Source organism: Amia ocellicauda, chromosome 7, assembly GCF_036373705.1.
Source record: "Amia ocellicauda isolate fAmiCal2 chromosome 7, fAmiCal2.hap1, whole genome shotgun sequence".
Classification (NCBI taxonomy): domain Eukaryota; kingdom Metazoa; phylum Chordata; class Actinopteri; order Amiiformes; family Amiidae; genus Amia; species Amia ocellicauda.
In genome coordinates this window covers 46559242-46703420 of record NC_089856.1, presented here as the reverse complement: position 1 = coordinate 46703420, position 144179 = coordinate 46559242, and the positions used below count along the sequence as shown (strand labels likewise).

Here is a 144179-nt window from a genome sequence, read left to right as displayed (position 1 = left end):
TCCTGTAGAAAGTCTGACACCACACAGACCTCACTGTGAGTTTGTTTATGCAGCTGCTGTTACTTTAAAGGAAAAGTAATACAGGCTAAAGCTATACATTGTTCCACTGCTGAAGTCTGTGAAATGGAAAATTATAATTCTGAGGCCCATGGGAATAGCAACTCTTCCCATTATTAAGGACATAATGATCTGAAACATCAATATATTGTCTGTGATTCAGGTTACATTTATTCTATGTATTTTAATACAAAATTGGCTCTTGGTTCTATTTTAAGTAAAGCATTGTATTAGATCCAGCCCTAATGAAACTATTTGACACATTTAATCTCTTTAAAATTGTTACTTACATCCTCCCAGCAACTTTTGATTTAAAAAACTGGTTCCTGATCTTGGTTACATTTCTGACCCTAGGTCATTATTTTATTATTGAGCTTCAATGATTCCTTCAGGTTGATTTTATTCTGTCCCTTTTCGCTTTCCTTTTACAATGTTTGTGCTTTTTACCCATCTGCGAAATGCAGACGTACTTGCCTAGTTTCTGCTGCCTTATTTCACACCTGCTCTCTCTCGTCTCTGTTCAGATACTGGCTCCAGAGAACCGGTCAGCCCAGCGAACCTGATAACTGGATGGTGGAAGATCCTTCAGGGGAGAATTGTGTGTGTCTGGAATGGAGTTGGTACGACAGCTCCTGCAAATCAGTTCACAAAAGAATCTGTGAAACAAGAGCAGTTAGCACAACTTAATGGCAGGAGCCAAAAACAAACAAAACCAAAATTGCTTATTTTTCATATCAATGACCTCATGAACTGTTCATCACAAATATTGATATCAGCTTTTGTACCATGTTGATGGCTGATCAGTCTAAAACACCATGTCTGTGTGCTTTGTATGATGTTACCCTGGATGCCTTTCTACACAGTTTTAATACGTTTTAAATACATTAATTTTCTCCATTGTCTACAGTACAGTTACTTTGTATTATTACAGTCAACATACTCATCACTATAGGGAGTGTAAAAAATAAACCAACTGTCGAAAAAGGTGGTGTTCTATGGACATAGCATGTATGAAATTGCAAGAACCAGTGATTTTAAAATGCTTGTACTAAAATATAGAGTGTTTCAACAGCTATTACATCCATTTTTCACAGTTGTTGCAATGTGGGAGATATTTACAAATGCTGCTTCCTGTTACTTCAGTTTCCTTATCACTGAGTCCATCTCTATTTGACAAATTTATAATTTGCTTCCAATGTCAGTGAAGTCCCCCTTGTTGCGACCTCTAGCCCTTCCTAGTTAAAAACAGAGCCTGTGTGAATTCAACACTGAATTGTCTGACTTCATCTGCCCTATTTCTATATAGTCAATTTTTTTGTTTGATGGGCCCGTCAATTCCCAGTCTGGGAATGTCGCCCTGTGTGCCTAATTATTTAATTTCTGCTGCTTTTTTGAATTTTTTTTCCCCACAACATTTTATTAACTATGGAAAAAATACATAGAAACAGCTTTGGTAGTTGGTGCGAATCCCAAAACAAATTTGCCCGCACATTTGTGATTTAGGCTGCACATGCGCACCAGTTATGTGCACCCCTGTATATTCATGCTGTTAACACACATGGCTACACAGGACAGATTTAAGCAACACAAATGTGCACTTTTATTTCTGGAACTATTATTTAGTTTAGTTTAGTATTACATTGCTATAATGTTGGTTTGTCAATGTAATTGGGATCATGAGGGAGAAGTATGTGCATATACATTTGTGAATTCTGTAAACACGTTACTCAAAAAAGATAGCTAGATGGTAGATGTTACCACAGCAGATATCTGGAAATTAACACTTTGTTAACAAATACCATAATTTTAAGTGATGTAGACCTAAGTGACTTAAGTGATAATCTGGTCTATCAAGTGGAAATCTTGTATTCATTTTGAATACACTTTTAAGTAAAAATAAATAATTTAACAAATAAATAAATATATAAATAAATACCCTACACACACACACACACACACACACACACACACACACACACACACGCACACAATTGTGTTTAATTGGATGCATACAAATATTATGTTGACTATTACATTTTGAGTTTAAAATACAATAAAGGTCTTTTGCAGTTGGCATTGTGTTATAATCTTTATACATCCAATTTAAAATGATTGTGTTTGTGTTTGTAATATTTTTACAATATTCCATAATTTTCATTTTCATGTTTGCAACTTTTCCGCATGAGAAAGTGAAATTCTCTATAAATATTTCAGCAGACTGGAATGCGCAGTAATTAGCATATAGAATTGGCAATCTGGGGAGATTGACATTGCTTTATTATAATGGAAACAAAAATAGCATTAGTATTAGCATTTCGTTTTGAGCATTCACATCTGCTTTCTGAAACTAAATTCATGCGTTGTTAAATCCTCATCGATTGTTACCCAATTTGTGATGTATTTTTTTACAGTTATTTCACGCTCTATCCAACTCATATATGCAATTTATAACTGCACATTTGTATGTGATCTGTAATCTTTTTGGCAGTGATCTCCCTCCATACAGGGTTAGCACCTGGGGAGGTGACAGTATAATTTTCAATCTCTGATTTCTGGTACTTAGAATTAATTGGACACGAAAAGATCACTCCACAGAATATATTATTATTATTATTATTATTATTATTATTATTATTTCTTGGCAGACGCCCTTATCCAGGTCATAAGTGCAAAAATACAGAGAAGTACAAGGCATCAATCATTACAAATTCAATTTGGCTAAAACAACAATTCAAAATACATTTTACAATTTACACAAGCACAGTAAGTGACTTCCTACATCCTGGACAGTGAAAGCTAACTGCTGTCAAGATGTAGGGTCACAGACAAGGCTACGGGAAAGGGGGCAAGGAGGAAAACAATCAAGAACGCGAGAAGCATAATAAAAACTGTGAAGTGCTATCTAGCAGGGATAGAGGACTAATATTACAAGTGCTGTCGGAAAAGATGCGTCTTCAGTAAGCGCCGGAATGAGGTCAGGGACTCTGTTGTTTTGACTTTGTTGGGCAGGTCGTTCCACCATTTAGGGTCCAGGGATGAGAAGGTTAAAAAATAACCTGAGAAAATATGTTTTTTTGGTGGAGTTCCCCTTTAACTGCAACAGGAAGAGAAGCAGCCTCTTTAAATAAAGTGGATAGCCTTGCACAAAGGTAGGGTGATGCTTTACAACAAGGGTTTCAAATGTCTGGTGATGAGGGCTAATTTCCCAAGGTTGCATGGGATGGGGGGCCACAGTAGAAAATGAACCACCGATGAAAACGATATATCATATTCATACCCAATTCATACCTTTTTATATCCTATACATTTCTGTTAGGGGACATTTATTAACTTTAATGGTTGTTTTAAATGCAATTTGTAGCAGAAAATGTTCATAGAGTGTAAAAGTATAGCGTCAGAAAAGGGGTGGTTGAAGGTTGGTTTTGGGGCGCCGCACCAAACATCCTCGAAGGCCGCATTTGGCCCCCGGGCCGCACTTTGGGAAGCCCAGCTTTACAGCTGAGCTGGGAGAACATGCTTTTCTTATGTTAAATTAATTTAAATTTAAGATGACAGATGTTTGATTCCTTTGCCTGTTTTGCACTAAAGAAAAGCTGCTACCAAGTGAGAATATTACGAGACTAAGAAATACTGAGAGGATATTTGGGTTGCTGAGTTGGGATCAGGCTTCATCACCAGTCGCTGTATATTTTATTATTTAGTTTGGTCATTCTCCCACCTGTTATTCTGTTATTGTATTACTTTTTATCACAGGTGCATGTGCAATGCATGACACTCCACTCAGGATAGAGCCCTAACCGATACTCCATGTTCCTGCTAAACATGTATTTATAAAAACGGATATTGCGAGTCTCATCACTGTGTTAAACACCAGCAGTGGGTGCCGCAACTATGCCTAGTATTTTAAATGACCTGCATTGTCCAAATGGTCTGTCTGTTCTATTCTACTACTAATCAGACTATGTGAGAATGTAATATCTTCAGTAATTGTTACTTAGGATCTTCAGTAAAATGTATCTATTTATTTACCAAGTTCTGTGTGCAAGACTTCAATTTATATTACACTGTTTTGGTTTGAAACAGTCACCTTTTTATGAGATTATAGATAAATGGTAAAGGTAAGCCAACACAGACTGCAATGAACACTAATATGCCCTTTTCATGAACTTCTTCTCTATAGGCAAAAGGCTACAGGAGGGGATTCAATCCCAAATAGCAATAGCCCCCAGCAACAGGAAAGATAGGTGCATCTTATCAATCTTAGCTTAGCCAAGATATACATCTTGGGTCACTGTGTAAGGGACTGTGAGCACAAATATATTTTGTTATATATTCTGGTTTCCTGCGTTCGTGACTATAAAAACAGACATAATCTGCTATATTGATTACACACATTTGAAGTGTCCAGTTCATTGACATTGGGTGAGTTTAAGAAAAACAAAAGACATTTCTCTGACAGCGCGTGCACCCCTGAGAAGGTGAGTACTGGTTTCTCTTTTTCTTTTTGAGAAGTATTTTCTTGGAAATTCTACTTTTTTATATCAAATGGTCACAGGTTTGAATTCAATGTTGGGCAAAAAATATGGCCTGTTTTGTTTATCTTGTTGTTGTCTTAAATGTTCTCAGAAATAAAATAAATATGACAACCTAAACATTTCATTTTACTCTCCTGCCTATCAACCCACACAGTACTTTAAGACTCCCTGTGTTTGCTTGCCTTCACAGGGGATATTGACATCAGCACTAAAGCTTCTCCCTCAGCACTCGCAATGGAGCTGGAGGAGATTTCCATTGGGCAGGATGGCAACGACCTCAGAGATGGTGAGATGGGGTCTATACAAGTTGGGTAAATGGACCTAAAAAAATGTCATAGCTGTTGAGAAGCTGCAATAATAAAATATGAGCATGAATGTATTTATTGTCTATAGTTTTTAATGTTTTTTTTCCTTCACTAAACAAAGTTTTTTAGTATTAATACATTATTCAAATCCCCTGCCTTTGCTTGTTTATCATGGTGAATTGGCATGCTCATTTCACTATGCCTTCACTATGTGTTGTCATGTTTTTCTCAGGAGGTTTATCATGTCATGCTAAGGAAATGATGGTTCTACATACATGCAAACTTTTGGAAAGTAGTTTTGTGTTTCTATCAGTGTTAATTTCTTCAATGAAAACTATGATGAAAAATGTTTGTCAACAACCTATTTTCAGTGACGATAGCTATGATAATAACGAGACAAAATACTGTGGATTTTTTTTTTTTTAATTCTTCTAATTTTAGTTGACTAAAATGTGATGAAACGAAAATTAAATTCAAGACTAATGGACATAAATTACAGAATTTCAAGGTGGCCGGTCAGGGAGCTGTTTCATGGTCCAATCATAATCATGCATGCCTTGATTCGGTTATAGTATTTGTGTAGCTCTGCTAATCCCAGTTCCGCGCATTTACAGGATTTTACAGATCTGCGCAGAACTGTGGAAATCTGTGCAACAGAATGAGACCCAATTGCACCCAAGTGTGTGTTTCGCTAAATGTTGAATGTGCTTGATGTGGTTACTGTATTAGGCCTGAAGTTGATACAGATTGTGAGAAGTTATATGTCTGTTCTTTTGTATACAGGGGTCAGTTGCATGAATCTATATTAGACTGGTAAGTGCAGGTCTTGTAAGTGGTGAGTATCGAATTGGTTAACGTAAATGTATAGTAAGCCACGGTATGTATTTACAGCATGAAGCACAATTCACGCTTAGCTACAGTAGAGTGTAATAAAATGGTTTTGCTTTAATATCACTGTAAATATCCAATCTTGTGTATCAGCGGGAGAAGTCTTTGAAAATGAAATGTTAAAGCAAAAGCCATTTAAAATGTTAATATTGTCAGTGAATGCACATACTGGAATATAAAAATACAAATGGCATGATTATGGCATTTTTACCTAAATAACATGTTTACATGGAAAATTAAAATACAACTGTGGGATTACATTTGCATTTGAATGAAGTCCACTATATGCTTCCACCCTTATGGGAACTGGGTACCATGCCCACTCACTAGTTGGAGTCGGAGGCCCTATGGGCACCTCCACTGTTGGAGCCTGGGGAACTGGAGCATTACATGTTAGAAGATGCCTGCAGTGCATGGTATGTTCCTTTCCCTCCCCTCAGGTCTTACCCGATAAGCGGGACTCCCTTCCCCTAAGGGGCCCACCACCACATAGGGATCAGGGACCACATAGGGATTGGTCCAGCGCTTGGAGTCCTCCCCCATCCCGTACCAGAAGTAGCTCCTCCGCAACACAGACAGGGTCCAAGAGCTACTCACGTGACCGGCTGCCTCGTAGTACTTAGTCCAGAGCTCCTTCCCATGCTGCTGTGGGACCACGATCTGTACACCCCCTTCCCTGTATGATGCAGGCCGTAGAACCAGGAGACCCCGTTGTTCCTGGAATTACATGCTCCTTCCCCTCCGGTCCCGCGGATCCACTTCGACCTGCCAGTAACCACTGGCCAGGTCCAAAGTGGAGTACCACTCAGGGCTGGTCAAGGTGGTCAGTGATTCTTCAATACAGGGGAGGGGGTAGGTGTCTTTATGGGTGACAGAGTTAAGATGCCGATAGTCCACACAGAACCTCCACCCACCATCCTTTTTCTTCACCATATACTTCTCCAACATGTTACTTTCATTGTTGTATGACTGCCCCCTACAATTGGATAGGTGAAGCCCAAGACTGTAAACCATAGCCAAAATGCAGTCAGCCAAGCTCTGCCCAGTGTGGCTTTCTATAGGTTCAAATTCCAAAAAACGCTCCACCACATGTCCATCAGGATCAACAAAACGAAAAATAAAAGTCAGTTGATCAACATGAGAGAGGTCTGGGGTGGAGTCCACAAGTACAGAAAAGTATTTTGCGTTTTGAATTTCCTTAGTGATGGTTTGCTTGATTTTCTTTCCCATTAGCTGAATAAACTCTTCACATGTCGTCGATGATAAATAAGACACAGTGCCCTTTCCCTTCCACCCCAACTTTCTGACATGTTCAGCTAAAAATTGATCATACTCTGCAAAAAACATGAGGATGCCTAGAGAATTTTCATTATGAGCTGAACCCCTCTGAAAGCCAGTCCTCTCTCCCCTAAAAATTTGATGACTGATACAACTCGTAATACTTGCTTCCAGTATTCCCTCTCTGAGTCCATTTGTTTAATTAAATCGGAGTCAATTGTTTCTGTGCCCTTTGAGCGCCGATGTTACATTTGCATACAAGCCCTGTACTCCGCACTCCTCTCATGTTCCCCAATCCTCTCCGATTGTTTCCAATCGCAAAATCCGTCAAACAAAGGCATTATGCTTATTGGAAAATAGTTTGCACGGGTAACAGTAAATATATCTATTTGACGGGGAGTACAGTAACCACTGACAAGAAACAGTTTGTCCATTTGGCAAAGAGCAGCTGAGTAATGCATTGGTAAAACTCCTAGCCTACCCACCGATTGTCCTACTCCTATCCCTCACAGCCGCTGGATATTTGCTGCTTCGATTTTGGAAAGGAACTGCTCCTCTTCTGACAAGAATAGACTTAACTTTATCATTGGAAGTGTTTTTCCATAAAGCGGGGTCAGTAACTGTGTCGCACCATGAATTGGGATCCTCGTCCTCCTCACCCCACGAATGGTGTTCGGCCCGCTCCACCTGTGGGTCTGAAGCAAGGCTATTATAGTAAAATAAAACTAAGCAAGAAAAAAAATGAAATAAAATTAAACTGTAAAAACTCAAATGAAAGGCAACTGACAACAAGCCCATTAAAGGACAGGCCAACGTGATCTTTTATAACATTTTTCCATCACACGTGTTGAATATAATAAAAAAATATTAAAAATGATCTAAATATTTCCTACGTAAAACTGTAGGATATTCCGTTTTAAGTTCCTCATTTAAGGAAAGAAAGTTATGTATTAAAGATGTTGCTGACCTCTAGTTTTCTCATTAGGTAACATTATACTCATTTCAAATAAATATAATTTGAAACGGGATGGGACAATGGTTCTATAAGAGGTTTGGAGGCCTTCATATTCATAGGGCCCAATAGTAACAGGAATGCCAGCCAGGGAGCCATATATTCAAGCATAAATAAACATTTGTTTTCAATGTTGATGGGTTTTCTGTACCAAACTGGATCGCGCAACCTTAAAGCCCAAGGCCCCCCGTGCTCCTGGTAGTCAAGGGCCCCTGGCATTGGCCCCATTGGCCCGGTCGGTAATCCATCCCTGGTCCAGACCACAACAGCTGATGAGAAGTATCCATACCGGGTGAAGATAATCTTGCTGTCTGTTCTCTGTATTTTACTGGGGGCTTTTGTGATGTTTCTGAAACTCCACAGTGAGTATGTCTTCAAGAGCCAATGGCAAAGCCCCCAGACATTAACCCTTCAGAGCTGGGGTCAATTCCTCTTGTTCAATTCCAAATCCATGTTTCAGAGGCTTGAGACACGTGTATTTATCTTAGGTGCTGAACAAGTGGGTGAATTTGAGATGCTGAAACCCAAATTTGACAATCTTTCCTCACAGATGAACTCAACATGTGAGTTTGCTGGATTGTCTCTCTGTGATATCACTCAGCCTCTCTCTGCATTTACAGGAAATCTCAGGATCTTATTTTGTTGATATTGAACCAACCTCAGTTTTAAAAAAAATATTTAAACAGAGGTCAGATGCAGTGAAAGCTGAGTTCAGAAATCTGTCTGACACACAATACTCTGATCTGGCTTACTGACTCACCGAAAAAAGAACAGCTCAAGGATACGCCAACTGTTATGGAGACGGTATGGATTGGTGAGTTTGATCTCAAATAATTGAGAATATAAGGATTTAATAATATAGAATAGTAGGTCTTTATAACAAAAACATTCCAGGTCTGTGTTTTGTGGATAGGTAAGCATGTTTTAATTAAACAAAATTAGAAACAAATATGTAAAGGTATTACATTTTTTAAGAAAGGTATGTATGTATTTATTATATATATATATATATATATATATATATATATATATATATATATATATATAAAAAGCTAATGATTAATGCAGGAAGCTGTTAAGTAGATCACTTAGTCCTTGAATGTAAGGAACAGGGGGTTTAAATACAGTGCAGTGATGTGAGGTGCTGATCCAGTGAGTGGAGGTTGAATGTTGCAAGTGCACATTGAGCTGTGAAATGTCAATTGGATGATTGATGCTGGGGAATGTGAAAGACAGGTTAGAATTCAGGGGATGAAGACCTCTTGTGGCGAACAATGGAAGTGTGGAGAGGGGATGACACATTACTGTTTTTTTATTATCAGGTAATCCCATTTACCCCCATTGTCCTCTGCTCTGATGGCTGGGAGTCCAGCGATGTACTGCTTCTCCATGGACAGAATGGGGTCGGTTAGGTGATCACACAAGCATTGAATGGTGATGACAGCTAGGCAGCCCTCCCCTTGGACCTTGTGCATGCTCTTCTGCAACTAGCCTGTTTTTAGCATGTAACCACACTCTTTTAATCCTATACCATAATGAAAAAAGGGGGTTATGGTGTAATCCAGGGGATTTTGTGATGCTTTCAGGTGTATATTCCAATTGTACCACCACTCTCAAATCACTGTTACTCACTGTAATAACTGTGAGATGGCAGCCTGTTATTTTAACAATCTTTTATTCTATACTTTTAACTGTTTTTATTTGTTTAACTACTGCACCTTGTATTTTAGCCATGTATTACTTCAGCTGTCTTTATTGGGAGATCCAAAGTGTTGCCTAATTCTAGTGCTCTCTAGCACCCCTACCTGTAGTGCTACAAGCTACAGTGCTACAGTCCTTCCATACTCAAACTACAAACAACCCCCACTGGCCTCCTTCTGTCTCCGCTAATAACACACACACAGTGTAATGTCACTAACACAAACTTGGGAGTATCTCAACTTTGACTGTTGATAACTACTGCTTCTCCTTTTTAGCAATTTTAAAACATGTTTAAGACAAATATTACAAATACAACAACTGGAGATACAACTCGTGTGTCTCTGCTGCCTTGCCTCCCTGATGTTCTGCACGTCCCTACATTTTCTCTGCTGTCACTCTGTCTCTGTTTCTCCTTGTTGCCACTCTTTTTGTTGGAGCTACTCTGTCTGTATGTGCTCTTGTTCTTGTTCTCTCTCATTTTGTCTGTCTGCACATTTGTCTGTCAGTCTGTCTATGCTGCTTCTTGTTCTACTCTGCCCAGTAGTGTGTTTCCCATTGTGGGAGATTACATTGCTGACAGACATTGCAGATCACGTCTACTGCCTGTCATGTGTTCTCCCCTGAATCCCCCATTGCCTAATTAGCCTACTGTTACTATACTAGCCTATTTCATATGATTTAGACAAAATACTACCAGTAGAAGGTTAACACTAGATATGTGCCAGTGTGTGTGCCACCTTTCTCCCTTCCTACCCCGTCCTCGATTCTGATCTCGGTAGCAGCAGAACCAGAACGTTTTGAAAGTAAGTCTGTTCATTTGGCACTTTTAGCAGCATCTGCCTCAAGAGCTTTTGTTTTTTTGTCTATCGCTTTTTCAGCTTCACCTGATTGTTTTTTAAATATAAGCTCAGCATCCTTAGCCAATCAGAAATCTGAGCTGGCCCATATATCTTAGTAGCCAGGCTGGCCATTGCAAACAGATCAGCCAAATGTTAATTAAAACAGATAAATAGTACAAAACCCTTTCTGTTTTTCCTACTTCGAAACAGCCCACCCAACTAAAAATGGTCTGGTCCATCTGGTCTTTGGGGTGTGTGTATGTGTGTGTGTGTGTGTATATATATATATATATATATATACACTGATCAGCCATAACATTATGGGCACTGACAGGTGAACTGAATAACACTGATAATCTCGTTAACATGGCACCTGTCAGTGGGTGGGATACATTAGGCAGCAAGTGAACATTTTGTCCTCAAAGTTGATGTGTTAGAAGCAGGAAAAATGGGCAAGCGTAAGGATCTGAGCGACTTTGACAAGGGCCACATTGTGATGGCTAGACAACTGGGACAGACCATCTCCAAAATGGCAGCTCTTGTGGGGTGTTCCCGGTCTGCAGTGGTCAGTAACTATCAAAAGTGGTCCAAGGAAGGAAAAGCAGTGAACCAGCGACAGGGTCATGGGCGACCAAGGCTCATTGATGCACGTGGGGAGTGAAGGCTGGCCTGTGTGGTCCGATCCAACAGACGAGCTACTGTAGCTCAAATTGCTGAAGAAGTGAATGCTGGTTCTGATAGAAAGGTGTCAGAACACACAGTGCATCGCAGTTTGTTGCGTATGGGGCTGCGTAGCCACAGACCAGTCAGGGTGCCCATGCTGACCCCTGTCCACTGCCAAAAGTGCCTACAATGGGCAGGTGAGAATCAGAACTGGACAACAGAACAATGGAAGAAGGTGGCCTGGTCTGATGAATCACGAGTTCAAGGTGTTAAATTGGCCTCCAAATTCCCCAGATCTCAATCCAATCGAGCATCTGTGGGATGTGCTGGACAAACAAGTCCGAACCATGGAGGCCCCACCTCGCAATTTACAGGACTTAAAGGATCTGCTGCTAATGTCTTGGTGTCAGATACCACAGCACACCTTCAGAGGTCCAGTGGAGTCCATGCCATGACGAGTCAGGGCTGTTTTGGGACCTACACTATATATATATATATGTGGGGGATGTTTTCTTGGCACACTTTAGGCCCCTTAGTGCCAATTGGGCATCATTTAAATGCCACGGCCTACCTGAGCATTGTTTCTGACCATGTCCATTCCTTTATGACCACCATGTACCTGTCCTCTGATGGCTACTTCCAGCAGGATAATGCACCATGTCACAAAGGTCGAATCATTTCAAATTGGTTTCTTGAACATGACAATGAGTTCACTGTACTAAACTGGCCCCCACAGTCACCAGATCTCAACCCAATAGAGCATCTTTGGGATGTGGTGGAACGGGAGCTTCGTTCTCTGGATGTGCATCCCACAAATCTCCATCAACTGCAAGATGCTATCCTATCAATATGGGCCAACATTTCTAAAGAATGCTTTCAGCACCTTATTGAATCAATGCCAAGTAGAATTAAGGCAATTCTGAAGGCGAAAGGGGGTCAAACACAGTATTAGTATGGTGTTCCTAATAATCCTTTAGGTGAGTGTCTATATATATATATATATATATATATATATATATAAATGCTGCCTCGATTAATCGGGTCTATTAATCAACTAATGAATTGATCCACGATAAATATTTTCTCTGTTTAATCAAGCAGATTAAAATGTATTTTAATGACTGGCAATTATAACACTAACACTAGAAGCACTGACATTTCGAAATACCTACAAGAGCCAAAATCACTTACTTTAATCAATACCTCTTTAACGCTGTGGCACACACATGGAATGGGGTATTTAAATGGAAATATGAACATAAAACATTAAAATGATTGGTATAAATTAAATCAATCAATTTTTTTTGTACACTGCACAGTCGAAACATACATGAAATTAATGTTTATTGTGGTGTAATGACTCTGTGTCCACTCAATCTGACAGTTGTAAGAAGAACCTTGTAATGCTGTACAATGCGTGTTTTTCAAGCACATGAAAGACTGCAGACAAAACTAGAGATTGTGTCAGGGCCGGTTCTAGACATTTGGAGGCCCTAGGCAAAATTTATGTTGGAGGCCCCACTTTTGATTGGTGGACTAGCAGTGGTTCCCAAACTTTCTGGGTGGTGCCCTCAAAAAATCTTTTGGGTCACAGGTCACAGAATTTCTGCATGAAAATGCTTTGATGAAGTAAATTAAAACACTGTGAAGTGCATAATCATAATATGCATAATCTACAGCTGATATGTTAACCCATCTAAAAGCCAAACACCTTTCTGCGAAACTAGCAATGACAGAAAGGGAAAGAGGAGCAACAAACAGACTAATATTATTAAAACACACACAGCCAGCTATTGACATATATTTTTTTTTCACTGGAACTTGAACGCACAGGTATGTTTCCGAATTTATGTAATAAAGGTGTTGTGTTAGATTAGTATTTTTTTTTAAATTTCAGAACTTCTTGCAATTGCAAAAATTGTCACATTGCATTATTTCACATTTAATATATTTTTTGTTAATGCGTTTCCAAAATATTTCCAAAATAGACCCAGTTTCCACTCTGTGAGTCACGACAGTACAGTGTGTTTAATGTGTTAGTGTAGAAAATGATATCTGTTTATCCAGTGCGATTTTAGCATGTTCAACAGTTGTCAGATCCCCTCTGGAAATTCTTGTGTCTTGTCGACTTTTTACCTGTTCAGCTCTTTCCCCCACGCCCCCCATAAAGTGTGGGACCCCTGGACTCGCGTATAGGGATGCCTCCAAGCCAGAGGCCCTAGGCAATTGCCTACCCTGCCTATAGGTAGCGCCGGCCCTGGATTGTGTCTTAAACTTGATTGGCATAATACAGCTAAGACCCCGTTCACACTTATTAGTCCGGCCCTGGGCCGCCTCAAATTTAGGCCGGCTGTTTTCAGACACCCCGTTCACACTTGCGGGTTTAGGAGACCTAAAGGCGTCACACAGGCGAAAAGGCGGCCTAAACGAAATGCATGCCGGGAATAAACACATCTGCTCAAACAAACCAGTGACGCAGGACATTAGCTCTGCTTACAGGTGTATGCGATGTGTTTTTAATCACAACGTATTAATATTGATTGGCTATTGTTCGGTTCTATATTTTATTTGAAAGTAATCTTAACCCTTTGCAGCCGAAGCTTTCTAAAATCATTCAAAATGTGCTGGTTCAATGGGGAATCTAATTCATATATTTCCCTTTTCAAATGTCTGTCTGCCGTTCTGCACGTCTAAGTGCTGTTATACAATCCACCCGAAATCGAAGCACCTTTATTAGGACATCTGCATTAAATCACAACAAATCGTGTGCATTAGTATGCAATCGTATGCATGGATAGCAGCCTCTGTGACGCGCCTATAGTGATAATATCCTCAGACAATGTCAATGGATATGCACTGTCACAGAGGCACACGGACAATATGGACATGTGTGATTATATCACTGTAGTCTGATAGTGATAGAGTTTGGAAAGGTAAAGCAGTGGCAGCGCAGCACAGTGTCGGGGCTGCAGCACTAGAGCTCTCGGCTCCGGACACTGTGTGCATGTGAACACTTTGTGATTTTGTTTCTGATTTTATTTTTTTATTTTTAAAGGCATAACTATATCGGTCCTTCTGCTCTTCTGTTAAGGAAGAATATATTCCAGTCTAAACCCGCAGCGGCTCCAGTGCGGTGTTCCGGCCTCTCCACCAGAACACTGCACTATTTTTACATTACATACCGAATGAGCCCCGTTACGTATCGAAGAGAATAAATACACCAGTTAGATAATAGTTGAATAGTTGTATTAATGCATATTACTTAAAAGGGGGACGAGGGAGGCTCACGTTTTGAAATCGGAGTGGGGAAATTGTTCATCCCACAGTTTGGTCATAAGCATCAGGCTTAACCACCTTCCGCTTGACGGCTCGGTTGCACAAAGTAAACTCCCTCCGACTCATAATTGTAAAATATGCATATTGTGGTACACAATGTACGATAATAATCTAAACTCTATTAAACAGACATGTAGTTTAATGGCCAAGTTTAGTGATGTCACACTTTAGGCTCCCTCCTTCAACTTCTGGAATCACCCTGCACAAATGACCTAGAAACATACAATATGTGTACAAGGCTTCCATGATTAAACCTCATTTTTTATTTTGCTCTAAACCAGGAGTTGTCAACCCTGGTCCCGAAATACTAAGAAATAAGTCCAGTTTAGTTGTTTAACACACAGTTGAAACTCTGGATCTCTTCAGTCTTCAATTTTGTTCTTCCATATTAGCTAAATTACATAATTGAACAATCAATTTGATATAATTATATGTAACTATATTAACAGAACCTTTTCACCTTGGAACAGAGGAGACTACTGGGGACTTGATCCAAGTCCAGATCAGCAGGGACACACACACCCGGGGACACAAATGGAAATTGGGCTTCAAGGCATTCAAGACAGAAAACAGGAGACACTTCTTCACACAGAGAGGCGGCACAATCTGAACAAACTCCCCAGCGATGTGGCTGAAGAGACAATTTGGGAACATTCAAAAACAGACTGGATAGGATCCTTGGACCACTTAATTATTAATAAACACCAAACGAGCACGATGAGGAGAATGGGCTCTTCTCCATTGTAAACTTTCATATGTTCTAAATATCCACATGGTTTATAAAGTCGTTTAAGCTCATTTATGTTCATTGAAGTAATTGAGGGCTCAATTTGAAATGAAGCAAAATATACTGTATTTTCCCTACATAATGGGAACCACTGCCTTGATTAGCCCTGATACATAATAGAATCATTTAAACTAGGGACCAGGGTGGCAGGGAGCTCTGACAATGTGAGATGTTCCTCTAAGGAAAGAAAACCAAGGGAAACAGCTAGTAGGAAAGTCCTGAAGTGTTTGTACCTCAATGCCAGGAGTATAAGGAACAAGATGTTAGTCTTGGAAGCCAAAGTGCTGGCTTGTGACTATGATGTTGTAGGAGTGACAGAAACATGGTTTACAGAAAATGATGGAGATGAATACAAGTTAGAAGGATACACACAGTTTAGAAGAGACAGGCAAATTCGAAGAGGGGGTGGGGTAGCATTATATGTGAAAAATGACATTGAGGCAGTAGTTGAGGTTGAGATGGTAAAAGACTGCTTTATAACTCAATTTTTCAGGGAACCAACCAGGGAGAGTGTATGCATTGACTTGATATTTTCAAATAACCAAGATAGAGTCAGGGGGACAGTAGTTAGAGAACCAATGGCAAACTGTGATCACAATATGGTTAGCTTTGAGGCATTCTTTCAAAAAACAAGGACCAAGTCTAAAACAATGGTCTACAATTTTAGAAAAGCAAATCTTGAAGGAATGAGGCGGCACTTAGAAGAGGTAGACTGGAGCACACTGGATACAGAGTCAGGTGAAAATGGATGGGTATATTTTAAGAATATACTGCTTGAGACTCAGGAGCAATCTGTACCAAACGTAGCAAATTGAGGATCAAAAAACGCTGGCCAAAATGGTTTAATAGAAGTATGCAAAAAAATATAAAGAGAACGAAAATGTTGTATAGCGCATACAAAAGGGATGGAGACGAAACAAAATACATGGAATATGTTGAGCTGCAAAGAGATCTTAAGAATCAGAATCAGGAAAGCAAAGAGCGAAATAGAAAGAAACAGCTCTTGCAGCTAAAACTAATGCAAACAGCTTTTTTCAATATTACAACAGCAAACAGTCAATAAAGGAGGAAGTGAAACAGATAAAGGGCAAGAACTGAGGTATCTTGGAAAATTAACAAGATGTGGCAAATGTTCTAAATGAATATTTCACAGAGGTTTTTACAAAAGAAAAAACAGATGACATGCCACAGGTTGACAATCAGTCCAGTCAAATCCTAAGAGAGATCAGGATAAATGAGGAGGAGGTACTAAATGGACTAGCAGAATTAAAAACAAACAAATCACCTGGGCCAGATGGGATATTTCCAACAGTACTGAAAGAAATGAGGGAAATTATTTATAGGCCACTAACTCAATTATTCCAAATGACACTTAGAACAGGGGATGTGCCAACTGACTGGAAGACAGCAAATGTCATACCAATCCACAAGAAAGGGGACAAAACTGAGCCAGGAAATTACAGACCAGTCAGTCTCACCTACATCACCTGTAAAATGCTGGACAAAATGATTAGACAGAAAATAGAGGAGCATCTTAATGAAAACCATATTCTTGGAGATAGTCAACATGGGCAGATCATGTCTTACTAATCTATTAGAATTTTTTGAACATGCAACTGCAGCTGTAGATCAGGTGAAAGCATATGATGTGATATACTTAGATTTTCAAAAAGCTTTTGATAAGGTTCCACACCAAAGACTGATCCTCAAATTGGAAGCCGTAGGCATTCAGGGTAATGTAAGTAGATGGATTATGAACTGGTTGATGTATAGGAAACAGAGGGTGTTGATTAGAGGAGTGAGATTGTTAGTGGAGATCCACAGGGATCAGTACTAGGGCCTTTGATTTTTCTAGTCTATATTAATGATTTGGACTCTGGGATAGTTAGCAAACTTGACAAATTTGCAGATAATACTAAAATAGGTGGTTCAGCAGATACAATCTCAGCACCACAGGCTATTCAGAGGGACTTAGATAATATTCAGTTGTGGGCAACACCTGGCAGATGAAATTCAATGTGGACGAGTGCAAGGTAATACATGCAGGTAACAAAAATGTCCACTATAATTACACTATGGGAGGTACAGATCTAGATGAAGTAACGCATGAGAAAGACCTAGGAGTCTATGTGGACTCCTCACTTTCTCCATCTAAGCAATGTGGGGAAGCAATACAAAAGGCAAACACAATACTAGGGTATATTGTCAAAAGTGTAGAATTGAGAACAAGGGCAGTGATGTTCAGACTGTACAATGCACTAGTTAGAGCTCATCTGGATACTGTGGACAGTTCTGGGCTCCACACTTCAAGAAAGACATCGCTGCTCTAGAGGCAGTTCAGAGGAGAGCAACCAGACTTATTCCAGGTCTGAAGGGAATGTCCTACTGAGAGACTGAGGACCTGAACCTTTCCTCCCTGGAACAGAGGAGACTACTTGGGGACTTGATCCAAGTCTTCAAAATCATGAAAGCCATCAACCACATCAAACCAGAGGAGCTTTTCCAGATCAGCAGGGACACACGCACCTGGGGACACAAATGGAAATTGGGCTTCAAGGCATTCAAAATGGGAAACAGGAGACACTTCTTCACACAGAAAGTTGTCACAATCTGAACAAACTCCCCAGCAATGTGGTAGAAGCTGAAAGTTTGGGAACATTTAAAAGCACACTGGATAGGATCCTTGGATCACTTGGTTATTAATGGACACCAAACAAGCACGATGGGTCGAATGGCCTCCTCTCATTTGTAAACTTTCTTATGTTCTTATGTTTTTATATATAACATACAACATATACTTTTAACTGCATAATGTGCATTTTATCTATCAATCACTCAGGCACGAGAGGAGGTAGCAGTACTTCACAGTTACAGCATTAAGACCTCTGTAATCTGTACATGGTACAAGTCCACCATCCTTCTTGGAAACAAAGAAGAAGCTGGTACCGGGGAATTGGAAGGGCGAATAATTCCTAAGTCCAGCATCCAGAATGTAACCCTCCATAGCTTATGTCTCTGGTAGGGAAAGTGGATGAATATGGACCCTAGGAGGAGAAGTGTCAGGCAGAAGGTCAATTGCGCAGTCCCATGTTTGCTGTGGAGGGAATCGAGAGGCGTGGATTTTATTAAAAACTACTGCTAGATCCAGATATTCAGAAGATGGAAAGGAGAGAGCTATAGTATTTATTGTAGTTCAGTAGTATTATAGCACATCACACAGTACTGCCGTATTCTATAGTATTTTTTGCTGTACTCAGTGTTTCCCCTACCATCAGGCACAGCTCATTCATATGGGCAGGTGGGGCAGAGCCCCACAAAAAATAATAATCCACCCAAAACCATAGTTATTTCTCATAAACTCATTATCCACATCAATACATCATAAATTACTTTGTAATAAATATGACCCAGTTTCTGTAAAATCAAACTGGCAGGCAGGTTTTTTATGGTGCCTTGTGGTCAAATATGGGAACTGCAGGAAGCTTTAACAGAGGCTCATAGGGACAGCTAAGAGCCTTTTTTTATTTTTTCTTAAAAACAAAAAAAAAAACATTTGAAAGACTACCCGAAAGAGCAACATTTATACATTACTCAATAAACAAAAGACAAGGGGAAAACGCACAACAGGACATTTTCAAGTACATGGTACAATTTTCAAGTACAAGTAGAAAACTCATCTCTGTGGCTGCTCTACATGGAATACAGTATTGTTGTCCTTGCATATTGTCCTGGTCATCATTTGCAGGAGATATGTGGACTAACACAGGGTTGAGAGATTTTAAACACTTTTCAGAACGGGTTAAGAAACTTGAGACACGAGAATAAACTGAAAAGGGTACGCAACCCTCTTGAAGGCTGATCCTATTTCTTGTCAATTTTTTAAGCTGACATAACCTTCTTATTGTTGTGAAAATACATATATAATTTGAGAAGTGCTATTTTTAGATTTTAATGTATCCAGTGCCTTTTCTTTTGGGACACGTGTAATAGGATAAAGGACATCCATCTTTAAAGTATTGTGGTGGAAGAAAGTCGGGAGTTCTAATCAGAATTTATTTTGTGCACGGGAAGAACAGCAGCCACACAACTCAAAAAATTGTAGGCTAGCATAACACTGTTCTTCAAAAGTTTTGAGGTAGAACAAAGCTTTTATATCCCCTCTGGGACATAAAATAATCAGTGTCTGAATGGTCATTTCTAATAACTATAGCAGTGATTTAATTGGCATTCTAAACTAAGCCTTCCCATCTCATCAATAGTATAATCAATACTCATGAATAATCATTAGCCTCTACATTGCCAATTGCATTGGAAGGTAATTTGCAGATAATATGTTGCAAGAAAGAAATGTGAGTTGGTGATAACATAAGAAGGGAGTGATAGAAAAGTTATAACAAAAATGCAGGCCATCAAAGTTACTAATGCAAACTCCAGAGTCATGACACAAAAAATACAAAGAAAGACTACAATATATATATTTTCCCCCCACATTCCCACAATGTGACAATCTCCTATTTCCCATTTTCCCCACTTGTGTACAGGGCTTCTTTTGAGCCCTGTATCCCTTCAACCATCGACATAAATAAATTTAAGATTATCACTATCAGCAGCATATAAAAGTTTGTTTAAAAAAACATCTTAAATACACTCAAAAAAATTATTCAAGCCCTTCTTAGATCTGACACATTTAAATATTGTTTGCATTATTTAAATAAATCTATTTAAAAACTGTATGTATGTAACATAACATGTATTAATAGTTTCACCTATGAGATGTATTTAAGTTAGATCAATGCAAAATAAATTCGTTTAATTGAGAGACATGTGCGAGACAATGTGCCCTGGCCACTTCTCTCACTGCCTTTTTTGTGTGCTTTTTCTCCTTCTGGCTGCAATGGCAAGAGACACAGTAACAGCAAGAGACACTGACTGCAGGTGGAATTACATTCCTTGGTAGGTATTCGTTTTTGTAGTAGTTTAGAATGTATCTCGCCTAAAACACAAGGCTAACACTAGATACCTAGCTAGCCTAGCACTATTTGAGGTAAAATATTTCAAGCACATTTGTAGCTCAGAAACCCGGTCAGTTGCTCTCTCAACAAGGTGTCCTTGAACATCTTGAAACTCAGAGAATACAAGACCAATTATTGGCTGATCTCCAAGAGTACAGAATCATAAGAGATAGTGAGTACTATAAACAAAATAATTTTCTGTCTGGTGAAGGTTTGAGATTAGCAGTAAATCTTTATGTTGATGATTTTGAGATTTGTAAGCCTCTTGGGACATCTCGTAAGAAGCACAAACTCTGTGGCGTCTAATTTTGGTAATTTTCCACCAGGTTCCCATTCAACACTAACCTCCATCTATTTAGCTGTTCTATGCAAATCTGATGAAGTCAAGTCCTATGGCTATGGAAAAGTTTTGGAGCCTCTCTTGTAAGACTTGAGCATATTAGAACAGCACGGTGTCTTTATTTCTGAGCTTGGTCATTCTGTTAAAGGTAGTGTCCAGTGTGTAATAGCTGACAATCTTGGAGCCCATGGAATAGGTAGATTTGTTGAGCATTTTTCTGGTGTGTTAATATGCAGGTTTTGTACTGGAGATAAATCAGAATTTCAGACTAAGGATGTCAAGTCAGGTGCTTTCCAACTTAGAAACAGAGATATCCATGATATTCATGTCCAGTCTGCTCAGGAAAATGCAACTATTTGCTGTGGTGTCAAAAAACAGTGTATTATAACAGAGCACCTTTCACATTTTCATGTTGGCACTGACTATCCTCCTGATATTGTGCATGATCTCTTCAAGGGTGTTGTTCCTGTCGAACTTGCACGCTGCATTAGTTTATTGATCTCCAAAAAATACTTCACCTTTCATGGCCTTAACACATTGATCCAGACATTTCCGTACAATTGGGGGGCAAAACCAATCGCCTCCATACCATACCATGCTCTTTCAAATCTAACAACACTATAGGTGGCAATGCGCATGAAAATTGGGCCTTGCTAAGACTGCTTCCCTTTGTGATTGGGCATATTTTGCCAGAAGATGAGCCAGCATGGCAGGTGATTCTAGATCTTAAGGACATAGTTGAGTTGATTGTGGCCCCTGTTCACACAGATGAGACCATTGTGTATCTTAAGGCCAGAAACTATGATCACAGACAGCGCTATCTTGAACTCTTTCCACAAATCAAGCTCCTACGAAAACATCAGTATTTAGAGCACTATCCACAAATGATTCATTGCTTCTGACCTCTAATTGCACTGTGGATGATGAGATTTGAGGCTAAACATAGCTACTTCAAGCAGGTTGCTCGTCATACTAATTGCTTTAAGAATATACCTCATTCACTAGCTATTAAACACCAGTTCATGCTTGCCTATCACACACATTCCTCTAGTCTCAAGAAGTCATCCTTAGAGGTTGCGGACGTCTCAATCATGCCTGTTGATGTCCTTAATGAGGGAGTAGTGTCTACTCTCAATCTACATGTGTCTTGCAGTGGTATACGTTACAGTTCATGTGACAGCTGGACCACTTCTTAGACAAGCTGATAGAGATCTTCAAGAGAATAGGAGTGAAGTGCCAAAGGATCAAGAAATGCATATAACATCCTTTTCATTGTATTGGGTTGGTTATTGTAAGGTTTTCCATCACTGCTCATTTAAACACATTTGATAAATGGTGAATGGCCTGCTCATATAGTGCTGTTATCCAAAGCTCTTTACAGTTTTTGAATTTCATTCACCCACACACACCAATGGCTGTGTAAATCATGCAAGGCTTGTTTGGGGCATTTAGGGGTAAGGTGTATTTCTCAGGGAAGGACTCCTCAACAGATAAGACCCCCTGGTCTTTAGACAACCTGCTCTCCTACCTGTGCCACTGTCACACCCACATTTGGCAAAATTCTGTATTGATTTTAGTGTGACAACATCAACACCAGGAGAGAGTACATCCTGAGAAGCCTTGTCATTTACCTTAATGAAGATCCAGAGGCTTTCTTCAAGGAATATCTGGTAAGTTTATCACAATATGTTCCCCATGTAGCGTCAAACAGTGTTACCCCCTCTTATTTCTCCCAAGGCACACTATTTATAGTGAGAAAATCCTATGGCACACCATCCCTGCACTTATTTGGAAAAAGCCCTGGATAAATAATCCCTACCCACGGCTAGATTAATTAATGTCTGTCTAGCAATTGCACCAAAATGTGATTTGGCTAATGACATCTGATTTTGACCCCGACAACCAATGAACTGACCTGCTAGTCTGCTTCTGTAAACTGCAATTGTTGATCTAAGAATGTCTTTTTATCTTTTATATAGTTTCCGGTTTGTGGTGTGTGGCATTTTATTTAACACAAGTGTCCTGTGTTTGTGCTGTTGTTCAGGCCTCTGCCTCTGAGGATGCAGAGAGGGACATCACAATCACAGTCAGAAGAGATGGAGATGGGGAGCCAGAGGATGTTGGAATTGTGATCGAAGGCATCAAAGTCCCGTGCAATGTGGGCAGTGTCATCATAGGGTGTGCTGTTTGGGCTCATTTATTCCCTTGATCTAAGCTTCCCAGACAACCTCAAGTACACCTTCGAGTTTTTTCAGAAGGTCATAATGAATTTGGATGGGCACAAGCTGAATGCAAAGGTACAGCAGCTGAAAATCAAGTTGTTTGCATAAGAAGGGAAACCCTTGTGTACATTGTTAGTACATTGTCCTTATTTAGTTAGACCTACCTTTTTTAGTTTTACCTTTGCCTGAGATAGTACATGTAGTTCTTATTTAGTTTACCTTTATTTAGTTTCCTCATGATCTTTTGTGAGTTGTTTTTGGTTAGTTTTTTTGACCTCATGGATCCTTATTCTGAAATTTAAACAATGTAAGCTGCACTTTTTCCTTTTTTTTAAATCAAGTTGTTTGCATATAGGGAACGCCATGTGCATTGTAAGTACAGTGTCATTATTTAGTTAGGTTTACCTTATTTAGTTGACCTTTATTGAGTTTCCTCATGATCTTTTGGGAGTTGTTTTTGATTAGTTTTTTCGAAAAAAGCTACACTTTTTTGAGTTTTTGTTGCTTTAATTTCCTGCTCAGTCTGATATGTGTTGTATACACATTTTCAATAAAAAAAACAACTAGGTTTTGTCTATTGTGTGTCTTGATGGGGGATCAAATGGAAAAGTATTGTACTTTATTTAATTTCCAAATAATTACATTATTTTGAGTTGGATAAACGTACATCAATTTCACTGAGTTAATTAATTAATATAATTATTTAATTTTAGCTGTATTTGAGCAAAATGAGTTGGACAAACATAAATCAATTTCACTGCGTTAATGTAATTATTTTATTTTAGCTGTATTTGATCTAAATGAGTTGGGGCTACATATATTTATTGGATGGAAATCCTGCCCACAATTAAATTGAGTTCATCCAATGGGTTAATGGGAGCAAGCATAAAAATGGCAGCAGTTGCTGTAGTACATAGACACTTTAAACAATGCACAGAGAGTATAATAAAACAAATAATAACTAAGCCGTAAAAAAGAAAATGCACAATTGAAGCACTGTAGAACCCGTCTCTGAAATAACTGGAAAAGTAATCGATAAAGCAAATAGAACTTTAATCAAGCCGGCTTGGAAGCACCACATCAGGAATTCCTTCAGTGAGAACTTAATGTTTACAAGTTCAACTTTGTGCAACTTTATAGAAAAATGACGTAGAATCTTATGGCCGTTCATCCAATCAGAAGTTTCAAAAGATGCAAGCTCTGGAAAGTTTGTAGGCTGCCCTTCCCAAGGGAGGAGGTCATCATAGAGGCAGATGTCTGGTCCTGTTACAGCATACAAACGGTACGATCTTGTGGTTTTCTTAACAATGAGGTAACATCTTTAGCTTTGAGAGGAGAAACATGAAATCCACACACAGACAAACCCAAGGGTGGATACATTCGGGAAAACCCATGGGCAATACATTCGGAGAAACCCATTTATCTTATTATACAAAAACAGAAGTGGAAGCAGAGAGAATAATTTCAATAGGATGTATCTTTAACAACCACCTTGTTGGTTTTGCTAGGCTAGATAAAGCTAATTTTCTCAGTCTGTATACAAACAATTTCTAATGCTAACATCAATATAAAACATTATATAATTATCACAAAACACTTTCTTCAACTTTCCTATACAGAGTCTTCAAGCACCTAGCACAAGCACCTAGCCACTAGAGGTGGCTAATGACACTAGTTACGTTGGAGTCTGTGTCTGGTATGAAAGTACAACAATGTTCACCAATAAGGGTGAAAACACCACCCTCTTTAGCTTATAGATAATCTAAAGCTGTTCTGGAGGGTGACTAACGTATTAGCCTTACTTGTGGAGCTTCAAAACCGTTGATAGATGTATTTATCAATGTTATCAAGGCCTTAACTGCACTGTAACATGGGAGAATGCCTGCCTCAAATTTTATACCTACAGTGGACCGGTGGAATTCAATAGGAATCTCTTGGGGTTTCTGCTCCTGTTTTGTCCTATGGACAGAATGGGTCTGGTCTGCTTGAGGGAAGTGAGGAGACGGGGTTACGGAGTTATAGATGCATAGTCACCGGAACACAACAACCATTCCAGTTCCAAGGCAAGTATGCATAAGCTTGGTCTCCACACAATCAGTAATGGTCATAAGCAGAGGTTATTTTACAGTGTCCAACAATAATAGTATAATTTGTATTAACATGGATATCATAGTGGTGAATCAACAGGCAGCAAGTAAATCCTAAATATGGACCAGAAGAGTTAGAGCAGAAACAAACATTGGGTGTGCCTGTGAGTGACGCCACAGCCATGGTGGCAGGGTGCTGCCTAGAGGGAGCTGAAAATATGCAGTGACATCAGGGACCACACTCCTTAGTGTGGTTGGGAATACTAAATGCTCCAGAAGACAATAAGTCAGGAAACCGGTTTCAGGCCTGTTCCCGAACCTTGCTGCTCTCATTAAGAGCTGCTGCTGTTATGGTGAGGACTGTTGAACATTGGTGAAGCAGGGTGACTTTGATTCTGGGGAAGATAACTTTTAGAACATTATTGAGATCTTTACAGTATTTAATAATTTCTTCGTCCATCCCTTGGAGAGTCAACCTGCTTTGGGGAAAAGGTGTGTTAGTCATTCTCATTGGTCTTCCTCTGACCACTTCACATCTTTTGAAATTCACCAGGTAGAATTTAGGCTTAATCCACCTCTTCAGCTTATAGCTATTTATAGGCCACCAGGCCCCTATTCCTTTTTTATGACCGAATTTAGCAATCTCTTATCTGACTTAACCATACATTATGATAAACTCATTTTTTTGGGGTACTTTAACATACATATTGACATTAAAAACGACCCCCTCTCTGTTAGTTTCTTGTCCCTATTGGAGTCTGTAGGCTTCACTCAGCACCCACACATCGTCACAATCACACACTAGATCTGGTTATTACCTGTGGGGTACAGATTCACAACCTAATAATATCACCCCAAAACCAGACGATTTCCGACCACTGCCTTATTACATTTGAACTGCCTGGAGTAGAATTATACACACAGGAGAGGAATATAGAAACTCGCTGCCTAAATCCCACTGCTATTCATAAATTCACTACCCTGCTGCCAAATGCTAGCTTTATCAAAACAGGATCTGCAGATGAATTATTAAATAATTTCAACAATACACTAAGCACTGCTTTAGATACAGTAGCCCCATTAAGGACACGACAAATTAAACCAACAAAACACTCACCATGGTTTGACGAATACACTGGCTCACTTAAAACAGAATGCCGTAGATGTGAGCGTAAATGGAGAGAAACAAAAGTAGAGGTCTTCCACATGGCATGGAATGACAGTATAATAAGATACAAACAGCCCTGTCCTCTGCTAGGTCTGCCAACTACTCCAATTTAATAGAGACGCATAAGAATAACCTGCGTTTTCTTTTTAATACAATAGCGACACTTACTAACCAGCAGGTAAAGCCTTCAGAGGTTATCCCCCCAATTTCACCTGTATCACTTCATGGATCATTTCAATAGCAAAGTTAACAGCATTAGAAAACAGATAGAACAGGAAACATACACAGATACTATAGCCTACACATGCAGTCCTTCACAGCCCCTGCCTACCTTGGACTCGTTTAACGTAGTAAATCACCAGGAATTGGTCTCCTTAATTACTAAAATGAAAACAACAACCTGCGCACTAGACCCTATACCCACTAAACTGCTAAAAAAATCTCTGCCATTACTTATTCAAAGAATACACAATATTATTAATGTCTCTTTATCCTCAGGATCTGTTCCTGATTCATTTAAAATAGCTGTAATTAAACCAATTCTTAAGAAACCCAGTGTCGACCCTAACCAACTTAAACACTATCGACCTCTCAAACCTTCCCTTCCTTTCTAAGGTTCTAGAGAAAGTAGTTGCAAACCAACTGCAAGCTTTTTTAACCAATAATCATCTTTATGAAGAACTTCAATCAGGCTTCCGTTCTGGCCATAGTACAGAAACGGCCCTGTTAAAAGTATTGAATGACGTGTTTCAGTCCTCCGATGTAGGGCAGGCCAGTGTTATTATTTTATTAGACTTAAGTGCGGCTTTAGACACAATCGACCAAAAAATCTTGTTACACTGCTTAGAAAACCGTATTGGCCTGTCTCGCAATGCGCTTTCATGGTTTAAATCATATCTGTCAAACAGACTCCAATATGTACAGATTAACAAAAACCACTCAAATTTAACTGAGGTTAAGTATGGAGTACCACAGGGCTCAGTCCTCGGACCTATACTTCATTATACATGCTCCCTTTAGGTGATATCATTCGACAACATAATATTAACTTTCACAGTTACGCAGATGACACACAATTATATCTGTCAGTAAATCCTAACAACACCATAGACCTAGAAATGTGCTGTCTGTCTGAGATTAAAACATGGATGACAAAACATTTTCTTATGCTTAATTCTGACAAAACAGAAGTCATAATTGTAGGAGACAAAAATCGAACTGTTCATCATGCACTAACAAAACTGAATAATGATAACTTTAATTTCTCCCCTAAGGAGATGGCACGAAACCTGGGTGTCATCTGTGATCATAATCTATCTTTTGAATCACACATTCAGAATGTGTCGAGATCTTCCTTCCTCCAGCTTAGAAACATTGCTAGACTGAGACAATTCCTCTCATTACAGGACACTGAGAAATTGATACACGCATTTGTTACATCTAGATTGGATTACTGCAATGCCATTCTGTCAGGCAGCACAAACAGAGCTATTTCTGCACTTCAGTCCAAAATGCTGCTGCAAGAATCCTAACAAAAACAAAAAAACATGAACACATCACTCCAGTATGGGGTTCTCTTCACTGGCTGCCCGTGCACTACAGGATTTAAAGTGCTCTTATTAACATTTAAAGCACTAAAGGGACTGGCACCTCCCTACTTAAAAGATCTCCTTATGGAATACACTCCAGGTCGGCCATTGAGATCACAGGAAGCCGGTTACTTAGCGCTCCCTAAAATACACAAGAAAAGCGCAGGTGGTAGAGCATTCAGTTATAGGCCCAGAAGCTGTGGAACGATCTTCCAGCCAATGTAAGAGATGCCCCCTCTGTCTTAGCCTTTAAATCACGGCTGAAGACTCATCTGTTTAGTCTCTATTTTTCTAGCCCATAGTGCTGCCGGTGTGCCATGGACATGCAATTGCACAACTGTCTTTGGAAATGTCCTGCACTGCATGACCAGTATGAGCACGACTGCTGTTGTCTTCCAGCAACAGCCTCCTCTGAGGGTCCAACGAGGCACGTCGTCCCCCACCATGGAAGTCTGATGAGGCACAACCCATCCCAGAAGCACCTCACCACAGAGGGTCAATGGGGCATTCACACCCAAGGTCTGACAAGCCATCGCCACCCAAAGCCTGTTGATGGTCCAAACCCTCCACCCCCGATGACCAGCGAGAGGCCTCCTCCAGAGGGAAGAGCACTTAAATGTTCACTCACTTTATTCTAGATCATGTAAAATGTTTACAGGTCTATATTTGATTTTATTGTATTTATGTTTTTTATTTTGCTATATGTTTGTTGTATGTTTACCAGTCTGTAAAGCGCTCTGTGGCTAGCCTGCGAAGGGCGCTATACAAATAAAAATGTATTGATTGATTGATTGATTAGGGGCTGTGGCTGTGTGTGTCCTTCCTCGCATGTACATCAGAGCCAAAGGCAACACTTTCATCCAACTTAGTCCTGTTTCTGCATGCAATTTTGCCAATTTTAATTTCATAGTTCCGTTCGCTCTTTCTACATCCCCTCCTTAACTGAAGATGGTAGCTGCAGTGGTTTCTGAGATCAATCTGCAGGGCAGTGGACAGAGAGGAGATTACCTGATTAACAAAATGTGTGCCATTGTCTGAAGACAGATGTGTGGGAATACCCCATCTGGGAATTATTTCTCAAATCAATGTTTTTGCCACCGCGTCTGCAGTGCTGCGACTGCAAGGGAAGGCTTCAATCCATTTGGAAAACATGTAAATAATTACTAAGCAATATTTCTTACCTTCACAGGACATTAAATGAAATTCATCATCAAATACTCAAAAGGAGCTTCTAGGTTTGACTGCGAGCCTGTGGCCACAGACACTCCCTTTCCAATGTTATAAGCAGCACAAATCCAACACCGTTTACAAAAATGTTCAGCAAAACTGGTAAACCCTTTTGTATACCAGTATTTATTTACTAACTCAATCATCCCTCCTTTTGACACATGGTCCTGACCATGAGTCAATTTAGCAAGGAAGGGAAAACAAGACCTGGGAAGTGCTGGCTGAGAGCCCTCTGCCAGCTACACCCCAGGGTCTGTGAGGTTGCAGCGTAAGTGCCAGTTTCACAGTTCTTTGGTGTCCGCTGTGGCCCGTAAGTGAATGACATCATTGATCTAGATGAAGTAACGCATGAGAAAGACCTAGGAGTCTATGTGGACTCCTCACTTTCTCCATCCAAGCAATGTGGGGAAGCAATAAAAAAGGCAAACAGAATGCTAGGGTATATTGTCAAAAGTGTAGAATTTAAAACAAGGGAAGTAATGTTAAGACTGTACAATGCACTAGTTAGACCTCATCTGGATACTGTGGACAGTTCTGGGTTTCACAGTTCAATAAATATATCTCTGCTCTAGAGTTAGTTCAAAGGAGAGCAACCAGACTTATTCCAGGTCTGAAGGGAATGTCCTACTGAGAGACTGAACCTTTTCTCCCTGGAACAGAGGAGACTACGTGGGGGACTTGATCCAAGTCTTCAAAATCATGAAAGGCATCGACCACATCAAACCAGAGGAGCTTTTCCAGACCAGCAGGGACACACGCACCCGGGGACACAAATGGAAATTGGGCTTCAAGGCATTCAAAACTGAAAACAGGAGACACTTCTTTACACAGAGAGTAGTCACAATCTGGAATAAACTACCCAGCGATGTGGTTGAAGCTGAAAGTTTGGGAACATTTAAAAATAGTCTGGATAGGATCCTTGGATCACTTAGATATTCATAAACACCATACGAGCACGATGGGTCGAATGGCCTCCTCTAGTTTGTAAACTTTCTTATGTTCTTCTTATGTTCTAGGCGAGAAAAAAACAGGTGTCGGCGATGGCAGGACTGGCACCTGCAAAAGAGGTGAGACAGAAGAGTTAGGTGCTGCCTTGGCAGCTTCTTCAGCATGAGCATTACCTAAGGAAACAGCGTCAGAGGAAGAAGTGTGAGACTGACATTTTATTACTGAGGGCAAAAGGATAGCTTCCAATAGGGAAGAAACGAGGGGGAGTGCTGGATAGTCTTCCCAGAAGATGTGAGGAAGAGTGTGGCAGAGAGTGCCAAAATCATGAACAACACCGAAAGCATATGGGGAGTCAGTATAAATATTGACAGAGTAGCCAGAGGCTAGAATACAGGTGTGAGTAAGGGCAAAAAGTTCAGCAGCCTGTGCCGACAAGTGAGAGGGCAAATGCGTGCTTTCAATCAGAGAATGTGAGGTGACGACAGCATATGCAACAGTGGGGCCTGCATCGGTATGGGAGGCTAAGCCATTAACGAAAAATTCAAAATCAGGGTTAGGCAGGGGTTTTTCTGATAAATTGATATGAGGGGAGGAGATTTTGTCAATGATGGTGGAGCAATCATGAGCTTCACCGGCATCAGCTGTGGGTAGAAGAGTAGCAGGTTTAAGAACAGTACAGTGGTGAAGAGAAAATGGGACATGGTGAGCAAAACATTCTGATATTGCAAGAGCCTAGCAGGTGTAAGATGCAGTGTTTTTGCTTTATTTATGATAGAGCGTACAGCGTGCGGAACATATACATGTAACTCGGTCATGGCAACAAGATCAGAGCAGGAAAGAACAGCATCAGTGGCTGCAGATCCTGCAGATCAAAGGCAGGAGACAAGACCACGAGCGACAGCATCCAAATATTTAGAATAATACCAAACAGCACGGTAAGTGTCACCATGGCATTGGTTAAGAACAGCAGACATGAACCCATGGGATTTAGACACAAAACGGTGAAAAGGATAGGAGTGGTGTGGACATGAGAGCACATTTTAAAGCCAGAAAGGCCTGATCACATTCTGGGGACCATTCGATGGGGTCAGAGGCAGACAATTTGGTTGCATAAATGAGATGATGCCCCGTCAGGGCAGCATAGTCCATGAGCCATGTGTGGCTGTACCCGGCCACACCCAAAACAGACATCATCTGCTGTTTAGTCACAGGTTTTGGCATATTCTGGATGGTACTGGACAGAGGATTGACAGAGTTGGGCCTTAGCTTGAGAGACCTTGTGGCCATTCTCAGCCAGGAGAAGGAGGAGGCTGAGTATATCAGTCTCACATATAGGTTTGATTGGGGAACACAACAAAAGGTCATCGACATATTGAACCAAAGTACTGCCCTGCGGAGGGACAAAGGCCTCCATGTTACGAGACATTTCTTGGGAAAAGATGGCAGGGGCCTCAGTATACCCCTGTGGCAACACAGTCCAGGTCCATTGTTTACCACGAAAAAGTGAAAGCAAACCAAAACTGAGAATCAGGGTGCACAGGGATACTGAAAAAGGCATTGGCCAAATCAATAACACTAAAACACATGCAATTCGCAGAAAGGATGGTCACAACACTGGGCACAACAGGGCCCCTGGCATAAACTGCAGAATTGACTAACCTGAGATCTTGTACAAATCGATATTCACCTGTGGGTTTTCTGGCAAAATGGGAGTGTTGCAAGGGGAGTCAGGGCAAGGAATGATGCCACCTTGAGAGACAAGAACTTGAAAAACATCAGTGATGCCATCCTCAGTGGCCTTACTGAGGGGGTATTGGGCCTTATAAGGCCTGTGAGAAGATTTAGGGTGTATGACAACAAAGGTAGCACCATGTAAGCAGCCTATGTCAGTCTTACTCTGGGCCCACAAAGAAGAGGGGACTTGAGAGAGCCAGTCTGGGTCTGGGACAGCAGGAAGCTGGGGAAAAAGGCATTGGCCAAATCAACAACACCAAAACTGGTGTTGGTTCCCCTGACCCTGCTTCCCTGCAGGGGAGAGTTGTAGTACATCAACTATGCCGCCTGGAGCTGTCTCTCAGGCCACACATATTTATTCCTCGTCCTGCCCCATAAACGTGTGGCTTGGAAAGTGTTCCACAGAACTAGAAGGGGCTCTGTGAGTTTCTCAAACATGTGAACGCCTGATGCACCCACAGTGTAGATGGTGTTTGTGGAAGGTGTGAGGGCTAAATCAGAGCGACGCAGGACAGAGAGGGAGGCACCAGTGTTCAGTAAGAAAGGAAGAGTGTTTTTGTTGATGGAGAGGTTGATATAGGGGATGTCAGAGGGGTTGTCAGAGATCTGGAGCATAATGTCATATAGGCAAGTAGCACAGTCAGGGTCTGCACAGTCAGTGTAAATGAGTTCACAAGGAAAAGAACAACATGTTGGGCAGTCAGCACGAGCAGCGCAGGCCAAGGGGTCAGCATGATGAAAATGGTTTAGATCCCTCCTACCAAGCACCGAACACCACTTACAAGAGGTCATATCAGGACATGGGCTTGGGCAGGCCCACTTGGCTGACTGCACATATCGTTTGTAGGGGTGTCCCTGTGAGTTACTGAGGGACACATGGGCAGTGGGTCCTTGCCAGGAGTGTAAATCTTTTCAGTCCTAACTCTGGCCTCCTGGACAATTGCGGGCAATATGTCCCTCCATGCCGCAGTTGTAACAGATGCAGATCAAGCTATTGCTCGTGGGAGGGCAAGAACCTCTCCCTCGATGACCTCAGCCTCTGTAGAAGCGTCCGTTCGCACCGGTGTTGGTTCCCCTGACCCCGCTTCCCTGCAGGGGAGAGTTGTAGTACATCAACTGCGCCGCCTGGAGCGGTCTCTCCTTGTGAATCTTCTTGTCATTTTGTTGTCGTTCAGCATGGTCGATGTAAGGCCGGAGTGCAGTGAGAGCGCTGGAGGCCCAGTCGATGCAGTTGTTGGTGACAGTGTGTCCGAGTTCCGGTAGCAACTCAGAGACCACAACATTTCCCAGAAGTTGCTGAAAAGAGTTGTTTGCAGGCTGCAGGCTGGAGTGTGCCTTGAAAATTTCAGTGTATATAATTGGCAGTGGGCTCACCGAGTTTCTAGGTGGTGTTACGAATGGCATTCCAGTCAGTGTGAGTGGGGTAGGCTGCACGTAGCCTTATGCAGAGTGCAGTCCATTGTGCCCCCTGTTATCCAATATCTAAGGTGTCATTGCAACTATGCCATCTCTTTTGATTACAAGAGAAGACCTTGTTATACCCACTCATTCTCTCCCCGGACAGGCTCGACCCCAAGACACCACCATATGAATGTGTAATATTCAACAATGGTTATTTACAATGAAATATCAAAGAGGGCACGAAGGCTGTTCTTTGACTGGGGACACAATACAACAGGGTATGGGAGAAATTATAAAACCAACTTTAATAAAATGGGTGTGTAACATACTAAAACCTTACCCCAATACATCCCAATAGCTTTTAATTTCTTTATCTTTCAGGTGAACAGAGCACGACCAACCACTGCATGTAGGTTTAACTGTACACCGAACAAAGACTTTCCTGAGTCTTTCCAATCTAAAACTGCGTAGGTCTCTTATTTCATATAACCTAATCTTAGCATCTACATAACAAATAGGAATACTTAGTGCTCAGAAGTCCTTGCTGTCGACTGTCCAATTGCCAAGTCCAATTGCTTATTGTTCTCGGTCTCTGGTCCCAGGTTTCTTATTCTTTTAATTGTAATCCCTAATTTAAAACTTTTTGGCATCTCCTCTTCACTGCCATCTCGAGCTGCGTCCCCGTCCCCGTCCCCGTCCTCGTCCTCGTCCTCGTCCTCGTCCTCGTCCTCGTCCCCGTCCCCGTCCCCGTCCCCGTCCCCGTCCCCGTCCCCGTCCCCGTCCTCCATTCCATCAGGTGTCTGGCTCTGTCCATGTCTTGCCCCTGAATGAAAGGAACTCCCAGCTTAAATAACCAGGCAGAGAATCAGGGGAGCAGGTGAAGATAATTAGAGGAGAGAATGCAGGTAAGTCCAGGTGGGAATGTGGGTCGATTGTGTGCGCTTTGGCAAAATAACAATAATTGAACACAATCACCAATAAACCAAATTAGAAAAAATCATAATAAAATAAAACCAAGGAAAAGAAAAGAAGCAACCACTTTGATAATAAAAAGACAACAGTGATAAAAAGCAATAGCAAAAGCACACATCTAAAAATAGTGAAAGGAACCTGTAATGAGCTATTAAGTAATTAATTAGTGCAAATTAAGCCCGTCATGCCCGGCTTGTGACACGTCCTTACTCGTTCACAAAATTGATGACTCATCTAACTTAGGATCGCTTGTTTTTAAGATGGGTGCTGCAACAAACATGAACATTTTGGAAACCAGTCCACTTTGAAATATCAAAACTGTGCACGCTCCATTTGTGTAAAACTTGAGTGGATGGATTATTTTAGTTTACTTAGATGACTTCATTAGTTCTTTATTTTGTATTCAGTTATTTTGCTCTAACTTGCTATATTATGCTGAATTAACAGTTTTTAAATGTCAAGTTGACAAAACATAGTAAAATGAGTTCAGAGGATTAAAATGTAAAATCACTTTTAACAGTGTAGTAGTAGTAGTAGTTGTAAATAATATTAATCACAACGTTTAATTGCAAGTGTTTACAGAATATAAATTATATTAGATAAAGTGGGACTGTTGTATTGTAATAATAATAACAATAATATCAATAACAATAATAATAATAATAATAATAATAATAATAATAATAGGTACTAAACCAGCGTATATAGGAAAATATTAATTAAAGCATGAATGTACAGAAACCTACTGAGAGGTTTACTTAATTAATCCCAATCTTGTAAATCAGACTATGCCACCCTCTACAATCCATTCCTTTGGCCACATTACTCACATAAAACTCATCAGTGTTTTTGAAAATTGAATTTGATGGTTTCCACATTGAGAAGGAAACTGTCTTAAACATTTCAGCAAAGGTTGGCTATCGATGCTCAGAGGAACATCAGCGTGGATTGGAAGACGCATGCCCAACCATGGATCACTTACACTACTCAGAAATGATTGCATGGCCCATACATCTACCAAGAGCTAACAGGATGGGATGGGGGAGGCGGGGAGAACATGGCTGTGGTCATTGAGGTAGGGCAGCACCTGAGGGCTTTCCATCTGGGGCTCTTTATCAACAGGCTCCTCAGTATCTGCAAGGCCCAACATCTTTTAATCGGTATTGTCAAAATGTAAAAGTACATTTCAAGGTATCTGTTTTCTTTGCAGGTTTTGGTGACATTCAGCCTCTGTAACACATGTTGAGTTTGATCCTGAGTTCATTTAAATAAATGCTTTACATTATCTTTAACTCATCAAAATGTAAAATGTGTGGTAGAGGGTGAAAGCCAATGTATATAGATATTTGCTTGTATGACTTCCAATAATTCCCTCTTCACAAATTCTCCAAATTTAAAAGAGAACAACCCTCCTTGAGTACTTCTCTTTTTTGTTCCCTCTTTTAGTCCTAGAGTTGATCTTAGTGTTCCTTCTTAGTGCAGATACGCAGTCTGATCTTCCTGAGCAGACACCCCTGGACGATGTCAGATGAGGTTGTCTACGCCACTGTCAGATTTGCGTCGTCAGGGGCAACAGCTGGAAAAGATTCTGAAAATGGTGAGATTTATTGGTGCACATTTTCTAATTTTAATTGTCAGTGGCATCCTTCTGAAAATCCTGTGTCACTGCATTTTTGAAGGCACAGCTTCTGTTGAATGCATAGCCTAAGAGTGTTTATTGGTAACTCACTCCTTTAATATTAAACTGCAAGGACAACTTATTTAAGCTGAAGTTTCATTCAATTAGTTCAATATACATCACTGCCCCCTTTGGGGGAATTCTGTTTATTTTCCATTTACAAGTATTGTCACAAGATTCCATGAAAATAAATCTTATAGCAAATAAGATATACACATCATCAATGTGATTTGTTATCTGAGGAGGGTAACATTCCAAGCATCTCCCCAGAATGTTATTATGTGGAAAGTAGGCTTACTATATCTCAAATACTTAAATTCAGTAATAAACTATGTTTAATATATATTGCTGCCTTTGCAGTCTGTGCAGCTTGGGTAGAGAGACCCAATGAATCATGATACTTTACAGTTTTACTGTTTGCTCTGGGATGCTTTCAAATTATCTTATTTTTTTCTGAGTAATCAATTTCTGAAAAAACAGTAAGAGAACTACATTTTAATTTGAGTTAATTTAAAACTGAGAAACACATTTAGATTTCAGAGCAAAACAAATATAATGGAAAGGAATTCCTAGCCCTTTCTACATATAAAGTGTGGCACTAATCACACTATAATTCAGCCCAACCAGTCTCACGGAATAAACCCCGAAGCCACACACAGTCCAATGTAGGAACTGGAAGTGTCTGCAATCCGGTTCCTCTTTCCCAAGTCAATACTCGCTGTCCCAGCTGGGCGCTCCACAGAGCTCCAACCTTTGTAAAAACAGTGAGAGAGACAACTCAAGAGTGACACCTTAAACAGGGTACACAACAGCTTCCCTAAGGACAGGTACCCGCCGGCTCGCCTCTTGGTTCACATCTTCTCTCTGTGTCTCTGGATGCAGGTGCAGGCACAGCAAAGGGGCAGGCAGATGACTGTCTCCGCCCCAGTAACCCAGGTAAGACGCTGTTGGCCTTCAGCCCGGGATGATCACACACAGGAACTCACACAAAGAACAATACAATCAGGAGAGATTTTGCACAATAGACCAAAACGAATTTCCCCCATGAAAATAAAATAACATCTAAAAGTAGAAGTAAAGATTGAAACAATTTAAAAAGGCTCAGAGAGATTTCCCATCAGTAGTCAGACAGAAAGGGAAGTCTCTTACACAAACACAAAACCAAAGTAACGGAAACATGGCTTAAAGAAAATGATGGGGATGAATACAAGTTGAAAGGATACACAAAGTTTAGGGGAGACAGGCAAAATCGAAGAGGGGGTGGGGTAGCATTATATGTCAAAAACATTGAGACATTGAGGCAGAAGAACTCAACTTAGATCCCAGTAACGGAACATAATCTTTGTGGGTCAAACTTTTGAACAAGAGATCTGGAGGATTAGTGGTAGGAGTGTGTTACAGACCACCCAACTCAGATATTCAGAAAGATGTTGCATTGTACAATGTACTGTAATCAGGACTGCATGTAGCAAGGATGTGGCTGTTATAATGGGGGATTTCAATTTCCCAAACGTAGACTGGAAAAGCCCAGTCGAGACTACAGAAGCAGAAGTAGAAATGGTAGAGATGGTAAATGACAGCTTTCTAACTCAATATGTCAGGGAACCAACCAGGGCGAGTGTATGCATTGACTTGGTCTTTTCAAATGACCAAGATGGAGTACGGAGTACTTAGAAGAGGTAGACTGGAGCACATTGGATACAGATTCAGTTGAAAATGGATGGTTCTATTTTAAGAATATACTACTTGGGGCTCAGGAGGAATTTGTACAAAAACTTTGCAAATTGAGGACCAAAAAACATTGGCCAAATGGTTTAATAGAAGTATGCAAAAAAAATCAAGAGAAAGAAAATGTTGTATAGTGCATACAAAAGGGATGGAGACAAAACAAAATACAAAGAATATGTTGACCTGCAAGAGATCTTAAGAAAGGTATCAGGAAAGTGTGGGGGAAAATATAGAAATCCTATTCTGCCTTTGTCCTTGGTGTGCTGTTACTCCTAAGTTGGTTATCAGCAGCTCACATTCCTTTCTTGCAATGTATTATCTGCAAATTACCTTCCATTGCAACTGGCAATGTAGAGGTTAATGATTATTATTCATGAGTATTGATTATAATATTGATGAGATGGGAAGGCTAATTTTAGAATGCCAATGAAATCACTGCTACTTATTAGAAATGACCATTCAGACACTGTTTGTAAAATGTTAAGGCCCCTTGGGCGTATGTCCCAGAGGGGGTATAAAAGCTTTGTTCTGTCTTAAAACTTTTGGGGAACAGTGTCATCCTGGCCTAAAATCCTTCGAGTTCTGTGTTGTGCTGATCCTCCTGTGCACGTAATAAATTCTGACTAGAACTCCAGACTCCAAAGCTTTTTTGCACCACAATCGCAAAGAGGGAAATAGAAATAGAGCTTTTTTCAATACTACAACAGCAAGAGGTCAATAAAGGAGGAAGTGAAACAAAAAAAGATAAAAAATGGAAGTATCTTGGAAAACGAACAAGATGTGGCAAATGTTCCAAATGAGTATTTCACAGAGGTTTTTACAAAAGAGAAAACAGATAACATACCACGGGTTAACAATCAGTCCAGTCAAACCCTAGGAGGGATCAAGATAAATGGGGAGGAGGTAGTAAAGGGACTATCAGAATCTAAAACAAACAAATCACCTGGGCCAGATGGTATATTTCAATTTCTCCAACATTTTACAGGTGATGCAAGACGCTGAGTTAGCGCTAGGATGCTAACTCAAATATTCCAAATGACAATTAGAACTGGGGATGTGCCAGCTGACTGGAAGACAGCAAATGTCATACCAATCCACAAGAAAGAGGGCAAAACTGAGCCAGGAAATGACCAATCAGTCTCACCTGCATCACCTGTAAAATGTTGGAGAAAATGATTAGACAGAAAATAGAGGAGCATCTTAATGAAAACCATATTCTGTAGGCATTCAGAGTAATGTAAGTAGATGGATTATGAACTGGTTGATGTATAAGAAACAGAGGGTGTCGATTAGAGGAGTTGCTTCTAACTGGAGTGAGGTTGTTAGTGGAGTTCCACAGGGATCAGTACTAGGGCCTGTGCTGTTTCTAATCTATATAATTTGGACTCTGGGATAGTTAGCAAACTTGTAAAATTTGCAGATGATACTAAAATAGGTGGCTCAGCAGATACAATCTCGGCAGCACAGGCTATTCAGAGGGACTTAGATAATATTCAGTTTTGGGCCAACACCTGGTGGATGAAATTCAATGTGGACAAGTGCAAGGTAATACATGCAGGTAATAAAAATGTCCACTATAATGATACTATGGGAGGAATAGAACTAGATGAAGTAACGCATGAGAAAGACCTAGGAGTCTATGTGGACTTTCTCCATCCAAACAATGTGGGGAAGCAATAAAATAGGCAAACACAGTGTTAGGGTATATTGTCAAAAGTGTGGAATTGAGAACAAGGGCAGTGATGTTCAGACTGTATAATGCACTAGTTAGAGCTCATCTGGATACTGTGGACAGTTCTGGGCTCCACACTTCAAGAAAGACATCGCTGCTCTAGAGGCAGTTCAGAGGAGAGCAACCAGACTTATTCCAGGTCTGAAGGGAAAGTCCTACTGAAAGACTGAGGGACCTGAACCTTTTCACCCTGGAACACAGGAGACTACATGGGGACTTGATCCAAGTCTTCAAAATCATGAAAGGCATCGACCACATCAAACCAGAGGAGCTTTTCCAGATCAGCAGGGACACATGGACCCGGGGACACAAATGGAAATTGGGCTTCAAGGCATTCAAGACAGAAAACAGGAGACACTTCTTCACACAGAGTTGTCACAATTTGAAACAAACTCCTCAGCGATGTGGTAGAAGCTGAAAGTTTGGGATCATTCAAAAACAGACTGAATAGGATCCTTGATCACTTAGTTATTAATGGACACCAAATGAGCACGATGGGTCGAATGGCCTCCTCTTGTTTGTAAACTTTCTTATGTTCTAAACCCTGTTTCCTGACTTTCAGTTTCAGTGTTCAGTATTCACTATTCATAACTGAGAAAAAGAAAATAATTAAATGTGCAAGAAAACATACTTAGTCATGTATATATGTGAATGTTGCACATTTTGAAATGCATTCTCTAGGTAGGATGTCCATTTATATATCCTGTTAACATGAAAATTGCGGATCTCAGGGATTACAGTTGACAACTTATTCAAGAGCAAATGAGTTGGGGGAAAAGTATTGATTGTCTAATGTTAGGCCTACTATAGCTTGGCCATCTTCGCCCTACGTCAGTCCCAGAGTTTCCCATCCATTAATAAAGGAGTTACCGTTTTCATCCATTCATCCCCACTGTGTTCTCTCTCTCTCTACAGGCATCAAAGCAGCTCCCACCCCAGAGCTCAAGGCGAACAGTAAAGCGCCACCTTACAAGTGGCTGACTGTTGTCCTGACAATTCTGGTCCTGTCTGTCATCATGGCTCTGGGAGTCTGTTATAAATATTGTAAGTATTACAGAAGCCGCACAGTGAAATGGTGTTCTGATGTGCAAGGGGGAGGAAGGCAGAAATGTAGTGTGTGGGTAGAAATAGTCCATAGTTGTGTGTGGCTTCAGGTGTGAGTTGTTAGCTGTTCTGTGGACATCAGCTCAGTTCAGTTCAGTTCTGAGAGCTTTTGGTTCTTTCTTCACAACTCTTAAAATCACAGCAGGCCATGCTATTCCATATTTCTTTTTGCCCATAGATGCCGAAAAGAGGGGTGATTATGAAATCCTGAAATCGAAGTTTGACAATCTCTCTTTGCATATGAATGCTACAGGTAAGACTGGTTTATTATCACCCTGAATCAAACATGTATTGTCTTCCACCTGCATAGACATAATCTTTGTTATTCTGGTCTATCTATCAGTGTTTTCTCTAGTTATGAATAATCTAACAGCAAATAGCTTACAACCGACACCCCTTATTACCGATTATTTACAGCAGTAACTGTAGAGGTCTCCATTGTACTGCCAAACCCAGTTCAGGCTACAGGGTGTGACAGTGGGTTGAGAAAATGCAAGTTATACAACAACAATGAAGAAACAGAGGGGATTATGTGGACGTTTGCCGATTAATTTGTTTTGTTTTCATTATCTATTTCAACAGAGCACCAATACAGTGACCTGGATATGAAGTACAAAAACATTTCTGATGTTTATAATGCTCTGGGTAAGATTCCTGTGGGTGGGTTTGGCCGTACAGTGAAAAGGTGTTCAGATGCGCAAGGGGGAGGAAGGAAAAGATTCAATGTGTGGGTGGAAATAATTCATAGTGGAGTGTGGCTTCTCCAGAGCCTGCAGGTTTGAGTTGTTACCTGTTCTGTGGACATCAACACCCTCTGATTGAAAAGATGGAAAGGCAGCAGGCAATTTAGTACAGCACGGTAATTCCTTGGTTGCAGGTAATTTAAATGACAGCACGGTCACTTAATTCAGTTTAATAGCAGCTTGAGAATTATATGACCAACTGGGATCCCCATAGAGTTCAAAAGTATTGCTTTGCCTCATCCTGCTGTCTTTCCATAATAAAGAAAGCAATACTCTCTGCTTAGTCTTCCCAATCTGCAGTTCTGAGAGCTTTTGAGTTGTGTTTTCAGTTCAAACATAATGTGTGGTTTTCCACCTCTGTAGAGCTAATCTTTGTTTAGTGTAGTCTATCGATCATTGTTTTGTCAAGTTATCAATGATCTAACAGCTTTTGTCTTGTTTTAATTATCTTTGTCAACAGAGAACAATAATAGGAACCTGAATACCACATACCAACACCTTTCTGATGCTTATAATGCTTGTTGAGAACTGTGAGAGTGTTCCTCTGCAATTAACAACAGAACACAAACCTGTGGCAATAAGAGATATCCTCAGACTATACTGTCTTCCTACATGTGACTCTGTGATCATTGACTTTGATCCTGTTCACTCTGCTTATTCCACAGAAAACAAAGTTTGTAATGTCTGTTCTGTGGGCTGGGTGAACAGCAATGGATCATGCTACTTCTTCTCCACTGATGCAATGAATTGGACTAACAGTCGTGATGACTGTGTCAGAAAGGGGGGGCACCTGGTCATTATAGAGAGTAAGGAGGAGCAGGTAGGTAATACTTTTATTCAAACGCCTGTAAATAATTTAATGAAATGAAAGGATGCTGATCTGATAAGATACAGCCAAAATGTTGCAATGGACAAATTGTTTTAATGCATCATTACGGTTCTTGTTTTATTAGTAAGTACTTTCATTTTTATCTGGTTTCAAATATCGGGAGAAATAATAATTGCTGAATAACGTCCTATTATCTAGTGACCCCCACACATCCAACCCACAGTGGTCAAGTTCTCTGAAAACGAGATACGCAAGTTACCACAATACTTTACAAATTCAGATTTGCGGTGAAGTTGATCTGCATGAATTAACCTTGAGGCTGTTTAGTTTTATGCAAGATATAAGTTTATTAAAAATAAAAGGTTTGAAAATAGACAACATGTATTTGCAAAGATATGATAAAGACAAGCATGGTGGATAATATTAAAAGTGAGAGTGAGAGGAGATCTATCCAATACTCGAGTATTGGGGTGTGATGGCTTGAGGAATGTGAAAAATTGTTCAAATGTTACCTATAGTTTCTAACTCTCTACATTGTCAAGTTTTAGTTCTATCAATTACATTTTCAAGTCCCTCAAAGCATGACCTTACAGTTGATACCAAACAAGCCAGGTTGTCTTTTACAGTAATGCTAACTCAGAGATGGGTGGCATGGTGGCATTGGCTATGCTAACTTGCCGTGTGTGTGTTGCCCAGCGATGGACTGATGTCCTGTCCTGGGTGTATTCCTGCCGGCATCGGCTCTGGCGTCCCTTGTGACCCTCAAGGATAAGCGGTTTTGAAAATGGATGGATGGATGGTTAATGCATAGATTTCTTGGAATTCCAGGTGCTGATGGATGAGGATCAATTAGGATACGTGAATCCAATGATTGTTTTAGCTAATACTCTTTCTTTTAAGACCAAACATGGCTTGAGCATGTTTTGGGTCTGAGGTAGAATTACTTAAGTGTCATTAAGTTAGTTTTAAGTTTCCTTGTATTGTAAGTTATCAAGCTGAGGAAGAAGCTGAGTAACACTTCTGTTAGCAGCATGTAGTTTGTATTTAGAATATAAGAACATAAGAACATAAGAACGTTTACAAATGAGAGGAGGCCATTCGACCCATCGTGCTCGTTTGATGTCCTTTAATATCTAAGTGATCTAAGGATTATCTATCCAGTCTATTTTTAAATGTTCCCAAACTTTCAGCTTCTACCACATTGCTGGGGAGTTTGATCCAGATTGTGACGCCTCTCTGTGTGAAGAAGTGTCTCCTGTTTTCTGTTTTGAATGCCTTGAAGCCCAATTTCCATTTGTGTCCCCGGGTGCGTGTGTCCCTGCTGATCTGGAAAAGCTCCTCTGGTTTGATGTGGTCAATGCCTTTCATGATATTGAAGCCTTGGATCAAGTCCCCACATAGTCTCCTCTGTTCCAGGGTGAAAAGGTTCAGGTCCTCAGTCTCTCAGTAGGACATTCCCTTCAGACCTGGAATAAGTCTGGTTGCTCTCCTCTGAACTGCCTCTAGAGCAGCAATATCCTTCTTGAAGTGTGGAGCCCAGAACTGTCCACAGTATCCAGATGAGCTCTAACTAGTGCATTGTACAGTCTGAACATTACTGCCCTTGTTCTCAATTCTACACTTTTAACAATATACCCAAACATTTTGTTTGCCTATTTTATGCTTCCCCACATTGTTTGGATGGAGAAAGTGAGGAGTCCACATAGACTCCTAGGTCTTTCTCATGTGATACTTCATCTAGATCTGTAACTCCCATAGTGTAATTATAGTGGATAATTCTGTTACCTGCATGAAATACCTTGCACTTGTCCACATTGAATTTCATCTGCCAGGTGTCGGCCCACAACTGAATATTATCCAAGTCCCTTTGAATAGCCTGTGCTGCCAAGATTGTATCTGCTGAGCCACCTATTTTTGTATCATCTGCAAATTTGACAAGTTTGCTAACTATACCAGAGTCCAGATCATTAATATTATTATTATTTTTTTGTTTTAATGTCTTTGCAGACGCCCTTATCCAGGGCGACTTACAACATAAGTGCAAACATACAGAGAAGTACAAGGCATCAATCATTACAAGTTCATCTTAGCTAAAACATAGCAATTCAAAATACATTTTACAGATTCCAATTTAACAATTTACACAAGTACAGTAAAAGACTTCCTACATCCTGGACGGTGAAAGCTAAGTGCTGTCAAGATGTAGGGTTACAGATGAGGGCTACAGGAAAGGGAGCAAGGAGGAAAACAATCAAGAACGCGAGGAGCATAATAAGCTGAAGTGCTATCTAGCAGGGATAGAGGACTAATATTACAAGTGCTGTCGGAAGAGATGTGTCTTGAGTAAGCGCCGGAATGAGGTCAAGGACTCTGCTGTTTTGACTTCAGTGGGCAGGCGTTCCACCACTTAGGGGCCAGGGATGAGAAGGAGTGGCTCTGGAGGAGGGAGAGTGGAGAGGAGGCAGAGTTAGTCTTCTGGCGCTGGAGGAGCGCAGTGGTCTGGAAGGGATGTATGGAGAGACAAGACAGCGGTAGGTGAGGGTCAAAGTCTTGAACTGAATGCGTGCCGCTATCGGGAGCCAGTGGAGGGAGTGGAGCAGTGGAGTAGCGTGTGCGAATCGTGGCAGAGAGAAAACCAGACGAGCTGCAGAGTTCTGGATGAGCTGGAGTGGGCGGGTAGTGCATGAGAAAATAGATGAGAAAAAGCAAAGGCCCTAGTACTGATCCCTGTGGAACTCCACTTACAACCTCACTCCAGTTTGAAGCAACTCCTCTAATCGACACCCTCTGTTTCCTATACATCAACCAGTTCATAATCCATCTACTTACATAATCCATATTACCCTGAATGGTTCCAATTTGAGGATCAGTCTTGGTGTGGAACCTTATCAAAAGCTTTTTGGAAATCTAAGTATATCATATCATATATGCTTTCACCTGATCTACAGCTGCAGTTGCATGTTCTAAATAAATTAGTAAGACATGATCTGCCTCGTCTAAACCCATGTTGACTATCTCCAAGAATATGGTTTTCATTAAGATGCTCCTCTATTTTCTGTCTAATCATTTTTTCCAACATTTTACAAGTGATGCAGGTGAGACTGATTGGTCTGTAATTTCCTGGCTCAGTTTTGTCCCCTTTCTTGTGGATTGGTATGACATTTGCTGTCTTCCAGTCAGTTGGCACATCCCCTGTTCTAAGTGTCATTTGGAATATTTGAGTTAGCGGCCTATAAATAGTTTCCCTCATTTGTTTAAGTACTGTTGGAAATATCCCATCTGGCCCAGGTGATTTGTTTATTTTTAATTCTGCTAGTCCCTTTAGTACCTCCTCCTCATTTATCCTGATCTCTCTAGGGATTTGCCTGCACTGATTGTTAACCTGTGGCATGTTATCGTTTTTTTTATTTTGTGAAAACCTCTGAAATACACACATTTAGAACATTTGCCACATCTTGTACATTGTTCATTTTTGGCCTTTAGCTGTTTCACTTCCTCCTTTATTGACCTCTTGCTGTTGTAGTATTGAAAAAAGCTCTTTGCTTTAGTTTTAGCTCCAAGAGCTATGTTTCTTTATATTTCCCTCTTTGCTTTCCTGATCCCTTTCTTAAGATTTCTTTGCAGCTCAACATATTCTATGTATTTTGTTTCGTCTCCATCCCTTTTGTATGCGCTATACAACATTTTCTTTCTCTTGATATTTTTTTGCATACTTCTATTAAACCATTTTGGCCAATTTTTTTTTTTAGTTTTGGGACAAATTTCTCCTGAGCCTCAAGTAGTATATTCTTAAAATATAACCATCCATTTTCAACTGACTCTGTGTCCAGTGTGCTCCAATCTACCTCTTCCAAGTGTCGCATCATACCTTCAAGTTTTGCTTTTCTAAAATTGTAGACCATTGTTTTAGACTTGGACCTTGTTTTTTGAAAGAATGCCTCAAAGCTAAACATATTGTGATCACAATGGTATTTGGGTTTGTTGCCCTGGTCTATGGAATATATAAAGTGCCTTGAATGTCTGTGTTTCACAAAATAAATCTTCAGTTGGAATGGGGTGCTAGTCTCTGTGGAGCCCATGGCAGCCCATTTATCAGTTGGGGGGGGGGGCCTTCCAGCATGCATCTGTTATCTGTCATAAAACACAGAACTTCAAAGCCATCTCCTTAAGTTACCACAATCCTAAATTTCTCAGTTAGGAAGGTATATGCATTTCTGTATATATTTGCCGAAAATAAGGTCATATGATTTACACTCCCTTATTTAGAAAAACTTAGCAAACATCTACACTGAGCTATTGGTACTAAAGTTTTGATTAACATACTTAATTTTCTGTTTAGACATTCTTATCAAATTATCTTAGTTCCATTGCAAGCAACTGTGCTACTGACATACAAGATCAAAGATATTGGATCGGACTGACTGATGTCGTGACGGAAGGAGTCTGGCTCTGGATGGACAACACACCTCTGACCATCACGTAAAGCTAATGTTTTATATTCTGACCTAAACTCACTGCCTCACTGTGAATGTGCATAATGTCCTGTAGAATGTCTGACACCACACAGACCTCACTGTGTTAGTGCAGCTGCTGTTGCTATAAAGCAGAAGGTACACGGGTTATGGCTATACTTTATTGTGCTATGGGAAATTATGGTTTTGAGGCACATGGGAATATCAACTCTATTATAAAGGAGATAATGATCTGAAACATCAACATATTGTCAGTGATTCAGGTTAAGTGAATTCTATGCATTTTAGTACAAATTGGCCATTGGCTGGTGATTTTTTAAGTGAAGCATTATATTTCACCAGCCCTCCTCCAGTCCTAATGATACTATTTGTGACACTTTTCATCTCAACTTTAAAACTGTTACTGACATCCTCCCAGCAACCCAGCAAAAACTGGCTCTTGAATGTTTGAATGTATGTATGAATGTTTCTGATCTTGGTTTGCATTTCTGACCTTCTGACTTATTTTTTTACTGAGTTTAAATAATTCATTCAGGATGATTTTTATCTGTCCCATTTCTTTTGCCTTTAAAAATGTTTGTGCTTTTGACCTGTCTATGAAATGCAGACATACTTGCCTAATTTCTGCTGCCTTATTTCACACCTGCTCTCTCTTATCTCTGTTCAGATACTGGCACCAGAGAACTGGTCAGCCCAGCGAACCTGATAACTGGAAGGGGGTCGATCCTTCAGGGGAGAATTGTGTGTGTCTGGAATGTACGGATTGGTATGACAACTCCTGCACGTATCTTCAGAAAAGAATCTGTGAAACAAGAACAGTGAGAACTTAGTGGAAGGAGCCAAAAACAAGCAAATAAATAAATAAATATAATAATAATTAAAAAATGTGTATTTCATAGCAATGTCCTCCAACACTTTCCAAATCAAATATAAGTCATTTATAGTTGATGAAAGTCTTGGTTTACTTGCTCTTGTCATTCCTCCATGTTCGTTTGCTTACAGAAAAAGTTCAATCTAATTTCACTGAGCTGTGATTGAAGTTTGTGATTTACAGTATGGTGCTTTAATTTACAGAAAAACTAACATATTGCTGTTTGAATATAAAATATAATGGATTAATAAAATAGAGAATAAAGTAAAGACAAAATTTACTATATAGTGTATACTGAACTGATGTGAAATGCCAGATGAGAGGAGCCGTGATCTGGGGCTGATTGACAGTTTAGTGATCATCGTCAGTACACTGTGCCATCTCCTTCAGTCTCTTCATGGGGGGATCTGCTAATAAAGAGACTGGTATTACATAGGTCCTGCACCCAGTCTGTCTGGAGTTACAGAAAATCTGTGACTGAAGTGCGAATGTCCTGCTCCCAATCCAGGTTGTGGTATGTAGTGTATTTGGGGAAGACTGGGTTTTTGGAATGCGTGGTGGTATGAAAACAAAAGTAGCTTTTACAAACGGCTTTAAGACAGAAAACAACTCAGCCCCTTTGTAGGCAGCTCACTAAACGTATTACAAAAAGTCCTAGCCGGCCTCAGGCCAGTAAACTGTGTCCCAATAGAAAACAAGCAGTCAAGTGCTAGTCCGGGTCACAAGGTTAGGGTCGTGGTTGTAAGCATGGTCCTTGAACAATCTGTGGTCTGTAAGCAGGTCCTCAAACAAAGCGAATGTCCAAAGCCGGTAACTTGCAATAAATCAGTACGCATTCCCTCTCTCGCTCTCTCTCTCTTTGCAGTAGAAATAAAAAAAATTGAACACTTGAAAGACTGACCACACTGGAGAGAAAAAATACATGTAGCAGGGTCAGTACTGTCTGCGGAGGCAAGGGCTGCCAATGGCCTTCACAGTGAACGCCTTTCTGTCAACTATTAACCATGGAGTAACAAATGCCAGTCCAGAGGTTTTCCTCATAGAGAATTTGTGTAAGGTATTAGTCATAGTTAAACCAGAAATACAAAGAAGGGTTGGCCAGTTTCTTGGTAGGTAAGGCCAAGTTATCTATATATAAAAGTAGGAAAATTAAACTTTTTGAATGTCTTTTGTGAGGTATTGACTTTTTAAAATCAGCATGGCTGGCTGAATCACTGTGGACAATGAACCCAGTGAAATGATGTCCAGTGTGTGGAGGTGTGGACGGTGTTATTTGCCAGGCTGGGAATGAGGGATTGTTTTTACTTTTAATAATGAAATGTGGGATAATTATATTTTTAAGGTAATTGGGCTAATATAAATTATAATATTAATGTTGCTTTTCTAATCTGTGAGGGCTGTTGTTTTTCTTTGTGTAGTCATCATTATGTTTTTAGTGATGTTTGTATGAAAGTGTGATGGTTGATGCAGTGGGTTTAAATAAAGTGAATATAGAAGTCTATCTCTCTCCTGTACTCTCTTGTCTCTTTGTTGCTTTACAGTGAGATCCTTTCTCTCCTTATATACAGTTAGGTCCATAAATATTTGGACAGTGACACAATGGATTTGAAAGGAAACAATCAAGATATCCCTTAAGTGTTTATAATTTCACCTTTAATTTGAGGGTAGTTACATCCAAATTGGGTGAACGGCATAGGAATTACACCCATTTTTATATGTGGTCCCCTGAGTTTTAGGGGCTCAAAAGTATTTGGACAAACTAACAAATCAATCAATCAGTTTTTATTTGTACAGTGCCCTTCACAGGGTAGCCACAGAATGCTTTACAGACTGGTAAACATAAAACAAATGTATAGCAAAATAAAAGAATACATAAATAATACAATAAAGTAAAATAAAAATAGACATTTAAACAGTTTACATGTTCTAAAATAAAGTAAATTAACATTTAAATAAATTATTTATTTATTTATTTATTTATTTATTAGTAGACAGTAGACTTAGACTTAGACTTAGTAGACTTATCCAGGGCAACTTACAAAATATAAGCGCAATACAAAGTGCAAAAATACAGTGCAGTTCAAGGCATAAAACATTACAAATTCCAATTTACATAATACAGTGCAATTCTAAGCATAATACATTTTACAAATTACAATTTACATATGTGTATACAACATATGATGTATTAAATCCTGGATTGTAAAAGCTAATGTTAGGCCTCAGTCAAGGGCCAAGGGAAAGGGATGTATGGAGAGACGAGTGCCTGAAGGTAACTTGGTGCAGTGTGGTCCAGACAGCGGTAGGTGAGGGTCAGTGTCTTGAACTAAATGCGTGCCGGTATTGGGAGCCAGTGGAGGGAGCGGAGCAGTGGAGTAGCGTGTGCTAATCGGGGCAGAGAGATACCAGACTGGATGAGCAGCTGAGTTGAGTAGTTGGTGAGGAAGGGTCAGATGCGACGTATGTTGCTCAGGAAGAATCTGCAGGTGCGTGTCAGCATGGTGATGTGCTGGGTGTAGGAGAGCTCAGGATCGAGGGTGACTCCTAGGTTCTTAGCGAAAGAAGATTGAGAGAGTGTCATAGATTCCAAGGGGATCGAGATGGAGATATCAGCAAAAGGTGAGGAATAGGGGGGGAAGAGGAGATTTGATTTGGAGATGTTGAGCTTGATGTGGTATGAGTGCATCCAGGCGGAGATAGCAGACAAGCAGGAAGAGATGTGAGAGGGGATGAGAGAGTCAGAATAGGGAAAAAACAGGAAGGTCGGAGCCTTGGGGTACACCTGTAAGGAGAGGTTGGGGGGTGGATGAGGAACCTTGCCATGTCACTTGATAGGTCGAGTCGTTGAGGTAGAAGGAGAACCAGGTGAGAGCAGTCCCAGAGATTCCAAGGTCAGCGAGGCAGGAGAGGAGGATGGAGTGATCGACGGTGTCAAATGCTGTGGAGATATTAAGGAGGATGAGGACTGAGGAGAGGGAGGCACAGCTGAGGGAGTCAGTGACTGCTAGGAGAGCCGTCTCAGTGGAGTGAGCTGTGCGGAAGCTGGATTACAGAGGATCCACGAGTGAGTGATGGGACAGGAAGGCAGAGAGCTGACGGTGGACCACACGCTCGAGGGTCTTTGAGAGGAAGGGGAGTAGGGAGACAGGGCAGTAGTTCTGAGGAGAGGTGGCATCAAGGGTAGGTTTCTTGAGGAGTGGGATGACAGCAGCTTATTTAAATTCAGAGGGAAAACAGCCAGAGGAGAGTGAGGAGTTGAGGAGGGAGGAGATGAAGGGGAGAAGATCAGGAGCAATTTTAGAGGAGGTGAATGGGTAGAGGGTCCAGAGCACACGTTGTAGGTTTGTGACCTAGGAGGAGAGAGGAAATTTCAGGGTCCGAGAGAGGTGAGAATGAAGAGAAGGAAGGTTGGTCGGTGGGAGACTTGGGCGTGATGGGAGAGGAGGGGGGACTGTTGAAGAGCTTGTGGATGTCTGTGATCTTGGAGGAGAAGAAGGAGGTGAAATCATCTGCAGAGAGAGATGAGTGACTTCTTGACTGAGGTGAGCTAGGAGTAGAATGTGGACAATAGAGAGCGGTAGAGGTCAAGGGCAGCTGGGAGTTTGGACCTCTTCCACTTCTGTTCAGCGGCATGCAGACTGGATCGGGTCAAGCAGAGAATGGAAGAGATCCAAGGTTGAGGAGGGGAGGGACATGCAGGACGAGACGTGAGAGGACAGAGAGAATCAAGGGAGGAGGTGAGGGAGGAGAACAAAGAGGAGGTAGCACAGTTAACAGCCAGATGGGAAAAACAGTCAATGGAAGGTAAGAGAGTGAGAGCAGTGGAGGCCAGGGTGGAGGGGGAGACAGAGAGGAGATTACGGCGGAAGGTGGGGAGGGAGGGGAGGGAAAGGGAGAAAGAGATTAAGTGGTGGTCTGAGGTGTCCATGGGTGTCACTGAGAGTGTTGAAGGTGAGCAGCCTCTAGAGAAGATGAGGTCTAGCTGGTGGCCTGCCCTGTGAGTGGGTGGAGACTGGGAGAGAGAGAAGTTAAAGGAGTGGATTAGAGGAAGAAATCCGGCAGAGTGGGAGGGGTTGGAGAGGTGGATGTTGAAGTCTCCCACGAGGATGGTAGCTGAGAAAGTCGAGTTTATCCAGGAAGGAGGCGAGTGGACTGGGAGGACGGTAGAGAACTAGAAGGAAGAGGTGAGAGGGAGAGGTGAGTTCCACTGTGTGGAATTTTAGTCGTGATAGAGGAGAGAAAGGGGGGAAAAGAGAAGAGGAGAGAAGGGGAGAGCAGGAGCCCTGTTCCTCCTCCCCGCCCAGTAAGACGGAGTGGGGGAGTGGGACAGGAAAAACAGAGAGGATAGGACAGCAGGGGTGGTTGAGTTCTCAGGGGAGATCCATGTCACGGTGAGAGCGAGGAAATCCAGAGAGTGGTGGAGGGCGAAGGCAGAGATGAAGTTGGCCTTGTTGGAAGCTGAGTGGCAGTTCCACAGACCTCCAGAGACTGGAGTAGAGGGGAGGGAAGAGGAAGGGAGAGGCAGAGAGATGAGGTTAGAGGGATTAGGGAGGCAATGGTGAGCAGGTGCACGCTGAGAGGAAGGAGAGAGCAAGACAGGAATCGAAGAGATAGTCATGGCTGCCTGGTGTTGCTGTGCGGCGTCTCCTCGCAGTCTTCTCCTCGCTGGAGTCCCACAGCTAGACTCCCTGCCCTTTGTTTGCGTAGCCCTTTAGAAGGGGGGCACTGAGACTGCTGGCGCTGACTGTTGGCGCATAGGTCCTGGGGGCTGTTAAATACTCCACCTGTAGCTAATTAGGAGGGTACACATTGCGTTAAACTGCATTGCGTTAAATGACACAAGGCTGTCGTGATGGTACAATCCCTCCCAGGCAGGACTGCTAATAGTACAGTTAATGGCGGCTTTGACTCTCAATGCAGACAAAGACCATGCCAGACACATGCAGTTACACTGAACAATAGCTCACAACAATACTAAATAATAACAGCCTATAATGTAACTGCTTCTGACTTACAGAAACTGTGTGTCAATCTAAGGACAAAGTGCCTTAAGTCAGTTGCTAATTTATTAACAATCAGTTGCTGTCATTACTGCAATACAGGTGCAAAATATAGTTAACTATAGCTTAACAAGTAACCACATAAATAATCTATGTATCTCTTAGCTAAAGTAGAAGACACGTGAAAAAACGATACTTACCTTGTGGGAGCTAGGCGACTCCTTTGCTGGCTTGCCCGAGTGTCCAGTTTTAGGGACCACTAAGTAACCAGCTTCCTAGGATCTCAATGGCTGACCTGGAGTGTATTCGATAAGGAGATCTTTTAAGCAGGGAGGTGCCAGTCCCTTTAGTGCTTTAAATGCTAGTAAGAGAACTTTAAAATCTATCCTGTAGCACACAGGGAGCCACTGAAGAGAAGCCAATACTGGAGTGATGTGTTTGTTTTTGCAGCAGCATTTTGGACTAACTGAAGTGCAGAAATAGCTCTGTTTGTGCCCCCTGACAGTGTTTAGGACTATATTATCTGCACAGATTCAGCCAAATGCTTCAAAACTCATTGGACGGCACTTCACAGTGCATATGGACAATGACCTGAAGCATACTGCAAAAGCAACCCAATATGTTTTTAAGGTGAAGAAGTGGAATGTTCTGCAATGGCCAAGTCAATCACCTGACGTGAATCCAATTGAGCAGCATTTCACTTGCTGAAGGCAAAACTGAAGACAAAACGCCCCAAGAACAAGCAGGAACTAAAGACAGCTGCAGTGCAGGCCTGGAAGAGCATCACCAGGGAAGAAACCCAGCATCTGGTGATGCCTATGGGTTCCAGACTTCAGAAAGTCATTGACTGCAAAGGATTTGCAACCAAGTAATGAAACTCAAAGTTTAATTAATGTTAATGTTTGTCCAATTACTTTGGAGACCCTAAAATTGGGGGGAACACCTATAACATTGGGTGTAATTCCTATACTGTTCACCCAATTTGGATGTAACTACCCTCAAATTAAAAATGAAAGTCTACACTTAAAGCACATCTTGGGTATTTAATCAAAATGATGACATTTGTGTCACTGTCCAAATATTTATGGACCTAACTGTACATCATGCAAGACCCCTAACTACACCCTTTGCTGACTAGCTCCACAACATGAGAATTTTGTTCTCATGTTGTCCCCCCCCCCAGAGTTCTGTGTCAGTCAATATTTGTGTTCAGTGTAAATGAAAGAACATGAAATAGTTGAACACAATAAATAAGAAAATAAACCATTCAATCAATACAATACACATCACTTTTCCAAAAATAACACTTCTCTCATTGAAATTACACTTTTTTCCTGGGCCCAGAGATTTATCATACTTGGGTAATGAAACTAAAGAATATAACAATAGATACACAATTACGTGTGACGTGTAGCAAAAATGTAAAAACGTAAGAACATAAGAAAGTTTACAAACGAGAAGAGGCCATTCGAGCCATCATGCTCATTTGGTGTCCATTAATAATTAAGTGATCCAAGGATCCTATCCAGTCTATTTTGAAATGTTCCCAAATTTTCAGCTTCAACCACATTGCTGGGTAGTTTGTTCCAGATTGTGACAAATGTCTCTGGGTGATGAAGTGTCTCCTGTTTTCCATCTTTAATGCCTTGAAGCCCAATTTCCATTTGTGTCCCAGGTCCGTGTGTCCCTGCAGATCTGGAAAAGCTCCTCTGGTTTGATGTGCTCGATGCCTTTCATGATTTTGAAGACTTGGATCAAGTCCCCACGTAGTCTGGTGCCCAGAACTGTCCACAGTATTCCAGATTAGCTCTAACTAGTGCATTGTAGAGTCTGAACATTACTGCCCTTGTTCTCAATTCTACACATTTGACAATATACCCTAACACTCTGTTTGCCTTTTTTATTGCTTCCCCACATTGTTTAGATGGTGAGGAGTCCACATAGACTCTTAGGTCTCTCATGCATTGCTTCATCTAGTTCTATTCCTCCCATAGTGTAATTACCTGCATATAATACCTTGCACTTGTCCACATTGAATTTCATCTGCCAGGTGTCGGCCCACAACTGAATATTAGTCCCTTTGAATAGCCTGTGCTGCTGAGCCACCTATTTTATGATAATCTGCAAACTTGACAAGTTTGCTAACTTTCCCAGAGTCCAGATCATGAATATAGATTAGAAAAAGCAAAGGCCCTAGTACTGATCCCTGTGGAACTCCACTAACAACCTCACTCCAGTAAGAGGCAATAGCCCAGTTGTTCTCAATCCTGATCCTGGAGGAACACCTACCCTGCAGGTTTTTGTTCCAACTGAGCTCTGAATTATGTAATTAAACCCTTAATTTAAGCAATTTCCTAATTCGGAGCCTTTTAATTATTTTAAACAGTATGGGTTTTAAGTTAAGTATAGAATTGTATAAAGAACTTATGAAAGAACCAACTCTTATTACACAATTTAAAAAGAAAAAAAAGAAAAACACTTAAAAACACAAACGCACATGCTCCATCCCCTGTTCTCATTCACCACTCCCCTGCTCTCCAACCCCACACTTACACACCACCCCCTTGTTTGACAACCGGCTTACACTGCCCGCCCCCCTCCCTGCTGGACGATCATATAGAACCCCCCATCAACAATTTACATCTACAATTTACTACAATTGACCACCCTGCTTATGACAATTTCTGTCGTAAGTAGCCTACATCCCAAGATATTACAGTTTACTATAGTGTTTGTTTTAGTAAGTATTATAGTACATTAAAAGATACTACAGTATAAAACAGTGTACTACAGTATATCACAAGTTACTATAGTAGACTATAGTATAAATGTGTACTATGGTATTTGTTGTACTGTAGTGAGTACTATACTACAGCACAAGGTATTATAGTATGTGATAGTATACAACACAGTACCATAGTATTTGTTATAGTACTATAGTAAGTACTCTAGTAAATTACAAGGTAGTACAGTATACAACAGTGTCCTATAGTAAATCACGTGTTACTACAGTAAACTATAGTATAAAAGTGTACTATAGTATATCACAATTTACTACAATATACAGTGAGGGAAAAAAGTATTTGATCCCCTGCTGATTTTGTACATTTGCCCACTGACAAAGAAATGATCAGTCTATAATTTTAATGGTAGGTGTATTTTAACAGTGAGAGACAGAATAACAACAACAAAATCCAGAAAAACGCATTTCAAAAAAGTTATAAATTGATTTGCATGTTAATGAGGGAAATAAGTATTTGATCCCCTATCAATCAGCAAGATTTCTGGCTCCCAGGTGTCTTTTATACAGGTAACGAGCTGAGATTAGGAGCACTCTCTTAAAGGGAGTGCTCCTAATCTCAGCTCATTACCTGTATAAAAGACACCTGTCCACAGAAGCAATCAATCAATCAGATTCCAAACTCTCCACCATGGCCAAGACCAAAGAGCTGTCCAAGGATGTCAGGGACAAGATTGTAGACCTACACAAGGCTGGAATGGGCTACAAGACCATCGCCAAGCAGCTTGGTGAGAAGGTGACAACAGTTGGTACGATTATTCGCAAATGGAAGAAACACAAAATAACTGTCAGTCTCCCTCAGTCTGGGGCTCCATGCAAGATCTCACCTCGTGGAGTTTCAATGAAAATGAGAACGGTGAGGAATCAGCCCAGAACTACACGGGAGGATCTTGTTAATGATCGTGGATGGGTATTCCAGCATGACAATGACCCAAAACACAAAGCCAAGGCAACATAGGAGTGGCTCAAGAAGAAGCACATTAAGGTCCTGGAGTGGCCTAGCCAGTCTCCAGACCTTACTCCCATAGAAAATCTGTGGAGGGAGCTGAAGGTTCGAGTGGCCAAACGTCAGCCTTGAAACCTTAATGACTTGGAGAGGATCTGCAAAGAGGAGTGGGACAAAATCCTTCCTGAGATGTGTGCAAACCTGGTGGCCAACTACAAGAAACATCTGACCTCTGTGATTGCCAACAAGGGTTTTGCCACCAAGTAGTAAGTCGAAGGGGTCAAATACTTATTTCACTCATTAACATGCAAATCAATTTATAACTTTTTTGAAATGCGTTTTTCTGGATTTTGTTGTTGTTATTCTGTCTCTCACTGTTAAAATACACCTACCATTAAAATTATAGACTGATCATTTCTTTGTCAGTGTGCAAACATACTAAATCAGCAGAGGATCAAATACTTTTTCCCTCACTGTATAGGGAATTGACTATGGTATGTATCATATGTTTCTGACTAAGTTTTATAGAGCAAACATGGATTGTAATAATAATAACAATAATAATAATAATAATAGGTACTAAACCAGCGAAAATAGTAATTGTATTTAGTATTATTATTATTTGTAGTAGAAAAAGTATAATACAGTATGGCAAAAAGTACATGGTACAAAAATTGGTAAAACAACAGAAATAATGGTAAAAATTAATTAAAACATTGATGTACAGAAACCTGATAGATTTATTAAGATATTTACTTAACAATTAATCCCAAAATTGTGTTTATTGGTTTCCACATTGAGATGGAAACTGTCTTTAACATTTCAGTGTTAATCCAGCATTGAGTTCAATGAAGTAAGCAAAGTGAGCAAAGAGCTGATGCTTTTGTAACCTGGATAACAGGAGTTTGACACTGACATTCAGATATTAGTCGAAAGCTTTGAAAGTGCATTATGCAATCTCATCACAAATCTTAGCCTCAGCTGACTCCTTTTGGGGATGATGGTTATCGGTTCTCTTCATTTCTGTCCAGAGACTGGACACTTTCACCCTGAAAAGGGGTGAGGACTCAGAGATGCACTCAAATGCAGCTTTCTTTCTTGGTGTCATCTCAGATCTGAAGTACGCAGACAAAGCTGGAGACAATGCTCCCATGCTGGCTGTCGATGCTCAGAGGAACATCAGTATTGATTGGAAGAAGCATGCCCAACCATGGATCACTGACGCTACTCAGAACATACAGCCCATACATCTCCCAAGAGTTGGACAGGATAGCGGGGGGGCAGAACGTGGCTGTGGTCATTGGGATAGGGCAGCACCTGAGGGCTTTCCCTTTGGAGCTCTTCATCAACAGCTCTTCATTTAAACAAGCTGCTGTCATCCCACTGCTCAAGAAACCAACCCTTGATGCCACCTCTCCTCAGAACTACCTCCCTTGTCTCCCTACTTCCCTTCCTCTCCAAGACTCTCGAGCGGGCGGTCCACCGTCAGCTCTCGGACTTTCTGTCCCAACACTCACTCCTTGATCCTCTGCAATCCGGCTTCCGCACAGCTCACTCCACTGAGACGGCTCTCCTGGCTGTCACTGACTCCCTCAGCTGTGCTCGGGCGGCCTCCCTCTCCTCAGTCCTCATCCTCCTTGACCTCTCCGCAGCATTTGACACCGTTAATCACTCCATCCTCCTCTCCTGCCTCGCTGACCTTGGGATCTCTGGGACTGCTCTCACCTGGTTCTCCTCCTACCTCAGTGACCGGTCCTACCAAGTGACATGGCGAGGCTCCTCATCCACCCCCCAACCTCTCCTCACAGGCGTTCCCCAAGGCTCCGTCCTGGGCACGCTCCTGTTCTCTCTCTACACTCGCTCCCTGGGCCCCCTCATCGCATCCCATGGTTTCTCCTACCACTTCTACGCTGATGATGCCCAGATCTTCCTGTCTTTTCCCTCTTCTGACCCCCTCATCCCCTCACGCATCTCTTCCTGCTTGTCTGCTATTTCCGCCTGGATGCACTCGCACCACCTCAAGCTCAACCTCTCCAAATCGGATCTCCTCTTTTTCCCCCACTCTTCCTCACCTTCTGCTGACCTCCCCATCTCGATCCCCTTGGAATCCACCACACTCTCTCCTTCTTCTTCTGCTAAAAATCTAGGAGTCACCCTCGATCCTGCGCTCTCCTACTCCCAGCACATCACCACGCTGACACGCACCTGTAGATTCTTCCTGAGCAACATACGCCGGATCCGTCCCTTCCTCACCGACTACTCGACTCAGCTGCTTGTCCAGTCACTGGTCCTCTCCCGCCTGGACTACTGCAACTCCCTCCTGGCCGGCCTGCCTGCATCTACTACCCGCCGCTCCAGCTCATCCAGAACTCTGCGGCTCATCTGGTATTCTCTCTGCCACGATTCGCACACGCTACTCCACTGCTCCGCTCCCTCCACTGGCTCCCGATAGCGGCATGCATTCAGTTCAAGACTTTGACCCTCACCTACCGCTGTCTTGACCACACTGCACCAAGCTACCTTCAGTCACTCGTCTCTCCATACATCCCCTCCAGACCACTGCGTTTCTCCAATGCCAGAAGACTAACTCTGCCTCCTCTCCACTCTCCTTCCTCCAGAGCCGCTCCTTCTCCTCCCTGGCCCCTAAATGGTGGAACGACCTGCCCACCGAAGTCAATACAGCAGAGCCCTTGACCTCCTTCCGGCGCTTACTCAAGACGCATCTTTTCAGACAGTACTTGTAATATTAGTCCTCTATTCCTGCTAGATAGCACGTCACAGTTTTCATTATGCTTCTCGCGTTTTTGATTGTTTTCCTCCTTGCTCCCTTTCCCGTAGCCCTAGTCTGTAACCCTACATCTTGACAGCACTTCGCTTTCACCGTCCAGGATGTAGGAAGTCACTTACTGTACTTGTGTAAATTGTAAATTGGAATTTGTAAAATGTATTATTTTGAATTGCTGTTTTAGCTAAATTGAATTTGTAATGATTGATGCCTTGTACTTCACTGTATTTTTGCACTTCGTTTGCACTTATGTTGTAAGTCGCCCTGGATAAGGGCGTCTGCCAAGAAATAAAAATAAAAATAATAATAATAATAATAATAATAAAAATAACAGGCTCCTTAGTATCCGCAGGGCCATCTAGAGACTGCTGGCTCATGGCCCTCAGACCAAAATCTTCATCAAGCTGGAGAACACCAGGGAACTGATATCGGTGATGGTGCGCTTCAGTGACTGGCATGGCCACCTGCAGAACCTGGCACACAAAGAGGTGTATCTGCAAGGCCCAACATGTTATAATCTATATTTTTAAAATACAAAGGTACATTTCAAGTTGTATTCTTTGCAGGTTTGGGTGACATTCAGCCTCTGTAACACATACCAGTGTTGAGTTTGATCATTAGTTCATTTATATAAATGTTTTATATTATTTTTAACAAAATGTGAAATGTGTGGTAGGTGGGTGAAAACATTTGCAAGCCACTGCATATACAGTAGATATATAAGTGTGGCATCTGATAATTCCCTCTTCACAAAGTTCTCCAAATTAAAAAGAGTACAGCCCTTTTTTAGTACTTCTCTTTCTTGTTCCCTCTTTTGCTCTCTTACTAGAGTCCTACAGTAGACCTTAGTGTTCCAGTGCAGATACGCAGTCTGATCTTCCTGAGCAGACACCCCAGAAGGATGTCAGACGAGGTTGTTTACGCTACTGTCAGATTTGCGTCATCGGGGGCAACGGCAGCTGAAAATGGTGAGATTTCTTGGTTTTCTAATTTTCATTGTCAGTGGCATCCTTCTGAAAATCCTGTGTCATTGCATCTTTGAAGGGATGTCATAGAGGGTTTATTGGTAACTCACTCCTTTAATGTTAAACTGCAAGGACAACTTATTTAAGCTAATATTTCATTCAATCGGTTCAATATACATCACTGTCCCCTTAGGGTAGTTTTTAAATTCTGTTTCCTTTCCACTGACAAGTATTTGTACAGGTTTGTGACAGAATTGCATGAAATTTAATCTGATAGCAAATTAGATATATACATCATAAATTTGATTATATTTCTGTGGAATGTAATATTCCAAGCATCTCCCCAGAATGTTATTCGGTGGTAAAGTTTGCTTACTATCTCAAAGACTTAAATTCAGTCATAAATTATGTTTAATATATATTGCTTCCTTTGTAGTCTGTGCAGCCTGGGTAGAGAGACCCAACAGATCATGCTGCTTCATGACTTTACTGTTTGCTCTGGGATGTTTTTAAACGATCTTAATTTTTCTGAGTAATGCATTTCTGTAAAGACAATAAGAGAAATACATCACACTATAACTCAACCCAACCAGTCTCTCAGAATACCCCTGAAACACACACAGTCCAATTTAGGAACTGGAAGTGTGAGTGATGCGGTTCCTCTTTCCCAAGTCAAAACTCACTGTCCCAGCTGGGCACTCCACAGAGCTCCAACCATTGTAAAAACAGTGAGAGAGACAACTCAAGAGCGACACCTTAAACAGGGTACACAACAGCTTCCCTAAGGACAGGTACTTGTCGGGTCGCCTCTTAGTTCACATGTTCTCTCTGTGTCTCTGGATGTAGGCTCAGGCGCAGCAAAGGGGCAGGCAGACAAGTCTCTCCGCTCCAGCAACCCAGGTAAGACGCTGTCAGCCTGGGATGATCACACACAGGAACTCACACAAAGAATAATACAATCAGGAGAGATTTTGCATAATAGACCAAACCTAATTTCCCCCATGACAATAAAATAACATCTAAAAGTAGAAGTAAAGATTGAAAATAATTTAAAAAATATTTCCCCTCAGTAGAGTAGTCAAAAAGAAAGGGAAGTCTCTTACACGATCCCCGTTTCCTGACTTTCAGTTTCAGTGTTCAGTATTCAGTATTCATAACTGAGACTTAGTCACATATATATGTGAATGTCTCGCATTATAAAATGTATTCTTTGGATGTCCATTTATACATGAAAATCGTTGATCTTAAGGGACTACAGTTTATTCGGGAGCACATCAGTGGGGGAAAGTATAGTTCGGCTAATTCTAGGCCTACTATAGCTTGGTGATTTGCAAGTCATTCCATTACCTTCTGATAAGGGGTTGCAGTAGCAATACATTACCATAATCATAACAAATTATAAAATCAGTTGTTACTCAGATTTAAATATTCAGATAATAGACACATGGACAGGGAACAAATGAAGTTACTTTATTAAATTACGTAATATCCAGCCAGAGTTCTTTATCAAGCAACAAATTAATATCCTAAAAAATTTGTAAATAAAACGACTTAGATCAACAACCACAACAAAATGTACAACAGAAAAATAGAAAACGGTTAAGAAAAATTATGTCTCTGCATGACTAAGAAAATAATAAATCAATAAATATTTAAATGCATAGAGGAATAAATACATGAATAAATAGATAAATGTCAAATTAAATAAATACAAGAACATTTACCAATTTATTTATGGATTTATTTCAACATTTATTTATGTATTCATTTATTTATTTTTACATTTACTAATTAATTCATTTATTCCTGTATTTATTTAAACATTGATTTATTTCCCCATTAGCTGCTTTTCTATTTACATTTCTTAGTGTGCTTTTACATTTTAAAGTGTCTCCTGTATTTATTTTTCAAGGAGACAAAACCCACTCAGTCAATCAAAGCTAGTGGGCGGTATCTAGAACAAAAACACAGCTGAAAAAAAAAAGGCACGCCTTGTCTCTTTCAGTTAAAAGTAGGGATCCTTTGGCACAGTAGTGAATGTGTTGGCAGAAAAATGCAGAAGTACAAGAAAATAAATTACCTATTAAAATTAAATTACCGGATTGATACCTCTCTCAACCTTGGAAGGACTCTGTGTAAAGATCAAACTCATATCACCAGATAAAACAATAGCACTCACTGAATAATCTCATGCTTCTGCAGCTCAATTTAATGAGGAATAGAATACCTCCATGGTTTCATAGTATAACTCTACAGAAAAGTCACCATCAAGAAATATACATATTATATAATGCCACAGACAATAGCCCTTAGAAATTGTGTTGACAGTTCTTGACTACACCACCTTTAGTGAGGTAAGGTCCTCAATTTATAAATCCCTAGATTTGGTAATCCTCATAAAACACCATAGTATCAAATATTTGAGAGTTTTAAAAGAAATGTTATCAAAGATAAAAAAAATCTAGACAAGAAGCAGTGTGGTCGAGGGGAGCCAATGGGGATGACAGCCCAAGACAAATAGACCCCCAAAAGAGTATTATAAACACAGACAGCAATAATAGTGTCTATGAAACAAAATATACAGTGAAACAAAAAAGAAACAAGCAAAACTTTACATAGAGAAAGTAACAAAATAACAGTCTTTAACAGTAAAAAAAATAAGCCTTGCAACTCTTCCCCAAGACTGAAAGCTGGAATGAGTCTTAACTATTCTCTCCCGCACTGTTTTCGGTGTTCTTCGCAGGGAGAGGGATTGACGGATTAATATCAGTTCAACAATATTGGAGAAAACTTTAAAATATTCCAAGCAAACAATATTAAAGCCTTCAATAAGGGAAGTTAAAAACAAACATAATAAAACAAAAAGAAAACAGTTGTGCCATTTACTAAAAACAAATTCTGTCCTCTTCATTCATATTGCCCTCTGCCTTTGGTTTCCTTTTGGTCCGTTTAGCCAAGTCCATGGCTGCTCAGGGCAATCTGCTCTCACATCACCAGCTCCCTTCCAAACCGAGTTGCTCCTCTTTTTAAACTGTGAATATAATTATGGAAAAAAATGGACAGAAGCCCAATCGAGACAAATTGAATGTGATCAATCATTTGAGGTAAGTGTCATATCAGTTTAGGTGTTTACAAATCAAATTCGCACGTGAGAAAAAACAGACCACACATATATATTTTGTGACAATACAATGCCAAAGTATTAAACGTGACAATAACTGAATGTGTTAAAAATAAGAAAAAATAAGTCTTGACCTTCTTCCAGATTTCAACCCCCCCTTTAATCTTCTGGTAGAACTTTCTAAAATTTACCAGCTTTAAATACATTACAACATAAGTCTTAATCCAGCAGGATTATTTCTTACCATGTTGATGAAAAAACATATATTTCATCAATAGTTCTTAAGGATCTTAAGTGGTTGAGGTGGTAGTGCTGATTTTTTCTTGTATCTCGAAGTACATGTCCACTTTCCCTTCAGGACAGCCGTCATCTCCTTACATCGGCCCCAAAATTTCCCATCCATTACAGAAGGGGTAACCATTGTCACCCATTCATCCCCCCTGTGTTCTCTTTCTCTACAGGAGTCAAAGCAGCTCCCACTCCAGAGCTCAAGGGGAACGGTAAAGCGCCACCTTACAAGTGGTTGACCGTTGTCCTGACCATTCTGGTCCTGTCTGTCACCACGGCTCTGGGAGTCTGTTGTAAATATTGTAAGTTTTACAGATGATGTACAGTGAAATGGTGTTCAGATGCACAAGGGGGAGGAATGCAAATGTGCAGTGTGTGGGTAGAAATAGTCCATAGTCGATTGTGGCTTCAGGTTCGCGTTGTTAGCTGTTCTGTGGACATCAGCTCAGTTCAGTTCTGAGAGCATTTGGTTCCAGTTGTGTTCTTTCTTCACAACCCTTAAGATCACACCAGCCAATGGTATTAAATTGTGCTTTTAGAAATGATTTCCATTTTTCTGTTTGCCAATAGATGCCGAAAAAGGGGGTGATTATGAAATCCTGAAATCCAAGTTCATCAATCTCTCTTTGCATATGAATGCAACAGGTGAGACTGGATTATTGTAATCCTGAATCAAACATAATGTATTGTCTTCCACCAGCAGTGAAATAATCTTTGTTTAGTCTTGTCTATCTATCTTTGTTTTGTCTAGTTATCAATGATCTAAGAGCACAGAGCTTCCAACCTAAACCCCTTTATTACTGATTTGTTACAGTGGTAACTGTATATGTGTTCCTTGTACTGCCAAACCCAGTTCAGGCAACAGGGTGTTAAACTGGATGAGAAAATTCAAGTTATACAACAACAATGCAAAGACAGAGGGGATTATTATTTGGAGGTTTGTAGATGTATTTGTCTTGTTATCATTATCTCTCTCAACAGAGCACCAATACAGTAACCTGAAGATGACTTACGGAAACCTTTCTGATGCTTATAATGCTCTGGGTAAGAGTCCTCTGGGTGTGTTTGGCTGTACAGTGAAAAGGTGTTCAGATGAGCAAGGGGGAGGAAGGCAAAGATTCAGTGTGTGGGTAGAAATAATCCATAGTAGAGTATGGCTTCTCTGGGGTCTGCAGGATCGAGATATTTGCTGTTTTGTGGACATCAAAACCCTCCAACTGAAGTGATGGGTAGGCAGCAGGCAAAAACTATTGGCAATTAAGCACAGTACAGTAATTCTCAGCTAATTTAAATGACAGCACGGTCACTTAAATCAGTTTAATGACAGCCAAATGTTGAAAGCCTGGGAATTATTGGACCAACTGGGATCCCCATTGCATTCAAAAGTGTATTGCTTTACCACATCCTGCTGTCTCTCATTAAAAAGGAAATCAGTCGGCCTAACTCTTCCCAATCTGCACTTCTGAGAGCTTTTGGTTTCAGTTGTGTTCTTTCTTCCCAACCCTTAAGATCACACTGTCAATGGTATTAAACACTGATTTTAGAAATTATTCCCATGATCTGTTTGCCAATAGATGCCAAAATATTGAGTGATGATGAGATCCTGAAAACCAAGTTTGACAATCTCTCTTGACATATGAATGCTACAGGTTTATATGGAAGCTTTGCAGTGCCAAAATTAAAAACAATGCAAATGTTGAAATTGAAAAACTATCGTTGTTTTGCTGTACAGGATGTTGTGAATTTGTTGTGCCATAATGAAACGCATTACACACGCTGTTGATCAATACAAGCTTTTTTTGTGTTTTAACCCTGCTAAATGACTTTATAGCATCATAGTATTTTAATGCCACTGCCCAAGAGGGAGGGGTTACAGTATAACCAAACCGTCGCAAGGGAGGAGGCAGCGAGAGCTTGCCCGAGGCATAACCTTCCACTTCCTGTTTGAATAAAAGGTGACGTCTGCACAAAGTCTTCCACTTTTTGCCCTTCACCTTGGTTCGTCAAAACAGGTGAGAGCTTCTGTAACCTCTGACCTTAACCTACAGTAAAGATTGAGAACAGTTCTGTTATGCGTTTAGTGTCTAACTACTGTAAGACAAAGCAAATGTTAATTACAGAGCCTGTAGCTTGTGTTTGTTAAGAAGGGGGATGTAGTATATGGAGCTGTATGATGCATACAAAGTGGTAGAGTCCTTAACTCCCTACACAATTAGTATAGTCCAGTTAGGCAGGGACGTATTATTCCTGCGATGATTGTGGAAGTTGTAATGTGCTACCTAGCGCTGTGTTGGAGGAATGAAGTTCACCTTCTACTTAACACTTCTCCCATTGTAATTATTATATACAGTCAAGGGCAACAAATATCAATAAAAAAGGTAACACGATATGGTGTCAGAAGTCAACTTGGAAGAGTGAGTCCTGGAAAAGAAAAGAAAAGACGGAAGACGACCACACAACGTTACCGATCCCAGCAGCCTACTGGACCACGTTGCCAACTGAAACAGTGAGTCAAATTAAAGCGGGGCATCATTATTTCGGGACTCTATTAGTAAATTAAACATGGAGCAATTTACGCCGCCTCCACCTTTATCTTTGAATGGAAATCTGGCTGAAAACTGGCGCAAATAGGAACAAAGGTTGAAATTGTATTTTACAGTAACGGGGCTAGATGAAAAATCAGAGGCAAAACGCATTGCGGTCCTCTTACATACAATTGGTGAGAATTCACTTGAAATATATAACACTCTGAACATAGTCTATGAAGAGCCAGATGATAAAAAGGTAGCAGAAGTGCTGAAAGCATTCGAGCATTACTGTGCACCACGCAGAAATACTGTGTTTGAGTGACATCAGTTTTGGGCACTGACTAACAAATTGAGAGAGACCTTGGATCAACTAGAGCAGACTGGAGTAATTAGCAAAGTAACTAAACCTACAGCGTGGGTCAACAGTCTTGTGATTACAGAAAAAATAAATGGTACGCTCAGGGTTTGCTTGGACCCACGAGATCTAAATAAAGCCATTAAGAGGCAACACTTCTGCATTCCCATGCCTGAAGATATACAATGCAACCTCGCTGGGAAAAAGATATTCACAATTCTGGATGAGAAAGATCGGTACTGGCAGATAAAATTAGACAATGAATCTGCTGAACTGTGCATATGTAATACCCCGTGGGGAAGGTACAAATTCCACAGACTTCCATTTGGTATAAAATCAGCCAGTGAGGTCTTCCAACAGACAAATTCAGAAAACTTTGGCGATATCAATGGAGTTTATGTGATTGCTGATGACATGATCATAGCTGCAGAGACTAAAGAAGAGCATGATGAAATACTGAAACGGGTCATGGACAGAGCCTTGCACTTAAATGTGAAATTCAATAGAGACAAAATACAGTACATGGTGAGGGAGGTAAAGTACATTGGGCACATCATAAGTGCAGATGGGGTCAAGCCAGACAACTCCAAGATAGAAGCGATCACGCAGATGCCTGCTCCTAGTGACAAGAAGGCTTTATAGAGGTTATTGGGCATGACCAGATACTTAGCTCAATACATTCCCAATGAAGCAAGCCTAACTGCACCACTCAGGTTATTGCTTAGGAAGGACACTATGTGGCAGTGGCACCCAGAACAACAGACAGCACTAGAGAAGCTGAAGTTGGCAATCTCCATGGCACCTGTACTAAGGTTTTATGACCCAAAGGAACAAGTAGAAATACAGGCAGATGCATCAAAAGATGGATTAGGAGCTTGTCTTTTACAGGGAAACAGACCCATCACATATGCATCCAGATCACTGTCTGTGGCAGAGCAGAATTATGCTCAGATAGAGAAAGAGCTCCTGGCCATAGTTTATGCACTTAAAAAGTTCCACCAGTACGTGTATGGGGTCCCTGTGAGGGTCCAGTCAGACCACAAGCCTTTGGAAGCTATTATAAATAAACCCATAGGGAAAGCACCTGCGCGACTCCAACAAATGCTGCTTCAGATCCAGAAGTATGACATACAGATTGTGTACACTCCAGGAAAAGACATGCTAATAGCCGATGCTCTGTCCAGAGCGGTACCTGACATCGTGGTTAGCGATGATGAAAAAGTAATTTATGCAGTAGATGAGCTTGAGACAATAGAGGGAGACATACTGCAAATGCTGAAACGAGCCACAAGCACGGACTGTGACATGTAAACGTTAAAAGACATGCACAATAAGGGGTGGCCTGATAGACGGAAGCAGATACCACATAGAATTCAGTCCTACTGGCCAATCAGACACAATGTATATATTGAAGATGACCTTGTGATGGTAAACAAGTGTCTTATCATTCCAAAAGATCTCAGAGCTGAAATGCTCAAAAGACTCCACACAGCTCATCAGAGGTCTCTGGCACATGCTAGGGCAGTCATGTACTGGCCAGGCATGACCAAAGATGTGCACATGATGGTCGAGTCCTGCACCCCCTGCCAACAACAGTTGCCAAGTAACCACAAAGAGCCTCTGCATCCACACCCAGTACCAGATGTCCCATGAATGAAACTGGCTGCAGATATTTTTTAGTTTGGAGGGCACTCCTATCTGCTCATAGTGGATTATTTCTCTAAGTATCCAGAGGTTTTGAGGATGTCCTGTGAGGAACAGGAAGCATTTGCGAAGGGACAGGACCAGCCACCAGGAGGACACAGCAACAGAAGTGACACTGGGTAACTCTGGTGATGACGGGTTGCCTGTGGTGGACAACAGTGGAACAATTGTGCATGATGAGGTTCTGATGGGGGACAGGAACGCTGACACTTCCATGACTGACGGACACGATAGTTACTGCACTAGAGTGGGACGCTCTACCAGAATCCCTTCAAGGCTACAAGACTACATCTTGAATTGAGGCAGAGGTAAAGTCTGCACTCCAACGAAGGTCATGTGCTGGTAACCTCTGACCTTAACCTACAGTAAAGATTGAGAACAGTTATGTTATGCATTAACTGTCTAACTATTGTAAGACAAGGCAAATGTTAATTACAGAGCCTGTATCTTGTGTTTGTTAAGAAGGGGGGTGTAGTATATGGAGCTGTATGATGCATACAAAGTGGTACAGTCCTTAACTCCCTACACAATTAGTATAGTCCAGTTAGGCAGGGATGTATTATTCCTGCGATGATTGTGGAAGTTGTAATGTGCTACCTAGCGCTGAGTTGGAGGAATAAAGTTCACCTTCTACTTAACACTTCTCCCATTGTAATTATTATATACAGTCATGGGCAACCAATATCAATAAAAAAGGTAACACGATAGCTGGTATTACAAATAATACCATCCACCCACCGATGCGCTACAGTTGTGTGTTATGCTATTTTAATTTTATTTTAATTAGCCACGCTGTTTTGTTCCGCCTGCATCATGGAAGTCGGTCAGTGCCTCGGTTCATCTCGGCTTTTACTAGTATTTTAATATTAATATTATTATTAATATAATTCATGCTAGTTCGCTGTGTTGGTTTTTGTCTACAGGACTTTTTCCTCCACAGTCAGAGCGCACGCAGCGGCAGTAATAGATGAGGCCGACAGTCTGGCCTAAGCCTTGGTCTGTCATAAGAGACCTCGCCCGCGAGAAGGGCTCCTCCGCCGACTTGCACCCGCACTATAGCCCGCAGCTGCAGCTATAGGAGGTCTCACTCTTCCAGTTTACTGGATTGAGCTCTGCTGTGCTCACTCATCCGTGTGGTGGTTCTGGTGTGTTAAGCCCAGCTTCAGCTGGTGGTTTTACTACCATGAGCACTCCTGATTATGAACAGCACAATGCCCATTGTCCCCGGTACCCCCCACAGCAGACGTGGTGCAACTAGGCCTGTACGGCCCACGCAGACCCCTGACTCCTCACCTCCTGCGACGCGGCCCTGAAGCGCTCCAGCAGCCTCTGGCCCACCCATACACCCCCCAGCAACTCTCCAATTGGCACCTCTGCACCCAGGACTCCTGGCTGCTCCAAATAATAACAGCTGGCTACTCCCTACAGTTCCAGACCTGTCCACCCCCCTTCAGAGGCGTGGTGTGGACACAAGTGAGGGGACCCGTGTCCAGTTTGTGGCGCTTTGCATCGAAATCACCTCTCTCTTTGAGAAAGGGCAACACAAGGTATTCATAAGAACATAAGAACATAAGAAAGTTTACAAGCGAGAGGAGGCCATTCGCCCCATCGTGCTCGTTTGGTGTCCATTAATAACTGAGTGATCCAAGGATCCTATCCAGTCTATTTTTAAATGTTCCCAAACTTTCAGCTTCTACCACATTGCTGGGGTAGAAGCTTGGGTAGAAGGCCCAGGTGATTTGTTTGTTTTTAATTCTGCTAGTCCCTTTAGTACCTCCTCCTCATTTATCCTGATCTCTCTTAGGGTTTGACTGGACTGATTGTTAACCTGTGGCATGTTATCTGTCTTTTCTTTTGTAAAAACCTCTATGAAATACTCATTTAGAACATTTGCCACATCTTGTTCGTTTTCCAAGATTCTATTCACCATACTTCCTTGTGCCCAAGAAAGATGTTGGTTTCTGCCCCATCTTGGATCTGAGGTACCTGAAACCCTGCCTCAAGGTGTTGCATGTCAAGATGCTCACCCTGCATGCCATGTCTTAGGCTATCTGGAGACTGGTTCACCTTGGTGGATTTGAAAGATGCCTACTTTTACATTCCCATTGCGCAGGCACATAGGAAGTTTCTCTGCTTCGCCTTCGCTGTTCTCCTATTCGGCCTGTCTCTAGCTCCTCACACTTTCTCCAAGTGCATGGACGCAGTGTTGGCCCCATGCCAGACTGTCTGGTCTCTTTGAACTCCAGGGAGCAGGTTCAGAGCCACGCGAACATAATCCTGGACTCACTCTCCGAGTTGGGCCTTCGGGACAACAGAGAGCAGACTCTTGTTGCTCCACTGTGTATATAGTGCCATTATTAATTTAATTATCCAGCAGTGGCAATCCAGTCTAGTTAGCCCGCTGTATGTTGAACACAGGGTGTGAGACTGCACCCTGTGCTTATATGGTGTGGTCTTGGTATTGGCCCCGCTCCTAGCCTTGCTAGTTGTGCAGGAGGCCGCTATTACTAGGCTTTATGGTAGGCACAAGGTTCGTGTTGCCCCGTGGATACACCATTCTTTATTTCTTCCCAGTTAAGTGACTGCGGTCTTCGTGTCTGGGCAGCCTGGATGTAGCCCCAAGGGGCACCTGTGGCTTCTATCATAGAGTTGGTACAGCTTCTAGTAGGTATGCCTCAGGGCAAGCTCTCTTACCAGCTTGCTGCTTCCTCCCTTGCGACGGATTGGCTATACTGTAACCCCTCCCCCTAGGGTAGTGCTTCTAATTCTAAAAATAAGGATAGGTTGCGTATACAACCCTGGTTATCTGAGAAAAGAAGCACTGTCAGGTCTAAAGCAAACCCTACTTTTACAACAGTATGTTCACCAAGGATTAAAAAAAAATACATTTTTACAGCAGTATGTTTACCGGAAACCCACCACCACCATGCAGTGCAACTGAAATGTTGTTAACCAGTAAAATTCATTACATATTATAATTCAGCATTAAAATAGTAAAAGTTTAAAATCTGCAAAAAAACATTATTTTAACATTATTTAAAAACTTAAATGCAAAATTATGATTGCATAAATGAAATAAAGGAAAAAAAATAAAAAAGTTTTATTTTTTTATTTTTTTTATTTGAAGTGTAAAAAAATGTAAGTCTGTCCTTTGGGAAAATCTTATAAATATTCTTTTGAATAATATAAGATGAAAACATTCCCTTTAAATACATCAGTGTCCAAAGCTATTGCTGTAGTATGTTCCACAAATCCTGCTCACAATAAGGGACAGTGGACTTGGGTCCTCAAGGTGAGAGATGAGACAATTCTCACTCCAAGGTCATCAATACATTCATCTTCATGGACCCCCATCTCCAAGTAATCCCAGTTTGTTTACTTCAGGTAAATGTGTGAAACAGAATTAAGAATAAGACATTCTGTTATTATTAATAGTCAAACTAGCCTGGTTGGGGCCTGACTGTCCTGGTTCTGCTAGCTAATTCTGCTACTGATTCAGACTCGTCTTTATTCTGATTGCATGTTAATAGATGGAGACCGATTGACTGTGGAGGTTTCATTGGGCTGCGATAAACCAATCAGCTCAACTCCGAGCTCATCCGCCTATAATCCCGCCCCCGTATGTTAATCTGATCCAGTCTCCGCTTCTAAATTGCATTTCATTTTGGCACTCTTCATGCGGAGCCATCGTGTAAAAACACTGACACGCTGCAATGCAATGTGTGTATTGCATTTAATTCAGTCACTACCATCGTGCTGCTTTATTATTACATTTAATTGTGGCATTAAAATACTACAATGCTATAAAGCAATTCAGCAGGTTTAAAACACAAATTCAGACAAATTCACAACATCCTGTAAAGCAAAACACCGATAATTTCAACATATGCATTGCTTTTAATTTTGGCACTAGAAAGCTTCCATAAGTTTATTGTCACCTTGAATCAAATATAATGTTTTGTCTTCCATCAGCAGAGAGAGAATCTTTAGACTGTCTATCTTTTCTGGTCTAGTTAGCAATGATCTAACAATGATCTTGTCTTCTATTCATGATCTTTCTCAACAGAGAACAAAAATAGGGACCTGCAAACAACAAACAAAAACCTTTCTGATGCTTATAACGCTCTTGGTAAGAGTCCTCTGTGTGTGTGTGGCCGTACATTGTTCAGAAGGCAAGGATATAGTGTGTGTGTAGAAATAGTTCATAGTGGAGTGTGGCTTCACCAAGGTCTGCAGGTTCCTCAAAACCATCCAATTGAAGTAATGGATAGGTAACGGGCAAAAACTATTGGCAAATAAGCACAGTACAGTAATTATGTTGTTACAGGTAATTTAAAAGACAGCATGATCACTTCTTTCAGTTTAATGGCAGCCTAATATTAAAAGCCTGTCCAATCTGCCAGAATGTGGGAATTATAGGACCAACTGTGATCCCCATTGAGTTAAAAAGTGTATTGATATGTCACCTCCTGCGGTCAATCACTGAAAAGGAAATCAGTTGGCTCTGCTTACTCTTCCCAATCTGCAGTTCTGAGAACTTTATGTTCCAGCTGTGTTCTTTCTTCCCAACCCTTAAGATCATACCAGTCCATGGCATTAAATTATGCTTTTAGAAATTTTTTCCATGGTCTGGTTGCCAACAGATACCCAAACATTTAGTGATTATGAAGTCCTCAATGCAAAGCTTGACAAATCTCTCTTTGCATATGAATGCTACAGGTGAGACTGGTTAATTGTCACCCTGAATCAAACATTATGTATTGTCTTCCACCAGCAGAGAGCTAATCTTAGTTTAGTCTATCTATATTGTCTGGTTTAGTAATCAATGATCTAACAGCATTTGTCTTCTTTTCATGATCTTTCTCAACAGAGAACAAAAATAGGGACCTGAATACAACGAACAAAAAGCTTTCTGATGCTTATTACGCTCTTGGTAAGAGTCCTCTGTGCGTGTACCGTACATTGAAATGGTGTTCAGATGAGCAAGGGAGAGGAAGGCAAGGATGTAGCGTATGTGTAGAAATATTTCATAGTGGAGTGTGGCTTCACCAGGGTCTGCAGGTTCCTCAAAACCATCCAATTGAAGTGATGGATAGGTAACAGGCAAAAACTATTGCCAAATAAGCACAGTACAGTAATTATGTTGTTACAGCTAATTTAAATGACAGCAGGGTCACTTCTTTCAGTTTAATGGCAGCCTAATATTAAAAGCCTGTCCAATCTGCCAGAATGTGGGAATTATAGGACCAACTGTGATCCCCATTGAGTTAAAAAGTGTATTGATATGCCACCTCCTGCGGTCAATCCCTGAAAAGGAAATCAGTCGCCTCTACTTAATCTTCCCAATCTGCAGTTCTGATAACTTTATGTTCCAGCTGTGTTCTTTCTTCCCAACCCTTAAGATCATACCAGTCCATGGTATTAAATTAGGCTTTTAGTAATTATTTCCATGGTCTGGTTGCCAATAGATACCCAAACATTTAGTGATTATGAAATCCTCAATGCAAAGCTTGACAAATCTCTTTGCATATGAATGCTACAGGTGAGACTGGTTAATTGTCACCCTGAATCAAACATTATGTATTGTCTTCCACCAGCAGAGAGCTAATCTTAGTTTAGTTTATCTATATTTTCTGGTTTAGTAATCAATGATCTAACAGCATTTGTCTTCTTTTCATGATCTTTCTCAACAGAGAACAAAAATAGGGACCTGAATACAACGAACAAAAAGCTTTCTGATGCTTATTACGCTCTTGGTAAGAGTCCTCTGTGTGTGTGTGGCCATACATTGAAATGGTTTTCAGATGAGCAAGGGGGATGAAGGCTAAGGTGTAGTGTGTGTGTAGAAATAATCCTTAGTGGAGTGTGGCTTCACCAGGACCTGCACATTCTAGTTCTTAGCTGTTCTGTGGACATCAAAACCCTCCAATTGAAGTGATGGATAGGAAACAAGCACAAACTATTGGAAATTAAGCACAGTACAGTAATTCCTTTGTTACGGGTAATTTAAATGACAGCATGGTCACTTCTTTCAGTTTAATGGCAGCCTAATATTAAAAGCCTGTCCAATCTGCCAGAATGTGGGAATTATAGGACCAACTGTGATCCCCATTGAGTTAAAAAGTGTATTGATATGCCACCTCCTGCTGTCAATCCCTGAAAAGGAAATCAGTCGCCTCTACTTACTCTTCCCAATCTGCAGTTCTGAGAACTTTATGTTCCAGCTGTGTTCTTTCTTCCCAACCCTTAAGATCATACCAGTCCATGGCATTAAATTAGGCTTTTAGTAATTATTTCCATGGTCTGGTTGCCAATAGATACCCAAACATTTAGTGATTATGAAGTCCTCAATGCAAAGCTTGACAAATCTCTTTGCATATGAATGCTACAGGTGAGACTGGTTAATTGTCACCCTGAATCAAACATTATGTATTGTCTTCCACCAGCAGAGAGCTAATCTTTGTTTAGTTTATCTATATTTTCTGGTTTAGTAATCAATGATCTAACAGTATTTGTCTTCTTTTCATGATCTTTCTCAACAGAGAACAAAAATAGGGACCTGAATACAACAAACCAAAAGCTTTCTGATGCTTATTACGCTCTTGGTAAGAGTCCTCTGTGTGTGTACCGTACATTGAAATGGTGTTCAGATGAGCAAGGGAGAGGAAGGCAAGGATGTAGCGTATGTGTAGAAATATTTCATAGTGGAGTGTGGCTTCACCAGGGTCTGCAGGTTCCTCAAAACCATCCAATTGAAGTGATGGATAGGTAACAGGCAAAAACTATTGCCAAATAAGCACAGTACAGTAATTATGTTGTTACAGCTAATTTAAATGACAGCAGGGTCACTTCTTTCAGTTTAATGGCAGCCTAATATTAAAAGCCTGTCCAATCTGCCAGAATGTGGGAATTATAGAACCAACTGTGATCCCCATTGAGTTAAAAAGTGTATTGATATGCCACCTCCTGCGGTCAATCCCTGAAAAGGAAATCAGTCGCCTCTACTTAATCTTCCCAATCTGCAGTTCTGATAACTTTATGTTCCAGCTGTGTTCTTTCTTCCCAACCCTTAAGATCATACCAGTCCATGGTATTAAATTAGGCTTTTAGTAATTATTTCCATGGTCTGGTTGCCAATAGATACCCAAACATTTAGTGATTATGAAGTCCTCAATGCAAAGCTTGACAAATCTCTTTGCATATGAATGCTACAGGTGAGACTGGTTAATTGTCACCCTGAATCAAACATTATGTATTGTCTTCCACCAGCAGAGAGCTAATCTTAGTTTAGTTTATCTATATTTTCTGGTTTAGTAATCAATGATCTAACAGCATTTGTCTTCTTTTCATGATCTTTCTCAACAGAGAACAAAAATAGGGACCTGAATACAACGAACAAAAAGCTTTCTGATGCTTATTACGCTCTTGGTAAGAGTCCTCTGTGTGTGTGTGGCCATACATTGAAATGGTTTTCAGATGAGCAAGGGGGATGAAGGCTAAGGTGTAGTGTGTGTGTAGAAATAATCCTTAGTGGAGTGTGGCTTCACCAGGACCTGCACATTCTAGTTCTTAGCTGTTCTGTGGACATCAAAACCCTCCAATTGAAGTGATGGATAGGAAACAAGCACAAACTATTGGAAATTAAGCACAGTACAGTAATTCCTTTGTTACGGGTAATTTAAATGACAGCATGGTCACTTCTTTCAGTTTAATGGCAGCCTAATATTAAAAGCCTGTCCAATCTGCCAGAATGTGGGAATTATAGGACCAACTGTGATCCCCATTGAGTTAAAAAGTGTATTGATATGCCACCTCCTGCTGTCAATCCCTGAAAAGGAAATCAGTCGCCTCTACTTAATCTTCCCAATCTGCAGTTCTGAGAACTTTATGTTCCAGCTGTGTTCTTTCTTCCCAACCCTTAAGATCATACCAGTCCATGGTATTAAATTATGCTTTTAGAAATTATTTCCATGGTCTGGTTGCCAATAGATACCCAAACATTTAGTGATTATGAAGTCCTCAATGCAAAGCTTGACAAATCTCTCTTTGCATATGAATGCTACAGGTGAGACTGGTTAATTGTCACCCTGAATCAAACATTATGTATTGTCTTCCACCAGCAGAGAGCTAATCTTAGTTTAGTTTATCTATATTTTCTGGTTTAGTAATCAATGATCTAACAGCATTTGTCTTCTTTTCATGATCTTTCTCAACAGAGAACAAAAATAGGGACCTGAATACAACAAACCAAAAGCTTTCTGATGCTTATTACGCTCTTGGTAAGAGTCCTCTGTGTGTGTGTGGCCATACATTGAAATGGTTTTCAGATTAGCAAGGAGGACAAAGGCTAAGGTGTAGTGTGTGTGTAGAAATAATCCTTAGTGGAGTGTGGCTTCACCAGGACCTGCACATTCTAGTTCTTAGCTGTTCTGTGGACATCAAAACCCTCCAATTGAAGTGATGGATAGGAAACAAGCACAAACTATTGGCAAATAAGCAGGGTCACTTCTTTCAGTTTAATGGCAGCCTAATATTAAAAGCCTGTCCAATCTGCCAGAATGTGGGAATTATAGGACCAACTGGGATCCCCATTGAGTTAAAAAGTGTATTGCTTTCTCTCCCCAAAAAGGAAATCAGTCCACTCTGCTTACTCTTCCCAATATGCACCCTTAAGATCACACCAGACAATGGTATTAAATTGTGTTTTTAGAAATGATTGAGATATAATCTTTGTTTAGTGTGGTCTATCTATATTTGTTTTGTCTAGTTATCAATGATCTAACAGCATTTGTTATGTTTTCATTTTCATTTTCTGTCTCAACAGAGAACCGATATAGGGACCTGAATACAACGTACAGCAACCTTTCTGGTGTTTATAATGCTCTGGTCAAGAAACCTCCCGGTGAGATTGGCTTAATGTCCTGAAGAATCACAGTTAAGAGCTGTGAGAGTTTTCCCACTGCTACAACAGAACACAAACTCATGGCAATAAGAGATATCCTCAGAATGTATGGTCTTCCTACATGTGACACTGTGATCATTGATTCTGTCCACTGTTCTTATTCCATAGAAAACAAAGTTTGTAATGTCTGTTCTGTGGGCTGGGTGTACAGCAATGGATCGTGCTACTTCTTCTCCACTGATTCAATGAATTGGACTAACAGTCGTGATGACTGTGTCAGAAAGGGGGGGCACCTGGTCATTATAGAGAGTAAGGAGGAGCAGGTAGGCAATACTTTTATTCAAACTCCCTAATTTAGAAAAACATAACTAACATCTAAACTGAGCTATTGGTACAAAGGTTTTGATTGACATTCCCAATTTTCTTTTTAGACATTCTTATCAAATTATCTTCAGAAAAATGTCAGTGGATGTGATAATGGAAACACACAAGATAAAATGTACTGGATCGGGATGACTGATGCCGTGACGGAAGGAGCCTGGCTCTGGATGGACAACACGCCTCTGACCAACGAGTAAAGCTAATGTTTTGTATTCTGACATAAACTCACATCCTCACTGTGAATGTGCATAATATCCTGTAGAAAGTTTGGCACAACACATTGAGTGTGTTTGTGCAGCTGCTGTTGCTTTAAAGCAGAAGGGACGTTAAAGCTATACATTTTTTTGCTTAAATGGAAAATTATAATTTTCAGGTCCATGGGAGTTGCAACTCTTCCCTTATTAAGGAGATAATGATTTGAAACATCAACTTATTGTCTGTGATTTAGGTTAAGTGCATTCTATGTATAAAAGTACAAATTGACATTTGGCTGTTGTTGTTTTTTTAAGTAAAGCATTGCATTTGACCAGCCCATCTCCAGTCCAAATGAAACAATTTGATACAATTACAATCTCAACTATAAAACCATTACAGACATTGTCCCAGGAATTCTTGGTGTGAAGAATTGGCTCCTGTATGAATGTTCCTGATCTTGGTTTGCATTTCTGATCCTATGTCCTTATTTTATTATTGAGCTACAATTGTTCTTTCAGGTTGATTTGTATCTGTCCCATTTCTCTATCCTTTACATTTGTTTATCCATTGTACCTCTGTAATTGTAATTGTAATTTCTGCTGCCTTATTTCACACCTGTTCTCTCTCGTCTCTGTTCAGATACTGGCTCAAGAGAACCGGTCAGCCCAGCGAACCTGATAACTGGACTGACAATGGGAAAAATCCATCAGGGGAGGATTGTGCGTGTCTGCAATGTAATGCTTGGTATGACAACTCGTGCAATTTAAATCACAAAACAATCTGTGAGCACAGAGCAGTGAGCACAACTTAACGACAAGAGCCAAAAACATTATAATAGATAAATCTATATTTCATAGCAATGTCCTCCTAAAGTTTCCAAATCAAGTCATTGACAATTGATAGAAGTCTTGGTTTACCAGCTGTTGTCATTTCCCCATCTCTGTTTCAGTACAGAAAGGTTACATAAGGAATCTATTTTCATTGAGCTGTGATTGAAGTTTGTGGTGTACAGTGGAGTGCTTTCATTTGCAGAAAATCAAAACAAGAAACAAATAACTGTTATATAATGGATTAATAAACTAGAGAATAAAGTAAAAACAAAATAAATAGTAGTATATAGTGTATACTGAACTGAATTACTGAATGTCTTGATCCCAGTCCAGGGTGTGGCATGTACTGTCTTTGGGGATTCGACAGAAAGACTGGGTTCAGGGTATGCGTGGTGGTGTGAAAAAAGTAGCCTTTACAAATGGCTTTAAAACAGAAAACAAACCACAGTCCCCATGTATACAGCTCACTATACATATTACAAAAAGTCCTAGCCGGCTTCAGACCACTAAACTGTGTCCCTATAGAAAACAAGCACTCAAGAGCCAGTCTAAAGCCGGGAACCTACAAAAAATCAGTAGGTGCTCCATCTCTTTGCAATAGAAATGAAACAATTTGAAGACTTAGTCTTAGTAAGTTGTGACCATTAGTGCTGGTGGTTTGGTCCCTGAATCATTACCCATTTTAAAACGTTATTTCAAGAATGACGTGAAAACTAAATGGAAATCAGGCAAGCAGAGTCACCTGTGACTGAATTTGAGGCTATAAGAGAATAGAGAGTAAATAGCATATGCGAGACCATTGCAACTAGCAGCTAGAAGTAACAAAATGCTGTGATTGCCTATATACTTTAAAAGATGGATGAACCCAGTCTGGATGCATAGATGATAAATGTATTTATTTAACATGCCAGGGCTGGAAGGGGCCCCACATGGAAGCACTCTACCTCAGCAGATACTTATTGAACAGCAGAAGTGGACAGCCTTTTATACATTGCAAGACGTGGGTCTGTGGCCAGGGTCTGTCATTGGTTTGGCAAAGTGTTGTCTTGAGATCAGGTTTCTGAATGTTTATGGTGGTCTTCCTGAGGAGGGGGGTTATCATGGAAGCAGGTGCCTGGTCCTGTTACAGCATACAAACTGTACGATCTTGTGGTTTTCTTAACAATGAGGTAACATCTTTAGCTTTGAGAGGAGAAACAGGAAATCCACAAACGGAAAAACCCATAGGTGATACATTCGGACAAACCCATTTCTCTTATCATAGTAAACAGAAGTCAAAGTGGAAAGGAGAATGTCCAGAGGATAGGCCCTTAAACAACTGCCTGTTTCTAGCTTGATCAATCTACTTTGCTCATTCTGCATATTATTATCAATATAAAACATAATACAGTTTATATAAAACATTAATAATGGCTCTACAGTGGATTTCCTTTATCTTCTAACCCTAGTGTCCCCAACAAAAAAAGAAGGTCACCTTTTCAGTTTGTTCTTATCTTTCTTGTTTCTTAGCCTGTTCTGAAGTGTTTAAAATCTCTCGCCCCTGTCTTAGTCCATATATCTCCTGCTAACGATGAGTGGAACACTATGCAAGGAAAACAGGACACTGTATTCCGTGTAGAGCAGCCACAGAGCCAAGTTTTCTTATCGTACCATCCTATGGCCTTCACAGTGAACGCCTTTCTGTCAGCTATTAACCATGGAGCAACAGATGCCAGTCCTGAGGTTTTCCTCAGAAAGATTTTGTGTATGGTATTACTCATAGTTTAACCAGACATACAAAGAAGTGTTGGCCAGTTTCTTGGTAGGATAGGCCAATTTAGGTATATATAAAAATAGGAAAATTAAACTGAGGTATTGAGTTTTTAAATCCAGTGTTGCTGGCTGAATGACTGTGGACAATGAACCCAGTGAATGATGTGGATGCTGTCGTTTGTCAGGCTGAAAAGCAGGGATTGTTCTTAAATATATAAAGAATGTAATGTAGGATAGTATAGTTTTTAGGTAATTGGAGTAATTATGCACATATAAATGTATTAATGTTGCTTTTCTAATCTTTAATGGCCTGTTTTTTCTTTGTGTAATTTGATCATTATGGTGATGATTGTATAATAGTGTGATGGTTGATGTACTGTGTTTAAATAAAGCAATTACAGAAGTCTCTCTCTGCTCTCTATCTCTCTGTGTCTCTTTGTTGTTTTGGAGTGAGAGCGCCAGCAGGGGGATCCATTCTCTCTTATATACCTCCCTTCAATTAGTCTACTACACCATGAAGTCACAGTGTTGTAAATTCCAGTGGTCAGTACCTATCAAAAGTGGTCCAAGGAAGGAAAAGCGGTGAATTGGCAACAGGGTCATGGGTGGCCAAGGCTCATTGATGCACGTGGGGAGCGAAGGCTGGCCCGCCCCATCGTGCTTGTTTGGTGTTCATTAATAACTAAGTGATCCAAGGATCCTGTCCAGTCTGTTTTTGAATGTTCCCAAATTGTCTCTTTAGTCACATCACTTGGGAGTTTGTTCAGATTGAAATAACTCTCTGTGTGAAGAACTGTCACCTGTTTTCCATCTTGAATGCTTTGAAGCCCAATTTCCATTTCCATGGGTCCCTGCTGATCTGGAAAAGCTCCTCTGGTTTGATGTGGTCGATGCCTTTCATGATTTTGAAGACTTGGATCAAGTCCCCACGTAGTCTACCCTGTTTCAGGTTGAAAAGGTTCAGTTCCTCAGTCTCTCAGTAGGACATTCCCTTCAGACCTGGAATAAGTCTGGTTGCTCTCCTCTGAACTGCCTCTAGAGCAGCGATATCTTTCTTGAAGTGTGGAGCCCAGAACTGTCCACAGTATCCAGATGAGCTCTAACTAGTGCATTGTACAGTCTGAACATTACTGCCCTTGTTCTCAATTCTACACTTTTGACAATGTTTGCCTTTTTTACTGATTCCCCACATTATTTGAATGGGGAAAGTGAGGAGTCCACATAGACTCCTAGGTCTTTCTCATGCATTACTTCTTCCAGCTCTATTCCTCCGATAGTGTAATTATACTGTACATTTATATTGCCTGCATGTAATACAATGCACTTAAATTTCTTCTGCCAGGTGTCGGCCCACAACGATAGGTTGCAAATGCAACCCTGGTTATCTGAAAAAGGAAGGACTGACCAAGGGGGAGGGGTTTCAGCGCACTTCTGTTGTAACCTAATCGAAACATCTCTATATAAAAGCTGCCATTGGCCCCTGTGCACATCACTCAAAACAGGTCCCTCCCTACTTCCTGTTTGTATAAGATGTGATGTCTCCACAGAAACTTCCTCTTTTCCCGGGAGACTTTGCAACCCTTGGGAGTGCTTCCATTTCCAGATAACTGGGGTTGGATTCACAACCTATTGTTATCTTTCAAGTAGGAAGCACTGTCCACAGGGAAGGGGTTACTGTATAACAAAACCATCACAAGGGAGGAAGTAGCAAGCTTATAAGGGAGTCTGCCCCGAGGCGTACCGCTAGGAGGCCTCGGCAACAACTCCAGACAGGAGTCACAGGGGCCCATTGGGGCCACACCTGGGCTGCCCAGGAGCGAGGACTGCAGTCATGCTCTAACCGGGAACTGTCTACAACCAGCATATACAAAGCAGGGCTAGAGAGGTCAACTCTTACGCTCTCCACTTACACAGTAGCAAAGGCAGATTGCTCTACTAGCGCAGCTAGGAGTGAGGCCATAGATCTACTCATATCATATACAGGACACAGGAAAAGCAGAGCAAGAATCCCAGCATCTGGTGATGTCTATGGGTCATTGACTGCAAAGGATTTGCAACCAAGTGTTCAAACTCACAAACTGAATTAATGATTATGTTAGTTTGTCCAAATACTTTTGAGCCCCTAAAATTTGGGGGACCACATATAAAAATGGGTGTAATTCTTACACTGTTCACCCAATTTGGATGTAACTACCCTCAAATTAAATATGAAAGGCTACACTTAAAACACATCTTGATTGTTTCCTTTCAAATCCATTGTGGTGCCATACAGAGCCAAAATGGTGACAATTGTGTCACTGTCCAAATATTGATGGACCTAACTGTATATTGGTTATTTACATTATTTAACACTTAGTCTATGATACTGAATTATTTGTGCTATTGATCCTCAGACTCTGAGAACTGTAAGGACAGTGTAAGGGCAATATATTAATGCTGTGTTTAATAAAGGTTTCTTTGTCATAACCTGTAGTCACTGTTGTCCTGCCCAGTTTGAGATCTGTGTGCGAGGTAATTGGAGGTCCCTCACCTTCTTAAGTGTGACTTAGTCATTAGCATGTTATAAATTTATTAGGGCTGCCCCCTGAAAATCGACGAGTTGAATCATCAATCGGAGACCCCTCATTCTTCAAGATTCCTCTTTTTTGTCAGTCAAATCAAAAGTTATTGGAGTATTACAATAATTGTAGATGTAAGCCTATATTTTATATATATTCTGTATATTCTGGTATATTCTGGAGGCGCAGCACTGTTTCAGCTGAGGCGCTTTGGTCGCTATGAATCGGAATATCCACGGAAGTAATGTGTTGAAGTGCCTAATGTCGCAGATTTGTGTTGCTAACAAATACTGAATGTACAATGTGTGCAAAAGGTAGAGTAGTCGCTCTGGCCCTTGCTCTGGATGAAGGGAAGGCTGAAGCACGTAGAGAGGATGTACAGTCAGTGTGGTATTTGTCCCGCCCCTCCTCCGCTGTGATTGGAGAGCTGGCTAAAAAGTGACAGTGACGAGTGCTGCGTTTTACCCAAAGTTGAACATTTTTCAACTCTTTGCGACCAGAAAAAACGCAGAGCGCTCAGCACTCAGTGTGGAAGAGACGCATATTTAAAAAGCCGGCAGCGTAACGTGGTGCTCCCATTGCAAACAACTGAGAAAATACTCTGGCCTCAGGAACGAACGCTTTGGTGGACACACGGCCTAGAGAAGCTGAAACCTGAGGTGGTGGAATTGTTCTTATGTCTCATAAGAAGTCTAAAGTATGGCAGCATTTCGATGTATTTATTAGTTGTTTAAAGATAAATTAAGAAGTAGGCCTATCTTGTTGTAAGAAGAGATGCGCTGAGGCAGCTCCAGGACCCGGAGCCGGAGCGGAGCTGGACAGTTTTTGTTAGTTGTGCTCCGGAGTCGGAGCGCAGCTGGAGCTGGCAATGCTGGAGCCGGAGCAGAGCTCATTGGAGCGCTCTGGAGCCTGGAGCCGGAGCTGAGGTCATGGAGCTGCTCCACTCTTTCCCCCTCCATTAAACTCACCCAGATTTTAAGTCCAGTTTTCTAAAATTAACAAAATATATAATTTCATAGGTTTTGTTGTGTGTTGGGGGTTATAAAATAAGATCAGTTCTCACTCCAGCTATTAGTACATAATTGTCACAGTTCCCTAGCCCTGACCCTCTTTCCCCACTAGGGGCCACCAATGTTCCCTTGCCTTTTCCTGCTCCCTTCACTGCTTTCCTTTTTTCACTCTGTCAATTAACATTCCTCCACACCCTTGTGCACTTCTGCTGCTGTCCTCTGTTCTCATTGGTTCTGCTCCTGCCTTCTTAATTTCTGCTCTCCTTTATAAACCCCCTCACTGCCTTCACTCTGGGTGAAGTGGTGTCTGCTCTCCCTGCACCACCAAGCCTTGTTCTCCTTAGTGCCTTGTCCTGTAGCTCCCGCTCTCTGTCCTCCCTCTTTTGTCAGTGACCTCGACCTTGCCTTTGGATTCTCCTTGGTTTCTGTCTGCTCATTGCAGTAGCTCTGCACTTGGGTCCTTCCTCAAACAGCTTTACGGTTCTCCCACGATGCAACCGTGACAATAATACATTAATTGTAATTATAGGATGGCTTCACTTTCTCACTCCGTTCAAGAAGTGATTCTATAATCTCAGGGCATGTCTCTCATAAACCACTTGCAAAAGAAGTAAAGTACATTTTAACTCTAAGGTTTTAAGTATTTCCAAATTATTTTATTCTAACCAAGTTCTTCATCTGCCTAAATTAACCTCATTTTATAGCTGTCTGTTATCTTAAATGTACTGACTATTTTGTCCAAAAGTTGGTTGCCAGGGAGTTCAGGTCACATGCTGGAGTCATGCCCCCTGCACCTTGTTTCCAGTTTTGAGATACAAAATACCAGACCCCTGGTGGGGGGGGGGGGGTTTGCGAAATGTCAACCTAGAGGGGGTGCTGGAAATTAGACGACGAGGGGGGGACGTTGAGGGCAAATTGTACACTGATAATGACATATCCAATAGATTACAGTACTTAAAATAACTGGGCATCTTCTAAAAATACTGGACAGGGGGTCAAAGTACATACCCTACATGGCCAAAAGTATGTGGACATCTGCTCGTCAAACATCCCATTACAAAATCATGGGCATTAATATGGAGTTGGTCCCCCCTTTGATGCAATAACAGCCTCCACTCTTCTGGGAAGGCTTTCCACTAGATGTTGGAGTATTTGTTGAGGGGATTTCAGCTACAAGAGCATTAGTGAGGTTGGACTCTGATCTTGGGTGATCACGCCTGGCTCACAGTCGGCTTTACTATTCATCCCAAAAGTGGGATGGGGTTGAGGTCAGGGCTCTGTGCAGGCCAGTCAAGTTCTTCCAGACCAATCTTGACAAACTATTTCTGTATGGACCTCACTTTGTGCATGGGTTGTCATGCTGAAACAGGAAAAGACCTTCCCCAAACTGTTGACACAAATTTGGAAGTGCAAAATCATCTAGAATGTCATTGTAGGCTGTAGCATTGATATCTCCCTTCAGTGGGACTAAGGGAGCCCCTGAGACCATTATTCCTCCTCCAAACTTTATAGTTGGCACTATGCATTTGGGCAGATAGTGTTCTCCTGGCATCCGCCAAACCCAGATTCCTCCATCGGACTGTGAGATGTTGAAATGTGATCCATCACTCGAGAGATCGCATTTCCACTGCTCCCAGGTCAAATGGTTACACCACTCCAGCCGATGTTTGGTTTTAAGGAGATTGCTATGTGGCTTGATTTTACAGTGGCTCTCAAAAGTATTTACCCCTCTTGGACTTTTCCACATGTCATTGTGTTACAACATGAAATCAGAATGGATTAAATCAAGAGTTTTTCCCACTGATCAACACAGAAAATGTCAAAGTGAAAAATATAATCTACAAATTGTCTAAATTAATTACAGACACAAAACAGAAAATAATTGAATGCATAAGTAATCACCCCCTTCAGTCAATATTTGGTAGAGGCACCTTTGGCAGCAATTACAGCCATGAGTCTATGTGGATAAGTCTCTACCAGCTTTGCACATCTGGAAACAGCAATTTTTGCCCATTCTTCTTTGCACAATTGATTTTTGTTTTTAAGCCACTCCAGTGTGGCTTTGGCTGTATGTTTTGGGTCATTGCCCTGCTGGAAGATTAATCTTCTCCCAAGTCCCAGGTCTCTTGCAGACTTCAGCAGGTTTTCTTACAGGATTTCTCTGTACTTTGCTGCATCCATTTTGCGTGATGCTGCCACCACCATGTTTCACGGTAGGGATGGTGTTCTCGGGATGATGTGCGGTGTTAGGCTTGTACCAAATGTAGTGCTTAGCGTTGAGGCCAAAGAGCTCTATTTGGGTCTCATCAGACCATAGAATCTTCCTCTACTTGGTCTCCCACATGCCTTCTGGCACACTCTAGCCAACATTTGATGCGAGTTTTATAAACAATGGCTTTTGTTTTGCAACTCTCCCAAAAAGGCCACTTTTGTGAAGCACTGGGCTATTGTTGCAGTATGCAGATTTACAGTTAAGGTGAATGTTACATCAATGTTACGATCTGCTTGTACTCTCTTAATGAAATGAGGCACACAGCCCACAAGAGGAAATTAGGATTAGTTCATTTTCTATGATCCATTTTTAGCCTTTAGCCATTTCACTTCCTCCTTTATTGGCCTCTTGTTGTTATAGTATTGAAAAAAGATCTTTGAATCTTTGAACATGATGGTAGTATTCAGTATGACCACATCCTCCTCTCTTAACACCCACAGCATGCTATAAACTGGCTCTGGGGACCACAGTGCTGCCCAGTCTCCACACCAGACAAACCCTGCATGTCTCTAAAGTAGACATTCATTATCTTTCTTTAATTTCTTAAAATGCTATTAAGATCTTGTCGAGTTGAGTTGCAGTAGATCTCAAAACAGATAACGGAAATTCATTTTGGGACTCAAAAAATGTAAGATCATTTACACTTTATGATCTGTTCAAATATTTTCTGTCTAGATGATGATTTGGCTGTTCATATGTCATGGACGGTGCCAGTAGATCAGTGTTTAAATCATGTATTGGGATTTTACTTATTGTTCACATCACTTGTTTATTATTTACTGAATATCTATTTGTGCCATATTCTCTCCATTTCTTAATAATGCACTTTACTGTGCTCCGGAGGATATTCAATGTCTTGGAAATGTTCTTATATCTTACCCCTGATTCGTGCTTTTGAAGAACCTTATTCCAGATTTGATTTTAATTTTCCTTCATCTTCATTATGTAGTTTTTGTTAGGAATTGTACTAACCAACTGTGGGACCTCCCAGAGACAGGTGTATTTAACCTGAAATCATGTGACACACCTTAATTGGTGGATTATGTGACTGTGGAGAAAATTGGTTTCACAACAGCTCAATCAGCTGCATCATAGCAAGGGGGGTGATTACTTATGCATTGAAGTATTTTCTGTTTTGTATTTGTAATGTATTTAGAACAATTTTCAGATTATATTTTTCACTTTGACATTATGGATATTTTCTGTGTGGCAAAAACTTCTGATTAAATCCATTCTGATTTCATGTTGTAAAACAATGACATGTGGAAAAGGCCAAGGCAGGGTGAATACTTTTGAGAGGCACTGTATACGCCTGTCAGCAGTGGGTGTGGCTGATATAGCCAAATCCACTAATTAGAAGGGGTGTCGGCATACATTTGACCATATAGTGTACAAATACCGGACAGTCCGCTAAAATACTGGCTGGATGGCAACCATAATTGCCACAGACATCTTTAAAATGTTATACTTTTTCATGTTTGAATAGTTAAATAGATGTTTGTTATTAATATGTTGGTTTTGCTAAACAGTTATTTACATACATTTAAAAATAAAAACGTTATAAATAATGATTGCATCCTAGTTTGCACTTTTTTTTGTGGCTCCGGAGCTGGAGCTGGTTAAAAGCAGCCGGAGCTGGAGCAGCAGTGTGGAGCTGCACCGGAGCCGCACCGGAGCTGGAGCTGGGGCTGCTGGAGCTGGCCCGGAGCTTGAGCAGGGGGGTCTCCATCAGCTCTGGAGCCAGCCTGGAGCTGGAGCTGAACCTCTGGTGCCACTCCGGAGCCGGAGCCAGCAAACCCGGAGCACTGCCAACCCTAAACCTAGGTATCTGAACCAGCTATTCTGGACAAATCTATAGTTAATGAATTACTCAGATATTCAAACACAATATGTAATTATTGTTGTTAATAGTTGTATGAAATGCTTTCTGTGGCACTTATAATAGGCAATTTTGTTACACAGAAAACACAGATATTCAAACACAATATGTAATTATTAATAGTTAACATTAATATTAAACATACTTTCTATGGCACTTATGATCGGCTGTTTGTTGCAGTTCTCTCTTTTGCTTTATGTAATAATACATTGTGTGTTATTGTCATGTGCCAACAATGCATTGATTGGTATCTGTAGGCCTTCTTGAATGACTTCAAATACTAAATCTGCAAGCAGCCTAAATATCCATGTGTAGAGTCAAATTGATTTTAGCAAAAAATTATCGGGCCCCCAAATTGTCGAACATCTTCCAAAATGGACAGGAGATCAAAGTACATAAGAATACCAGACAATTTGGTATAATACTGTCCACGTAGCAACAATAGGTAGGGGGCTTCATAATAATTTAATCTCTACTTCTTGCCTTGTGTATAATTACATTTTCTATTCAATCGCACTCTTTTACCCCCCCCCCAGAAGAATTGCACGCCACCTGGCCAGCAGAATGATATGGCAAGCACTGAATACTTAGTTTTAATGTTTAATGTACTGCTTTTTTGTATAGTGTAGTGTACCATGGGGTATTGCTCTATAAACACATTTGTGCAATTGTTTCCCACTTGAGAGATTTAATCGAGGGCTTAAATATTAATGTATCTTGAACACAGAGAGACAAAGCAAACCCTTGCAAGTCCGTTATTACTGAACTGAGCAAAAGAGCAACTCCTCATTCGATGACGGCGACATCCCCTTTCCAACAACTCTATGGTCAGAAAATATGAATTCAATTGGACATCTTGCCTTTTGGGAATAATTAAAAACACTGCACAGTAAAGCTGATTCTGATGTGAGAAGGAGAGCTGAAGTTGCCATCTTCACGCAAGGTGATTATGTATTTGTGAAGAAACCTGAAAATCTAAAGAAGTAAACTGCCAAATTCAGCCATCATGTGGGCGTACAGAGAGAGATCGGACCAAGCACTGATGTCTTCAGTGATGGCAAAACCATGGAGCACATCAGACTGGACCCTGTACCCAGAGACGGCTCTAGATCCACAACTCCAGTTACCCAGTGCAACAGGACAACGTGACCTGTACCTTGGTGATCTCAATTTCTGGCAAGTAGTGCTGCTCCTCACACTCACACTGTGATCTTGGCACTGGGGACAGACAGGTTTCTTGGAGATACGAACGATTCCTGCAGAGAATCTTCATTTGAAGGCTGTTTAAATGGTTTCAAAATGACCTTGCAGTATGCCCGGCCTGGAAGGCCCCAAAATGGAAGCTCTCCACCTGAGCAGAGTCTCTCTGAACAACAAAATATTTACAGCCTTTATAGATAGCATGACATGTGGTTCTGTGGGCAGGGTCAGTCACATGCTTCCAAGAAGTGTTGCCTCGAGGTCAGGTCTCTGGCCTTTGTAATGTCTGTGGTTGTCTTCCTGGGGGAAGGTGTGGGATGCGGAAACCAGATGGCTTCCTTTGATATACTGCAAGAAGTCCGATCCCAAAGTCATCATTAGCAACTGTCAATCAATCATTATCAAAGACAGCTCCTGCCTGTCTGGAGAAACCACAAATCTACGAACAGGTCCTAAGCAAACTGGCAACCGTGGGCTATTTATCTGTTTGGGTGTTCCTCTCATCATAATAAACAGAAGTCAAAGTGGAGCGAGGAATGTCTAGAGGGTATGTCTGGCTGTTGCTAGCTCGATAAATCTAATTTGCTCAGTCTGCATACTATTATTAATATAAAACCTTATACAGTTTATATAAAACATTATACAGTTAATACAAAACATTATACTGGCTCTTCACAGTACTTCTCCAGACAGCAGTAGCATTGTACAGATCAGAGTTCTCTTTCTGCAGTGCCAAATTCATTGATGCTAGAAGGGGCTAAACCCAGTTCAAGAAACTGAGATACAAAATTAATGTAGGTGAATGTAGCATGTCGTGGATATTCTGGCAACTTGTTCTGTAATTTGTCAGCCCATTCCCAAATGCTTCTGTCTCAAAGTATTGCACTAGAGAATCCTGCAGTACTTCAAATCTCTCAACACAGGCATCCAAACTTAACCATCGATTTTTATTTTTAATAATTTTTTTTTGTAGTTGACCAGGTTTGAGTATGCCTCTTCATTCATCTCACATCTGTCTGAACTATTTTTTTCTTGCAGCCCTGCTGAAATGTCTTAGTGTCACTTTGATTGTGTCTCCCACAAAGTCGGGAATGACTAATTCAGCATCTTTAGCCATTAAGGCTTGGCGAAGTGTCATGCAGTGCTGGATGAATAAATCACCATAGCGATCTTGCAGTCTCCTTGAAACTCTTTCACGTTGGGCTAGCATTACAGATGCCCTGTCTGATGTTAATCCCACAATTTTCTCTACAGGGTACTTGTTTTTCTCCTCATTTTCCAAGAAACCAACGATGGCTGCACTCAGATTTTCTGCATTACAACGTTCAGAAATTTCAATCTGAAGAACTTTGACCCAATTTCACCTGCATCAACATTTACAAAACAATGATAAATTATTATTTGACTACTGTCACTGTGGTCAGTGCTCCCGTCACACATTAAGATCACAAATGGAGCATCTACTGTTTCATCAAAAAGATACTTAAATCCCTTGTGTTTTGCCACAGTTTTTGCACTGCAGTGCAGTCGTTGAAAAGGAGCAGAGTTTGGGTCAATTTATTCAGCGATTTCTTTGAAGATGACCCCTGCTGTAAATGGCAGTTTTGCTTTTGCTAAACTGTAGGCAAAGCAAAGGTTGTTCTGTGCATCTTTGATATCCTGGTTAAGAAAGTTCGTCATTGAATGTACCTGGCTTCCTCTTGGCTTTGGCATCCCTGATGAGTCTTTAGACATTTTTTGGCAACATTTTTCAGTGTGGTCGCGAGCTGCTGTTGACTTGAGCTGTTTCATTATTTGTCCACATTTTGCACACTCCATAAAACAATCTGGGAGTCTTTCGAAAATTAAATATTCCCTTTCCCAAGCTGGGTTGAACGATCTTTTCTATGAATTCAACACCATGTTTTTTAGTTAAAAACAGTTATACAAGGCGGGTGTAGCTAACACTCTCTGATTGGATAACAAAGCCTCAGTGTCATCAAACTTGGCATCATAGGTCTATGGTGAGAAGTAGAAGCCAAATTTAGCTCCTTTGCCTCACATTCATAATATTAGGTTTCATAGGTTAAATTTAATTTGCTCAACAGTTTGCAACTAAGCAGCTAGTAGAAGAAAATTTCATGCAATCGGGGTGAAGGGGGCTACGCCTGTAAATTCTGGAAGCAAAGGCATTGAGTCTTCCCAATACAGCCCCCCATTGTAGTGTATGAACAACTACCGCAGCTCCCCGCGAGACCCAGGTGGCATACAAATGCTGTTTAGCCTATGCTTTCCGGCCCCCGAGAAGCCACTATTCACTTGCTTCAGCCTGACTTCTCGCAGCACCCAGATGCTGCATACTGCATGTTTTAGCCTTCGGGCTCCACGCCTCCAGGGGTGGGTTGTACTAATGCAGGGGTAGTCAATAGGTGGCCTGCGTGCCAAATCCAGACTTAATTTTAATTAAGTTATCATGATTGATTTGTTTTTATTTTTATTTTGTTCATGTATTGTTATCGAGGTTTGTTGCACTCAGTGCTTGTTATTGTGTGGAACCTAGTAGCAGCCTTTCCTGGTTATTAGCCAATAGCTTGTTTGCAGTCAAGTGATTCTGATGACTCACGAAATTCAGGAAGTGGGCAGGAAGTGGAAAGCAGAATGGACGAGTTGGAGGAAAGTCCGTACTGTACTAGTTTAAACGCTATTAAGAGAGACAGGTATAAACAGAAAATCACAACATATGTTGGACGTGATCCTTATGTTATGAAGAGCAGCAATTTTTCAACTGAATTGAAAGACTTGCCTGCCATCCTCCAGACATCCTTCTACTCAAGAAAACAAATGAAAGCATACAAAAGTATGGAGGCATACAACTTTTTTGTTAGTGGTTGGGTCCACGACCACGACTTTACTTACGTTATTAGCAGTAGCGGCTCCTGACCATAAATTTAGGTGGGGCAGATTCTGGATCATATCGTAGGCTATATGATTAACCTACGATTGATTGACAAATGACTGAACACATGCAGAACACTTTGGGCACAAATCTAGTGTCCTTGCGTAATTCAGCCTGCGGGTGACGCTCTAATGTTGATTAGCAGGCTCGACATACATACATAGAATGTTATCTTAGAATGCACACATTAATGTAGTATTTATTGTGTTTGAATATTGATTTAAATGGTTATGAGGGGGAAAAAATCAGGAGAAGAAAACAAAGCCAATTCTCAGAACAATTATCAAGTAGCCTAACCATTAGCACATGGGGAACTGGGCTATTTAACAAAACAAACACAAACTAACTATTTTCAGGCTATTTTTTATCTATCTTTTTATTTATTTATTTATTTATTTATTTTATTTTTATTGATTGTTCTTTTGCAATTGTTTCCCTTCTGGAATGCAGAGATGTCGTATAGGCATATTCATATTTATTTACAGGCTATTTACAAGAGCACGTTTAAACTAATTGATTTATGCTTTCACTTATTTGATGGTGATTTACTTTTTGTATAAGAATTTGTCCCGCCGTTGCTAAATATTAGCACATTTTTCAATGATTGCTTTGTTGAACTTGGGGATCTCATGCGTTAAATGCTTTTCAATTGAAAGCAAGACCTCTAAAAACTCTGGGATTGTCGGAGGTTTCTGTCTCATCATGCCCTCTAAGAACTAACTCAAACGCCCCGCAAAAACGTACGCAGTCAATTAACTTTGAGAGAATGTGCCTATTGTTATCCACTTCCTTATTGTGGTTTTGCACACCAACACTGTAGCTCTCATCTAACTGCACTGCTATATTAGCTTGTCCAAGCATGGCTAGTTTCATTGCACAGCTAAGATGAGCTTTGCTAGATTCGTGTTATTTAGCCTTTTCAGAGAAGTGCTTTAGAAGTGCCTACGCTACTCCACACTCCACTACTCCACTACTGTGGGGCGCTGTTGAGCTCGGGAGGGTTCAGAAACCAGCTGCCCCGCTTAGTGCAATCATTAATATAGTCACCCTGTCAACCGAAGCCATGCGTTAAATTTCAACATATCAATCCCACTTTACGACTTAAAATAGCCTAGAAACTCCAAAAATATTTTCGAAATAATTATGAACACATTTACGAGTTAACAATTTTAGGATTTATTAAGTTTATACAGAGTTTTATATTTTCAAGTGGCTGAATATTTTGGTGGGGCTCTGCCCCACCTGCCCATACAGACAAGCCACGGCTGGTTATCTCAAAGGTCCGTCGAAACGCCACTAAAGATGTGGATTTTGTGTAACTTAAGTGTTAGTGGTGTTGCTTGTACTATCTATTGTTTTAAATATATCACCATATATGGTAACATTATGTATTTTTGTTCAGTTACAGGGGTACAAACTCAAACAAAGAAAGGGAAAAAACTAATTAATTTAACTTTACAAAGTTTGGAAACCGCTAACGTTACATAAACATAGCCACATAAGTTGTATTAAATTACCTTTGACGAAGTGGTCACTGCACACACAAGCATTATCTGACTCGGCTCCTCCCGACCGCAGACGCAGGTTTACAAGCCATTTCTTCCAGTTTTTTTCTGTCCATTTTTTTCAAACTTTTGGTACACGATTCTTGTGGTTTCTCGGTTTGATCGATTTGAACAAACGCAAATTATGCTAAACATAAACATTTTGAGTTGGTGATTAAGCATTAAAATGGGATGTCCTATAGAGCTTGTGTTCAGGTAGTTGTTGATTGCTCCCAGATTGCTGGTTCTGTGTATCTATACACAGTCTGGACTGGGGTAAGAGCGGCACTTTGTACTCGTCAAAAACACAGGTATTCAGTTTGTTTTAAAATGATAAATAAACAGCTAAACTGCAGATCGTTTGACATGGATATATTTCAATCTCTCATCCAAAATATAAAAGTGCATACACACGACCAGGTAAGGGAGGGCTCACGGTGCCATTCACCTAGAAACTCCTACATCAGCGGTGGAAACAGCTGATTTCCAATGAAGACACATATTTCTCGCAGGTGCACATATAGAAAATGGTGCATCCTCACCTGTTACAATTACAGAGCTCCACCGAAATAGATCTGTGTTTGACAAGCACCAGAAACCATGTTTAGTTTGCATGTATAATGTCGGTTGATGTGTGATTTTTCACTGGTGATGTGTGGTTATGAAGCAAACATATGTTTGAGTCCAAATCTGCCTGATCTGTATGTATTCCATTAGACCTCTGAAGTTGTGCTGTTGTATCTGGCACCAAGACATTAGCAGCAGATCCTTTAAGTCCTGTAAGTTGCGAGGTGGGGCCTCCATGGATCGGACTTGTTTGTCCAGCACAGCGCACAGATGCTCGATTGGATTGAGATCTGGGGAATTTGGAGGCCAAGTCAACACCTGGCCACCTTCTTCCATTGCTCCGTGGTCCAGTTCTGACGCTCACGTGCCCATTGTAGGCGCTTTCGGCAGTGGACAGGGGTCAGCATGGGCACCCTGACTGGTCTGCGGCTACGCAGCCCCATACACAACAAACTGCGATGCACTGTGTGTTCTGACACCTTTCTATCAGAACCAGCATTCACTTTATCAGCAATTTGAGCTACAGTAGCTCGTCTGTTGGATCGGACCACACTGGCCAGCTTTCGCACCCCACGTGCATCAATGAGCCTTGGCTGCCCATGACCCTGTTGCCGGTTCACCGCTTTTCCTTCCTTGGATCACTTTTGATAGGTACTGACCACTGCAGACCGGGAACACGCCACAAGAGCTGCAGTTTTGGAGATGCTCTGACCCAGTCGTCTAGCCATCACAATTTGGTCCTTGTCAAAGTCGCTCAGATCCTTACGCTTGCCCATTTTCGCTGCTTCTAACACATCAACTTTGAGGACAAAATGTTCACTTCCTGCCTAATATATCCCACCCACGACATTATCAGTGTTATTCACTTCACCTGTCAGTGGTCATAATGTTATGGCTGATCGGTGTATATATATATATATATATATATATATCAGAGGTGTCAAACATACGGCCAGCCAAAGGGTCCAGTCTGACTTGGAGGACTTTCAAAGTGTGAAAATTGCAAAAAAAAAAAATTAAATGCACTGCTATTCCTGATTTGTCCACTGGGGGTCGTGCTGTCCTAATGTAGCAGGTCTTTGCTCTGATGCTATTATAGATCCCACGTGCTAACGTACAGGCTACGTGACACAACACTGTCAAGTGCAGGCAACTGTCAATGCAGGAGCTGCCGATGGAAAATGTCCTTTGTCAAAAAGGGGAAAAGTGGAGACGGAGTGTCGTGTTTTCCAAGAAAAATTGACCAGTTCCTATTTTTTCACAGAGGTAAATGCGAAGCCAGTGTGCTTGGTGTGTTCACAGCATCTTTCTGTGCTCAAGGAATATAATATTCGGTGTCACTATCAGACTCATCAGGGCGAAAAATACGATAACTTCCAAGGACAACAGAGAAGAGAGAAAATAAATTAATTGTTGGCAGGTTGAACAAACGTCTCTTTTTAGTCATAGCCGAGAGATCAGCGATGCAGCTGTGAAAGCTAGCTACATTATTGCTAACGAAATAGCATCAGCATCAAAGTCATACTCATACATGAGGGTGAATTTGTCAAGACATGTCTGCTGAAGGCTGCAGAAATCGTGTGCCCTGACAAGCGACAGGCTTTTGCCAACATCAGTCTGATGAGAAACTCTGTGGCAGGTAGGATTTTGGATCTTGCTGGTGATTTGGACAGTCAAATTAAGCACACAGTTAAGACATTTGTTGCATTTTCGGTTGCAATTGATGAGAGCTTGGACATTAAAGATGTTGCTCAACTGGCCATATTCATTCATGGTTGTGAGACTTTGACTGTCACCAAGGAGTTTCTTGAGTTGGTGCCGATGACAGACACCACAACAGCGAATTACATTTTCAATTTTCTCATTGGCACGCTGGACAGGGCTGGGGTGGACTGGGCCTGTGCTGTCAGCCTGGCTACAGATGGCGCACCATCGATGATCGGGAAAAAGGCAGGTGTTGTGACAAATTACAGAGAGAAAGTACATGCCGCAAATGGAGGGCATAATTTATGGACTTTTCACTGTATTTTGCACCAGGAAGCATTGTGTTGCAAGTCGTTAAGAATGGATTACGTCATGGGAGTGGTTGTCCAAACTGTTAATTTAATCCGAGCCAGAGGTCTGAATCATCATCAGTTTGACAGCCTTCTTACTGACACAGACATTGCCCATGGACTGCCATACTACACCGAAGTAAGGTGGCTCAGCTGAGGAGCCGTGCTGATGCGTTTCTTTGAGTTATGACAGGAAATTGGACACTTTATGGAGCAGAAGGGAAAGCCAGTAGCGGAATTACAGGATGCATATTGGTTCCAGGACCTGGCATTTATGGTGGATATTACAGACCACTTGAATAATCTGAACAAAATGATGCAAGGCCATGTAGCATTATGTTGGGTGTATTTTGATAAGAGCATTTTAGCTCTGAGCTGAAGCACTGATCTAAGGAAGACCTCTCCCCCCCAAAGTTATCAGATTTCCTTAAAGCGTGGGACTGGTTTACATCAAAGTGACAGTCGTGGGAGGATGGCACCGAGAATAGGCCAAATAGTTTGGAATCCTGCTGTGAGATGTCTGGAGAAGGGGGCCTGTAGGTAATAAAAACTCTTTGAAGTGGACGAGAGCCGAAATCCCGACATAGAGCTACGAACCCGGGCCAACCGACATTTCCAAAAGATGGCATGGATTGACATCAATCATAAATCAAGCCCCCCTCCAATAGGACACTGGGGGCTGAAACCGAAATCCAATCTCAAAAACTCAAGAACCAATCATCTATTGATCTGACAGGCGTATAAAGGACAGCGCACGGCTCGGAGTTCTACAGATGGAAAATTGACTAAGTCGACTGAATACGGAAGTGTCAGTCATTTAAATAGCTATTTGAGTCTTAAGATACTCGACCCTTGGAACCAAACAGGGCCCTGCTTTCCTCAAAGACTTTGTCTTCAAATAAGTACGGTGAGAGACCCTGCTTGCAAAGAAGATTTTGTGCACAACCTTGGAGCCTTCAAACCAGTGGAAAATCTGTTTGGAAAAGACTCTGTTTCGCGAAACATCAACTGAGTGGAAGTTCTTGGACAAAGCCGAACCGGACTGCCTTTGTTCCAAACCACACGGACCTCATGCCGTGTGCTGTTATCTGAGCCCGAAGCCAGAGAGGCCTCTCTGCGACGAAGTTCAGATAAGTTTAGGACTTTGTGATTCATGACATTTGAGAAATCAATTAGAAATGATAATCTGTGATTCATAACTCTAGAATGTGTAATATCATTTAGTTTTCTTAAATATAAATGTGTGTTGCATTCAACTGTTTTGTTGATAATTTTATAAATAAAATCTGTCAACGCCAAGAAATATCTTCTAATTCCTGTTTAACTGTTTAGTCCGAAATTGACACAAGTTCATAGACACCAGATTATAGGTGGCCCTGCCTATCCTTAATCATTGAATAATAATCAGTTAAGGGAAATTGTGGTAACAAGTAATGATAGGATCTTTCTCGGCACCTAAACGTAAATGAAACTGATATATACACTCACCTAAAGGATTATTAGGAACACCATACTAATACTGTGTTTGACCCCCTTTCGCCTTCAGAACTGCCTTAATTCTACGTGGCATTGATTCAACAAGGTGCTGAAACCATTCTTTAGAAATGTTGGCCCATATTGATAGGATAGCATCTTGCAGTTGATGGAGATTTGTGGGATGCACATCCAGGGCACGAAGCTCCCGTTCCACCACATCCCAAAGATGCTCTATTGGGTTGAGATCTGGTGACTGTGGGGGCCAGTTTAGTACAGTGAACTCATTGTCATGTTCAAGAAACCAATTTGAAATGATTCGACCTTTGTGACATGGTGCATTATCCTGCTGGAAGTAGCCATCAGAGGATGGGTACATGGTGGTCATAAAGGGATGGACATGGTCAGAAACAATGCTCAGGTAGGCCGTGGCATTTAAACGATGCCCAATTGGCACTAAGGGGACTAAAGTATGCCAAGAAAACATCCCCCACACCATTACACCACCACCACCAGCCTGCACAGTGGTAACAAGGCATGATGGATCCATGTTCTCATTCTGTTTACGCCAAATTCTGACTCTACCATCTGAATGTCTCAAGAGAAATCGAGACTCATCAGACCAGGCAACATTTTTCCAGTCTTCAACTGTCCAATTTTGGTGAGCTTGTGCAAATTGTAGCCTCTTTTTCCTATTTGTAGTGGAGATGAGTGGTACCCGGTGGGGTCTTCTGCTGTTGTAGCCCATCCGCCTCAAGGTTGTACGTGTTGTGGCTTCACAAATGCTTTGCTGCATACCTCGGTTGTAACGAGTGGTTATTTCAGTCAAAGTTGCTCTTCTATCAGCTTGAATCAGTCGGCCCATTCTCCTCTGACCTCTAGCATCAACAAGGCATTTTCGCCCACAGGACTGCCGCATACTGGATGCTTTTCCCTTTTCACACCATTCTTTGTAAACCCTAGAAATGGTTGTGCGTGAAAATGCCAGTAACTGAGCAGATTGTGAAATACTCAGACCGGCCCGTCTGGCACCAACAACCATGCCACGCTCAAAATTGCTTAAATCACCTTTCTTTCCCATTCAGACATTCAGTTTGGAGTTCAGGAGATTGTCTTGACCAGGACCACACCCCTAAATGCATTGAAGCAACTGCCATGTGATTGGTTGGTTAGATAATTGCATTAATGAGAAATTGAACAGGTGTTCCTAATAATCCTTTAGGTGAGTGTATAGTTGTATATTATAATTGCTAGTTTTAGTATTAGTTGCACTTGTTTAGTTGTAGTTTATGTAGTTTTTACCAAGAGCTATACAGTGCTGTGGTGAGATACGTTCAGTAAACAGTGCTGAATAGAAGGCAATGAAGCAGCGTTTGCGGCAGCCAGATCTATGACAATGCTGCCCGGAGCCTGTAGCACATCTGTAGTGCTGTCATCCAAGCTTATTGCATTGAACATTTCAATACATTGCACAGAACAAACCACTGATGGCACAGGTTTTGATAGAGATTGAGTTTTAGTTGATAATTACTGTTCATTGTATATTATTACAGCGTTTCAGTGTATTGTTTATTATTTTCATATGAGTTCCAGTGTATTGTGTATTATTAGTGTTTCAGTCTATTGTTTAATATTTCTGATTTAATATTTTTTATTACAAAAGTTCGTTATTTATTATAAAGTATAATATTGTAAACAAAAAATGAAATTGCATTGTTTTCTTTGTCCACAAAACGTGTACTTATCTCTTTACTGAGCCAGGATATGTAGTGCACAGGAGCATAAAAGGTTAATGAAAAAATATGTCCCTGTTTGTTCCTGATTTTGTCTGTTTTTCCCAAGACAATAAATGTAATTTGTTACACTGCTCAAAAAAATTAAGGGAACACTTAAATCACATATCAGATCTCGATGAACAAAATATATTAAAGATCTAAATCTTTACTGTACATTGTGTAATTCGTTGAGAACAAAATTACGTAACAACGGTCAATGGAAACCAAAATCACCAACCGATTGAGGGTTGGATTCAAACTCAAACCGAAAATCAAATTAAACAATTGAAATCACAGGCTGTTCCAACTTGTGTGAATTTCATCACGGCAACTGATAATGTGACTCAGTAGTGTATGGCCCCCACGTGCCTGTATGCACTCCCGACAACGTCTGGGCATGCTCCTGATGAGATAGTGGATGGTGTCCTGGGGATCTCCTCCCAGACCTGGATCAGGGCATCAGTGAGCTCCTGGACAGTTTGTGGCGCTACTTGGCGGCATCGAATGCACCGATACATAATGTCCCAAAGGTTCTCAATTGGATTCAGGTCTGGGGAACGTGAGGGTCAGTCAATAGCATCAATGCCTTCGTCATCCAGGAACTGCCTGCACACTCTGGCCACATGAGGCCGGGCATTGCCCTGCACCAGGAGGAACCCAGGGCCCACTGCATCAGCGTAAGGTCTGACAATGGGTCTGAGGATTTCATCCCGGTACCTAACAGCAGTCAGGGTACCGTTGGCTAGCACGTGGAGGTCTGTGCGACCCTCCAAGGATATGCCTCCCCAGACTATCACCAACCCACCCCCAAACCGGTCATGTTGGATGATGTTACAGGCAGCATAACATTCACCACGGCATCTCCAGACTCTTTCACATCTGTCACATGTGCTCAGTGTGAACCTGCTCTCATCTGTGAAGAGAACGGGGCGCCAATGGCGGACCTGCCAATTCTGGTGTTCTCTGGCAAATGCCAATCGAGCTGCACGGTGCTGGGCTGTGAGCACAGGTCCCACTAGAGGACGTCGGGCCCTCATGCCACCCTCATGGAGTCTGTTTCTGACAGTTTTGTCAGATACCGGTCCTGCTGCTGGGTTGATGCCCTTCTACAGCCCTGTCCAGCTCTCGTTGTGTAACGGCCCATCTCTTGGTATCTCCTCCATGCTCTTGAGACTGTACTGGGAGACACAGCAAACCTTCTTGCGATGGCACGTATGGATGTGCCATCCTGGAGGAGCTGGACTACTTATGCAACCTGAATGGGCTGCAGGTACCACCTCATGCTACCAGTAGTGACAAGGGATCTGCACTTCTGTGTTTGATGGAACATCAAATAATGATTAATCGTTTGGCTTGTTTTGTTCAGAACAACCTATTTGCAAAGAAATCCAATCAAAACTCGATCTGTCTGTGACCGTCAGTTTTTGGTAACCTAAACTTTTTTTTAACCTCTGGCAATTTACCGCTTACCTTTGTACCATTTCAGGTTATTCACTGGGCTTGAACTGCTTAAATGTAAATAAAAACTGGAAAAATGGGGGTGTTTTAAAACTGTTGACTGGTAGTGTATGTATGTATTTTAATTGTAATCTGTATTAGGTGCTGAAAAAGCAGGAGACTTTGAGACTTTGACAATCTCTTCTCTCAGATGAATGCAGTAGGTAAGTTTGGTTTAATGTCTTTCTGTGAAGCTATCAACCAGCCACATTGCATTTACAAGAATTCTCAGGATCATTCTTTGTCTACATTGACCAAACTTCAGTATGTCACTGCATATACTTTCACACACACACACACACACACACACACACACACACAGACTGTTACAATGATTTTGCTATCTGTTTTGTATCTATGGATCCAAAACAACTTCAGCTATGCCTGCATGCATGTATTATGTACTTATACGGCAGTATTGGAGTGGAAAATGTGAAATACATTTTTTTTTAAATTAAGAATTCCCAGCAATAGGAAACATAAACTGATCCAGCACCCAGCACCCCGGAGGTGGGTCCCATCACCGGATCCTGAGCTCCCCCAGATCTTGTATTTGCCAGTTCTTAAAGGCTTCATCCTTTCCCCTCTGGTGGACCTCCAGATTGACATAATCCCTGACTAGTACCATGCCCCTCCGTGCAATGACGATTGGGTCCAGCTCCTGCTTGTTGAATAGACATATCTTCCGTCCCTCCCACAGGGCCCGTTTCACTGCGCAGACGACACGCCACCAGCACCTCAGGCTTGTCGATGTAATTCCCATATCTGGTCCATAGAGGATCTGCTGGGCAGTCGCCCGCACAGGAAAGGCAAACCTGTGGAGGAACGGAGAAAACAGGACCCAGACCCTGCAGGCAGCGGGGCAATCCCTAAAGATATGAGCCTCCGTCTCCTTCCCCAGGCAACCCTTGTAGGGGCAGATGTCAAAAGGGGCCAGGCCCCTTCTGTGCATGAACACTCAGGTGGGGAGACATTGACTCACAGCCATCCAGGAGACATCTTTCTGCGTGTTTGTGAGGCAAACGTGCGTAGCGTTAACCCAGATAAACCTTCAGGTTTCGGTAGGGAAATCTTCTATCCGGCTGGTCTCCTGGGTAGATCTCATCTGGCTACAGATGATCTTATAATCCCTGGAGGCCAGCACGACTTTATGGAGGCCTACTTCGAGAGCAAAGGCTCGGAGCGCCCTGTAGAACGGCGGGGGATCCCTTGAGTGTGGCCTGGTGTTATCCATGGTGCAGAGGCCGAATGGTCTCAGGCTGCTGGCGAAATAAAAGTGGTTCATAAAACTCACTTTCTTGCCAGCAGCCTGGATGTTCTTGACCACATATGCCAGCCCCTGCGCCTTTATAAGCCGCACAACGTCCGGGACCCCCCTGCCTCCATCCAGGGTACCCTTCACCATCTGCACTCTTTTCAGCCTCTCCATTTTGCTCCCCCAGACAAACCGAAATATAATTCTGGTCACTAGTTTTGCAATGACCTTGTGTGCGGGGAAGATCATTCCTACGTAGAGAAGTATCGGGAAGAGGATGGCCTTTACGACCAGCACCTTACCAGCCATCGTCAAGGTCCTTGTGCTCCAGCCGTGGATCTTCCTTTGGACCTTGGATAAGGCCTCCTCCCAGCTCTGGGTGCCTGTCTTGGTCCTGTCGATCATGATCCCCAGAACCTTGATGGATGGCTCCACAGGGAACACGGTCGGCGGGCCCCGGCCGACAGGCCATGCCCTGGATAGGTAGACCTCGCTCTTTGCCTTATTGACAGCGGCCCCCGTCACCATGCAGAAGCCGTCCAGCAGTTCCTCAACCCTGGCCACGGACGGCGCGTCCGTGCAGACCATGGCCATGTCGTCCATATAGGCCAGGGCTTTCAGTTGCTCTCCGCCGGAACCCGGGAGATGGAAATCTGTCACCCGGACGTCCCGGCAGATCGCCTGCATGAACGGCTCCAAACAGAGGACGTACAGCAGGGTCGACAGGGGACACCCACTTCCTCAGGCCAAGAGCGAGACCCATTCTCTCCATGACGAGCTGCAGGTATTCGTGGCCCACTCTATCGAAGGCTTTCTCCTGGTCCAGACTGATTAAGACCAGGGGAAGCCCTCTCTTGTTAGAGTAGGCCACAACATCCCTGAGCAGCATGGCGTTGTTGGCCGCGGATCTCCCCCAGGCACCGCAGACCTGGTCGGGACCCACGACTTGAGGGAGTGGCCAGTATCTTGTAGTCGGTGCACAGGAGGCTGACCAGCCGCCAGTTCCTCAGATCCTTTGGATCTCCCTTCCCTCATTGCGGGATTCCAACAGGGACAGAAAGTGATGGATCAGATTTTGATCCACCACCTTCTGATCGTACAACTCCCTGTAGAAGTCCCGCACCACTGTCTCAACAACCTCTCTGCCCTCCACCTCCTGCCCCTGAGGAGTCAATCATGGAGGACATTGCAGGCCGCCTCTCCTTCTTCTCCGTTTTCTTGAAGAAGAAGCGGCTGCACTTCTCATCGTCCTCCATGATGCGGACCCTGGAAAGGACCTTGATCTTTTCTTGCTCCTCCCGATAGAGGGCGGAGAGACTCAGTTTGACCCGAGCCACCTCCTCAGCTAGGTCGAAGCCTCTGAGCTGTAAAAGACTCAGGCGCTGGAGGTGGGCGTTTAGATGGGAATATCTCGGCCGCCTCTCGCGAGCTTTCCATTTCCCTAGCTGAATGAAGTCCTTTCCTTCACCATCTCCCACCACTCTATGGGAGAATCAAAAAGGTCCCTCAGGGTCCTCCACTCCTCGAGGTGTCTGCTAAAGGTCTTAATAACACGAGGGTCATTGAGCAGAGAGGTGTTGAGCTTCCAGACCCCAGGCCCTGACTCCCGTGTGCTCGGGATGAGCACCTTTGTCGTCAGGAGCCTGTGGTCTGAAAAGAAGATCACCTCCGAAGACATGGCGGTCCTCTCCAGTGGCTTACTCAGGAGGACGAGATCTATCCTGGAGAAGGAGGAGCCAGAAGAACTCACCCAGGTGAACAAGGGGACCAGGTCCCGACCAGCGTCGCAGAGTTCAAAGTCCTCCACGAACGCAGCGAGGTCCCCGCTGGATCTATCATTGCGGGGCTTACTCCGGTCTACATCCCTCAGAGCACAGTTGAAATCACCTGAAATGATAACTGGTAAGGTGCCGATCAGGAGTGGGCATAGCTGAGGGAGAAAGAGGACTCTCTCTCTCTGGCTGGTGGGGGCATATCACCCTACATTTTTGCACTTCTATAAATGGGTTCTTCAGGAGTACGGCAATCCCGTCCGCTCGGGACACATTGGACCCCGACCAAAAGTATTCACCTAGGGTCCAAGTGTCCCACAGATCTTTGTATTCTTTTTGGAACAGGATGCCGCACTCCTGCAAACAGATAATGTCATCTTTCATACCAGCCAGAGAATTTAAAACATCGGCCCTCTTTTTCACCTCAGCAATGCTCCTCACATTTATAGATATAATAATTAAAGCCATAATGGCAGTGAGGGCAATTACCCGCTCCGTAACAATCATGTAAAGAAACCCTCCTCTTCCCCACTTCTCTCTTCTCCCTCACCTAGCTTAGCGCTAAGACTATGGGGGGGGGCTCGGCTCCTGCCACCCGGTAAGGCTGGTGAAACTCCACTGGGCTCAGGGCCCTTGGTGCTGGAGTTTCTCCCTGGTTCCCTTGCAGCCGAGGCCCGACGAGCAGATGGCAGAGCAGAGGCCTTGTGTGCAACTGAGGAGAGGACTGGATAGACCCCACCAATTGTTCTTTTAACTAATGGTGGGGGAGGGGGTGGTCTCTCCCTTCCCAGCTGTCTACTGCCGCAGGCCTCCTCCCCCAGCGCCAGTGATTCTGCCATTGCGGCCCTGAGGTCTTCTTGGCAGAAGACACTGGCGCTGACTCTCCTCTCCTGAGGACCTGCGGCTCTCCCACTACTGCCGGGAGGGCATACCTGTCCCCTCCCCTGAGAGAGTCTCGGTCGTGGGGCAGGAGGGATATTACTATTAGGGGGCCGTTCCTCCACCAGGCTGCCCACTGGGGGGAGTGGAGAAGGCCCACAACTCTCCGCTCCGGACTCGGAGTGGGGGGTGTAAAACTGAGAAGGAGAGGTCTCTGTAGCGGGGGGGGGAGCTGGCGGTGAGGGGGAGAGCCAGCAGAATTAATCCTCTTGCTCTTCGCAACCCCCTTCCCATGCTCCTCTTCTCTGTTCTTCACCTCTTCCCCACCACAACTGTCCACTCCCCCTCTGCCTCCACTTCCGACCCAGAGTCAGAGAGGGAGTCTATGAGACTCCTGAGGACTGTTTCCTCTCTACCCCCATCTTGGGGTATGTCCTTTGGAGGATCTTCCACTTGATTTTCTTTCTCTCCACTACCCCAGAGGGCCCGCGCCCTATTTGCATAGGAGGAGGGACAATTCCTAAAAAGGTGCCCTCCCCCACCGCACAGGTTGCAGGCCCTCTCCTGCTTGCAGGCCCTGGTCAGGTGTTCCCCGCCGCAAACCTTGCACTTAACAACAGTGCAGGCTGCGGCTAAATGACCCAGGGCACCGCAGTTCCTACACAGTTTGGGCATGCCATGGTAGAAGACAAGCCCCCTGTTTGCTCCTAAAACTACGGTGCTCGGCAGGTGGCGTACTCCGCCGATGGCGGCCACTTCCACCTGCAGGTGTACCTGCCACTGACGAGCACCGGTCCAAACCCCATCCTCATCATTGACCCTCTTACTTTCGGAAAGGATTTCACAGTGTCTCCTCAGCCATACCTCTACATCATACACTGATTCATTATAGAATTGAATTGTAACGATGTTTATCTCTCTATCTGTCAAGGCGTCGACTACTATGTCACTCAGGGGCATACATTCCTTTTTTTCTCTATAAATATTCCAAAAACTCTCCAGCACTTGAGGGTTCTTAAAACTCACCTCGAACACATCCCTAGGTCTAGGCAGTTTCACCACGCAGTTCAGCTCAGAAGGGGCGAAGCCCAGGCCCCTCTGCAGCATGGACTTGCTAAACTCCAACTGGGTGAGGGCCACGGTATTGACTCCAGCCTCTCGGCTGAAGCGCACTGCATTGTGGCGCCTCACACCGACGGTTCGCTGGGCCATGCTGCACTCTCCTACCTGGGAAAGGGTCCAGAGGCTCTCAATCTGGAGGTCGGGCAAGTCCACCTTGCTGGGGAGCAGCTCTTGCAGGGAGCGGGCCTTGCGGGAAGAAGTCCGGGCCATGGCTGCAGGAGGCCTCCTTCAGGGACGTTCGCCGTTCAGCCTGGTCGGTCCCTGGGATCCGAGGCCTCTCCTGGATCCTGGCTGGTGACGTCAGCGGGGAGCAGTCCTGGTCAGGCCGGGCTGCGGGTAGATGGTCGGCCGGGCTTCTGGTAGGGACCCACTCCGTGAGGAGTCCGCCAACTCCTCTGGCTAGGTCCCTTGTCGCTCCCGGTCCGTCCCAATCTCCACTTGCCTCGGCCTCCGGACCACTGCAAGGACCCAGGACTCTGCAGCTCTGTCAACCGGAATCTCCCCGTCTCGTCTCGTCTGGCCTGGTGGAACAGCTCCCTGCAAACAGAAGAAAATAGACTGTCAAATACAGTTCAGTGCCCCCTGCTGGACAAAGGTTTCTCTCACGATTGGACGGAAACACGAGTCCAAGATTGAGTATAGAAGCTCCCACACCTCAAAGAAACTCACTGATTGTCTGGGTTTGGGGGGTGGCAGCTCTTCTCCTTCCCTACACACAGAACTGGATGGAAACATTATGGCTTCTCCTTGGTCCCTAAACCCCACTGCACAGAGAAGTAGCTAACAATATATATTGTAACAGTTTTGGTCTGTTACCAACCATTCTGAGCCCAAAACAAGCAGTCAGACACCAAGGTTAGGTAGAGTGCTCTTCTTCTTCTTCTTCTTCTTCTTCTTCTTCTTCTTCTTCTGTTGTTTTATTATTAAAATACTGTTTTATTGTTTAAAGTATTTTACATTTTTCAAATAAAAACATTTCAAATTTTTAATACTTGTGATTAAAAAAAATTAAAAATCAATTCTTAAAATCACTTAAAAAAAATTAAAATCTTAGTGATTTAACGAATACAAAATACTTAACTTCAAATAAACAAGTGCACAAAACAACAAAACAAACGTGATTAAACCAACAAAAAGGTCAAATACATTGATAATATCTGAAAATGCACTGGACAAAATAAAGAAACAATTAAAAAGGTAAAAATAAAAAACAAACAAAAACGGTCCAATGCATTTAAAATTAAATCCAAAACGGACAATGTATTTGACAAAAAAATAGAACAAAACTAAAACAAAAACCCAAACAACTAGTGTTTTTAAAAACAACTAAATCTTTAAAAACAATTAAAATTCATTTTTAAAATTCATTTTAAAAGCAATCTTTTTGTTTTTGTTTTCACCTACACCAAAGACAAGTGGAAAAGAACTATAAACTGTATGGGGGAGGCTCTGGGGGTATTCAGAACCTGATGATTACACACGGGGGGAAACCAAATATAAAGCAGACATACAGAAGAAGGGGAACTATACAACATGACTTGACAATAATACATAATTGATTGAACTAACAACAATTAACCATATTTAACAAACTTTTTACAGTCCCTAGTTCACTTCCCAGCAGCACTTGCGGAGATGCCCGCATATTAATTAAGCAGGGAGGCGCTTCCTTTGCATCTGTTGTGTTTTTGTATATTTGTATTATATTTAAAATATCAAAACATAAACATATATTATGAATGTGAGTTTTCTATATAGAACAGAAGCTGAAATGGATAAATTTCTGTTTGTTTGTCTCTAAACAGATACACAGGAAGGTAAGAGTATTTTTCACTGCAGTATACCGATCTAGTGATTTTTAACAGTACCTAAACTCATGTATAATCTCCCTTTTCTAACCTGACTTTGCTGCTTTATACTTCAGTCATACTGTGGAGTAGTGGTTAGGGCTCGGGCTTCATGACTAGAAGGTTGGGGGTTCAAATTGCAGGTAGGGCAGTGCTGTTATACCCTTGAGCAAGATACTTCACTTAGATTGCTCTAGTAAAATACCCAGCTGTCTAAATGGGTACAAATGTAGGTTGCCCTGGATAAGAGCGTCAGATAAAAATATGTTAGACTAAAAAGACAAAAAAAGTATATTTGTATATTGTGCAGGTTTCTATGGAAGGTCATTAAAGGTAGGGTATCATTAATTTCATAATTCACTTTTAAAGTACTGCTGGTAGTTCAAAGCAACTATCTGTAGTTTGTATGTGGAGGTTTGAATGCTAAGTGTATAAAAAAACACGTCTGAAGTTGACCCATCTGTGAAAAGTCCAGCTCGCCTGGAGATGCAGCTAATTTATGCATGATGTCACACCAGGTATTTTGCTGTATTACCACTAACAAAACCTGTGGAGAGATACCATGGTAAGTAAGTGTATAATATAGGGTTGCATCCCAATACATAACAACAGCGTCTCTGCATTTGTAAGGCCCAAAAAAACTTCCAGCGAAGAAATAGGAGACTGGCAATTGTGATAAGGAATCCCGAGCTGGGAGACATGCCTCTGTATGCTGCTCTGTAGGGCTGCCACCTGACCCCACGATCCCGGGACATTTTGAGACAGGACTGGGTTCAAATTTTAAATAAATTAACATTAATTATCCCTACACTTTCACGAAAATGAATTCGGTTGCTGAATGACTGCAAAAAACAAGTCATTCTGTTGATTAGTTCAATGTTACTGATTGGGAGAGTAATTATGGCACGTTATGGCAATTTAATACAGTATTTAATACAGTAAACTACTTTAATGTATTATTAGTGTCTGCATATGCACAAATGATTATTATTAATAATAATGAAATACATACATTGTATATATATTGTAAATATATTTTATACATTATTATTATTATTATTATTATTATTATTATTATTATTATTATTATTATTATAATACAATTCTATGCATGATAATGTAGCACTATTATTAATTTGAGTGAAGGTGTAGGAGCTAGTTATTAGGTTAATTTCTCTCAGTTAAGGAATCTGTCTCAAACGTGAGAAGGGATTACAAAGGTGCCCCACCGTGGGGGTGAATTGTCCTCCACATCCTTTCACACGAAACATCCAACCCAGTAACATCGCTTTTCCTGCCATCTGCCATTGAACGCCAGGTGTTTAAATCAGTGAGATACCTGGTGTGATGTCATGCACTCTTCCAGGTACAGGAGTCTAACAAAAACATAGCTTTTTTCCATCTCATAAGCAACGGATGTGAATGAAACTTTCAGGAAGTATAAGTACAAGTTTTAATGTAAAAAAAAGAAATGATATTCTTCAATTTACCTAGTAAAGAAAAATATAAAAATATCCTGAGTAATATAAAGAGACAGACTTGAGTCATTGGAGAAGTGCCTGGCGTCATTCAGAAAGGCATCGACTCTCCAGCTGGTGAAATTTCAAAGACTGTTGGGGCTGATAGCGGCCGCCTCAAATATTCTTCCCTTGGGCCTGCTGCACATGCGCCCATTGCAATGCTGGGTAAATGCCCACAAGCTACACGCAACGAGACACAAACACCGCCCACTGACAGTGACCACGGTGTGCTGGCAGGCACTGTCCTGGTGGAGAAACCGCAAACAAACTGCGCCTCGGCTGCCCCCTCGGATGCCCACAAAGACGGGAAGTCATCACCACAGACGCCTCCAGAAGGCTGGGCCGCCGTCTGGAATGGGAGGGGAGTCCAAGGAGTGTGGAGTGGCCTCTGGTCAGCCGCACACATCAACGTACATGAGCTGCAAGCGGTGCGACTGGCACTGCACCACTTTTGCCATGGTCAACACGTCTTGGTCCGGACGGAAAACGCGTCAGTGGTGGCCTTCATCAACGCCAGGGGGGTTTACACTCCCCCAGACTACATCGTGTGGCGTGCAGACTTCTCCTGTAGGCGCAAGACAATCTCCGCTCCATTCGGGCAATACACCCGCCAGGCGTGTCCAATACAGTGGCGGACATTCTCTCCAAGCTCAGAGTGGAGACTGAATCCTCAGGTGGTGGAACAGATCTGGCAGAGGCTGGGATGAGCTCGGGTCAACCTTTTTGCTAGACAGGCAACGACTCACTGTCCTCTGTGTTTTTCCCTGGAGACAGGAGGCGGCCCCCTGGGTGTAGACGCCTTTGCTCATCCATGGCCGCAGGAACTGTTGTATGCCTTCCTCCCACTGCCACTTCTTCCACTGACACTGGAGAGGATTCGCCAGGACGGAGCTCGAGTTCTCCTGATCGCCCCCTGGTGGCCGAGACAATTGTGGTTCGCAACGCTGGCACAGATGATCAGCGCGGACCCGTGGCAGCTCCCGCTTCGACGGGACTTATTGACTCAAGCAGAGGGACTGTTGTGGCACCCCAACCCAGCACAGCTGCAGTTGTGGGTCTGGCCCCTGAAAGGCACCGTCTGATGTCTCTAGGGCTGCCTGCGAATGTTGTGGAAACGCTGCATTCGGCCAGGTCTCCCTCCACCAGGGCCCAATATACTTACAAGTGGTCAGTTTTTCAGAACTGGTGTCTAGAGAGATGTGTGTATCCCGTGTCGTGCCCCATATCAACAATCCTGTGCTTCCAGCAACAGCTGCTTGAAGAAATTTGCATCTATGCTGAAAGTTTATCTGGCTGTCACGATAAAATTGACAATGTCTTCCCAGGAATGCATGTCCTGGCGATCCAGTTTCTGAAAGGTGTGAGACGCTTGAGACCACCAATAAAGGACACAATTCCAGCCTGGGACTTGGAATTAGTGCTGAAAGGACTGAGCGGTGCTCCCTTTGAGCCCATCTCCACAACGGAGCTCTGCTTCCTCTTGCTCAAGGTAGCTTTTCTTGTAGCAATAATGTCGGCAAGGAGAATTAGTGAAATTTACACCTTGTCTGTGTATAAAGCCTGTCTGTCACTCTCAGGATGAACCCAGCCTTCCTGCCCAAGGTCGTGTTGGCGTTTCATATAAATCAACCTATTGTCCTGGAGTCTTTCCATCCCCCTCCACACGAATCGGATGAGGACTGCAGACTACACATACTCTGCCCTGTCCCGGCTTTGAGGTGCTATATGCGGAGGACTGCGCAGAGCCGCAAATCCGACCAGCTGTTTGTCTGCTATGGTTCTACCACTAGAGGGAGGGCGGTTTCAAAACAGCGACTGGCGCACTGGGTGGCGGACGCGATCCGGCTCACCTATGAGACTGCTAATGTTCCCATGCCTGAACACATCTCAGCGCACTCAATGAGGGGACAAGCCACATCATGGGCTCTCTTTCACTGTGCCATACTGCAAGAACTGTGCAATGCTGCGACCTGGTCTGGGCAACAGACCTTCACAAGGTTCTACTGCCTCAACGTGGTGGACCGGCTGCGCCCAGGCTTGGGCACTCAGGTACTGCAAACTGCTAGCCCTCAGGCGCCGGTGAAGCTCTGCTATCCTTGTCATTGTGGGTTTAGACTTAGTCAGGTGTCAGGACTTGCGACAGCTCTGGTATAGTCTTCCCATTAGGTAATGGCTGTCTTTCTTTTTCAGGGAACCGGGGTTATGATAATAACCTATCGTTACTGAGGCCAGAATCCCAATAGAAGGAACCTGGCCCGTCACGTCCAGCCTGTAGAATCAAACAAAGATGTCTGCCAGTGGGGCGCCTTGAAAAAGGGTCCACGATGTGGCTACACCTCGAATCCAGTGGGCCACCAGGTGTTCAGGCACTGGGGCTCTAGCCAACTCGTAGGCCGTGGTAATGGTCTCCACAATCCAGTGTGAGAGGCACTGCTTTGAAAGTGCCTGGCCCTGCGTCCATGCTCCGAATGACACAAACAATTGGTCCGAGCGCCGAATGTCCTTAGTGTTCTCCAAATATCACCTGAGAGCCCGCACCGGGCACAACAGGTGTAGCCTACTCTCTTCCTCTGAAGAGAAGGGAGGAGGATGGAAAGCCATCAACTCAATAGGCCTGTTGATATGGAATGGAGACAGAAAACGCCATCTTCAGTGAAACTAATCTGAGGTCAACTGATGGGCTCAAACGGGGCTTTGGAAAGCGAGTCTAGCACTACAGCAAGGTACCATGCTGGCAGGGAAGGGACACTGGTAGACCTCAGCCTGTGCGCACCGTTCAGAAACTGTGCCACCAATAAATGAGACCCCGGAGGCTCGCCATCAATCCTAACATGACATGAGGAGATGGCAGCCAAATAAACCTTGAGCTTGGACAGGGACTTGCCCAGTTCCAACAGCTCCTGCAGGAATTGCAGAATGACACCTATATGGCAATTAACTGGGTCATGCCAGCATGCCCTCCACGGACGGTCCAAGGGTCCATGGGCAGCAAGTAGTGCACAGATCTGATCCATCCTGGTGTTGAGAGCCAGGATGGCAGCATCTCTCCCCCTGTCCGCGGAGCTCGGACCCCTGCGCCGGCGTCTCGGTGGAGATGAGATCGACAGTGAGGAAGAGGAGGCGGAGGTTGAGGTTTCCCGGGGACACCTCTCTGTGGGCCTCCCTCTCTGTCCTCTATTTGTCACTGCCAGCGATGGGGCAGGTGCCTCAGCAGTCACTGGCCTGACAGAGGGACAGGGGGGCTGAGGGCCAGGTGGAAGAAAGGACTGGCTGCCGGCCTCGGCTATTACTGCCGCTGCGTACGCTCTTGCTGTGGAGGAAAAAGTCCTGTGGGCAAAAACCAACAAAGCAAACCATCCTGAATAATAATAACAATAATAATAATATTAATATTAAAGGACTAGCAGTCATGTGAAAGCCGAGATGAACCAAGGTGCCGACGGACTTAAAAAGCTGAAAACCCCTCCCCCTTGGGCAGTGCTTCTAACTTGAAAGATAACTGCAAAAGAAACAAAAGTTAAAGACTACAGACAAGTAAAAACTGACATATATAAGCACTACAGATAGAAAATATTTAGAGATTCTACTTGATATTTCTACCAGAGGTGTGCATATGATATAAGTTGGTACTTAAGTAAGTATAGGTACTTTTAGAATGCTCTTTTTTTAATGTCAGAGTTGCTTCACAGAAGTCAATGAGAGTATTAGTTCACACCACATTATCAGCTTCCTGTGTTGGTTCCTCTTAGTGCTAAATTAGGCCCATTTAAAGGAGGGGCCTGTGAGAGTCGCAGTGGATCTTGGGAGCTCAGCTGCTCTGCTCAGAACTCAGTGGAGCTGGAGGAGATGCCACACAAACAGGAAGAGGAACAACCCTGAAGGGGAGCGGCTTTACTTTTGTACTTCAGAGAGGTCATGTGATCAGGAATCTAATTTATTGAAATCCAAATGTTTCTGATTTAGGTGAAATTGTTTTAATGAAATGTAGTTGTGATAATTAATATTAATAATAAGTAATATTGTGTTCCGTACCCCCTGGGGAGAGTGATCTTCCATTGGAAGACTTTACTTATACTGCTAGTGTGGGGTTCATTGTGTATGAACAGCCAAATCATCTCCACTTCATCCAGCCAACTCCACTTCATCATCTGTTTAAATATTTTAAGAGATCTCTTGCATTTCTTGAGCTCCAAATTGAATTTCTGACATCTGTCAAATGCTTTGAGATACCTCCTGTAACTCAACTCGAAGAGTTGCTGGTCTTTGATTAACTTATAATCATTATTAATATGTTTTTACCCATTAAATGCTGATAATGACGCTGTGTTATTTACTTGTCAGTCTAACACATCATCACACCAGTCCTCTCTTGGGTTGATCCAATATCTCAGGGGGAAGGATGAGTGGCCACTCCCTGAATGGACTTGGCCAGATTTTCTTAAGATGTGATTGGTCAACCAGGTTATGTTGACCCTTATCTTATATGAAAAATACTTAAAAATGTATAGGCTACATGTTTGAACATTGTAAAAAGATTATTGGAATTATGTCATTCACTTATTGTATGACAATCTCACTTGAGCCCTCTCGGTTAACACCTGCATTCTTTGCAGGTGCCCATAGTGCATGCTTTACTACACATGTGCTCTGGTGACTATTAACCAGTCAATCAGACTGCAAATTATTCCTATAAAAGGGAGTTTGGACCTTAATTGAACTAGTGTATTATTTAATGACCTTTTTTTGCATTTACTAATTGTGTCCTTTAAATTGGGTGAGTTGGATATATTGTGTTCAATAATTGCACAAGCAATATGTATTTCTGTTTGAGTTAATTGAAAAATGGTATGTATCTCTATTGATTAGTGGCACTTCGCTCCCAGCTGATAATCTTTCTTTTTTCCTTCAGCGCTCAGCGAAACCATGGAGGAGAGGAAGCAAGGCAGTATGGGGGCTGTAGTCTTTCAGCTTCAGTCTTGTTATGTTATTTAAATAAAGATCACTAATTGTATGCCTCTTTTTATATGACATATAAAATCAAACACATTTGAAAGGTAAAACAACCTACAGCAGGCAATCCCATTTGACAGACTCTCTTCATCCTCAGGGGGAAAAAATTGCCTCAGAGTTGTAAAACCATATATAGCCTGTGTCTTAGAAAGGGAAAGTACAATATAACTTGACAAAAGTGTCTGTATGACAGAAAGTATGTTGTTGCCACAGACAGACAAACGAGAGGCCTGTGTCTGTCTGTGGCAACTTGTAAATATTTCTGTTTACATCTTGGCCTCACCAGCTGCTTTTGTCTACCTGCCCCCAATTCACACCTAACTGGCCCCACCTGCAACAGAATTCCTGCTAGTCTTTGACTAAATCTCCTTTCTACAACCTATTTACTTTCACCAACTCAGCAGCTGAACTGAATTGACTTCAATTTAGGCAACTACAGGAACAGGTTTTGGCTGGAGCAACACTCTGCTGACTAACACTGTAACTCAAAACTGTCTCACCTCAACTCCAATTCACAACTTCAAAAACTGCCTCGTGGGAACCGGGGCACCCCTATTTATTAGCTTGTACCCCGTGCCTGGCTCCCTGAATCACGGCGCCCCCTGTGATTCCCCCGTGGCGGTGCTCACCCCTGACCCAGTTTAAAACACTACACAGTTACACAAGCATAACATGCACAGACTACGTGAACATTCCCCACATGACCCCCCAGTCCCAGATCGCTACAATATCTTTAAATCTAGCAGTATACCTCACTTAGGTGTGTTCAATAATTGATTTTATATAATTTAGAGAAATAATCCATATAAGGGAATTGGTGAAAAGCCCTTGCTGAATAGGCCTATGGGCCAGTGATCCAGTTCCACAGGTGATCACCCTCAAATGTTTTAATCGTAAAGTGATAATATAAAGAGAAGATCTAGAAGACTCTGACACAAAATACCAGGATCACGAAGCTGAATTGAACAATTACAAAGTCTTACACAATAACATTTAATCATGATTTTTATTAAATATATCTAGTATTTAAAAATATATATATGATCATAATCAAAAATACATAATAATCCATAATCAGTGGATGTGTTGTGTGATTTATCCATTTCATTATTTTTTAATTAACAACATATATCTTGTTTAAAATATATATTTTTAAATGGAAATAAAAATAATTTGTAGTTATTAGTTGTGATGGCAAGGTCTGAACATTGTTGTAAATCACATCAGATGTTCGACTGGTTGAGGAGAAGGATTCTTCCTTTCAATATGGTTAATGTCTTTGTAAGCACATGTGTGGAACCTATAGAGTAAGTTAGGGAAGATGCCTTTGATTTGAATGTCAAGTCAGTTTGCTTATGTAATAGATCAACATTCAACTACTTTTTGTTTGTAACCGTTAACAGTATATCTGGCTAATTTCAAAAGGATAGATTTACATGTACAAGATAATATTACTGTTCAGAAAGATCTTTATCTCTCAAAGAAACACAGACTGATAGATTTATTAATTGGCCACCGTGAGAATTTACAATATTTCTTAATGTATTTATGTAATGACTTCCTGCCTAATCGCCTCTTTGCATGCAAGTTCTCCAAATGTACAACAGGACAGCCCATGTACTTCTCTTTTTTGTTCCCTCTTTTACTTTTATTTTTCATTTGTGAAGATCTTAGTATTTCAGTGCAGTTCGTTAGTCCCGAGTCTGCCCCTAGAGCAGATACCCCAGCTGGGGAGGATGACGGACGAGGTCATCTACACCACAGTCAAATTCGCCCCACAGCCAAAAGCAGCTGAGAAAGAGCTGGGTACACCACCAAGAGGTGAGATGTATTGGTTTATTTATGTATTCATATTATTTAGCCAGGATAGTCCACTGAGTAATATCTGCCACTGTATTTCAGCCAGTGCTGGTATTTGTTTAATCATTTTAAGTGGCAGCCTTATGGAAATTCTGTGCCACAGCATTTGAGAAGGGTCGACTACTATTGAATGTCATATGGGTTTGTTGGTAATTTACCCATTTAAGGTTTAACTGCTGAAACAATCAACATAAACTCATATTTTACTCAATCGAATCAATACACACCACTGTTTCCTCTGGGCAGTTTTTAAAACACAAATTCAGTTTCTTTTTGGAAATTCACATACTTTGGTCGACATATGCTGCCTTTTATTAATATTTTATAGCAAATATATACATTTGTTGTTGTTGTTGTAGTTTTCTTGTAGAGGGTAACATTCCAGATAACTCCCCAGAAATGTATTTATTACAGTGTGTTAAAGTAGGCCCACAACACAAGGATATGACCCATACATTTTTGCAAAAAAATTAAAAAAATGATCAATAGCTGAGAACAGTAAAAAGGTCTTTGGAGGTACAGGGTCCTATCTTTGTCCATGAGTATATCAAATAATTGTGCAGGTTTTTTTATGCCCAAATTGTTAACGTGTTGTATTGGAGTGCTGCTCATGTCTTCGGGTTTAAGTGAATGAATGTGTGTAATTTTTGGATGAATGTGTGCAAGATTTTGTGAACTTACATGATAACTGATTACAGTTTATTCAGGTGCAAATGAATGGGGGAAATTTAAGCATGATGCTGGGGATTTGCAGTGGTTTCATAGAGTCTCTGTATAAACTTACCATAACCACACAAAATTATAAAACCAGCTATTATTCAGGTTATATTCAGCAAATTTCTATAGACGCATGGACCGGGGAAAGGGAAAGCTCTTGCGTTGACTTATGTAATATCCACAGCTAGTCAGCTATTACTCAGACGTGAATATTCATTTGTTAAACACAAACATATGACATCATGGATGGGTGAAAAGAAATGTATGCAATTTCCACAGCTATGCTATAATTAATCAATCAACAAGTAACAAAAAAATGGCAACGCAAAGTAACAAAAAAGTTAAAATGGCAATAAACAAATGAGAGATTAACAAATATGATAATTCTGCATTAAGAATAACTGTTGTAGCTTTCTACACTTCTACACAGTTAGAAAACTAAATGATGAGAACATAAATGGTACTCAGGGATGGATTATGACTTGCAAAGGCCCCGGGGCCAATTATCTCCAAGTGCCCCCCTCCCACCATTTTTTCCTGTTCTTTCCCTTAGCTGCACATTCACAGTAATAGAAAGTGGAAATTATGATGATCATGAATATTCAAACCGTTCTCACTCCACGTCAAATGCCTGTGCTACCCCTGTGCTAAAAAAACATTTGTACACTTTGTACAGGGTTTACCGAATCTTTCTCTCTACAAGTCTAATATTAGCTACACAACGAATAATCTACAATGAGGCAAATTAAGGGGTATGAAACACACGTCTTTAATGAATTAACTGTCAAATATACACGTATTTAATGCATCACATGAATCAAAAATTGATTTGTCAACATAAAACTACCCTGTGACACACATCACATGGCTGTAAACATCAGATCATCAGGCAAGAAAATGCAATTTAAGAACACACAAAATAACAAACACAATTTTTGCAGGCCCTGACAATTATACAATCCAGCATATGGTTACCAAAACAATTTCTTACAGGAGTTTCTTTCTTGTCTTCCTCATGCAGCACATCTGGTTCTGCACTCTCTTCTGCCATCATTTTACATTTTTTTGCGTGCTGGATGTCATGCTTGTAACACTGAGAAACGCCGGACACATTCATGGCTGCTCTTTCAAATGCTTCAAAGCCATCTCGCTGCACTGCCACAAAGTCTTGCAGAGATTAAATGAGATGAGTTGCCGTAAATATGTCTATGTCGTGCCTCTGTAATTGCTGGCTTGTGGCCTGGAGCCTCTCTAGTACCGTGTTCCACAAATGTGCCATGAAGGCCATCTCTAAAGTATCCAGCTGATGCACAGCACAGAAGCTTCGCTGCTAGTTTCTAATTTCTCGTGCATGTCACTGGATATTTTACCCAAGGCCTCTCTGACCTTTAAGTGTTTCCAAAGTGCCTTACAGGACTCTGCTCGTGCACTCCACCGAGTATCCGACAGTGATTTTAATATCATCTTGATGTTAGTATCATGGAAGACTTTTCCCCAGTGGTGTGTGGATGATGCGCAAAAAGTATAAATTGACTGAACTAAATAAAAAAAACTACCAGCTACTTTGCAACTATCAACAGCGTTGGTGCCAACCCAATTTAATGAATGCACTGCACATGGCACAAAATGGATTAGGGATTTCTCCGTTTAAGGTGTGCCTGGACCCCTTTATACTTCCCTGACATGTTACTTGCATTGTCGTATGACTGCCCCCTACAATTGGATAGGTCAAGCCCAAGACTGTCAACCATAGCCAAAATGCAGTCAGCCAAGCTCTCCCCAGTGTGGCTTTCTATAGGTTTGAATGTCCAAAAAACGCTCCACCACATGCCCATCAGGATCAACAAAACGAAAAATAAGTCAGTTGATCAACATGAGAGAGGTCTGGGGTGGAGTCCACAATTACAGAAAAGTATTTTGCATTTTAAATTTCCTTAGCGATGGTTTGCTTGATTTTATCCCCCATTAGCTGAATAAACTCGTCGATGATAAATAGGACACAGTGCCCTTTCCCTTCCACCCAAACTTTCTGATATGTTCAGCTAAAAATGGATCATACTCTGACAAACGTTCGAGGATGCCTAGAAAATTTCCATTATGAGCTGAACCCCTCTGAAAGCCAGTCCTCTCTCCCCTAAAAACTTGATGACTGATACAACTCACCATAATACTTGCTTCCAGTATTCCCACTCTGAGTCCATTTGTTTAATTAAGTCAGAGTAAATTGTTTCTGTGCCTTTTGAGCGCCGATGTAACATTTGCATACAAGCCCTGTACTCCGCGCTCCTCTCATGTTCCCCAATACTCTCCGAATGTTTCCAATCGCAAAATCCGTCAATGAAGGCATTATGCTTAGTGGAAAATAGTTTGCACAGGTACAGTAAATACATCCATTTGACGGGGAGTACAGTAACCACTGACGAGAAACAGTTTGTCCATTTGGCAAAGAGCAGCTGAGTAATGCATTGGTAAAACTCCTAGCCTACCCACCGATTGTCCTACTCCTATCCCTCACAGACGCTGGGTATTTGCTGCTTTGATTTTGGAAAGTACCTGCTCCTCTTCTGACAAGAATAGACTTAACTTTATCATTGGAAGTGTTTTTCCATTAAGCGGAGTCGGTAACTGTGTCGCACCATGAATTGGGATCCTCGTCCAGACCTGTGGGTCTGAAGCTTGGCTATTATAGTAAAATAAAACTAAGCAAGAAAAAAACTGAAATAAAATTAAACGGTAAAAAATCAAATGAAAGGCTACTGACAACAAGCCCATTAAAGGACAAGCCAACTTGATCTTTTATAACATTTTTCCATCACACATGTTGAATATAATAAATAAAATATAAAAAATGATCTAAATATTTCCTACATAAAAATGTAGGATATTCTGTTTTAAGTTCCTCATTTAAGGAAAGAAAGTTATATATTAAAGATGTTGCTGGGCTCTAGTTTTCTCATTAGGTATCATTATACTCTTTTCAAATAAATATAATTTGAAACAGGATGGGACAATGGTTTTATAAGAGGTTTGGAGGCCTTCATATTCATAGGGCCCAATAGTAACAGGAGTGCCAGCCAGGGAGCCCTCATAGACCAAGAGCCTTATTTAAGAGGCCTTGTATAGGCTATAGGACCCATATATTTAAGCATAAATAAACATTTGTTTTCATTGTTGATGGGTTTTCTGTACCAACCTGGATTGCGCAACCTTAAAACCCAGGGCCCCCCCGGGCTCCTGCTAGTCAAGGGTCCCTGGGCATTGGCCCCATTGACCCGGTCAGTAATCCATCCCTGATGGTTGTGAAAAACACAAACACTGTGGGGATACTTTGGCAGGATAGTGAATGTGTTTCCAGTAAAAATGCAAAGAACAGCAAAATATATAATGATATCAATATAAACAGCAACAAAATGACTGACAGACATGAAGAGATGGGAGGGTATTTAAAAAATTAAAATAAATAATTATTAAGATCAGCTCATATGACCAATGTCAATACATTTGCTTGTGGTCAGTCATCTTTAGTATTATTTAATGTTACTGTTACTAAATTATATACTTTTTATTTTATGATCAGTTTATTGATTCATTATATATTATACCAGAGACAAATATCTCTCTACACCTTCGAAGGGTTTAGCATAAGGAAGGATCAAAAGGAGATCAATTTTGTATTGCTTTGGAAACACCAGTGCTGCTTTCATGTAGTCACTGAACCAAGTTAAATAGAGAGGACAGCAGCACTGACTGAATAATCTTGAGCAAGTTATTTGAACCAGCTAAAGAATACCTCCATGGCTTCATAGTACTATTCTGAAATGTCATCATCAAGAAAGATATATATACTGAATATATAATGTGTGTGTATGTATATACACACACACAGGGAAGCCTTGCCAAAAGCTGTAAAACAAAATAAGGGCGCTTAAAAACACTGTGATGGTGCTCCAAACTACTCCTGGGCCACTACTAGGTTTCCCTGATACAAAAGCCTTGTAGTCGATATAGCGAAGCGAGGAATTGTCAAACATAGGAATCGTAGTTTTAAGCCAGTGCAGATCGGGTATCTAATTTGGGGTCTCACACAGACAGTCAAAGTCCAGTAAATCAAATCGCTTATCTCCTCTCTCCTTGTCTCTTCAGTAGCATGACATACACCCTCCCCGATTTTCCCCTCAGGAACTCTGCAATCTCTGAAAGGAGGTGGGGTCGTTTTAAAGTCTGCGGGTGATCAATACTGGCAGCCGTTTGTGTCTTCCACTCTGCAGCCTGTCACTGTTGCGTCAGCCGCTGCGTTCAGTTTCCAGCTGCGTGCCCCTCAGGCTGTCAGTATGTGGTTTTCCGGGCAGCAGCTCATAAAGGGGAATCCCCCGGGTCCCAATATACCTCCCATTCCTCACCACACCCCGTACAATGTCACATATATATATATATACACACACACACACACACACACACATACATATGTATACATATAATATCATCAGTAGTTTTAAAGCTTAAGTGGTTGAGATTGTAGTGGTAATATACTTTCCCTTCAGGAGAGATGTCACGTCCCAGTATCGGTCCCAAAAATTACCATCCATTAACAAAGGGGTTACGTTGTCACCATTCATCTCCCCTGTGTTCTCTGTCTCTCTCCAGGAGTCAAAGCAGCTCCCACTCCAGAGCTCAAGGGGAACGGTACAGCGCCACCTTACAAGTGGTTGACTGTTGTCCTGACCATTCTGGTCCTGTCTGTCATCATGGCTCTGGGAGTCTGTTGTAAATATTGTAAGTATTACAGATGCTGTACAGTGAAACGGTGTTCTGATGCGCAAAGTGGGGGAAGGCAAACATGTAGTGTGTGGGTAGAAGTAGTCTGTAGTCAAGTGTGGTTTCAGGTTTAAGCTGTTAGCTGTTCTGTGGACATCAGTTCAGTTCTGAGAGCTTTTGGTTCCAGTTGTGTTTTGTCTTCCCAACCTTTAAGATCACATCAGGCAATGGTATTAAATAGAGCGTTTAGAAATTAATTACATGTTTCTTTTTGCCAATAGATGCTGAAAAGAGGGGTGATTATGAGATCCTGAAAGCCAGGTTTGACAATCTCTCGTTTCATATGAATGCTACAGGTGAGACTGGTTTATTGTTACCCTAAATCTAACATAATGTGTTGCCTTGAATTGTCATGCATTGAGCTAATCTTTGTTTAGTCTGGCCTATCTATCATTGTTTGTCTAGTTACCAATGATCTAACAGCATTTGTATTGTTTTCATTATCATTCTCCACAGAGAACCAAAATTGGGAACTGAATACGAAGTACACAAACCTTTCTGATGCTTATAACGCTCTGGTCAAGAGTCCTCCGGGTGGGTTTGGTGTCGAGAGCTGAGAATGTTCCACCGCAATTAACAACAGAACACAAACTCAAGGCAATAAGAGATATCCTCAGAATATACATGTGACTCTGTGATCATTGACTTTGATCCTGTCCACTCTACTTATTCCACAGAAAACAAAGGTTGTAAAGTCTGTTCTGTGGGCTGGGTGTACAACAATGGATCGTGTTACTTCTTCTCCACTGATGCAATGAATTGGACTAACAGTCGTGATGACTGTGTCAGAAAGGGGGGGCACCTGGTCATTATAGAGAGTAAGGAGGAACAGGTAGGCAATACTTTTATTTAAACTCCCTAATTTAGAAGAATTGGCACAAATAGATATTGAGATATTGGCACAAAGGTTTTGATTGACATATTTAATTTTCTGTTTAGACGTTCTTAGCAAATTATCTTCGGAAAACACAAGATAAAAAGTACTGGATCGGACTGACTGATGTCGTGACGGAAGGAGTCTGGCTCTGGATGGACAACACACTGCTGACCAACTCGTAAAGCTAATATTTAATATTCTGACCTAAACTCACTGCCTCACTGTGAATGTGCATAATGTCCTGTAGAAAGTCTGACACCACACAGACCTCACTGTGAGTTTGTTTATGCAGCTGCTGTTACTTTAAAGGAAAAGTAATACAGGCTAAAGCTATACATTGTTCCACTGCTGAAGTCTGTGAAATGGAAAATTATAATTCTGAGGCCCATGGGAATAGCAACTCTTCCCATTATTAAGGACATAATGATCTGAAACATCAATATATTGTCTGTGATTCAGGTTACATTTATTCTATGTATTTTAATACAAAATTGGCTCTTGGTTCTATTTTAAGTAAAGCATTGTATTAGATCCAGCCCTAATGAAACTATTTGACACATTTAATCTCTTTAAAATTGTTACTTACATCCTCCCAGCAACTTTTGATTTAAAAAACTGGTTCCTGATCTTGGTTACATTTCTGACCCTAGGTCATTATTTTATTATTGAGCTTCAATGATTCCTTCAGGTTGATTTTATTCTGTCCCTTTTCGCTTTCCTTTTACAATGTTTGTGCTTTTTACCCATCTGCGAAATGCAGACGTACTTGCCTAGTTTCTGCTGCCTTATTTCACACCTGCTCTCTCTCGTCTCTGTTCAGATACTGGCTCCAGAGAACCGGTCAGCCCAGCGAACCTGATAACTGGATGGTGGAAGATCCTTCAGGGGAGAATTGTGTGTGTCTGGAATGGAGTTGGTACGACAGCTCCTGCAAATCAGTTCACAAAAGAATCTGTGAAACAAGAGCAGTTAGCACAACTTAATGGCAGGAGCCAAAAACAAACAAAACCAAAATTGCTTATTTTTCATATCAATGACCTCATGAACTGTTCATCACAAATATTGATATCAGCTTTTGTACCATGTTGATGGCTGATCAGTCTAAAACACCATGTCTGTGTGCTTTGTATGATGTTACTCTTGATGCCTTTCTACACAGTTTTAATACATGTTTTTAATACATTAATTTTCTCCATGTCTACAGTACAGTTACTTTGTATTATTACAGTCAACATACACATCACTATAGGGAGTGTAAAAAATAAACCAACTGTCGAAAAAGGTGGTGTTCTATGGACATAGCATGTATGAAATTGCAAGAACCAGTGATTTTAAAATGCTTGTACTAAAATATAGAGTGTTTCAACAGCTATTACATCCATTTTTCACAGTTGTTGCAATGTGGGAGATATTTATAAATGCTGCTTCCTGTTACTTCAGTTTCCTTATCACTGAGTCCATCTCTATTTGACAAATTTATAATTTGCTTCCAATGTCAGTGAAGTCCCCCTTGTTGTGACCTCTAGCCCTTCCTAGCTAAAAACAGAGCCTGTGTGAATTCAACACTGAATTGTCTGACTTCATCTGCCCTATTTCTATATAGTCAATTTTTTAGTTTGATGGGCCCGTCAATTCCCAGTCCGGAGCGGTCGCTCTGTGTGCCTAATTATTTAATGTCTGCTGCTTTTTTGAATTTTTTTTCCCCACAACATTTTATTAACTATGGAAAAAATACATAGAAACTGCTTTGGTAGTTGGTACACAAGTGCGAGTCCCAAAACAAATTTGCCCGCATATTTGTGATTTAGGCTGCACATGCGCAACTGCGCACCAGTTATGTGCACCCCTGTATATTCATACTGTTAACACACATGGCTACACAGGCTGTCAATGTAATTGGGATCATGAGGGAGAAGTCATATACATTTGTGAATTCTATAAACACGTTACTCAAAAAAGAAAGGTAGATGTTACCACAGCAGATATCTTGAAATTAACACTTTGTTAACAAATACCATAATTTTAAGTGATGTAGACCTAAGTGACTTAAGTGAAAATCTGGTCTATCAAGTGGAAATCTTGTAGACATTTTGAATAAAATTTTAAGTAAAAATAAATAATTTAACAAACAAATAAATAAATAAATAAATAGCCTACACACACACACACACACACACACACACACACACACACACACACACACACACACACACACACAATTGTTTTTAATTGGATGCATACAAATATTATGTCGACTTTATACATCCAATTTAAAACGATTGTGTTTGTGTTTGTAATATTTTACAATATTCCATCATTTTCATTTTTACCTTAAAGTTTCTACAATATGTTTGCAACTTTTCCGCATGAGAAAGTGAAATTCTCTATAAATATTTCAGCAGACTGAAATGCGCAGTAATTAGCATATAGAATTGGTAATCTGGGGAGATTGACATTGATTTATTAAAATGGAAACAAAAATAGCATTAGTATTAGCATTTCGTTTTGAGCATTCACAGGTCACAACATCTGCTTTCTGTAACTAAATTCATGCGTTGTTAAATCCTCATCGATTGTTACACAATTTGTGATGTATTTTTTTACAGTTATTTCACGCTCTATCCAACTTATATATGCAATTTATATCTGCACATTTGTATGTGATCTGTAATCTTTTTGTCAGTGATCTCCCTCCATACAGGGTTAGCACCTGGAGAGGTGACAGTATATTTTTCAATCTCTGATTTCTGGTACATAGAATTAACTGGACACGAAAAGCTCACTCCACAGAATATATTATTATTATTATTATTATTATTATTATTATTATTATTATTATTATTATTATTATTATTTCTTGGCAGACGGCCTTATCCAGGGCGACTTACAACATAAGTGCAAACAAAGTGCAAAAATACAGAGAAGTACAAGGCATCAATCATTACAAATTCAATTTGGCTAAAACAACAATTCAAAATACATTTTACAATTTACAATTTACAATTTACACAAGTACAGTAAGTGACTTCCTACATCCTAGATGGTGAAAGCTAAGTGCTGTCAAGATGTAGGGTTACAGAGGGCTACGGGAAAGGGAGCAAGGAGGAAAACAATCAAGAACACGAGAAGCATAATAAAAACTGTGATGTGCTATCTAGCAGGGATAGAGGACTAATATTACAAGTACTGTTGGAAAAGATGCGTCTTGAGTAAGCGCCGGAATGAGGTCATGGACTCTGCTGTTTTGACTTTGGGGGGCAGGTCGTTCCACCATGTAGGGGCCAGGGATGAGAAGGTTATAAAATAACCTGAGAAAATATGGATTTTCGGTGGAGTTCCCCTTTAACTGCAACAGGAAGAGAAGCAGCCTCTTTAAATAAAGTGGATAGCCTTGCACAAAGGTAGGGTGATGCTTTACAACAAGGGTTTCAAATGTCTGTTGATGGAGGGCTAATTTCCCAAGGTTGCATGGGATGGGGGGCCACAGTAGAAAATGAACCACTGATGAAAGCAATATATCATATTCATACCCAATTCATGTCTTTTTATATCCTATAAATTTCTGTTAGGGGACATTTATTAACTTTAATGGTTGTTTTAAATGCAATTTGTAACAGAAAATGTTCATAGAGTGTAAAAATATAGCTTCAGAAAAGGGGTGGTTGAAGGTTGGTTTTGGGGCGCCGCACCAAACATCCTCGAAGGCCGCATTTGGCGCCCGGGCCACACTTTGGGAAGCCCAGCTTTACAGCTGAGCTGGGAGAACATGCTTTTCTTATGTTAAATTAATTTAAATTTAAGATGACAGATGTTTGATTCCTTTGCCTGTTTTGCACTAAAGAAAAGCTGCTACTGAGTGAGAATATTACGAGACTAAGAAATACTGAGAGGATATTTGGGTTGCTGAGTTGGGATCCGGCTTCATCACCAGTCGCTGTATATTATATTATTTAGTTTGGTCATTCTCCCACTTGTTCCTCTGTTATTTTATTACTTTTTATCACAGCTGCATGTGCAATGCATGACACTCCACTCAGGATAGAGCCCTAACCGATACTCCATGTTCCTGCTAAACATGTATTTATAAAAACGTATATTGCGATTCTCATCACTGTGTTAAACACCAGCAGTGGGTGCCACACCTATGCCTAGTATTTTAAATGACCTGCATTGTCCAAATGGTCTGTCTGTTCTATTCTACTACTAATCAGACTATGTGAGAATGTAATATCTGAAGTAATTGTGCCTTAGGATCTTCAGTAAAATGTATCTATTTATTTACCAAGTTCTGTGCGCAAGACTTCAATTTATATTACACTGTTTTGGTTTGAAACAGTCACCTTTTTATGAGATTATAGATGGATGTGTGTGTATGTATATATAATATATACTGCTTATTCATATTATTTAACACATATTATGATACTGAATTATTTGTGCCCCCCTGGTATTAACTTTATATCCTCAGACTGTAAGAACTGAGAACTGTAAGGACACTGTAAGGGCAATATATGAATGGTGTGCATAATAAAGTAAGTTTTCTTTGTCATTATTGTTGGCTCATTGTCCTGTATACAAACCTGTAGTCACTGTTGTCCTGCCCAGTTTGAGATCTGTGTAGGAGGTAATTGTAGGTCCCTCACGTTCTTAAGTGTGACTTAGTCATTAGCATGTTCTAAATGTATTTTAAGACACAAACAGTACCACGATAGATGGATGCTCTCTCAATTCATTCAGATGTGTCTAGTTATAACTTCCTTGACAGCGGAAAAACATCTCCCAGGTGGATTAATGTAGAAAAGAGTTCACTCAAAAGCAATTTTTCTTCCAGTTTATGTTCCTGGGTGCACGCTTTCTTGCCATTACCACAATGCTTTGTGGCTGTTCCAACCACAGAGTGCTCAGATTTACTATGAAATTAAACGAAAACTGCAGTGCATGAAGTCTGCACATAGTCATGACATGCACATTTAATTATTACAATTACAATGGCTAAACTAAACCACTCACTACTAAAAATCGCCATTAATTAAACAGGCAATATAAATGCTAAAATCCTAATCTTGAACTGAAAGTAAAACAAATACAAAGGAACCTAATCTAAAACCTTAAATAAATCCCCTACTAATAGTCCAGCACAAAAATAGCAAGTCAGTGTTGGTCCTCACAAAATCCTTTGTCCTTCAGTTTCAGTTTTCAGCTCAGGTGACACGCAAGTGCCTTTGGGCAGTGTTCCTGTGCACTGCTGCCCGACTCTCCTCCAGACCTCACAGATGCCACCTCCCACTGCACGCCTCAGAGAAGGGAGAGAGAGACAGAACAGCAAGGTCTCAGGGGCAACCTAGATAAGTGGCTGGCAATTCACGCTATCATTCACCCAGTCATATTCACCAGTCCACCTCCCTTTTGCTCCACCTGGTTCATCATGTCTCTCTCTACAGGTGCATCTTCAGGTCTGGACCACTGACCACTCCACCCAGAAAGACCACGCCACACCAGAGCAGCAAGGTAAGCCAACACAGACTGCAATGAACACTAATATGCCCTTTTCATGAACTTCTTCTCTATAGGCAAAAGGCTACAGGAGGGGATTCAATCCCAAATAGCAATACCACGGCTTTCCTTTGTCCAGATATTGTATGCAACTAAAGGGGTAAATCAACACAATTCAATAACCATCACCACCAATCAAAGAAACCCAAACTCCCCAATCAATCAATAATGCAACCAGTGACTAAACCCCCTCTTCCCTAGTAAACAATGAAATCATTAATTCCCTTATTCTTCCTTTAGTAATCCTGAGCCTCTGGCACCTCAGGTGACATGTATCTTACTTATACACTATAACAACACATAAAGCTGCATGATTTTAGAAATGACAGAACTGTCTCTTTAAGGGTGTAAACTAGATTAGCCCCCAGCAACAGGAAAGATAGGTGCATCTTATCAATCTTAGCTTAGTCAAGATATACATCTTGGGTCACTGTGTAAGGGACTGTGAGCACAAATATATTTTGCTATATATTCTGGTTTCCTGCGTTCATTACTATAAAAACAGACATAATCTGCTATATTGATTACACACATTTGAAGTGTCCAGTTCATTGACATTGGGTGAGTTTAAGGAAAAAAATAGACATTTCTCTGACAGCGCGTGCACCCCTGAGAAGGTGAGTACTGCTGGTTTCTCTTTTTCTTTTTGAGAAGTATTTTCTTGGAAAATCTACTTTTTTTTTTAACCAAATGGTCCCAGGCTTGAATTAAATGTTGGGCAAAAAATATGGCTTGTTTTGTTTATCTTGTTGTTGTCTTAAATGTTCTCAGAAATAAAATAAATATGACAACCTAAACATTTCATTTTACTCTCCTGCCTATCAACCCACACAGTACTTTAAGACTCCCTGTGTTTGCTTGCCTTCACAGGGGATATTGACATCAGCACTAAAGCTTCTCCCTCAGCACTCGCAATGGAGCTGGAGGAGATTTCCATTGGGCAGGATGGCAACGACCTCAGAGATGGTGAGATGGGGTCTATACAAGTTGGGTAAAGGGACCTAAATGTCATAGCTGTTGAGAAGCTGCAATAATAAAATATGAGTTAGAATGTATTTATTGTCTATAGTTTTTAATGGGTTTTTTTTGCATTCACTATACAAAAGGTTTTTTGGTATTAATAAATTATTCAAATCCCTGCCTTTGCTTGTTTATCATGGGGAATTGGCATGCTCATTTCACTATGCCTTCACTTGTGTTGTCATGTTTTTCTCAGGAGGTTTATCATGTCATGCTAAGGAAATGAGGGTTCTACATAGATGCAAACTTTTGGAAATTAGTTTTGTGTTTCTATAATTGTTAATTTCTTCAATGAAAACTATGATGAAAAATGTTTGTCAACAACCTATTTTCAGTGACGATAGCTATGATAATAACGAGACAAAATACTGTGGATTTTTTTTTTTTAATTCTTCTAATTTTAGTTGACTAAAATGTTATGAAACGAAGACTTATGGACATAAATTACAGTATTGCAAGGTGGTCGGTCAGGGAGCTGTTTCATGGTCCAATCATAATCATGCATGCCTTGACTCAGTTATAGCATTCGTGTAGCTCAGCTAATCCCAGTTCCGCGCAGATCTGCACTGCTCCACCAATGGGATCGGTGGGATTTTACAGATCTGCGCAGAACTGTGGAAATCTGGGCAACAGAATGTGACCCAATTGCACCCAATTGTGTGTTTCGCTAAATGTTGAACATGCTTGATGTGGTTACTGTATTGGGCCTGAAGTTGATACAGATTGTGAGAAGTTATATGTTTGTTCTTTTGTATGCAGGGGCCAGTTGCATGAAACTACACTCACCTAAAGGATTATTAGGAACACCTGTTCAATTTCTCATCAATGCAATTATCTAATCAACCAATCACATGGCAGTTGCTTCAATGCATTTAGGGGTGTGGTCCTGGTCAAGACAATCTCCTGAACTCCAAACTGAATGTCTGAATGGGAAAGAAAGGTGATTTAAGCAATTTTGAGCGTGGCATGGTTGTTGGTGCCAGACGGGCCGGTCTGAGTATTTCACAATCTGCTCAGTTACTGGCATTTTCACGCACAACCATTTCTAGGGTTTACAAAGAATGGTGTGAAAAGGGAAAAGCATCCAGTATGCGGCAGTCCTGTGGGCGAAAATGCCTTGTTGATGCTAGAGGTCAGAGGAGAATGGGCCGACTGATTCAAGCTGATAGAAGAGCAACTTTGACTGAAATAACCACTCGTTACAACCGAGGTATGCAGCAAAGCATTTGTGAAGCCACAACACGTACAACCTTGAGGCGGATGGGCTACAACAGCAGAAGACCCCAACCGGGTACCACTCATCTCCACTACAAATAGGAAAAAGAGGCTACAATTTGCACAAGCTCACCAAAATTGGACAGTTGAAGACTGGAAAAATGTTGCCTGGTCTGATGAGTCTCGATTTCTGTTGAGACATTCAGATGGTAGAGTCAGAATTTGGCGTAAACAGAATGAGAACATGGATCCATCATGCCTTGTTACCACTGTGCAGGCTGGTGGTGGTGGTGTAATGGTGTGGGGGATGTTTTCTTGGCACACTTTAGGCCCCTTAGTGCCAACTGGGCATCGTTTAAATGCCACGGTCTACCTGAGCATTGTTTCTGACCATGTCCATCCCTTTATGACCACCATGTACCCATCCTCTGATGGCTACTTCCAGCAGGATAATGCACCATGTCACAAAGGTCGAATCATTTCAAATTGGTTTCTTGAACATGACAATGAGTTCACTGTACTAAACTGGCCCCCACAGTCACCAGATCTCAACCCAATAGAGCATCTTTGGGATGTGGTGGAACGGGAGCTTTGTGCCCTGGATGTGCATCCCACAAATCTCCATCAACTGCAAGATGCTATCCTATCAACATGGGCCAACATTTCTAAAGAATGCTTTCAGCACCTTGTTGAATCAATGCCACGTAGAATTAAGGCAGTTCTGAAGGCGAAAGTGGGTCAAACACAGTATTAGTATGGTGTTCCTAATAATCCTTTAGGTGAGTGTATTATATCACTTAACTAATTATAACGTGTGCACTTTATTTTCATGATTTTGGTTGTTTTCACTTATGAAGTGTGTTGTTTTCTTCCTTCCTTATATTGTTTGAAGCACTTTTCTTCTGTTATTGGTTTATTGTTTTTTATTGATTGTTTGTTTTTGCCGAGCGCACGCCACCCGCCACATTCTCACCTGGACTTACCTGCACTTCTCTAAATCGCCATCACCTGTGGCCCTGTGGATTTAGGTTGAGAGACCAAGTCATTCAAGAGAACGGATGAGAGGCACAGACAAGTAGAACAGACCGGCGAAAGGGGTGTAGGAGCTGAACGCCCGGGTTTCAAGCGAAGGAGGAAGAGCCAGTACTTGAGAGGTGAAAGAGGGAGATTTTTGTACCTGGATCGTTCGTTTCCTTTATCGGATTACAAATAACGCGGAGCTGCAGCCCAGAGACGGGCTTATTCTGTGCGGAACTGCCTGTGGAGAGAAAGTACAAGACATTTTAGTAGTATGGCAAGATCTTGATATGGATTACTCCATCTGCAGGACTGCCCATGTGACGGGCTGATTCAGGAGCTCTAACTCTTCTCACCTTTGTTTCCAGTTTGGCCAACGCAGCGCCGGCCGGGTTCCTGGGGGGAAAAGGTGCCTGGGAGAACTGTGTACTTACTGTGTACTGAGTGATGCTTGTGTCTGTGGGAGTAAAGAGGGGGAAGTAACATTAGTAATTTTTTAGGATCTTGCAATGGAGTCATTTTATAGTATTCATATTTTTAGTCCGTTTTAGTAGGCTTTTTTTTTTTTTTGCTTTTTCTTTTTGTTGTATGTTTGAGGGGGGTTCTTTCCTTATTTTTAGCACCGGGAATTAAAGGCGGTTTTAGCTAGGTTAATTGAAATTTAAATTATACTCTTTTGTAAAACTCCAGGACAGCCTTCGTGCCCTGACTGGATCTGTAATAGTAAATGCTGTTCTTACTGTTCGTGTGGAGTTTGTCTGGTCCTGTCGAGGCTGCTCAGGGAGAAAAGTGTGGGTGACACGAGTTCCTCCCTCGTTAATCAAAGGAGGTGGCGGGTCTTGCGTAATCGCCCCCTAATTACCCACTAGGCGGTGACAATAACTTCCAGGACAGCAGAAAAATACTTTGTCGTTGGAAAGTGAAAAAGAATACAGGCATCTTTACGGTTTGTCCCCGCACCTGTGGGCATAGTAACACTTCATGATGTTTATGGAAAGTATAATTAGTGTCAAGGAGTAAGACCCTGAAATGATAACACTGGGTTGACTTGATAACAATTGCCGTGGAGAAGACCAATCTTCCTGGCAATTCAGGAAGTTATGAGTGAGAGCATATGTGCTAAAGTTTGACGTCCGCCATTATTATTATTATTATTATTATTATTATTATTATTATTATTATTATTATTATTATTATTATTATTATTATTATTTTTAAGTGTGTGAGCGATATCAATGGCCATAAGCGATAGAGAGTTAAGGCGTTCTTGGCACATTCTCATTCTCAGTAAATTTTTAACTCTAGACATTTTGGAAAATGAGCACTCTGCCTCGCAGTTTGTAACTGACAGTGTCAGAAAAAGTCTTGACGCAATGTACACATTTGGAAAAGTTGATTGTAAATTCAGATTAATCATTGTTTGGAGCATGTTGAGGGGAATTTTTTGTTCATCTTGCATAAATGATCTGAAATGGGTCAGTTAGTCTGTCAGGCACTTATCCAAATCCAGCGGGTACGAGGCTGAGAGCGAGTCGGCGCTTGCCGTAATGTCAAAGTTTTCAGGCGTGAAAAGAACACCAAACAGCTCAGTCAGGTGTTTGTAAGCCTCCAAACAATGTTGAAGACAAGATGTAAGTTTGTCAATGATGACATTGAATGTCTCTAATCTAAATTGATCCCTTCCATCATGCAGCACATCTGGTTCTGTACTCTCGTCTGCCATCGTTTTGCACTTTTTTGCGTGCTGGATGTCACGCTTGTAACACTGCTCTTTCAAATGCTTCAAAGCCATCTCGCTGTGTTGACACAAAGTCCTGCATAGATGAAATGAGACGAGTTGCTGTAAATATGTCTATGTCGTGCCTCTGTAATTGCTGGCTTGTGGCCTGGAACCTCTCTAGTACCGTGTTCCAAAAATGCACCATGAAGGCCATCTCTAAAGTGTCCAGCTTGGTGTACAGCGCAGAAGTTTCGCTGTGATTTTCTCATTTCTCGTTCATGTCATTGGATATTTTACCCAAGGCCTCTATGACCTATAGTGTTTCCAAAGTGCCTTACAGGACTCTGCTCGCGCACTCCACCAAGTATCTGACAGTGATTATATCATCTTGATGTTAGTATCATGGAAGACTTTTCCCCAGTGGTGTGTGTTTTGTGGATAGGTAAGCATGTTTTAATTAGAAAATTAGAAACAAATATGTAAAAGTATTTCATTTTTTAAGAAAGGTATGTATGTATTTATTATTATTATTATATTTATATATATATATATATATATAAAAAAGCTAATGATTAATGCAGGAAGCTGTTAAGTAGATCACTTACTCCTTGAATGTAAGGAACAGGGGGTTTAAATACAGTGCAGGGATGTGAGGTGCTGATCCAGTGAGTGGAGGTTGAATGTTGCAAGTGCACATGGAGCTGTGAAATGTCAATTGGATGATTGATGCTGGGGAATGTGAAAGACTGGTGGCGAACAATGGAAGTGTGGAGAGGGGATGACACATTACTATTTTTTATTATCAGGTAATCCCATCTACCCCCATTGTCCTCTGCTCTGATGGCTGGGAGTCCAGCAATGTACTGCTTCTCCATGGACAGAATGGGGTCGGTTAGGTGATCACACAAGCATTGAATGGTGATGACAGCTAGGCAGCCCTCCCCTTGGACCTTGTGCATGCTCTTCTGCAACTAGCCTGTTTTTAGCATGTAACCACACTCTTTTAATCCTATACCATAATGAAAAAAGGGGGTTATGGTGTAATCCAGGGGATTTTGTGATGCTTTCAGGTGTATATTCCAATTGTACGACCACTCTCAAATCACTGTTACTCACTGTAATAACTGTGAGATGGCAGCCTTTTATTTTAACAATCTTTTATTCTATACTTTTAACTGGTTTTATTTGTTTAACTACTGCACCTTGTATTTTAGCCATGTATTACTTCAGCTGTCTTTATTGGGAGATCCAAAGTGTTGCCTAATTCTAGTGCTCTCCAGCACCCCTACCTGTAGTGCTACAAGCACACCAACATCTCTACTCAAAATTGGTGATACAATTGGAAAGTCTCTATAGTCTAAAAGCATAGTGTAGCTGAAGTTACACAACTCTTATAGTTGCCAGCCCTATTACAGAATGCTTCAGGGCCTCTAAGAGCCGACAAGAAATACTCCCATTGTGTTTTCGTGTTTTTATTTTATATATTTTTTTATCAATTGTAACTACCACCTTGTATCCCATGCATTTTAATTAATCAAAGACTGTTGTACCTGTTTGTCCTCTCTTACAAATCATAAAGAAAACAGTAATACTTCAAAAACTTAAACATTAATTCCCATAAGTTCATTCAATTAGACATGCAATTAATACACAGTAACGCAAAATAAGACAGGACTGACCTACACTATCTTACCCCACCATACCAGTAAACAGCTAAGCACACTTTATGCACATAAATAATTACTACAGAATTACTAACTAACCCTATTTCTAAAATAGGCATATAAAAATACGATAAAAAACAAACATAAAGGACAGTTAAATGAGCATTTGAACTACATTACATGTGTATATAAGCACCAGAGGTCAGTGAAGAGCCAGGCTGGGCAAGAGAGCTGTGCTGTCCTGAATCCACAGTCTTCGCTGTCTGGCTTCAGCCAAGGGCAGCAACACAAACCAAGTCAGTCTCAACACGGCAATCACGACATCAACTGAGACTTTCGAGTACTCGCCAAATACAACCTCCTGCTTTAAACCATCACTTTCAGCGTCCAAGCTCTTTCAAACTCTTTTTTTACGCTGTGCACTTTATTGAAAACACGTATACCCAGGGGTGAACTGGGACCAAATTTCAGCCCTGGAAGTTTAGCTACACCAATCCTTCCATACTCAAACTACAAACAACCCCCACCGGCCTCCTTCTGCCCTGCACACCACCACCGCTAATAACACACACACGGTGTAATGTCACTAACACAAACTTGGTGTTTTTGGTGTTGAGTATTTCAACTTTGACTTTGACAGATTTGACTGTTGATAACTACTGCTTCTCCTTTTTAGCAATTTTAAAACATGTTTAAGACAAATATTAAAAATACAACAACTGGAGATACAACTCGTGTGTCTCTGCTGCCTTGCCTCCCTGATGTTCTGCACGTCCCTACATTTTCTCTGCTGTCACTCTGTCTCTGTTTCTCCTTGTTGCCACTCTTTTTGTTGGAGCTACTCTGTCTGTATGTGCTCTTGTTCTTGTTCTCTCTCATTTTGTCTGTCTGCACATTTGTCTGTCAGTCTGTCTATGCTGCTTCTTGTTCTACTCTGCCCAGTAGTGTGTTTCCCATTGTGGGAGATTACATTGCTGACAGACATTGCAGATCACGTCTACTGCCTGTCATGTGTTCTCCCCTGAATCCCCCATTGCCTAATTAGCCTACTGTTACTATACTAGCCTATTTCATATGATTTAGACAAAATACTACCAGTAGAAGGTTAACACTAGATATGTGCCAGTGTGTGTGCCACCTTTCTCCCTTCCTACCCCGTCCTCGATTCTGATCTCTGTAGCAGCAGAACCAGAACGTTTTGAAAGTAAGTCTGTTCATTTGGCACTTTTAGCAGCATCTGCCTCAAGAGCTTTTGTTTTTTTGTCTATCGCTTTTTCAGCTTCACCTGATTGTTTTTTAAATATAAGCTCAGCATCCTTAGCCAATCAGAAATCTGAGCTGGCCCATATATCTTAGTAGCCAGGCTGGCCATTGCAAGCAGATCAGCCAAATGTTAATTAAAACAGATAAATAGTACAAAACCCTTTCTGTTTTTCCTACTTCGAAACAGCCCACCCAACTAAAAATGGTCTGGTCCATCTGGTCTTTGGGGTGTGTGTATGTGTGTGTGTGTATATATATATATATATATACACCAATCAGCCATAGCATAATGACCACTGACAGGTGAAGTGAATAACACTGATAATCTTCTTATCATGGCACCTGTCAGTGAGTGGGATATATTAGGCAGCAAGTGAACATTTTGTCCTCAAAGGTGATGTGTTAGAAGCAGGAAAAATAGGCAAGCGTAAGGATCTGAGCGACTTTGACAAGAGCCAAATTGTGATGGCTAGACGACTGGGTCAGAGCATCTCCAAAACTGCAGCTCTTGTGGGGTGTTCCCGGTCTGCAGTGGTCAGTACCTATCAAAAGTGGTCCAAGGAAGGAAAAGCGGTGAACCAGTGACAGGGTCATGGGCGGCCAAGGCTCACTGATGCACGTGGGGAGCGAAGGCTGGCCCGTGTGGTCCGATCCAACAGACGAGCTACTGTAGCTCAAATTGCTGAAAAAGTTAATGTTGGTTCTGATAGAAAGGTGTCAGAACACACAGTGCATTGCAGTTTGTTGCGTATGGGGCTGCGCTGCTAACGTCTTGGTACCAGATACCACAGCACACCTTCAGAGGTCTAGTGGAGTCCATGCCTCGACAGGTCAGGGCTGTTTTGGGACCTACACAATATTAGGCAGGTGGTCATAATGTTATGGTTGATCGGTGTATATATAAACTACCGGTCAAAAGCTTTTTTCCCAGTTTTTATTGAAATTTAAGCCAAGTCAAGCCAAATTAAGTCAAGTGAATAACCTGAAATGGTACAAAGGTAAGCGGTAAACTGCCAGAGGTTAAAAAAAAAAAACCTTTAGGTTACCAAAAACTGAAAAAGAATGTACAATTCAGAGTTATATACTGTGTTACTACACCCTCTTAAGCATTGTTTGGCAGCTTTATTTTGCAGCTCCTCTGCATAGAAGTTACACTGTATTCCTACAATGAAAGCTTATTCTCTTGGCTACCAGTGTGTTTCATTCTCAAACACATCTGATTTACAGTTTCTGTGTCAACCCACTGTCATTCAGAGCCTGGGGGGTAAAACCCACAGTCTGCTGGGGGGCCTCATTCAGATGGTCACAGATCACTCCATTTCAATAGGCTTTTGTTCAGAACAATATTATTTGATGTGTTATATCAAACACCGAGAAGTTTGGATCTGCTTATCTTGGTGAGGGTTGTGGGGAAGCTGGAGCTGATCCCAGCAGGTATAGGGCACAAGGCAGGAATACACCCAGGACAGGATTCCAGGTAACACACGCGCACACACGCAGCAATTTAGCACAGCCAATTAACCTAACCTGCATGTCTTCGGACAATGGGAGGAAACTGGAACGCCTGGAGAAAACCCACATGGACACGGGGAGAACATGCAAACTCCACACAGACAGGCACCCTGTACTAGGACTCAAACCTGGGACCTCTGGAGCTGTGAGGCAGCAGCGCTAACCACTGCACCACCACACCACCTGAACTTCAGATCCAATTATGTAAAATTGTTGTGTATTAGTAGACTCTAAACAGTTTTCCATCTTGACATGTTGAGCTCTCTATGGGTATGTGTTGCTTCTACCAAAACGTGGATGATCTTGTTTTGATCACTAGACTGTCTGGTTCCAGAATATGTCATCATTGTCAATATTTTCTAAGATTTTGTATTCCTACTCAGACCAAGTATCCCCCCACCCCCCCATTTCAGAATACGGAGTGGGGGTGTAAATGTGGTGTGGGGGGGGTATAAAAAACAAATTTGTATACCCCCATGCAGAGTCAGAGACTGCCTGTTAACCTTACTGTTTAACTGGAACTTAAGAATACCATAAAGTGTGTACAAATAAAATTACCCTACTTTTATAAACTGCTCTCTGGTATTTCCTACCTTGCACTCGCCTTTGTATGCCAATGTTGGTCTCCTTTAGCTTTATTTAATCTTGTATTACAACTGTTTCCCCAATTGTGGAAAGTCCCAGTTCCTTGCCTATTTACAGGAATTGCTGTTATTTTGTGTTATTTTTGTATTTGGCTTCCTGTGTGACTTCCTCTTCACATAATCTGTTCTTTCAATTACAATGACTGTGTATTATTATTATTTTTTTATTATTATTTCTTAGCAGATGCCCTTATCCAGGGTGACTTACAAAATGTAAGCGCAATACAAAGTGCAAAAATACAGGGCAGTTCAAGGCATAACACATTACAAATTCCAATTTACATAATACAGTGCAATTCAAAGCATGATACATTTTACAAATTCCAATTTACATAAGTGTATACAATATATGGGTTTTTACAAGATGACAAGATGTTAGGTCACAGTCAAGGGCCAAGGGAAAGGAAGCATAGTGGAAATCAAAATAAATAATATGAGTACTAGTAATACAAGGCAAGTAGTATGACAAAACATTATAAGTGCTATCTTACAGGAGAATAAGTGATTCAGGTGAGTTTAGTTTAACATCACTCTAAAATTATTATTATTATTATTATTATTATTATTATTATTATTATTATTATTATTATTATTATTATTATCATCATCATCAAAGTCCCAGATTAATTATAGTTTGAAAATAAGTCATGAACCTGTGTTACTATCTAACCCCACTCTGGCCGCTTGGCCTAAACCAACCACAAACGTCTGGATTAACACACTGAATTTAGCCAACTGACTTGTTAAACTGGTGGTGGTGAAATGCGCTACAAACCCAGACCTGCCAATCTGTATGCATTTTGCGTAGCATGTACGCATTTTGACATCAAAGTACACTGGTATGCATTATAACACCAAAATATGCAAAAATAGGGCTGAAGTCCTGCACACTCCTGCACACTTGCAACCCGATTGAGTAAAAAATTTAGCAGAGCCAATCCAGGCTCGAAATATGGGAGATTGGCAATATCATAACGTCACACTCCCAGGCTGGTAGGCAAGATCCCATATTAGCTGTTGTAAACAAGGGAAATTACAAGTGATATTTGCGACAGTGGTAAAACTTACCTCTCAGGCCGCGATCTAGTGGATACCTGGAAAACAGAGGAGAGAAAGAACTTATTGTGAACATCATCTTTATACTTACCTTGTTGTTTCAGGAGGGCTGCCGGTGTTCTGATAAACTGAGCTACTTGTCAGAATGAGCTACCTAGCGAAAGTGCTCATGCACAGTGAACCATTTCAAAACATGCCCATAAATCTGAGCCCATAAATCATCCTGAGTGGGTAGGTCAATGTGTCTTGTCAGGTTTGTTTGTAGGTCAGTTGCCTGTCAGGATGAGCTGTGTACTGAAATCACGCGTGCGCAGTGGCCCCATACACACCCTTAAATCTGAACTACCATTGACGGTAATTTTTTGATAGACCAGCTTATAAATCCTTAAATTTCCTTATATAACATAATTTCCTTTAATCACTATAGATTTTCAGAGATCTGGCTGATGTATAAAGTGGATAGGCAGGCACTTAACTTGCATTTCCTTTTAATTTACAGAAATCATCAATGGACTGTGTCAGATAAGCAGCAACTTTTACTTTTGGGTACCTTGTGGTAATTCAAAAATGCATAATTAAAATATGCATAGACACTACAGACCTCAAGGTTCTTAGCTTTCTAAAGGTTTTTATATAATATAAATTTTACCCAATTTATTAAAGGCATTTTATTTTCTTCAAATGTGTTGTACTTGTATTTGTTGTACCCTGCCCACCTTGTAATTTTGTGGTGTTAATAAATATAATTGTTGCAACGTGCCTATCCTTGTTGTGGTGCCCTGGGGTCCTGTGCCAAACCTATGTGGGGAAGAGTTTGGTGTGTCGAGCCCCTCACTCGCGTAGTCGATTGGAAGAGTGTCAAGCTTGTACATCTTGCCCTCGCTGTTGCTGCTGTTATTTCAAAAAAACATGTCAGTGTGCCTCACAAAATTATTTACGTTATCCCCAGAATCTGCAAATGGTACAATATGTAATCTTAATAACAAAACATTATAATTCACTAGCATGAACTATCCCAAAAAAAACCTGAACCAGTTTTAATTCTTACTGTTATGTAAATAAAGAAGAAAGCTTAATAATTTTACAAACCTGCCATTTCTATTGCCTGAATTTATTTAAAAAAAAAAATGCATTTTGACTTTCTGTTGTCATCTGCCTGGCCCTCTTTATTGCACGAGAAACCAAAATAATCCGAAATCAAACTGGTAGCATTACTAAAAAAAAGGAATATGGCTGGATCATCTAGCACCGATACTCTGGAAGTCCATAAGAACCGCTAAATGTAGGTATCGCTGGTACCGGTACTACTACCCCCCACTACTAGACTTGCACAATATGTAATTACAGGGAGCATGTCAATTTGTCCCCAGCAATTTGCCCCGCGACAATTCATCCCTGACAATTCGTCCCCACGACAATTCGCCCCCCTCTTTATACTTTCTCCACATGAGCATTTGTAACCATGAGTGCATTCACTTATTACAGAGCCATAGAACACACATATGTGTATATATAGTAGGCAGGCTATATAAATATAGATATATAAATACACACTGAATTATTTGTATTATTTATTATACTGTATGTTTTTAATTGATACATTAACTTGATCTGACTCTGTTCACACTTATTAGGCCGGCCCTGGGACGCCTCAAATTTAGTCTGGATTTTTTTAGAGATCCTGTTCACATTTGCAGTTTTAGCAGGCCTAATTGCATTCACATATGCGGGCGATAAGGAGGCCTAAACGAAATGCATGCCGGGAATTAAACAAATCTGCTCAAACAAACCAGTTACGCATGACATTAGGCCTGCTCACAGGTGTATGCAATGTATTTATAATCACAACTTATTAATATTAATGTATATAGGCTATTGATCGGTTCTATATTTTCTTTGAAAGTAATCTTAACCTTTTGCAGCTGAAACATTCTTATATAATGTAAAAATGTGCTGGTTCAATGGGGAATCGAATTTATTGATTTCCCTTTTCAAATGGTTATCTTCATTTCTGCAAGTCTAAAAGTGCTGTTATACAATTCACCCAAAAGCGAAGCACATTTAGTAGGACATCTACATGAAGCACAAGAAATCGTATGCATTAGTATGCAATCGTATGCATTGAAAGAAGGTTTCTGTGATCGCTTCTATAGTTATATCCTCATAGACAGCAGTGCTCGTACACTCCTTCAGTTTCTTTTTTAACTTTATCTTCCATCCACATTGTAAACAGTGCTTTAATTTTTGCATCATCCCAGTTGTTACCTCCAACGCCGGCATTTGTAATTGTACTGCTCAGCTCAATATAATCGCATTTCGATTTGGATAGTAAACAGCTGGTCTCGTTTTAAAATGCATTCATTTGAATTGAAACCTGCTTCGGTTAAATTTATATAGTTTTAATGCAAAATTCGGATAATTAATAAAGCTACCTGGTCCCGTTCACAATTTCACAATGCAATTTTCAGGTGTAAAATGCATACTGTTAAATTTCAGACAAAAAAACAACAGCAAGTTTACCAGCTACACACACTTTTATTTTAATCAACCAAGTAGTTTGAACTGTTTACATCATTATAACTCATTACTTAGCCTATGCTTTTTAATATATATAAAGATGTGTGCTAGTGAAATGTATCTGTACATTAAAAGGCTATAGATCAATATGACATTCAAACCATAGAGAGACAATACTGTGTGTCTTGTGCAGTCATGTAAGCTGTTTTGGTGCTTGTATTTACGTTTCCGTTGGTGAGAAGCGGCGTCTCCTTTAAATCAGACACTGAGAATCTGGGGGCGTGGCTTGAGTTGCGTCACATGCTGACGCTTTCCACCCAGCTCAGGGCCCGACGCGTTCACATTCACAGTTAGGCCTCAAAAGATTTAGGCCGGGTCAAAAAAGTGAAGGACTAGTTTTGACCTGGCCCATGGCCGCCTTAAATCTATGACCACGTTCACATTTGAGTTAAGGAGGCCCTGGGAGTCCTAAATCTCAAATGTGAACGGGGTCTATGACCCCAATAATTAAGTTTTATACAAAAAGTCACGACAGTACTTGTTATTTTCTCATGTGTACATTATTATAATTTTTTTATATATATAATTTCCTGAAGTTAAACGGTATCAGAGTAGAACGAACAATTAGAAGGCGATTAATAAGGATTTTTAATTCTCCTAATTAGAATTGTGTTTCAATAACAGTTCAGGGAACATGAACTAGTAGCAAATCAGACAGCAAGGCATATTCACTGGTTAATATCCAGTTAGAGTGGATCATTATTCAAATTCAGCCAAACTTAATGTTAGAAAATAATAATAATAATAATAATAATAATAAGGCATCCCCATATGCACGGAATGTAACACTTAAGTGAAAATTAATACATTTGTCAGAAGGACTGAACCTCCATATGTAAGCACTGTATTTTCAAAAGCCTTCTAATTGTTTGTTCTACTCTGAAACCATTTATCTCCAGGAAATTATATATTAAAATAATAATAAAAATAATGTACACATAAGAAAATAACAAGTACTGATCAAGACTCAAACCCAGATTGCCAGCTTCCTAGTACTGTTCCATAATCACTTGGCCAACTGATATACATTATTAATATGAAACCTATTTTAAGTAGCCTGCAGCCATTGCTGCCAGCTGTTTAACTATTTGTATAAAACGTAATTATTGGGGTTATAGTCTCAAGTTAATGTATTAAAAACATAGAGTATAATAAATAATACAAAATAGTTGTGTGTCTGTGTGGATTTATATATATATATATATATATATATATATATATATATATATATATATATATATTGTTGGTGCCAGACGGGCCGGTCTGAGTATTTCACAATCTGCTCAGTTACTGGCATTTTCACGCACAACCATTTCTAGGGTTTACAAAGAATGGTGTGAAAAGGGAAAAACATCCAGTATGCGGCAGTCCTGTGGGCGAAAATGCCTTGTTGATGCTAGAGGTCAGAGGAGAATGGGCCGACTCATTCAAGCTGAATCAACTTTGACTGAAATAACCACTCGTTACAACCGAGGTATGCAGCAAAGCATTTGTGAAGCCACAACATGTACAACCTTGAGGCGGATGGGCTACAACAGCAGAAGACCCCACCGGGTACCACTCATCTCCACTACAAATAGGAAAAAGAGGCTACAATTTGCACAAGCTCACCAAAATTGGACAGTTGAAGACTGGAAAAATGTTGCCTGGTCTGATGAGTCTCGATTTCTGTTGAGACATTCAGATGGTAGAGTCAGAATTTGGCGTAAACAGAATGAGAACATGGATCCATCATGCCTTGTTACCACTGTGCAGGCTGGTGGTGGTGGTGTAATGGTGTGGGGGATGTTTTCTTGGCACACTTTAGGCCCCTTAGTGCCAATTGGGCATCGTTTAAATGCCACGGCCTACCTGAGCATTGTTTCTGACCATGTCCATCCCTTTATGACCACCATGTACCCATCCTCTGATGGCTACTTCCAGCAGGATAATGCACCATGTCACAAAGGTCGAATCATTTTAAATTGGTTTCTTGAACATGACAATGAGTTCACTGTACTAAACTGGCCCCCACAGTCACCAGATCTCAACCCAATAGAGCATCTTTGGGATGTGGTGGAACGGGAGCTTCGTGCCCTGGATGTGCATCCCACAAATCTCCATCAACTGCAAGATGCTATCCTATCAATATGGGCCAACATTTCTAAAGAATGCTTTCAGCACCTTGTTGAATCAATGCCACGTAGAATTAAGGCAGTTCTGAAGGTGAAAGGGGGTCAAACACAGTATTAGTATGGTGTTCCTAATAATCCTTTAGGTGAGTGTATATAGCCTGCCTACTATATATACACATACTGTATGTGAGTTCTATGGCTCTGTAATAAGTTAATGCACTCATGGTTACAAATGCTCAAGTGGAGAACGTATTATTATTTTTATTATTATTATTTCCAATTGTGGAAAGTCCCAGTTCCTTGCCTATTTACAGGAATTGCTGTTATTTTGGAGTGTGGAGAGGAGGTAGAGATAGTCTTCTGGCACTGGAAGACCGCAGTGGTCAAGAGAGGATGTATGGAGAGACGAGTGTCTGAAGGTAACTTGGTGCAATGTGGTTGAGACAGCGGTAGGTGAGGGTCAATGTCTTGAACTGAATGCGTGCCGGTATCAAGAGCCAGTGGAGGGAGCGGAGCAGTGGAGTAGCGTGTGTGAATCAAGGCAGAGAGAATATCAGATGAGCCGCAGAGAGAGAG

The 144179-nt window shown here is 41.3% G+C and overlaps 4 protein-coding genes across 4 annotated transcripts in view; all 4 read left to right on the top strand.

The window, feature by feature from the left end:
- Window positions 1-1135, top strand: part of LOC136753666 (C-type lectin domain family 4 member E) — a 6192-nt gene extending 5057 nt beyond the window's left edge. Inside the window, exon 7 of the mRNA XM_066709964.1 lies at window positions 582-1135. Within this exon, the coding sequence (XP_066566061.1) occupies window positions 582-744 (163 nt within the window). The 3' untranslated portion in view covers window positions 745-1135. The remainder of the gene's footprint in view (window positions 1-581) is intronic.
- Window positions 1136-35598: 34463 nt separating this feature from the next.
- On the top strand, window positions 35599-48749 carry LOC136753665 (CD209 antigen-like protein E). Its single transcript, XM_066709963.1, has 8 exons — window positions 35599-35698; window positions 36662-36715; window positions 40155-40283; window positions 40522-40596; window positions 40926-40988; window positions 41752-41906; window positions 46255-46394; window positions 47055-48749. Exons 1-8 carry the CDS (start codon window positions 35623-35625, stop codon window positions 47215-47217), a joined length of 855 nt encoding a protein of 284 aa, XP_066566060.1. The 5' UTR covers window positions 35599-35622; the 3' UTR covers window positions 47218-48749.
- A 2615-nt stretch (window positions 48750-51364) lies between these two features.
- Window positions 51365-80203, top strand: LOC136753978 (uncharacterized). The gene is made up of 17 exons (XM_066710356.1): window positions 51365-51421; window positions 57036-57263; window positions 58623-58676; window positions 59176-59277; window positions 59619-59757; window positions 60601-60654; window positions 63337-63465; window positions 63734-63808; window positions 64145-64207; window positions 71817-71879; window positions 72621-72683; window positions 75116-75178; window positions 75967-76029; window positions 76575-76652; window positions 76821-76975; window positions 77084-77226; window positions 77868-80203. Exons 1-17 carry the CDS (start codon window positions 51365-51367, stop codon window positions 78037-78039), a joined length of 1701 nt encoding a protein of 566 aa, XP_066566453.1. The 3' UTR covers window positions 78040-80203.
- Window positions 80204-115632: 35429 nt separating this feature from the next.
- Window positions 115633-123682, top strand: LOC136753664 (C-type lectin domain family 4 member E). The gene is made up of 7 exons (XM_066709962.1): window positions 115633-115800; window positions 121201-121329; window positions 121593-121667; window positions 121828-121905; window positions 122049-122203; window positions 122311-122426; window positions 123069-123682. The coding sequence occupies exons 1-7, from the start codon at window positions 115716-115718 to the stop codon at window positions 123229-123231; spliced, it is 801 nt and encodes a 266-aa protein (XP_066566059.1). The 5' UTR covers window positions 115633-115715; the 3' UTR covers window positions 123232-123682.
- The last annotated feature ends 20497 nt before the right edge of the window (window positions 123683-144179 follow it).

Coding starts and splice junctions, on each gene's coding strand:
- LOC136753665 (XM_066709963.1), top strand. CDS start 35,623: ATGTCAGATGAGGTTGTCTACGCCACTGTCAGATTTGCGTCGTCAGGG. Junction 40,597..40,925: donor TTTGCATATGAATGCTACAG/GTAAGACTGGTT, acceptor CTATTTCAACAG/AGCACCAATACAGTGACCTG. Junction 46,395..47,054: donor AACACACCTCTGACCATCAC/GTAAAGCTAATG, acceptor ATCTCTGTTCAG/ATACTGGCACCAGAGAACTG.
- LOC136753978 (XM_066710356.1), top strand. CDS start 51,365: ATGGTAGCTGAGAAAGTCGAGTTTATCCAGGAAGGAGGCGAGTGGACT. Junction 60,655..63,336: donor TCTCCGCTCCAGCAACCCAG/GTAAGACGCTGT, acceptor CTTTCTCTACAG/GAGTCAAAGCAGCTCCCACT. Junction 63,809..64,144: donor TTTGCATATGAATGCAACAG/GTGAGACTGGAT, acceptor CTCTCTCAACAG/AGCACCAATACAGTAACCTG.
- LOC136753664 (XM_066709962.1), top strand. CDS start 115,716: ATGACGGACGAGGTCATCTACACCACAGTCAAATTCGCCCCACAGCCA. Junction 122,204..122,310: donor TAGAGAGTAAGGAGGAACAG/GTAGGCAATACT, acceptor TTTTCTGTTTAG/ACGTTCTTAGCAAATTATCT. Junction 122,427..123,068: donor AACACACTGCTGACCAACTC/GTAAAGCTAATA, acceptor GTCTCTGTTCAG/ATACTGGCTCCAGAGAACCG.